This window comes from Neomonachus schauinslandi, chromosome 14, assembly GCF_002201575.2.
Source record: "Neomonachus schauinslandi chromosome 14, ASM220157v2, whole genome shotgun sequence".
NCBI classification, from domain to species: Eukaryota; Metazoa; Chordata; class Mammalia; order Carnivora; family Phocidae; genus Neomonachus; species Neomonachus schauinslandi.
Genome location: NC_058416.1, coordinates 26,768,341 through 26,912,519, shown reverse-complemented (window position 1 = coordinate 26,912,519; position 144,179 = coordinate 26,768,341). Strand labels below are relative to the sequence as shown.

At 38.2% G+C, this 144,179-nt stretch overlaps 1 protein-coding gene and 2 pseudogenes across 2 annotated transcripts; 2 read left to right on the top strand and 1 right to left on the bottom strand.

Moving 5' to 3' along the window:
• Positions 1–29,352: 29,352 nt before the first annotated feature.
• On the bottom strand, positions 29,353–97,928 carry PIAS2 (protein inhibitor of activated STAT 2). 2 transcript variants are annotated; one of them, XM_044921275.1, is made up of 14 exons: positions 97,879–97,928; positions 87,865–88,339; positions 75,716–75,800; positions 67,293–67,343; positions 66,855–66,945; positions 58,480–58,614; positions 56,229–56,334; positions 54,750–54,823; positions 47,471–47,631; positions 45,675–45,808; positions 43,870–44,041; positions 37,444–37,583; positions 32,711–32,748; positions 29,353–30,014 (listed from the first exon to the last, which is right to left on the bottom strand). In XM_044921275.1, exons 2-14 carry the CDS (start codon positions 88,334–88,336, stop codon positions 29,832–29,834), a joined length of 1,842 nt encoding a protein of 613 aa, XP_044777210.1. In that variant the 5' UTR covers positions 88,337–88,339; positions 97,879–97,928; the 3' UTR covers positions 29,353–29,831. The 2 variants fall into 2 exon arrangements, with proteins under 2 accessions (XP_044777210.1, XP_044777211.1); XM_044921276.1 differs by lacking the exons at positions 29,353–30,014; positions 32,711–32,748; positions 97,879–97,928 and adding an exon at positions 35,460–35,530 and having other exon boundaries at positions 87,865–88,336.
• On the top strand, positions 38,619–38,996 carry LOC110577090 (annotated as a pseudogene).
• A 27,991-nt stretch (positions 97,929–125,919) lies between the features above and the next one.
• LOC110577092 lies at positions 125,920–126,270 on the top strand (annotated as a pseudogene).
• Positions 126,271–144,179: the final 17,909 nt, after the last annotated feature.

The following is a 144,179-nucleotide window of genomic DNA, read 5'->3' as shown; positions in this document are numbered from 1 at the left end:
AATGGGATTAGGGTCCTTAAAAGGGGATGAAGAGATCAGAGCTCTCTCTTTGCACCACATGCTACAATGAACAGTCAGTGGTCTGCGCCCCGGAAGAGGGGCCCTCCCCAGAACCCAACCGTGCTGGTCCCCTGATCCCAGACTCTGGCCTCCAGAATGGTGAGAAATACATGCCTGGTGTGTGTAAACCACCCTGTCCCTGCTACTTTTGATAATTCAGCCCAGACTAAGACACCTTCTAAGTTCTCCCAGGCCTGGATGTCAGTTTTGTTCCTCATTTGTGTGGTTTTACACCTTACTCTCCCTAACAGTCCTGCGCACTCGTGAGCAGGGTTCGGGGCAGCCCCTTCTCAGCTGCTCCCATGAAACTCAGCACCGTGTTGGGCACAGGCTAGCCTGCCAGTGACTAACTCTTTAATCCAGAGGAGGCTTTACCACGAAGCTGAAGAAACTTAAGCTCCCGGGACCCCTTTAAAGGCCCTACGAGGGCCCTAGGCACGTGTTCACCTGTCACAGGTATTGGTAAAATTTGCAGATAATGCAACATATGCAATTATAAATGCATGATGTTTCTTAACATGGGAATTGTGAGAAATAAAGTGCATCAGAATTCCAGTGTTTTTCAAACACAAACCTGTAGTGAGTGGTACTACAAACAATGGGTACGTCTGTTTGTGAAGCTGAATATGCATCCTACCAGCAATAAATTCTGAACAACAACTAGAAAACTGAACTTTCTGTTCTCTCTATAGAAAATCTTACAAACTATGAAAACATGCAGTATTGTAGGAACAATGTTTTATAGAGGTATGTCAAGCAGTTAATAAAAAAAAATTTCTGCTGGACTTTTTGTGGTATATATCAGTCTGCAGTAAAGGGTTAGCTTAACAGATTCAGATTGTTCAAACCCTGCACATTCCAAAGATTGGCCCTTTACGGGCTCCTGGAAGAGAACTTCTGAGCCCTTGGAATATCCTGATAAGAGGTGGTTTTTAAATACCTGAGGCCTTGGGCCACATTCTGTCAGTGTGAACAGATAGGTTAGGCTAACAGTGAGACTGATGGGGAATGCCTGCTTTCGTGTGTCCAAAGCCCTGGGCCATACCCTATCAGTGTGACCTCTGGGGGGCTGGGGACTGAGTAGCTGAGGTCAGCTGCATGGGAGCTGCTTGCCTGTTCGACTGACACCTCCCCCAGTACGAACCCTGGACACAAGTCTCAGGTGGGCTCACCTGATTGGTGACACTTCGCAGATGCTGATGCACAGCATGGATGGGAGAATTCCGTGCTGCCTGTGCAACCTCACTGGGACAGGATGAATAGGAGCCTGCACCTGGTCTCTCCTGGACCCCACCCTCTGTGCCTTTCCCCTTTGATGATTTTCATCTGCACCCTCTCCCTGTAGTAAACCACAACCACTAGCGTAACTGCTTTTCTGAGTCCTTCTAGCTTATCACAGAGCCTGAGGGTGGTCCTACAGACCTCCAACACAGTCAGCTTTTCGAATTTGCAACTGCTCTGATCTTTTTCACCCTCTGTAAATATTTACTTTCCTATCGAACCTTGTTTTCCTAATACTGCATTTTCCCAAAGAGGGACCCCAAAACTGCATAATGTCCAAACTCTTCAAAATGTGGATCTACCTTTGAGTCCATGTTCTCTCTTCTCTTGGGCCTTTTCTCATGCTAATACCTTCACTTGGGGAGGAGTTAGCTGAGCCGAGCCACCTGAAAATTTCCTACTTCCTTTGGTTCTGGGCCAGAACTTTGCCCTCCCTCCGCCATGCCAGGGCCGTTACCCTACCCCCACTGCCCCTAATACTTCACCCACGACTCTGTTTTAGCATGTATCCCATCATAACATCATTACTTACATTACAGACGCACATGTGTCTGCCTCACTAGGCCGGGCAGGGCCTGGCTCTGTGGTTATTCCCTCCGGAAGGGAGGGGAGACAGAATGAGTCGAGGCATCTGGCAGAGGTAACGTGGTGAGTTAGAATTTGTGTTTATCACCAGATAGATCTTGAGCCTCCCCTCTCCCCCCACCCCCATTTACTAGCTGTGAGGGGTCAGGCAAGTTTACCTCTCTCAGTGCCCCAGTCTCCTTGATGGAAAATGGGTGACATGCCACTTGCCTGAAAGGCTGTCTTGAGCACTGAGTAAAGAAGATGCAGGTGAAAACGTAGCCAGCAATCTGAGTAAGAGGCTGGAACGAGGTGCCCTGAACTCGAATGTCAGTTTTCCCACCTACTGGCGCGGGACTCTGGCCACCTCCTCAATGTCTCCATTGTGTAATGGAGACATCAGTGCCTCCCTCACAGGGTCACTGTACTGATTAAGTGAGCTAACCAGTGCCTGGCTTGTAGGAAGGGCTCAGTAAATGTCAGCTACTGTTAGACACTCAAGGAAGGCTAATTCCTTTCTCTTTCGTGGCATGCATAGCAGGAATAAATCTGTTCATAAACTCCGGCATTTGTGCTTATTTCCTCTCAATAAATATGATTCTGCTTGTGCCTCCGTCCCAGTCCCACTCACGGAACAGGTAGGAAATTCAGCCTCAGGCACGGGGAGAGCCTCCCCCACACCCATACCCAAGAGGTGCTGGGGTCTGAAGAGGTTCCAGGTACCAGCCACCGCTCCTGTGGGCACCCTGAAGTGCAGTCTCTTTGGACATGCTTGGGAAGAGCTCCTGACACGTCTTTGGCTGTCCCTGGCCGTCACACCTTTGGGCAGCAGTCGTGAAGGGGCACTGGTCACCATCAGAAACCCACTGTCCTCTCTCCCCGGCTTGGAGGGCTCTCTCAAGTCTGGGTGGGGAAAACCATCCTGACCACCCCCAAGGACCTGCAGCAATATTCCCTCAAAGGGCTGTGGGCCAGGGCTTCCTAACTCAGCACCAACGGCCAGAGGCTGGTGCGCCCCCCCCCCTCCCCGCCCCGCCGCTGGGGTGTGAGGGGACGATCGAGTAAAGGGAGATGGAAAAGGACCCGGAGCTTCAAGGTGGACTTCTCCTGCTACCCCCATTCCTGACTGCAGCAGGCTTTCCCCTGCAGCGAGGGCTCTCTCGTGTACACGGGAGCCTCAGGAATTATCAACCTTCCCTACAGCAGGTGACTGGGCCTTGGTGAGCTGCAGCTTCCTACAGCCCTGCAGGTCCACTCACCTACTCACTCATTCCAGATGCTTATCCTACTTCCAGGCACAAGGGTTCTTAGCCCCGGCTGCCCCTTGGAATCCCTCTACCCGCAACCCCCCACCAACCCCCCAACTGGAGCTTTCTAAAAAGTGCCCATGCTGGACTCCCATTCTCCAGAAATTGACTTAATCAGTCAGAGGTGGAGGCCCTGTCACAGGTTAATTCTTAAACGCTCCCCAAGTGACTCCGACGTGCAGCCGGGGCTGGGAACCACGGGGTTAGAGCTTGTGGATTTGGATGAAACGGGTGAACTTGCACTGTCCTTTGGCACCCACCTGCCACGACCTCCTCCTGAGCTCTATGTAGGATGGTTACTGCTCCTCCCAGGACAGCAGGGCCTGATGGGAAAGGTCTTGGGTTGGAAGTCAGTTTGGAGTCCTGTCTGACCTTTGGTGAATAGTCTGTAGTTTAGTTTCCCTTTGGAAAATGAGAGAGAGAGAGAGAGAGAGAGAGAAAATAGATTTCTACCCTGTATTCCTCATGGGATTATGAGATATAGCTTTTCAGGGATAAAAAAAAGTTATAGAAGAGGCCATTTTTTATATATCCCCAATAAAGTCAGTACCCTAACACAGGAAATATGTTTTAATATCTTTACCTCTCTCCAGAGCTTATAGCAATCTTACCTCTAAGCTCTGAGGAGAATTGCAAAGAAAAGAAATTGGTGGGGGTATTAATAAAAGCAACAAGACGTAAGCCTGGTCCTAGTTACAAACTAAGAAAAATGCAATAGCCTTATTATATCCAAATATATCCAATTAAAAAGTATGCTAAAGAGCATTCAGTTTAAAACCAAACTGATTTTAAATTAGGGACTCAAACTGAGTGAAATACAGGAACTCATGCTAGCAAATACTTTCATGCCTTTTGGTTTCCTAATTTTATCAGCTTGTGTTGCTTCACTATGTTATTTATTTTGCTTACACTTGTGGTCCTCTTTAGGAGGAAAAAAAAGCAAATGTTTGGGCTTAATTAGGGGCTTGGCAAATGAGAACCATTTATTCTAACCTGAGATTAAAACAATCAGATAATTTTGATCAGTTCCATAAACTGAAAGGGAGTGATAATAGTACTTAATAGAGGCTGGGTATTGCTCTCATGGCTTTACCTGTATTTTAATCCTCCAAAATGACAAACTCAAAGGGAAGGTACTCCAATTATCCTCATTTTGCACGAGGGGAAGCTGGAATATAGAGTACTTTAGTAACTGCCAAGATCACACAAGCAGTGAGTGGTGGAGAGGGACACAGAATTTGAACCCAGGCTAGCCCCAGAGTCTACGCTCTTAACCACTACCTCAGGATCTGGCCAGATTGCTCAATTCCAAGGGACAGGAAGCATAGCTCTGGTTCTTCTCCCTCCAGAGCCCTCATCCCAAACCACAGAACACAGGCCTTTCTTTGTGTTTCTACTGATGTCAAAGGAGAGCACCAACCATCCCCCATGCTGGTGAGCACTACTAATAGAGGTATTTTGGGCGCCTGGGTGGCTCAGTTGGTTAAGCGACTGCCTTCGGCTCAGGTCATGATCCTGGAGTCCCTGGATCGAGTCTCGCATCGGGCTCCCTGCACGGCGGGGAGTCTGCTTCTCCCTCTGACCCTCCCCCCTCTCATGTGCTCTCTCTCATTCTCTGTGTCTCAAATAAATAAATAAAATCTTAAAAAAAAAATAGAGGTATTTTATGTGTTATTTATTCAACAAATATTTACTGAGTGCCTTTCAAAGCACTGAGGGTAAAAGAGCAAAGGAGGCAAGGTCCTTGCCTACAAGAGGTCTACCTTCTGATGAAGGAAAAGGTAAGTTGTCTGTCCTTGGCAGCAGGACAACAACTCCTGGGGAGGGAAGCCCAGGGTGCCAGGAGTGCTCTTGAGAGAGAGTTGTACCCAAAGCTGGGGAGGCCAGGGATTGTTGGGGTTTTCCTGGAGAAGTGACCCTTCACCTTGGCTGCATATTAGAAACACTAGGAAGATTTCAAAAGATTGCTAAGCCCAGGCCACAGCCCAGACTAATCCATCAGAATCTCTTGAGCAATTTTTAAGAGCCCCTAAAACAGCAACCTCTAAAAGAACAGCATTACTATCCCCTGGGAATTTGTTAGAAATCCCATCCCAGATCTCCTAAGTCAGCTTTCCAGGGGGATTCTAACACAAACTCAAGTTTGAGCAGTGGGTTGAGCAGTGGTTCTCAAACTTAAACGGGCATCAGAATTGCCTGCAGGACTCCTTAAAATACATTTAGTTTGCAAAGCCCCGGAGGCCTCACCCCCAGAGTCTTGGTTTAGTCCCAGTTCTGACAGAGTCTCACAGTGCACACTTAGAGAACCTCGGCCCTAGAGAAAGGGATGGCCAAACTGGAATCTGAAGGGTAAGTCAGCATGGTGAGGAGGGTGAAGGGGTGGGATGATCACGCCATTGTATTTTTCTATTTTATTTCTGCTCTTATTTTTTTTACTTACTATGCTAGTCTTATTCTAACTTTATATGGATTGTCTCATCCATTTTCAGCCTAGCTTCTCATATACATCTTTGAGGCTACAAACCTCCAAGTATTACTCTAGCTGCATCCCAAAAGTTTTTTTTTTTTTTTAAAGATTTTATTTATTTGAGAGAGAGAGAATGAGAGACAGAGAGCATGAGAGGGAGGAGGGTCAGAGGGAGAAGCAGACTCCCTGCCGAGCAGGGAGCCCGATGCGGGACTCGATCCTGGGACTCCAGGATCATGACCTGAGCCGAAGGCAGTCGCTTAACCAACTGAGCCACCCAGGCGCCCCCAAAAGTTTTGATGTACCATGTTTTCACTGTCATTCAATTCTAAATACTTCCTAATGTCTAATACTATTTCTTCTTGAACTCAGGAGTTATTTACAAGTAGGTTTCTTAATTTCCAGACATAGGATTTTTTGCACTCACTTCTAGCTTAATTGCATTGTGGTCAGAGAACATACTTCTGGTATTTCAACCCTTTGAGATTTGAAATTGCTGGCCTAGTCTTGTGTCAGTTTTTACGACGTGTCCCACTTGTGCTCCAAAGGAATGTGCATTCTGCAGCTGGTCGATGCAGCGTCCTCTATATGTTCATTAAACCATGTTTTTCAGGTTATTTAATTCTGTACATTTCTAATTTTTCAATATGCTTGTTCTATTCATTACAAAGACAGGTGTTACTATTTCCTGCAACTGGATTTTCTCATTCTCGATGCAGTTCTGACATTTTCTGCAATATATATTTTGGCTATGTTACTAAGCGCATGTAACTTTAAAACTGTTTTATCTGATAATTTTGTGGCTGTTCTGATGTTAATACAGCTACATCAATGTCCTCTGGGTTAGAATTTGCCTAGGTGTATCTTCTGCTATCTATTTAGGTCCAGTATATCTGTGCTCTTGTTTCAGATTTTTTTGTAAACAGCATATTCTCTCATATCTGACCATCTTTGTCAATAAGTAGAGATTAAGAAAAACTTAGGTAGTTTGAGATACATGATTTCCATTTATCCCACAATTTTGATGTTTCTATTTCTCTCCTTTATTTCTATCATTTGGATTTTTTTTTTTTTTTTTTTTTTTTTACATCCCGCTTATCCACCTGCCAGTTTGGAAGTTGCTTGTTGTAGCAGGAGGCACTAACCTGGCCAGACACCTGTCTGCATGCAGCCAAGTGGACAACACCCTGCGCTGTCAGGCAGTGCTTTTTAAACTGTTGGTTGACACAGTTTAATGTGTCAGGAAATCAATGCAGTGGGTCACAATCAGCAGTTTTTAAAAAATAGAAATATCAGAAGTATCTACTGAAATGGCTATTAGAATAGAAAGTACCTAATAGAGAGCCCATGAACTCTCTGCAGGAATGAGACAAGTCTCAATAAACACTATGGCTAACCGAGACAAACAGTGAAGGGCAGGTGATGAACAGATGAAATGGAAGGAACAGGTCATTTCCTCTCTTGTAGAATGGAGCTCCATTTGATTTTCTGGCCCAGGCAGGGTCATTCCTGTATTATTTGAATTTTATATTAACACAATCCACTCTTGGTCCTATAATCCACTGTTGGTAAACGTGTCAATACTCTGACAGTTGTTCAATTATGATGAGTTCATTTTTTAGAAAGAATACCATCAAGGATAGCATTTTTCAAATCGAAAACAAGACTTAAGAGCTGTCACTCTATTATATTTGCTAACACTCCTAAGAATGTGAATGTTTTTGGGGCACCTGGGTGGCTCAGTTGTTGAGCATCTGCCTTCAGCTCAGGTCATGATCTTGGGGTCCTGGGATCAAGACCCACGTCTGGCTCCCTGCTTGGAGGGGAGTCTGCTTCTCCCTCTCCCACTTCCCCTGCTTGTGTTCCTGCTCTTGCTGTCAATCTCTCTGTCAAATAAATAATGGAATCTTTAAAAAAGAATGTGAATGTTTTTATGACAATGGTCTGAATGAAATAAAAATAGAGGTGGTATTATATCTCATTTTTCTGTCACAAACACTCATTACATTCCAGGAAAGAAATCTGAAACATTAAAAAAAAATTTAGTGACTTCCTTTCTACCCAAGAAGGGACTGGATTTATCCTTATGCCTGCAACAATCAAAATATCCAAAAAATATGTAAAACAATTGCTTCTAAGGCACTGGACATCAGGCGGCAAAGGAGAGTGATCCCTAGGAGTGAGGAAACAAATGGGGTGCACCCTACTGCCTAGAAAGATTCTCAGCTGCAGCACAGAAAACCCAGGCAGAGCCCAGCAGAGCCCCTGGATTAAGGAAATGGAGCCAAGAACCCAGAGAGACCAAGGTGGTGAGAATTTGCAAGATAGAGTGCCAGAGACAAGGAGCTAAACAGAGAGGCACCCCCTAAGAAATTCATCCCGGTGGTTATAAGTGCATGTGAGGAAATGATCTGAGGTTGGGGAAAGAACTACCTGGAAGAATTGGGGGGAACAATGCTTAGCACTCACACAGAGCCAGGAATAGTACCTATCCCCAACAGCCAGAGTATAAAAACTCATAATTCAAGAGGCACTGGGTACAATAACCAGGAAGATTTTGCCTCAGTAGTGGGGAACAGTTAGCTCTAGAAAGAGCACTGTTCTGGAGGTATCTAACACATCTTAAAAGCAAGACCTGAAAGGATCAAATGTTTCCAAGTAACAAAACTGTATCCCAGAGCAATGCTCAACTATATTCATAGGAATACAAATATATTCAGCACTTGACAAGGTAAAGTTTACAATGTCTGGCATATAAACAAAGATTACCAGGCATACAAAGAAGCAGGGAAACATGACCAATAATGAGGAGAAATATCAATCAATCAAAAGCGAACCACAACTGACCCAGATGTTAGAATTTGCTGTTAAGGACAGTAAGACAGTTATTGTAACTTTATTCCATATGCTCAAAATTTACTGAATAGCAACTTGGAAGAGACTAAAATTAGACCCCAAATGAACTTCCAGAGATGAAAAATATACTGAATGAAATTACCAGATGATCAGTCATGCTGTATTTAAATGTTAATGAAGTCATATATACTTCTTAGACATACAAGGACCAATACTGTTTCTCAAAATTTCTTTAAAAAAACAGGTATAGGGGGCACCTGGGTGGCTCAGTCGGTTGAGCATCTGATTCTTGATCTCAGCTCAGGTCTTGATCTCAGGGTCATCAGTTCAAGCCCCTTGATGGGCTCCATGCTGGGCATGGAACCTACTTAAAAAATAGTAAAATAATATGTGTATATACAAAGCATGTATATTAAGACATAATGTAAAATATATTTCTTACTGTGGTCACAAGTGAAAGTTTAGAACCACTAGTGGAGGGCCTTGTAAGTCATGTTTTATAAAAGCGTTTGTATTTTACCCTGAGTGGGCTGGGAAAACATTGAAGGGTTGTAAGCAGAGCAGTTACATGATTCAATCTGTGTTTTAAGAAGACAAATTTGTTGCTATGAGAAATAGCCAAAGGGAGGCCAGGATGAAAGCAACAAGATATGTTTCCTACAATTACAATAGTCCAGGTAAAAAAAGACATATATGCAGCATGACCACCCCCGCCCCCCGCCATGCAGCCAGACCATGTAATTATCTGCTGAAACAGAAGGAAGTTTTCCTCAAGAATTAAAAACCTAGGCTTCTGTATCCCCCAACACATGGCTGCTATGAATGAGAGATAGCCCATCAGCTCTGCAAATATGTAGTTTCTCCAAATCATTATATAAATCACTGAGAAACAGTATTGATTCACGTTCCACACATTTTAGATCAAAGTTCTCTTTTAACTTTATCTTTTAAAATGAGCAATCCGGGGGCGCCTGGGTGGCTCAGTTGGTTAAGCGACTGCCTTCGGGTCAGGTCATGATCCTGGAGTCCCGGGTTCGAGTCCCGCATCGGGCTCCCTGCTCGGCAGGGAGCCTGCTTCTCCCTCTGACCCTCCCCCCTCTCATGTGCTCTCTCTCTCTCATTCTCTCTGTCTCAAATAAATAAAATCTTTAAAAAAAATAAAATAAAATAAAATGAGCAATCCGTGCACACAGTCCAACTTGCAGTACAAAGTTATTATGAGGTTCAGATGAAATAATGATGTGGGAGATACAACTCTACATTATGTTTAAGTTAGAATGCTATTGCTACCATGTCTTCCCCCATTAAAATAAAATGCCTTTAAGGACGTAATCCTGCTGCTAGAGCTTTACTTCTTTAACTGAAGACATGAGTAGGGTTGCTTTGAGTCAATCTACCATTTGATGGCATGAAAGAAAAGGGCTGACTCGGAGGTTAGGGTGTGGGGAAGAAAAGGCTGTGGGCTCTCACATCCTGGGCAAGAAGAGGTACTACCTGTAAGGAAAAGAGTTTAGAACAGCTGGGAAGCTGGCATGACCAAGGGAAATGCTGCCAAATTTGGCTTAGCCACAGCTCTACTGGGGAGGGAAAGTGGTACTTCCTTTACCTCTCATCTTATTCATTTAAAGTAGCAGACATGCCCAAGAAATAAAGCTATAAATAGAGAGTGCTTGGGAGGAAAACTGGCATTAAATATTATTATTGAAAATAAACCTGCTGCTTCTGCTTTAGGCCAAGATGGAATAACAGGAGTCAGACTTACCCCTCTACTTGAAACAATGGGAAAAAGTGTGAAAAAATAGTTCTCCAAGACACTGGATGTAAGGTAATGAAGGAAAGCAATCCGAGAGGGATGGGGAAACAAGCCAGGTGGGCCCTATGTTTCAGGCCACAGGGCAAGGAGTGGGAATGCAGGAGGAAGCCAAGAGTCCTCTTCAAAAGTTGAAGAGTCCAGTCCAGCATGGAAGGAGCTTGGAAGTTGTCACTCCCACCCTAGCCAACAGGAAGAAAGCTCAAACTGAAAACCAATAACCCTTCTAGATCCAGTAAAGAATTAGTATCACAGTGCAAACTGCTGAGCCCCAATGGGCAGGCGGACACAGAGAATCACCAGCAACCAGAGCAGAAGACCAAAAGCAGAAACCGTCACAGGAACCAACAGTGGGCCCCTGTCACCCAGTGTATCATGTCTGACTTTCAACAAAAAAATTATATGGCATACTAAAAAACCAAAAAGACATTTTGAAGATACAGAGCAAGCACCAGAACCAGACCCACATATGGCAGAGATACTGAAATTACCAGATTGGGATTTAAAACAACTTATGATTAATAAGGTAAGGACTCCAATGAAAAAAATGGGACACCAGGCAAGAACAGAGAGATAACACAGAAAGATAAAAACTCTAAGAAAGCATCAAAAATAAATGCTAGAAATAAAAAATGCTGTCACAAAACTAATGCCTTTGATGGGCTCATCAGCACACTGGACATGGCTGAGTAAAGAATCAGTGAGCTTGAAGAAGTGTTAATAAAAACCTCCAAAATGGAAATGGAAAGGAAAAAAAGAGAAAGAGAGAGAGAGAGAGAACAGGATATCCAAGAACTGTGGGACAGTTATAAGGGTATAACATACACTTGGTAAGAATACCAGAGGGTAAAGAAAAAGAGAAAGGAACCAAAGAAATACTTGAAACAATAATCACAGGGAATTTCCCAAAATTAATGAGACACCAAACCACAGATTCAGGAAGCTCTGAGAACACCAAGCAGGATAAATATTTTAAAAACTCACACCAAGCATATCATATTCAAACTGCAGAAAATCAGAGAGACAAAATCTTGCAAGAAGCCAAAGGAAGAAAACATCTTACCTAAAGAGGAGCCATGGTAAGAATTACATTGACTTACCTTCGGAAACCACATAAGGAAAAAGAGAGTGCAGTGAAATATTTAAAGTGGTGGGGGAAAAAAGACCTACCAACCTAGAATTATGTCACTAGCCAAATTAACCTTCAAAAGTGAAGGCAAAATAACGACTCTCTCAGATAAACAAAAATAAAGGGAATTTGTTAACTGCAGACTTGTCTAGCAAGAAATGTTAAAAGAGATTCTTCTGAAAGAAGGAAAATGATGTAGGTCAGGAACTCGGATCTGCTTAAAGGAGGAGTATTAGAGGAGGAATACACGAAGGTAAAATAAAATCTTTCAGTTTTCTTATTCTTATTTGAACAGTTTGTTCAAAGTAATAAAATATTCAGTGATTATAGCTACGGGTAAGTTCACTGAAGGACAGTATCATAAGAGACAGAGGGAGGAATTGGGAATACTCAGTATAAGACACATTACATTACCCATGCAGCAGTACAGAATTACTTGATAGATGACAGGGATTAGCTGTAAATGTATATTGCAAAGTCAAGGGCAACCACTAAAAAAAAAGAAAAAAAAAAGTTTTTTTAAAAAAGGTAGAATTTAAAAATAAATAAAAATAAAAAAATAAAAAATAAAAAAAGGTAGAATTGGCATACTACAAAGAAAAAATGGAATATAAAATGCAGAAAAAGAGGAAAAAAAAACACCCCAAAATAACATGGGCAACAAACAGAAAGCAGGAAAAAACATGGCACGTATTGACCCACCTATATAAAAAATCACTTTAAATGTCAATGGTGTAAATGCACCAATTAAAAGACAGACTGCCAGAGTGAATCAAAAAAAACAAGACCAAACTATAATGTCTACCAGAAACCCACTTTAAACATAAAGACACAGATAATAAAAAGTAAAGGAATGGAAAAAGATGTACCATGCTAACACTAAGAAAGCTAGAATAGCTAGCTCTATTAATTTCAGGCAAAGCAGACTTCAGAAGGAGGAAAGCTATCAGGGATAATGGGGTCAATTCTTCAAGAAGACAGCAGTTTTTAATGTGTCTGCACCTAATAGTAAGTCAAAATATTTGAGGCAAAACCAGATAGAACCTCAAGAAGAGATGGATACATCCACCACACAGTTGTAAATTTCAAAACCTACCAGGAATGGGCAGATCCAGCAGGCCCAAAATCAGGACATAAGGAACTGCATAGTGCCATCCACCAGATCTAAGGGGCATCTATAGAACACCTCATCTGACAACACTCTTCTCAAACACACACACTCATCAGGAGTGACCACATTCTGGGTAAAACACACCCTAGCAAGTTTAAAAGAACAGAAAACATATAATATGCTCTCAGACCACAACAGAATTAAATTAGAAAGCAATTAAGAGAGGATGCAGAAAACCCCCAAATGCTTGGAGATTAGACAGCATACTTCTAAATAACATGTGAGCCAAAAATGTTTCAAGGGAAATTTTAAAATATTGTCAATTAAATGAAAATGAAAATGCCACTTATCAAAATTTATGGGATATAGCAAATAGCACTGCGTGGAGGAAAATTTATACCACTGAATGTATATATTAGAAAAGAAGAAATATCTAAAATCAATCATCTAAGCTTCTACTTTAGAAAACTAGAAAAAGAGGAACAAATTAAATGCAAAGTGAGTAGAAGAGAAATAATAAAAATTAAAGAAGAAATCAATGCAATTGAAAACAGGAAATCAGTAGAGAAAAACCAATGAACACAGCCCCCTCCCCCACCCCAAATCAGTTAAATTGATAAACCTGAAGCCAGGCTAATTAAGAAAAAAGGAGAGAAGATACAAATAACTCATATCAGAAATGAAAGAGGGACATTTCTGATACCATGGACATTAAAAGAATAATGAAGGAGCACTATGCACAATTCCATGCCCACAGATCTGATAACCTAGACGAAAGGAGCCAATTCCTTGAAACACATAAACTACCAAAATTCATACAAGGAGAAATAAATAATCTGGATAAGCCTGTATCTACTAAAGAAACTGAGTTGATAAATTATTCAGCTTCCAAAACAGAAAGCACCAGGGAGGTTCACTGAATTCTACCAAACATTTAAGTATGAAATGATACCAATTCTCTATAAACTTTTCCAAAAAACAGAAGCAGAGGGAGTACTTCTTAACTAATCCTATGAGGCCAGCATCACCCTAATACCAAAACCAGACATTACAAGAGAACTACAGACCAATATCTCTCATGAACACAGTTGCAAAAATCCCCAACAAAATAGCAAATCATATCCAACAATGTATAAAAAGAATTATACACGACGACGAAGTGCAATTTATTGAGGTATGCGAGGCTGTCTCAACATTCAAAAATCAATTAACATAATCCATCACATCAACAGGCCGAAGAAGAAAAACACATGATCACATCCATAGATGCAGACAAAGCATTTCACTAAATCCAAGACCCATTCATGATAAAAATGCTCAGCAAACTAGGAAAAGAGAAGAACGTCCTCAACTTGATAAAGAACATTGACTAAAAACATTCAGTTAACATCGTACTTAGTGATGAGAAACTCAATGTTTCCACTAAGATCAGGAACAACAAGGCAAGGATGTCACCTCTTACACTCCGATTCAGTATCATACTGGAAGTCCTAGTTAATACAGTTAAGACAGTAAGAGGTGTACAGATTGGGAAAGAAGAAATACAACTGTCTTTGTTTGCAGATGACATGATTGTGTAGAAAATCCAAAATAATGGACAAAAAACCTCCCAGAACTAACAAGTGATTAAGGGAGGTTGCAGGCGATGAGGATGAAGTCAATTGTTTTCTTATATAGCAATAATGAATAACTGGAATTTGAAATAAAAAACACAATACTATTAACACCAAAGGAAAACAAATAAATATTCAGGTATAAATTTAACAAATTATGTATAAAATCTACATAAGGAAAACTGCAAAACCCTGATGAGAGAAATCAAAGAAGATAAATAAATGTATAGATACTCCATGTTTATGGGTATGAATACTTAATATTGTTAAGATGTCAGGTTTTTTTTTTCCAACATGATCTATATATTCATATGATTCATATAAATCCCAGTAAGTTATTTTGTAGATATTGACAAACTGATTCTAAAGTTTATATACAGAGGCAGAAGACCCAGAATAACCAACACAATATTGAAGAAAAACAAAGACAGACACTACCTGACTTCAAGACCTAATATAAATAGGGGCGCCTGGGTGGCTCAGTTGGTTAAGCAACTGCCTTCAGCTCAGGTCATGATCCTGGAGTCCCAGGATCGAGTCCTGCATCGGACTCCCTGCTGCAGGGAGTCTGCTTCTCTCTCTGACCCTCCCACCTCTCATGCGCTCTCTCTCTCATTCTCTCTTTCTCAAATAAATAAATAAAATCTTTAAAAAAAAAAAAAAAAAAAAAGACCTAATATAAATCTACAGTACTCAGGACAGTGTGGTCTTGGCAAAAGAACAGGCAAACAGATCCATGGAAGAGAATAAGGAGCCTAGATGCAGACCCACACAAATACCGTCAACTGGTCTTTGGTAAAGGAGCAAAGGTAATTCAATGGAGAAAGGATAATCTTTCAATAAATGGTACTAGAATAGACAACCACATGAAAAAAAAAAAATCCAGACAGAAGCCTTATACCCTTCACAAAAGTTAACTCAAAATGAATCACAGACCTAAGTGTGAAATGCAAGGTGTAAAACTAGTAGAAGGTAACATAGGAGAAAATCTAGGTGACACTGGGTTGGGCGATGACTTTTTAGACACAACACAAAAACCACAATCCATGAAAGAAAAAAACTGGACTTCATTAAAATTAAAAACTTCTGCTCTGCCAAAGACACTGTAAAGAGAAGAGAATATAAGCCACAGACTCAGAAAAGACATTTGCAAAACATATATTTGATAAAGGACTGCTTTCCAAAACAAAGAACTCTTAAAACTCAATAATAAGAAAATGAACAACCCAATTAAGAAATGGGCAAAAGATCTGAACTGACATCTCACCAGAGAGGATGTACAAATGAAAAATAAGCATATGAAATGATACTTAACATCACACATCATTAGGGAATTGGGAATTAAAACAATGAGATACTGCTATATAGCTATTAAAATGGTTAAAATCCAAAACATGGACATGCCAAATACTGACAAAGATGTAGAGGACATGGGAACTCAAATTTACCACTGGTGGGAAAGCAAAATGGTGCAACCACTTTGGAAGACAGTTTGACAGTTGCTTACAAAATTGAACATATTCTTACCATGAAGTAGAGGCACCCTAAATGCATATTACTAAGTGAAAGAAGTCAATCTGAAAAGGCTGCATATTGAATGATTCGAAACTATATGACATTCTGAAAAAGGCAAACTACGGAGACAGTAAAAAAGATCACTGGCTGCCAGGGATAAGGCTGGGGGAGAGATAAATAGGGGGAGTACAGAGAATTTCTAGGGGAATGAAAATACTCTGTATGATACTACAATAAAGAATACATACCATTATACATTTTTCCAAATCCATCTAATATGCACCACCAAGAGTGAACACTAACGTAAACTATGGACTTTGGGTGATTATGATGTCTCAATGTAGGTTCATTAACTGTTAACAAATGTCCCACTTTGGTGGAGGATGTTCATAATGGGGGAGGCTGTGCATGTGTGAGGACAGGGGTTATATGAGAAATCTATGTACCTTCCCTTTAATTTTCTTATGACCGTAAAGCTGCCCTAAAAAAATAAAGTCTTAAAAAAAAAATGGGCAAAGGATCTGAACAGACATTTCTCCAAAGAAGATACACAAATAACCAATCAGCATGTGAAAAGATGGTTAACATCATTAGAGAAATGTAAATCAAAACCATAATCAGGTAACATATCAAACCCACTAGGAAGGCTATAATTAGAAACCATATAATAAACAAAAAACAAATGGTGAGAATCAAAAAACAAATAAGAAGAAATCAGAGCCCTGATTTCTTTGTCGAAGGGAATTTAAAACGGTGTAGCCACTTTGGAAAACAGTCTGGTAGTTCCTCAAAATGTTAAACTGGAGTTACCATATGACCCAGCAATTCCTCTCCTAGGTATATACCTAAGAGAAACAAAAACATATGTCCACATTATTACTTATACACAAATATTCATAGTACCATTATTTATAATAGCCAAAGATGGAAACAACCCAAATGTCAACCAACTGGTGGACAGATAAATATAGTATGGTACATCCATACAATGGAATATTATTCAGCCATAAAAAGGAACGAACTGCTGTAGTATATGCTACAACCTGGATGAAGTTTTAGAACATTGGGTGCTAACTGAAAGAAGTCACAAAAGGTCACATATTTTATGTTCAGAATAGGCAAATATATAGAAAGAAAGTAGATTAGTGCTTGCCTAGTGCTGTGGGGTGTGATGGATGGTTGGGGATGGGTGATTGCTAATGGGTATGGAGTTTCTTTTGGGAGGTGAAGCTAATGTTCTGAAATTGATTGTAGTCATGGTACACAACTCTGAATATACTAGAAACCAATGAGTTATATACTTTAAATGGGTAAACTGCATAGGAGTTGTATTTCAATAAAACTGATACAAATGTGTATATGTGTGTGTGTGTGTGTATATATACACACACAAATGCGTATATATGTGTGTGTGTGTGTATATATATATATACACACACACACAAAGACACTAGCATGAAAAATGCCATCATGCCCTCATCCCTGTTAATCTGTCATTACATGAAGCCAGAGAATCCCACATCCACTTAGACTCTTATCCCATAAGGCTCTGCACATTCCCCCACCTAACATCCCCCATTATTTCTCAATCCTCCAAACCTTCCAGTGTGTCCTCTGCAACTCAGGGTCCATCCATCATCAACAACATCCCCTGTATTCTCATCCATTCTCTGAAATTTCCCTTCAGTGTCTTGATCTAGCAGAACCCTGGCTCTCCCGAGGACCCTGCTTACCCTGCAACCCTCTTTAGGGGATATACTTTTTCTCACTCCTCCCACCAGCAGATGGACCAATTACTGATTCCAGATGATTCTCCCTTTCACTTCCCTGAAAACCTCCAGCTCCTATGATCAAATGATACCACCCCTCCTTGGTGGAGTCATCTACGGGCCTGCAGGTCACTCACCACTCCCTGAAGCCAGCCCCTGGCTCAGTTCCTCTGTCCACTACTACTCCTGTTGCGTTTCTTGGTGATCTCAATATCTGCATGGATGGCCCTTCCAACCCTGGCCTCTCAGTTCCTTGACATCCTCTCCTTTAAAAATCTTGCCTTTCCTCCCCGACCTCAGCACCCCTTCTACGAACATACCTTAGGCCTCAGCATTAAAAATCGCTGCATGCTTGCCAGGAACCACCGCCTTCACTTCCTCTCCCCCACTGCCTCATGAGCCCCTCCAAGTCAGGCTCTCGTTCTCACCACTCTACTGAAACTGCCTTTGTGAGGGTCCCTGATGCCTTCCACATCACCAAACCCAGTGGCCAGAGCTTTTGCTAGACTTTCTGTCTTTTCTCCAATGAGAGGTACAGGAATATGATTTAAGAAACAATTAAGTCTCAAACAGTTATAATCTCTTGAGATGCCTATTAATGAAGCTTTCATGTTAACAAATAGGCAGCAAATTGAAAGAAAACAAATGTGAGGCTAAAAATATAATTCTCTCTGGGTGAAATCTCTCTTTAATCCTAATTTGATTTTTTTCTTTTAAGATATTTATTTATTTGACAGAGAGAGGCACAGCGAGAGAGGGAACACAAGCAGGGGGAGTAGGAGAGGGAGAAGCAGGCTTCCCGCGGAGCAGAGAGCCCGATGCGGGGCTCGATCCCAGGACCCTGGGATCATGACCTGAGCCGAAGGCAGACGCTTAACGACTGAGCCACCCAGGTGCCCCAGATGTTTTTTTTTTTTTTTGTAATGAGTATTACTTCCGTATTCAGAAGAGATATACACATATCGCTTTCTCCTACTCCTCCACCTTTGAAATCCTTCTCCGGTATTGTTCTGCCATAGCTGCCAAGGAGAAGGGGATGACAAAACCACACTAAGGCTACCCATCTATTCCGAGTCTGTAATCAACATGGAGTTCACTGAAATTTAAAGAACTTTGCAAAAAACAAAGAAAGAAGAAAGGAAGAAAGGAAGAAAGGAAGAAAGAAAGAAGGAAAGAAGGAAAGAAGAAAGATGCCATATGAACAACAGATTAACAGAATCATCTCACACAACCTGAGATTAACCACCATTTTTAACTGTATGTCTTTTTTTTTAAAGATTTTTATTTATTTTTTGAGAGAGAGAGACAGTGAGAGAGGGAACACAAGCAGGGGGAGTGGGAGAGGGAGAAGCAGGCTTCCCGCGGAGCAGGGAGCCCGATGCTGGGCTGGATCCCAGGACCCTGGGACCATGACCTGAGCCGAAGGCAGACGCTAAATGACTGAGCCACCCAGGCGCCCCTTTAACTGTATGTTTCTTCAAGTAGTTCTAGCAACCTGCAGAAGCTCTTTCCTTAGAGATTTCTATTAGCCAACACTTGCCATATGGCCTTTTAATTGAGAAAACAAAACACTCCGATATCTTAGTTGTTTTTTTTTTTTTTTTAAATACTTTAGACAATAATCACTCTAGTCAAACACCACAGGAAAAACTCTGGGTTCCATCGCTACCCGTCAGCAAAGGTTGAATGGAAAGCCTAGACTTCTTCCTTCACCCAGGGGTGAGTGGTTGCTAATGGGTACAAAGTTTCTTTTGGGGGTGAGGATAATGTTCTAAAAAAGTTGTGATGGTTACACAACTCGGTGAATATACAAAAAACCAATGAATTGTACACTTTGAATGAGTGAGCTACATGTGTGTTATGGGTTGAATTGTGTCCCACACAAAAAAAGTTATGTTGGAGTTCTAACACCAAAATACGGCCTTATTTGGAGATAGAATCTTCAGAAGCAATCAAATTAAAATGAGGTCATTACAGTGGGCCCTAATCCAATATAAACAGTGTCCATATTAAAAGGGGAAACTTGGACACAGAGACCGGCATGGAGGGAAGACTGTGAAGTGACACAGAGTGAAGACGACCATCTACAAGCCAGAGAGAGGCCTGGAATAGATCTTCCTCAAGGCCCTTAGAGGGAACCGACCCTGCTGACACCTTACGAGTTTTATAGCAGCCCTTGCAAACTAAAACCATACGTGAATTATAGCTCAATAAAGGTTCTACAAAAAACAAAGACCAATCATATGCTGTCTACAAGAAACTCACCTCAAATATAATGACATAGGTTAAAAGTAAAACTATTCTAGACACTTAAAAGAGTGTGGTTAACAAAAGAAACAAAGATCTTAGCCCTCGTGGAACTTACATCCTAGCGGAGTAGTTGAGTATAACAAGGAACGTGGGTCAAGTGGCTGGGAGAGGCAGCCAACCAAGCAAAGTTACACCTTCATGTAGCTGAGAGAAGAAAAGGAGTTCCTGGAGTAATCAGAAAAAGAATTGTGTTGTCACAAAAACCAAGGAACGGAAGAGACTGTGTCAAATGCAGATGTTGAAGTTGAAAGTCAAGTCCACGGAACTTGACAATTATGTGCACATTTTGACTTCAGCAAGAGTAATTTCAGGAGTGTGACAGCAGCTGAGCTTTGTGTCAACTACTTGCCAGCATCCTCAAGATGTTATTCCTGTCATTCTTCTGTTGCACCAACTTTACAAAAACCCAGCCTTGAATAAGTAGACTTTACCAATGAGCACTGCTGAAAAGTCCCACAGAGAAATGGATGCCACTGTTAAACCTATAGTGTCCAGCTCATTGCTGTTCTAGCCCATTCTCTTTCCCATTCTAAGACTATTTCAAACTATCTCTGTTACCTTTTTTTAAACTTCTAGTTGATATACAATGTTAGTTTCAGGTGTAAAATGAGTGGTTCAACAATTACATACATTATGAAATGCTCGTAAGTATAGCTACCATCTGTTAACACACAAAATTGTTGCAATATGTCTGACTATATTCTCTATATTTTTCATCCCTAACTTCTAACTGGAAGTTTGTACCTCTTAATCCTCTTCACGTATTTATTTCATCCATACCTGCACCCCCTCCCCTCTGGCAACCACGAGTTTGTTCTCTGTATTTGTATGTCTGTTTCTGCCTTTTGGTTTTTTTAGATTCCATATATAAGTGAAATAAATCATATGGCATTTGTCTTTCTGACTTATTTCACTTAGCATACCTTCTATGTCCATCCATGTTGTGCAAATGGCAAGATCTCACCATTGTTATGGCTGCATAGTATTCCACTGTGTGTGTATACACATCTTTATCCATTCATCTATTGAATCTATTCAATCTGAAGGTCACTTAGGTTGCTTCCTATCTTGGCTAGTGCAAATAAGGCTACAACAAACATAGGGGTGCATATATCTTTTTTTGAATTTGTTTTCATTTTCTTCAGATAAATACCCAGAAATGGAATTGCTGGATCATATGGTCTCTTTTTAATTTTTTGAGGAACCCTCATACTGTTTTCCAGAGTAACTGCACCAATTTACATTCCCACAGGCACAAAAGTTCCCTTTTCTCCACAGCCTCACTAACACTTGTTATTTCTAGCTCTGTTGACTTTGTACCTCCATTCTCACCTCCTTCCCATTTCTGGAACTGGCCATTTCACTTGGTTCTCAAAAACATCAAAGCAAAACCATTAGATGAAAACATTATACTCTCTGCTACCTGACACAACTGTGTCCATATCCATCCCTCATCTGCCTCTGATATGGATCCCAACTTCCCCCTCTTGCTCAGGGACCTAGATGTACCAATGATCTTGGCCAACCCCTAATGCACTACCCACATTCACTTCTCCCTCTCCTACCATCTGCATCTAATTAGCATGGAAACTTGAGACTCCAGTTTTTCCCCTCTTTAAAAAAAAAAAAATTCCCTCCACCATACTCATTTCTACTGCTACAGCCTCACCCTTCATCAGACCAGCTGAGTTGTCTATATTTGCACACTTCATTTCTGTACTTTGCAGTCCTCATCCCACTGCAACCTAGATTTACCCTCATTATTCCACTGAACTTGTTCTTGGTGAAATTACTAGATATGGCCAGGTTGAGAAAATCAAAGGAAGATACAGATTATCATAACTCTTAAATTCCAGGATGCATATTCACTTCTCCCCCACATTTTAATGAGCTTTATCTTACAATCAATGCGGTTGAAAGCAATGGGTCCTAGTTTAATTAGGTTTTTCTTTGTTTACACAAAGTTGTTACCATCAATCAGGTATCGATTCAATCAAATACAGTGTTTCTGAAATTAGTTCTTTTACTGGATACTTTTTACATTATAGAAGCTTTTAACTCCACTCTTCTTGGAATGCTCTATTGTTTTGGACTCTGTAATATCACTCCTGATTTCCTTTCTACCTCAGGTGTTCCTTCTCAATCTCTTTGTTGTGTTCCTTTCCTAGCTCTTTTCTCACTGACTTCTCAGGTTGAGCTCTTGCATTTTCATGGTTTCAGTACTACCCATATGTTACAGGATAAGCCTGTTGCTCATCTAATGGCATGTGGGCCTGATTTCCAGAGACATCGGGTTAACTGATTCTTGCTCCAGTTCCAAAGTACAGACTCCAATGACGACTTGGGTCAAGTTGTTAGCTTTGAGAGACTGAGGTTGATAAATCAGAGCTACATCTACAATTGTATTGTGTAACTCAGTGTGGTGTACCTGACCCAGATGAGTGGTCCTATGTATATAGATTATACAAATTTCCCAGTCATATACACACACAGGAGGCTGGGCCTGCAAGGGGGTCATTTAGGCTTTCAGGTTTAAATACAATACCTACTTCACCTTATTTTCCTCAGTGTGCACTGCCCTAAAATCCCCCATTCCCAGTGCTTGCCCCTGTAAGATTCTGGAGTCTTCTGACTTCCTCCCAAATCCCAAGCATGTGTCACCTCTATCCTCTGCCCCAAACATGTATTTCCTCTTGTTTTCCTCTCTTGGTGAAAGCCTGCTGCTCAGGTATTAAATTATTTCCCTGTCAGCACAAGTCAAATACAAACAGTTATCCACCACTTCTTCATTTATAAATATTTATTGAGCACCTACTATGCACCACACACCTTGTTAGGCTCTGGGATGCATGTGACATGAGATCATCCCTGCCCTCACGGAGCTTACAATCTAGTAAGGGAAACAGACAATACACAGTGAACCAACATATAAACACAGGTTGTGACAAGTGCCATATAGAAATATAAACAGTGATATGATAAAGGATAGTTAACACCTACTTTTTAGATAGAATGATCACGAACAGACTGAGGTGGTTAAAAGCTGGATTTGAAGCCTGCCTCACCTCACCTGCCTCACACAAGCTGCAGGGCCACAAACAAGTCACTCACCCTCTTATGATCTGTTCCCACATTTGTAAAATGGAGACAATCATACCAAACTCAACCAGTGCTGCTCAACTGTTAATGATCATGAGAACTCCTCAGTGCCTTCTCACTGCTTTGTAAGGCCCGGCATGATTTCTTACACAAACGTGCAGCTATTCTGAACATTCTCGGTTCTCTTGACAACTAATCAACTGCCATGGTCCTACTCATCGGACACTTCCATACGATCAGCCAGTTGCCTCATCTACGTGCTACCGTAGCACCCTCTATTTTGCCTTTTACCACTGCGCTGTAATCTCCCTATTTCACTCATCTTTATTCTACTGAATCACAACTTTGGTGAAGGTAGGTATTTATCTGTCTTGTGTTCTGAGTGCCTGATACAATGCCTGGCATGTAACACAGGACCTAGTATTTGATGACTGAGACTTCTGTAAGCCAAAAGCAGCAGCAGGGAAGTGAAAGACATTCAGAAAAGAGGGAGTGTGATGAAGGTCCTGAAGATGACAGGAAACAAGAGTCAGAAGTCCATGGGGCTGAACTGGCCTTCAGGCCCACCTCATCCTCTGAGACTGGAATGAAGGAGAATGAAGATGGGCACATGTGGAGAGAAATCACGCTGGCAAACTGAATCTTCTGCGTGCATTAGGAAGCAAGGTCATCTGCAGAGACAGGTGTGGTCTGAAAAGGAGTAACATTTGTAATAATCGACAAGAATGGGCAAAAGCAGCATGTGATGCCAAATCAAAGGACGGATGGGTGACCCTGAAGGAGGGATCTGGGGATACTTTTGAGGCTGTAATAGTGGAGGAGCAGTCTAAGGTAGACAAGAACTACAGAGGAAACTGGGCGTTTCAGTGCAAGAAAATATCAGAGGTAACCAAAAATCTCACAAGCTAGACTGTTGGATGGGATCACCCATCAAAACGTTGAAGACTGAGAAGGACTACAAAGTTAGAGATGGCAAGAAACACTGAGAGTCAGGAAATGAAGCCTTCAGCAAATCCAAGGACATGGTCAGGTTACTTGGTAAGAGTACAAGCAGCTAACAGTAAAACCTCGCCTGGGCTGCAAACGGGGCAGATTTTTGTCACAGGCCTGGGGAGAAATGTTTAGAAATTACAATAGAGGAAGGGCAGCAGCCACCCACTTCTTCAGTTATGTGGAATGTAAACACAGCCCACACTGGTGAGAGATGCAGGGTATGGCCAGACTTGAGGTAACAAGGCAGTGAAGAGAAAAAATCCAGAGGAAATGCGGAGACGCAGTGAGCATGGTTTAGCGGAGAGAGTGGATGGGCAACTGGGAGGGACTAATCTACAGAATGGAGACCAGTGAGAGTGGAAACAATGAAGGAAGGCTTCACATCTTCAAGACTGCAGAAAAGCAAACATGAGCTTCATAGGCCCTTCCCTTTTGAAATCTCATGCTTAACATCAAACTCCTCATTGCCTCCCTTAAATGACTAATGCCTATTTTAACTGCATCCTCTCTGTAAACAAATCCATTATCCTGGTTACCCAGGCTTGAGAAATGGACTCAGCCCTCACTCCTGTATCTGTTCACGCCACTCAATCTGGAGTCTTCCTTTGAAATGGCTTCAGGGTCCACTCCTTCCTTATTCCTGTGGCCATCACCTAAAATCAGTTCTTATAATCTTAGGTCTAGATTCCTAAAAACCTAGCTGATTAATGTCACTTCCATTTAATCAGAGGGCTTTTGAGGTAGGTCTGTTTCAGACTCCCAAGTCCACTGAGAAACTTACTTAAATCTATTCCTTCATCTGTAAAATGAGGACCATACCACTTTCCTTTGTAGGGCAAATGTAAGGAATGAGACATTTTTGTAAAATTCTTAGCACAATGTCTGTTAGTAGGTAAGAACCCTTTATTCTTGAAAAGCTGATTAGGAGCCCTTTGAAGTCTGGGACTAGATCTTTTATTCTACTCTATCCCCCACACATTTGTAAGACACACTGAATATGTGAATAGCTTGGTGAAGGCCAAAATAAGAGACATGTTCTATTTTATAACACAACCCTCTTCTTCACTTAAAAGAGTTAAGCTTTGAGAACACAGAATGAAGAAGCTTTAAAAGCCATTCTGAAATAAAAAGCAGTCTGGAAAATTATGTGGTATGCCAATCAAGAAAATAGTACACCTTGAACATTTGAGATAGCAATCTGTTTTTTGGGGGGGGGGGGTTGTTTTTTTGTTTTTGCCACAGAGCTGCCCTTAGGACACCCAGATGTCACTGGAAACACAAAAGAATACAAAGTGAAACAAGCGAAGCTCAGCCCTGCTTTTGTTGGTCAGCCTTACCACTCTTCCAGTTTGGCTTGGACTGCCTTTGGCTCAGGAGATCCTACTGGCTTTGGGGAGCTGAGAAAGCCCAAAATGGAGCCTACAGAAAGAGGAAAAAAAGAAAGCTGGCTACTAAGGGCTGGCCCTAGGTACAAATGGTTAAAAAAAAAAAAAAAAGTGTCAAGATTTTCTAACTAAAAATAGAAAACATAGTCTGACAATGGGCTATTTCACAGGGCAAGTAAAATTATGTGAAAAATTATTTGGATATCCTTAGGCAGGTGTATCTGGAACATGTCAAATAGATGAAGCTGAAACTGAGACAGTCCGGGAAAATCTTTGCCAGTTACTTCCAAATCAGCCCAGCTCACCAGGGTCAGAAAGGCAGAGGGTCTTAGTGCAGATGCCAGCACAGAGATGAATGGTGTATATTCTTGGAAAATATGGTTAAAGAGTTCTTCTCATATCATATGGTTGGAGTATAAATCAGTAAAATCATGTGGAAAAATGAATCAAGAACTACAAAAGTGTTTGTATCCTTGACCCAGAAATGCCATCTCTAGTAATTCATCCTAAGGAAATAATTTATATTTATACACAAAGACATTCACTGTAACTTTATGAGATGCAATCTAAAATGTCCAATGGGGAAAGGTTATGTGAATCATGGCACATCCATACAATGGAATATCATGCAATTAATAAAAGTTGAGTTTTTTAATGACATGTAGACTCAGAAAAAAACCAAGACCCAAATTACATTGAGAATGAATAAAACTATGTAAAAACACTCACGAGTAGCAGAGAGACTGGCAAGAAATATGCAAAAATGTCAAAGTGCTTATTTTTTATACTTTTCTGTATTGTCTAATTTTTCCACAGTGAGCATGCATTACTGACATAAATAGAAAAAACAAAAACATTATTGAATCAGGCAAGCATTAAAGAAGAATGGGCACTTTTATATAGCTTTATTTGTTTCTCCTAGGAATTGGGAGTGTGGCTCCTAATAACAAAAAAAGGGGGGGGCTTACAAACCAAGTCATTCATTTGACAGGAGCATCAGGCTCTTAAAAAAGAGAAATTCTTAAATTGTTTTCCACAAGTTTCACCATATTCATGTAGAACTGCAGCAGAAAAAATGGGTGAATCAGATTGAATCATCAATCACAGATCTTACTGACAATAAGCTCCCACAGCACGTGGAATCCAGGGCCACAAAACACATCACACCCAAGTTTAAATGACGCACAGCTCTGCATTTTTTCAAAATGAAAAAAATTAGGAAAACAAGTGTTTACTTAAAAAAAAAGGGGGGGGGGGAAGAGTAAATAGTGAACTGCTTTTGTACCACTTGGGGGCTAAAGAGAAATAAAAGGCATATATGAGAATTAAACTAATGCTATTTTATAAAAATCAAATTTACTTAAAAAGATAATATGTAACTAATGAATATTAGCAGAAGAAAAACAGACTTGGTTACTAAGTGACTAGTGTCCAGGACTGGCCTGAAGGCAGAACGCCTGAAAGGTCTAATGTCAACAAGTCCTGAATAGTCTCTGTTGAATACCACTTCACCTAAAATCCAACATTTTAATCTTTCTTCAAACTCTTTTAAGATTCTACCCTAGGGAAACTTGTTTTATGTCAAGAGTCATGGCTCAACTTACTTACTATACTTACAATCCTCCCCTAATCATAGTATTTTCATCCCAGCTTTCCTGGGGCACATTGTAAGATAAATGCCACATAAACTAAATTTAACGCTAATATTGCATTTACCCTTATAATTAATTACCCTATGACAGATGCCAAGTATTTTTACCTTCTGGTAAAGGCATTTACCTTCTACTGGGCAGAAATGGAAATTACAAAAATCCTAAAGTGGCTCACCTAAGGGTCAGAAAGTTAGTGAATGTAAGCAGAGTTTAGCTGTGAAGCTATATTCAACACCAATTACAACATCGGGAGTCACCAAATCAAGGTAAGCCTTAACATTTCTACGTGAATAAGGAGCAAAACCACCTGTTACCTCAGCGTTTGTAAGAGGAGACTAGTAGCTGCAGTCTGCAGTTCCTTTCCTTAAACAAGATACTCCACATAATCACTAGTTGGCTGACATCTACGTAACAGCTAAGACAACCTCCTCTGAAACTGCATTACACTTGGTTAAGCAGAAATCTGGGCAAGCAAAATAAACTATTAAAAAGTCAGGGTCTCGGTAGAAGTATTTGGTGACCATGCTTTAAAAAAGAAAAAAAAAAGGATTAATGACTTAATGATCATGCTGTTGTAAGGCAAAAGCATAAAGAAAAGTACTCACCTTCAAAGATATATACATAAAAGCCCCAATTTTAAGATTACAAACTTAAAAGTGTATTTTTAAAAATGTTAGTCGCCTGTATAAATTAAAATTTTATGTAATTTCAGTATAAAGCACCAAAAATGAACACTAAAACTGTTCACATAAAATAGTAAAAAGGAAACAAAGCACAACTATAAAAGCACAGAGGTATCGGTTACAAGAACCAAGTAAATAATTTCTATGAATATATTTTCATTTAACCTTATAAAACTTTGTTGATTACGTTGGGGAGGGGGGAGTCTGAAAATCTAAAGGGTAACAAATATACATCATTTATTTATTAACAAATTATACCACACAAATCGGAGTTCCGTTTTCTATCTGATTACAGAGTTAACAGAGATTGCATCTGTATTTAGAGCAGCAACATAAAATTTTACGAGGAAGAAATTCTCTATGTGGACCAAAGGCCTGTAACATGGACTGGAAATCTAGTGCCTAAGAAGGTAAAACCGGCAACAATGGTGCAACCACTGTAAGAAGATTCTGGTTTGTTGCCACGTTTTTCATTAAGCAGCTCTCCAAAAGGAATAATACATAAAGGGATGATGCAGAAAATCACATGAAATTAAATCAGTACAAAAGGAGCACAGCGGCCATGAAAACTTGAGGTGTTTAAAAACAAAAACCACCCAAACAGTGACAAGTCAGCTTCCTGGAGTTACATCAACCCTGAAGTAATATGATGTGTCCCTGTTCTAACTGAAATTGGTACTCTTCATCTGGGCACTTAAGTCTGAGAAATCAGATTAGTCATTTTTAAAAAGGGATTTTTATTTTTAAAGTAGATACAGTTAGGGGGAGAAAGATAAACATTAGAGAAGTATGAATTCCTTGAGAACTCAAAAATTTAGGGGGCCAAATGAAGCAAAGGGTAATATAAAATGTGGATAAAAATGTTTCTCTAAGGGTAAAACTCGGCCTCCTGAGGGATTTAAAATCAAGAACACTCTGAGTGAGTGGTTTTCAAAGTGGGCTGCAGCACCATCCTCCCCAAACCTTCCTCACCTTAAATTCACACACTTCTAACTCTGTGTGTCCTTCATGGTATCAGGAAAGATTTCCTTGTTTAAAAAAAAAAAAAAAAAAAAAGGAACAGGAAATCCAATGCAGTCCCCATGCCTTGCTGTTGTTTGTGTCTTCTAATTAAGTTTGAAGATCATCACTGAGACTGTACTGGTGACAGATGTGACCAGAGTTCTAAATCGTATCTGCTTTGTTAGTGTTACTAAAATGTGAAAAGTTTCAACAAAGATCTGTATATTATTCTATAAAATAAATGAGTAAAAGAAGTTCCTAGGAAGAGATTAAACTTTGTTAATCCCACCTCCCCAAAATCTGTTCTTCTATACTGCCTCAAAAAGCTCTCAATGTTGCTGGTCAGTGTAAACAAAATTCTAACGAACATTCTAGCCACAGGTTACTCCAAAAACATTTCATTCAACATTCAATGGCTGCACAGAATTTCTTTTTCGAGAAGGCAAGCCCAATTTTGTAGAAATCTCTAGAATGAGAATGTACAATTACCAAAAATAACACACGTCAGGGCAGGATCTGCATAGTGTTCTTCAGCACAATCACTGATAAAGAGCAGCCAAATCCCAGAACTTCCCTTTGCAACTGCTAGCAAACAACATCGAAGTGTAAATGACAACCAGGGAAAAATAAGTAACACAAAGGCCATTTTTCTTTGATGGAATCAGGAAGAAAAGAGGAACTGCAGAAGAAAAGTGGAGCCAAGCTCTGGCCACTTAGCAAGACTTCATTATTCGATGAAACAGAACAAATCTCTGTGGAAAGGACTCATTCAGCAAACATGACTTCCTTCCATGTATTTTTCCTTCACATCAGGTTAAACAAAAGTTGCTGTCATTTTAGAATCATTGATTACATCTTTTTTAGTTATAAAAAAGTTTACTTGAATATTTACATAATTTTATTGCTGTTTATTACAACAAAAAAAAATTTAACCCATGTGTGTAGAATCCATCCAGTAACATATGAAATTGAAATCCGTCTCTGGAGAAGATACAGTTATGGCCAAATGTATCTGATGCTCAGAGTACAGCATAAGAAAAATCCTTGCATGTCATTTGGTTCTTGCTGCAGTCATCTGTGTTTTTCTCTCAGAAAGCAAAAGAATCCATCTGACGTTTCAATAAATATCAAAGTAATTGTTACCAAAAAAAATAGCTTCCACGGACCAGAGATCCAAGAAAGAACAGTTTTGATGAATGATTCCTAGAATCGAGTGAGTCTTCCTTTAGTCCAATGAGATGATGTCAGGAATGTTACTTCCACTGCTGGTTATGACCCCTGTCTCACTCCTGCTGCTGGATGAACTAACGTGAGTACTGCTTTCATGGGGGCTGGTGGTGGTGACAGACGTACTGCTTGCTGTTAGGGGTGAGGTGAGACTATCCAAAAACATAGGAGGACAGTACTGCTTGAAACAAACAATGATGCCGATGAGGAAGAGGCTACATTGATTTTAAATAAAGAGACTAGAAATTGTTAGATACGCACACGTGATAGCCACATATTTAAATCCCAGTGGGATTTAGAAATTTCTCAAAACTTCACATCTTTGGATGGAAGGTGGCATGAATTTAGTTAGCTGTTTTACGGTTTAGTGAGTGCAGCATATTTTTCATTTTCTCAAATCTTGTAGAACGTTTGCTGACCACATAGGTACAAGTATAAAAATGTCAACAATAATCAAAATTATTTAATAGTATATATTGGCCCCACAATTATGACTCATACTTAACCTCCAAAAGAATTTGCTAACTGTATTTATACCAGGTTTAAATCACATCAAAAAGGCTAGCAAATACTTATTTCTAATGGTATTAAGCAAAAATGCCAATGTAAAATTCAGTAATACTTTCACACTTTACTATCAATCAGACCCTTTAGGAATAATGTTAAGATTGATCAACTCAATAGTGCCACTCTGAATCCTTTGGACATACATGAAATGATACCTGTGTAATCAGGAACATAGCATTCATTCTAAAACAGAGACTACATGGTAGCTAACTACGACAGGATGTTCAGAATAGAGAAGTATCCCACATAATCACAAAATTTTGGAATAAATCTTAAAGATCTAATCTAATATAATCTTCCTTGTGAGACTCCATACCCGCCCTCCAAGAACACATATTTCAAGTTTCCTTACCATCTTGATTGCTGACTCCCAAATTCAAACCCGAGTTTAATACTCTAATATTGTCCAAGAGGAGTAGAGAGATAGGAGCTAACAGCTTTATTTTGTCACCACAGAATATTTTATGTGAGAAAAACCACTGACTTCAGTAAAATAAGTGAGGTCCAGTATATACAAGAGAAGAAGTTCTAAAAGTTTGTCTTTAGATAACTGTATCAAAGAAGATCAGTAAGGATATCCTATCAATATTATCAATTCTACAAATTTTTCAGCCTATCATTAGACATACTAATCACCAAACAGGAATTTAAAACTGAAGCTGTTTTGACTACATGATCTACCAAAAGATCTTAAAACGGCAATGACAGCCCCAGGCTTACATTGCCAGTCAGTGGAAGAGCAACAACTAAAATTCAGGATGCCTTACCAAAAAAAGTAGTTTAGTGTTTAGGATGGATAACGGTCTTGGTTCATCAATAAAATGAATGTCATGCACAAAGAGATCAAATGGATATTGGTTAAGGGTTGGGGGAGAAGGAATAGTTCTTAAAGAGCTTCTCAGAAGCTCTAAAGAGAGTAGAATTGTAAGGCATTAAACTATTTTAAAATGAAATCAATTCTAATTTTCCACTAATATTGAGGAAACAATCTGGAAAAAAGCCCAGAAATTTACATTTTATTTCTACTTCCTCTCAGGCCATTTTTGACTGCCTGGTAATGAAAAGGTACTCTCTTATTTATAAGATGAATGCTAGAGACCACAGTCCTGCTATCAATAGGCCCTGTGAATTCCTGTAATATTCAGGTTGCAACCATTTCACCTCTAACTCTGTACTCTTCATGCATAATTGGCACATAACTGCACAAAGATAACAGGGCTTAAGGCGGCACTATGGAGGTACAGGAGGAAAAAAATCTAAGGATTCTCAGGAAAACTGAAGGCACCACCTCACCCTTCTACTGGCTTAACAAATAAGTTAGCCTGACACTAAGTATGCCAAATAGCACTACGAAATCAAAACCCTCTGGGTTCCAAGACCATTTTTTTAAAAGGATGATTCTCATAAAAATCAGCAATATTTTAAGCCTGAAGAATCCATTTCCTAGAAAAACATATAGCTACCTTTGTTATAGAATCTGCTGATGTAACCAAGTCAACTCAGGGTGAGAAGAAATTCCTCATTCTGCACATGTTACCCTGGGCCCAAATTTCCAGTGCTGTTTTCCTGATCAGATACAGAGTCCTGACACAGGAGGCCACTATGAGACTTAGCAACCAAAGCAGTGGTCTGTGGGTCTTCCTCTGGCCCTCCCTACCCTTGGCAATTCTCTCCAAGTCTCTCTGTTTCCCTTCCCCCTTCCGCTTCTCCCATGCCCTCCCCTCCTCTGCTCTGCCTCTGCCCTATGCCTGTCAGTCCAGGTTTACTGCAGGTCTCCACGATGGGACTCTAGGATACTCGAGTTTCTTATTGCTGGCAGAGAAAACAGGAATGACTGGTTTATAGCAACTTTAGATTGGGGCAACCCCAAAGTCTGAATCTGACTGCCTCTAAACACAAGGAAGAATCAAGCTAATGATTGAAGCCTTTTGAACCAGCTTCCGCTCTTTGCTCTTTTCGACATATAGAACGAGTGTTTCACAAATAATCTCTGTGAAGTTTTAACTTCTGGTCATCACTGCTTCCCCTCATTTTAATCACTCAAGTGCTTGTTAAGAAATGCCAACTGATTATTAAACTAAATAAAATATAATTAAAAATTCAGGTATTAAGTCAAAAATACCATAAATTTAAAAACAGCAACTTTATTCCCCCAAATAAAATTGTGAAGTATTTATATAGTAATTCATTTCCATCAAGTTAAGTAACTGAAAGTTAACTGTCCTGATTTTATGCAACTGGTCATTTTTAGTTAGTATGACATAACCAACAATCATATACAAATTAGTTGCTTAAATTCAGGATACATACCTGGGGATCAACTGGAATAAGGGAAAGAAAATCCAAACCTAAAACAAAAATGCTTTGTTAATAGTTGTCTCATATTTTGGAGACAAGATTATTTCCCAAAATCATTTTGTATTTATCATGAGTCATAAAACATTTGGGTAAGTGCTTACCATTCTGCCACAGAGAAGTTCAACACCACAATCAGTGATATTTAAAGTGCACAAAACCCCAAAACGAACGTATTCCCTCACAAAACAACTGGAAAAACCACCTCTCAGAGACTTAAAGGGACCAGTCCAAAAATTTCCAGAGAAGTAAGACTAGTCAAAGCAAACTTTTCCCCTTCATCACTTAACAGAATGAGAAGCAATTAAAATGATGAGAGAATGATCTGGATTCGGACCATTAAAAAAAAACATACTTAGGCTCTTAAGATACTTCACATTTATTTTTTAGAAATACACCACATTGAGCTTCTAAAATATCACTTCTTAAACAGATGTCTGTTTCATGGATCGCTCTCTGTCACCCTGTCCCCACATCAAGAGTAGTACACAGTTCAACGCTCTGCACAAAGCAAGCACTTGGTTAACTGCTGCTCACTAACAAGTCAAATCTTAGTAGGGTTTACTGGGTTATAAGCTATTGCAGTTTTCTAAACCAAAGATCTGGGATTCTCCAATTACGCTTTAGAAATGGGAATATGGAAAAGTTTGCCCAGTAATACAATTTTGAAGTATTAAAATTATAACAATAAATAATAAAAAAATCAACTCTGAGAAGTCTAGCAATAAACTTCAAAATCAGTCCCCCTAAATCTGACTAGATTTTAAGACATTAAAAAAAATTACTAAGTACAGGTCAGTGAGACAGGCCAATTTCTGTTCAATTCTATGAACTTTTATATGCTGGCATTCAATGTCACCTCAAATATAACAATCATACAGAATAAAAGTCTGATATTAGACTGTTACTCAAAATAGAGAATATCTGTGGAAATGATATTTAAAATATTTAATAACCAGTATGAATAATTTATACCTCTTTTAAAGTACACTTACTCCCTTATAACTGTAAGGATATGATAAAAAGGCTTATCAAGTGATACAAGGTATAGCACCAATCATTTGAAAGAAAGCATTCAGTTTCTAAAGCATTTTTAAATATGGTTTTTCACTCCATATGCCTGTCACTAGCTCTATGATACAAGGGAGTCTGAGCCAACACTGGACAAAGGGGATCACAATTAACTTTTCCAATGACTTCCCATTATACTGATAATCAGTATATGACATATCTCAGTAAGCTGAGAGTTTCTCTCTTCACATTAATGGTATTGTTCAGTAAATCCTCCTCTTCTGAACAGTAATTCAAAATCTGTCTAGCCCTTATATAATACCTTCCGAATTTTATATATTCAACATTTCTATTATTGACTAAGTCACAAAGATAGTTTACTGGCATGTTCTTTAATTGACTTAATTTTGTTAATTTGGTTTTCCTTCAAATGGTGTAACATTTTTCTTTAATAACTCCTGCTTTTTATAGCCTACTTAATTTTATATGTTCAATCACTTTTAATGTTTGTTGAATCGCTCAGTCCATTTGAATAACTTAAACCTTTTTTATAAAGCTGAAGAAAAGTATTACTATCTCTTGCAATATTGTGTACTGATGCCAAATCAACTCAAAAATGCTCATTTTCTAAATGCTTAACGCTTCCCACTTCATAACTGCAATTTAAATAAATATACAGGCTTGATAAAATTTTCAAACTGTGCAGCTCCAGCACTGGAGGCTGCCCATCAAGGTGCAAAGATTCTTCGTATTTTCATTATTTCAATTCCCAGCTCTTCAGATGTACTGTAATTCTCTTTGATGATCATTTCATGTGTGCCAGTCGATATATACTCATACAAGACTTAAGACATTTACTTCAACTGTATCTTTTGACACCTTATCCAAGGATAACTGAATATGGGGACTTCTAATATGCCATAATAAAACAACTAGAAATGTTTCTAAGATTGGCTGAAACTCTTGACTGTGTCCCTAGCATTACACAGATGCTCTCCACACACAATCCAATGTTTTAATGTAAATATTTCTCACTGAAACCATTTTTTCTCAAACACTAACACTGAAGTTCGATACAGTATTTCAGATGTTATTCCTTCTGACAAAAAACTTTAAACTATTATCAAAGTCTTGCATCTTACATTTTAAGTATACTATTAAAGCTCCTATATGAAATAGATGGAGTTTCATGAATACGGATTAAAATGTTACTGCCTTGTTTTGTAGTTTAGTAAAATACTGTTTTCTTATTTCACCATAAGCTTCAATTGCAGTGTGCTGTACTATATATTTTTATGCTCACCTAAGTATTTCATGGTTGAAAATGCTCAATTATTTTTAACTAAAAAGCAGGCAGTGTTAAAATTCTGATGGTACATTCTAAATGTTTTATTAACACTGATAAAATTGTAGTTTTTAGATTTTAAGTGCTTCTTTATGTGAAACTGACTCTACATGTCTTATTAATAACACCATATTTTCCTTACTTGAGCCATGAACTTTAACAAAACATGATTGCTACAGGACTAAATATGTAAATGTTTAGCACTTTCCAATTTTAATGATACAACTTTTGAGCACCATTCGCACCTGACAATATGGCACTAGCAATAATAAGCCAGTCATATTTTTTCTTGAAATAATCAAGCTGTTTTCCATTCCATAAATACAAATTATTTGTTTTATTTTGTATTCATTGTTGCACAGTATCAGGAGGTGTTCCAAGCTGCAGTTCATTATTAATATCATTTCTTCTTTGTTCTCCTGCAGATTCAGAAGATTCATATTTATGATGTTTAAAAGGAATGTTAAGAAATGTATTAAAACTTTGTCATCTCTCCATTCTTGATATTCTATTTAATACTTTATTATAAATTATTAAGTTTATAAATATCAAAACTCTGCACAACAGGACTAATTACATAAAAATTATGCACAAAAATAAAACCAAAATAATTACTAACTACAAAAGAGCACATTAACAATAAAACCAAAGTAAAAACTAAACTATTTAGATGCAGTAATTGCTACATAATTCATAGATGATGATAAACTGGTAATTCTTCTAAAGTACAATAGATCCTTTTCTGTTCAATTTATCAACTGGTAAGAAAGCATTTCAACACTTCAATAACCAGTATCCCCATTCTGGTTTATACTGGCCAAGTATCAGCCCTGCATATTAGTCTTAGCTCCTTCATACCAGCTTGAAATATATTTTACAAAATATACAGGTAACATAACTTATTGCTTCTTAAATCTGCACATTTTATAAATAGTCTCACTTTATGCCCAAATTTTGAAATAATGTAAATTCTCTAAAATTAAAAATTCATCCAGACTCACATAATTTGAAAACTAACAGAGCAAGTGATTCATAAATTGTGGCTGTTCTAGTCTTAAATGGCCAGGGTTGCTTTAGTAAACAAAGTTTTTTCAGCATTAATTTGTATTTCAAGGTTTTTAGGAACACAAATTCTTCCAGAATGCTTGTTTATAACACATACTAAGATGATACGTGGACACTCTTCAACCTCATTTAAAACTAGACAAAGTTAAAGGAAAACATGGCAATTAGGAATTAAGTATCTCTGAGTTCCATCTGTCTTATGGACCAAGAAACCTCCCCTGTATCTTGGCATCAAGTTTTGTACACAACAAATATTTTTTAATTGGTGCAGGCTGGGCTTAACAATGTTTCAAATACCAATTCCCCAAGTACATATGGAGTAAACACAGTTAAGTAGGCTTTTTGAAATTTTTGATAGATACTATTATTGGTCTATTTCTCTTGGTTAAATTTTATTCGGATAATATGAATAAATTTCAAGTGGCAAGATTACACTAGGCCAGATAACACAATTACCGATTGTTTCAACACAAATTTTGCCCAACAGAATATATACCGTGCTTAAAATAAAGACCTCATTAAGAGGGTAAGAAAAATAAATTCTAGGTCAAAATTAACTTCACAAATCTAGAAAGGAATATTAAGAACAGGAGGAGGGAACTGTATTGCACCAAAAGGGCCCCTCAGAAAGAAGGGAAGTCATGAATACAAGAGGCACTGGTTTCAGGCTTGCTCAAATTTGACAAAAAATGTCTACAATAACAATGGCTCTGGAGGGAAGAAAAGGGGGCGCAGGGCGGGAGGGGAAGTTCCAAATTTTATAATATGGCCTTGGTTCTAAGGTAATTCAAGCAGCACTGAACTTTTCAAATGTTAATATACACATAAGGAAACAGCTGGTAGATCCTATTTTTACAGAGGAGAAAAAGCCCACAGGTTAAAGCTATGGGTAATGTCAACCCCATGGTACAGCAGTATGTTCTGAAGCTGTGACGGGTTACCAAGAAGATCATGAGAAAACACTCTCCTGAACCTGTGAAGCTTCTATGATAAAGAAAGTATCTCCTGAGTACAAATTCCTTAGGAGGGAGAGTAAAGTCTATAAAATTTTCCTACTATCCTACTATATTTCCTATCATTATGAATCTATAGATTGTTCTGTAGTTAAAATGATAGGAATTGAATGTGATGCATTAAAACAGATACTACCTTTAAATGAAACCATCAAATTCCCTTAGTATTTGTGTTTAAATTATAACACTACATTTGCTCCACAGATTAAAAGTAAATAAAACTTGGTAACAAAATACAAGAACTCTTCACATACCTGGCAAATCTGATGACATGCTTGATATTGGCGTGTGGTGGAATGGTACTGAGTAGTCTGTTAATGAAGGCGGAATAGCAGCAGGATCAACCGAAGTCACACTGGGCACCCTTACAGAAGATGGCTGATACATGAGAACCCTGTTTTAAATAGCACGGGAAATTACAAACAATCTGGCTGTTAGTTCACAGGAGACACGGGCCACACCACTGGGCATTCTCAGCTGTAAGCGCACTAAGTTTCAACTCAACTACATGGCAGCTACTCACTACACAGTCCTCCACTCTACTCTCCTCTTTCTTAACAGTCTTCATTTTAACATGAATGTATGCTGGCTCTCAGCAGCAGCTGTGACGTAAGAGCAAGCTGGCATTAAAACATAAGGTACAGTGCTGGAGCAATACAGAAAACTGTCATTCTCAAGTAGAAATACACTTTACATAGGCTCTTATTAATGTATGTGCAACATAGATGTGGATGTTAGTAATTTTACCTATAAAGAAATTTAGAAATAAAATGGAGGACTCCTAAGATTTGATTTAAATCATGGCACCTTTATAAGTGAAGCTACTTACTACAGCTCAACCACAAGCTCTTCCATTCTAACCCCAACTGTGTTAATTACCAAACAATCTTATCTGAGAATCACCTGAGCAAAGATAGCCCATCCTAAAGCCAGCCAACCTGATGACAGCAGTCAGAAATTAGAATAAGATGATTTCTCAAGATTTAAGATAAAATATCCAGAAATAAAAATATTAAGTTACTATGATACCATCTACCCTAAAAGGGTTTAATAGACTTTGAAATTAACTAATCATGCTACTAAGAATACAAATTAAACACACTTAAAAAATACACAATTGGTTATATATATATATATATACATATATACACACACACACTATATATATACAAATATATATATAATTACAGCTTTATAATTTCAAGAAGCAGTATAATTAATCGTATTTTTTTAAATGTCAGGAATAAAGAGAGATGACTGCATTCTATTTAACCTTCATTTTCTTAGTCACCCAACCTCCCAAGAAAAGCATCTTGAATGTACACAAGAAACTAAGCAATGTCAGGGACCATGTGGCTCATGGCGGCCATGTTTTTGTCCCTCATCTTAGTGAGGCTGCAGCGGTAGCAGCTGCTCTCTGAGCCTCATGATGCCACCCAAGGACAAGAAGAAAACGTGATGCAGGAAAGTCAGCCAAGAAAGATAAAGACCCAGTGAACAAATCTGGGGCCAAAACCAAAAAGAAATAGTCCAAAGGCAGAGTTTGGGACCTAAGATCAATAACCTGGTCTTGTTTGCCAAGGGCCCCATGTGACAAACTCTATAAGGAAGTTCCCATCTATAAACTAGTAACCCCAGCTGTTGTCTCCGAGAAACTAAAGATTCACAATTCCCTGGCCAGTGCAGCCCCCTTCAGGAACTCCTTAGTAAAGGATTCATTAAGCTGTTTTCAAAACACGGCATTCAAGTGATTTATGCCAGAAATACCAAGGGCGGAGATGCCCCTACTACAAATAAAGATGCATAAACAGGTCCCACCAACGGTACCTTTTGAAAAATAAAATTTATTTTTAAAAAGGAGAGGGGACAGGGACACAGGGACATTAATGCTAGCATCCCAAAGCACTGCCAGTGAACTACTGTAAGCTTAATGAGAGAGGCACGGAATTATGTAGCTTCCTGGAAGGGATCATTACAAAAATGAAGAAAGTAAAACCAACAGAAAACTTAGCACCATGGTCACAAAGCTAGACTGAGATGACCACTAGGACCTCTAGATGTCCTTTCTTTTGGTCGAAACACTTCCTGTTACTGCTCCAATTATTACATACTAGCGATAAGAACTGATGACATAGTTGCATGACACTTTTCATACTCTAAACAACTGACAAAACTATTTCATGCCTCCATTTAAATCTCAAACCACTAAAATAATCACAACCTATTTAGACACTGGAGTCATTCTAAAACTAGTTTGCCTAATGACATGAGGATTCTGTCTAGCTCTTATTCTATACTCTTTGTCAAAAATACGGACGTCACTGGAAATGTGGAAAATGAAGTCATCTTGTGAGTACATATACAGCTGTGCTGGCAACCATGTTATTCTCAGAATAGTGAATAAATAACATAGGTCAGAGTTCAGAAGTCTTAAAAATGGATCCATAGGAAACATAACATGCTTGAGACAATTAACAGAAGCCTGGTATTTCAAACACATTTTCCAGAGGTAGATGAAGATGGAAGTCATCATCCAAAGAGCAACCTGCCTGGCTAGAATCAGAAGGCTTCTTGGCCTCCTGGAGACCTAAAACCACAGCAGGAAGTGGGCAATACTAGAAAAGGCAGACTCTGTGGAGGGGGAAAGAATGAACTGGGGATGAAATCAAATAAGTTATGTTGTATTAAAGCACATCTTTTCTTAGAGATTTGAAAACAGTGGTCCTCCTACAGGGATGAAAGTACAACAGGTAATCACCGAAAGTATTTTCAAATTACACGTGATCCTACCTCCCACACAGGAATGTGTACCTGTAATTGGAGGTGGGGGGAACAGGGGCTAAGGAAAGAGACTGGTATGCTCATGCTGAGGAGGGGGTTAAAAAAATGGCTCTGATTATTCTGTCTGTCTCATAGTATTAATATCTTAATCATATTTTTTTAAATGTAAGAGACAAGCTTTTGAAGATACACACATACACACACCACACACACATGCACATGCCCATGCCTACCTTCCTCCTGCTCTTTCTCTTCCTTTGCTATCTCACACTGAAAAGTTTCTTTTGTCTTGATCCTGAATGGACCTCTGAACTTGAATCAGATTTATAGGCGACAACAACAAAACTCACTTTCCTCCTTGGCTCCATTACTTATACCTATAGCATCAAGTCAGTGTCCCAAGACACAGTCTATCACCATAATAACATCTAATTATCGCATAGGTTCTGTTCTCATAACATGAAACTTTAAATTAAGTAACTTACTCCTTGTTTCTCCAATACAAAATGTTGACTGTCACAACATGTGAAAATGTCAAAATCCAATGAAGGTACAAATTATTAGATCAACAATTAAAATCTTAGCAAACATCTGAAAAACTATTTTGTGTAGATTAATTTCTATTACGTGAACTTTGCAACCATTAACACAAATTCCATTTTTATAGAATGGGTAAATTAGTCATTTGTGACCATTATCAAATTATACAGTGGTAGCAGATTTTGGTTTTAATCAGAATATTTACAAGGACTACATTCAGAAAGGTAAATGATTCTAATGTCTATGCAAAAAAATAGATTTATAAATATGGAATAACAAGGGAGAAATGTAAATGGCTATATATGATGGAACTGTGGGTATAAAAATGTGATATTATAAGATAATAAAAAATTTAAAATTTGTAACATGTTACTGCCTTCTCACAGGATTGGCAAATACACACACAGGCATAGGTATACATTATGCATGTGTACATATATATTTTAAATTTTTGTAGCTTTATCCATAACATCACAGCACAAAGGTAAACTGCTGGAACACTGCTAGAGAGCAAACATTAGTACTCTAGACCATGTACTGGATCACTGAATTCATCATACTTGGCCCAGACTTAGATGTCTGAAAATGAGTTAACAGTTCAGTAACTTGAATTTTTATCCATAAACCTGAAATCCCCTGTGTGCTCCCACTTTATCATACAAACATAAAAAAGATTCAGTTTTGTTCCCAATTCCAAATGAGTCTTAATCCACAGAAGTAAGTATCTCTATATTTGCCTATGTCTGTCTTTAGAATACCTTATTAGTGACAAAGCAATCATTCAATGATTCAGGGAATGGGGTTGGGACATAGTATTTAGAATTATCTTATAATGTAGAAAAATATCAGAGGTTTTTCTAAAAGTCTTAGATTAAGGAGCCAGTCTCTTCTGATAGGTACTATATGACCGCATTTAAGGACTAGAGTAGGTACTCGAGAGACTAGAAGGATTACCATCAAAATGTTAACAGAAGTTATGTCTAGGTGGAATGCATTCTACCTCTTGATTGTAAAACAACTGTAAAATTGTTTTTAAGAACAATTTCTAAGGGTGCCTGGGTGGCTCAGTCAGTTGAGCGTCTGACTCTTGATTTCGGCTCATGTCATGATCTCAGGGTTGTGGGATCAAGCCCCAAGTCAGGCTCTGTACTCAGCAAAGAGTCTGCTTGGGATTCTCTCTCCCTCTCCCTCTTCCCCTGCTCACGTGCACTCTCTCCCTCTTTAAAAAAAAAAAGAACAATTTTTACTAAAACAAATACCTCTTTAAAAATAACTGCTCTGTGGAATGTAACTGAAAGAAAGTTTTCCTGGTTTCTCATTCTCTATTCTTTCTCATTTGCTTACTATCATTGACCAAGAAGTCCTACGATAAACTTACAGAGCAGAGAAAAACCATGAAAATTCTAGATGCTGAGCCACAAGACAATATGAAAAGGATGACCAAGAACAAAACCAGAAAAGCATTAAGAGTTGGAAGGGATTACAGAGAGGATATAACCATAGCATGAGTCTCCGTGACATCCACGAAACAGGTGGCATCCAATCTACCTCAATACAGAAAATGTGATTTTAGCACAAAACATCAACTTTCCTAGTGTTCAGCTCCAACTGAAAGTCTTTCCATGTATCTTCCCTCTGCATTTTAAGAACTACAAGATATTCACATATTCACATATTCTCTTGCCCTGGCTTAACAGCTTCAGTCCTTAGACCCATCCACCCATCATGCTACAGTATGCACTATTTACCACCCTGTTGCCATCTTCTCATGATCAACACTGACTAAAATGATATTAAGTAAAAATCATCTAGCCTTGAACAGAATAAAACTAGTGTGGGTATATATCCTGGACATTATGCTTCTTTCATTAATGCAGCCTAAGAATAAATCAGCTTCAGTAAACCCTTCAAACCACTAAGTGAATTCTGATATTTCAAAGAGTTTCTATCAGGAATGGCTATTAATGAACTAAATACCTTTCCAGAATCCATTAAGATGACTATATAGTCATCCTTATGATACAATCCATTTTATCAATGTATTTCCTAACAATAAAGCATTCCTGGATGAACCCTACTTTGTGGTAATGGATACCATTTTAATATATAATTAAATGATTTCCTAAGATTGAATTTAGAATTTTCATTGGTCTTTCTAATGTGAGCCAGCTTCACTCTGCATGGTTGTTAATGCGTAAATCTCATTTGGGTATTAGGAATTAAGTTGACTGCATGGAATGAGCTGGGTAGCTATAACTTCTAGACTTTTTAAACCAAAATACACTGAGAGTATAATTCCATTTACATAAAATGTCTAGAACAGGCAAATTCATAGAGATGGTAAGAAGACGAACAGTTGCCTAAATTGGGGTGTGAATGCAGATTAACTGCAAGTGAACATAAGAGAAGTTTACTATGTGTTAGAAATACTCTACAACTGAATTGATGATGAATGGGCAACTCCCTGAATTTACTAAAATCAATGAACTGGGTAACTTAATAGCTGAGATGGGAAAATTTTATGGCATATAAATTATACCCCAATAAAGCCATTATAAAAAATAAGTACACTGAGAGGCCCAAAGGACAAGACTGGCACACCCAAGTCTAATAGTATGTTCATGGGATGTCAGGAAAATCCTCCACTACTATCTTGCAGGTTCCAAAATTTCTAAGAAGCACCTGTTGTTAGATACTTAAAGCTATCACACTTACTACATAAGACAGCAATAGCTTCTGCCACATGAGTCATAAAACCTACATGCTAGAACGCATTTACTTGACCACAGTTTGCCCCGGAGAGGATGAAATAGGAAGGCAACCAATTTTTACTGAGAGCCTATCACATGCCTGACACTGAGCCTAAGCTTTCTCACTAGCTTACTGAAATCGGACAATCATCTTATGCATAAGGTAGGTATTATTTAACCCCATTTTACAGAGCAGAAAAAGGAGGCTCACACAAGTATTTCAGTCAAGATCCAGAACGAGTAAGCAATGGTATCAAAACTGGAATCCACACTTGTCAGATTCCCAATGCCACACTCCATTTTTACGCCAGGCTTACTCATGTTGGTCTGTGATGCCAAATTTAGGTTCCAGAAAATGACAAAAAAGGATCAAATAATGAAATACCTAGACATGAGAAGAGTTCAACTCTCACTTCCCAAAGATGTTAATAATTTCTTCATCAAAAGTTTCTCCTTTAAACAAGGTGCTCTCTTGAAAATATTTCAACTGAACAAAGGCAAATGAAAATAGCCTTCTATGGTTATGCAACTTTCAAAGAGACATTTACAAACCTGTACCAAGAACAGTTCCAAGTGTAATAAACAATAGTGAACTATAAATTAACAAACCCTTTGGTTGGGCTGCTTTGTGTTTCTGACATAAAGATGCATTTCCTTTTGGCAGGAGGGTCTTCCTCTTCATCAGAAGAGCTTTCTATTGTTAGGTCAATAACATCCACTTTCTTCTTGCTTGTCTCATTGGCTACAGTCACTGAACAAGGCTTACTGAGGACACTTGAACCTGATGTAAGGAAGAGAAGTAAAAGAAAAAAAAAAAAAAAGGTGGGACACAAACTCTAACCATAAGTCTTAACTGTGCAGCAAGCCCAGGAGAATATACAGCCAGGAAAGCCACATACTCTGCCCATTGGATAGAGACTAACTCCTTAACTCCACACATTTGTCTGTAAAGTGACTGCTTACCTGGGGAGAAAGAGTAAGCTCTATGCCTTGCCACAGGGTCAAAGCCTCCTTCGGAAAGCACGCTTATGTCCCCAGTACTGCCAAAGGATTTGCTCAGATCCTGGTGTTCACACTTGTCCCCCCAGGTTAGCAGTCATTTTATGGACAGCATAGGGTTAGGGGTCCAATCTGCAGCCACAGGCAAGAGTATGTGGCTTCACAAGCTGTGTATTCTCAAGATGTGTGGCACTGTTAAGTCAGAATCGAATACTTCCATTCTAGCAAAGCAATGGTACTCATGTCAGAGACTGTATAGGCCCCTCACCATAAGCCAGAACTTGATAAAAATTTAAACCTTGATGATGAGCTGAAAAAACTCCAAACTTCTCATTTAAGTTATTCAGACATTTAAAGCTTTTCTTAGCAACTATCTATTAATCACTTAGGTCCTCCTTTCTGCCCACATATACCATATGTTAACTCACCATAGAAATTACATTATGCACTGTGATCTGTTTAACAGAAAACTAATCCTGGCTGATAATGGAAAAGCAGCAGCTAATCAACTAAATCACTATTCTTCTCAAAGATGAGGGAAACCTTGATCATTCTACCTATAGGTTCAGTAACAATCACAGGAGAATGAAATTTTTTAAGTAGGTTCCACACCCAATGTGGGGCTTGAACTTAAGACCTTCAGATCAAGAGCTGCTTGCTCTACCAAATGAGCCAGCCAAGTGCCCCAGGAGAATGATTAATATTAACATGAAACTTTTACTTTTCACTCTGAGTACCCATTATTCATTACATTGTCAGAACGTCAAATATAATCAGCACAAAACTTAAATGCAGTGAGTAGACTATGTCAAATAAAAAGAAAACTTTAGGTTCACCTACAGGTTTCAATTACTATAATTGCCCCTAGTTTCCCCACTCAGTGTGTATGGGTATAGGGAGTTGAAGGCTGAGTATACATCCTAGGTAACCAAGACAATGGTCAAATTCCTTGCACAAAGAAATGGAAACAATCTGTTCACTTTTTTAGCAACTAATCTGTGAGCACCTACCCCCACCCTCCAATGATGGATTCTGTGGCCTCTCTAAGCACACCTCCACTTGCAGTTCCCCCAAAAGGTACCCTAAAAACGATCCTGAAAAACCATCCATAAAAATGTCATTTATAACTTTTCATTTTGTAACAAACACCATATATTAAAATAATTTTAAATGATTGCTTCCTTTACTTTACAGATTTACAATATACTATGAAAAAGCTAATTATAAGATGGTATAAACTTTAGCACATTTCTTAAGGAAAGAGTAAAAATCATTTGGGGGAAATTACATATGTAACAGATGATCAAAAGATAAAGTTCGCAAACTGAGTTCCAAATGTAGTTCTAGTGGCCAAAGTTAACGATAAAGACAACGTTGTCTCATTGCTTTGCTCTCTGTGGCCATTCTGCACATACTTTCTATTTTCGTACACGGCTGGCTGGACAATTTCATAGCTTCTTTCTTCGGTCTCATTGGACACCAAGTGCCATCCTCTTGGAATTTGATCTCATCCACATCAGAACAGTCATTGAGAATTTCCATAAAAAGCCTATAAACCAATTAAGAAGTACATAAATGTAATCAACGGCTTTGTTCAAAGGTGAACTAACAAAGTAATATATATACTGCCTTGGAGACAAAAATAATGCTATCTGACATTTTGTTTTGGTGTTTCAATACTTCACATTTGTTTACACTATTACATCCCCTTCCTCCTAGGTTTTAGATCTTTAATGAGCAACATAAGTGACTTACTGAGTATCATCTAAGAAATCAGTGACTAAACAGAAAGACACCTGGAGCCTCGTAACTGGGATTGGCAGTAAAGAACAACCTCCAACATAACATATAAAACAAACATAAGCAGGGGCGCCTGGGTGGCTCAGTCGTTAAGCATGTGATCCCAGGGTCCTGGGATCGAGCCCCGCATCGGGCTCCCTGCTCTGCGGGAAGCCTGCTTCTCCCTCTCCCACTCCCACTGCTTGTGTTCCCTCTCACGCTGTCTCTTTCTCTCTCTCTCCCTGTCAATTAAATAAATAAAATCTTTAAAAAAAAAAAAAAAAGCAAATATAATAAAGGTTGTTATATAAAAAATAATTTATAAGCTTATTATCAAGAAAAAAGGATCATGGGATAGGGAAAAGGAGGACTAGGGACATGAAAAGTCTCAATAAACTTAAAATAACTCTGCATACAACTATGTTCTATGCCCATAATGAAATTTGAAATCATCTTTAGAAAAATATGTGGAAAATGCCCAAATATTTGGAAACTAAAAACGAATGAGACAAAAAAAAAAAACAAACCAACAAAAAACATAAAAACACAAATTAGAAAGTATTTTGACCTCAATGAAAATGAAAAAATTTGTGGAATATAGCTAAAGCAGTACTTGGAAGAAAATTTAAAGCACTAATCTTCCTATATTAGAAAAGGACTCAAATCAATAACCTCAGCTTCTACCTAAATGAAACCAGAAAAAGAAGAGCAAATTAAAATGAAAGTAAACATGAAAAGGGAAATAAAGAAAAGAAACAGAAAAAAGAGAAAAATCAATGAAAACAAAAAGCTGGGACTTTAAGATCAATAAAATCGACAAACTTCTAGTCACACTAAGGCTCAAAAAGAAATAGATAACCTGAGGAAATCCACGTATATTAAAGAAAATGAATTTGTAGTTAAAAACTTTACCACAAAGAAAGCTCCAGTCCCAAACATCTTCATTAGGGAATTCTACCAAATATTTGAGGAGACAGGATACCACCACTTCCCAACTCATTTGTACGAGGCCAGCATTACTCTGGCATTAAAAGCAGACAAAAGGGGCACCTGGGTGGCTCAGTGGGTTGAGCGTCTGCTCTTGGTTTCCGCTCGGGTCATGATCTCATGGGTCGTGGGATTAAGCCCCACGTAGGGCTCCGTGCTCAGCAGAGTCTGCTTGAGAGATTCTCTCTCTCCCTCTCCCTCTGCCTCTCTCCCCACCCCAACCCACGCTCATGCTCTCTAAAATAAGTAAAGAAAATCTTCAAAAAAAAAAAAAAAAAGACATTAAAAGAAAACAACAGACCAATATCCCTCGTGAGTTTAACAAACCCAAGAGTACACAAACCCAACAATAAATAAAAAGGGTAACACGATGCTAGACTAAAATTTGTTATGAGGCTGTATTGAATGTTTACATAAGCTAACACTTACATTGGGATATACTTACCCATCTAAAATTAGACTTTCATAGGCTGCTTTTTTGTCACACACAGGGCAGATCCAGGTGGGCTTCTTCTCATTCATTTGCAGATAAAGGGCAGCATCAAAACACTGTAGATGTGTACAAGTCACTGCACGGCATGGGATTGTCAACCTCATTTTCCCTAACTACAGGACAGGAAAGACAACAGGGGGAAACCTTTCAGAAAGGAGAATAAAGCCACAAAGGCAAGAAAGAGTCATTCATTAGAGTCTGAAAAGATCCTACAGAAGATGAAAATGAAAAAAAATTCAAACCAGAATTTATCTCCGTCAAGACTGCTACCTATTTTATTTGTATTCACTGACTGCCCTTTGACTTTTAAAAGCCCATTTCACTTTTTAAAAATAATTAACATGTAAATTCACAGGTAGGAAAAAATGTCTCTTTCTTACCTGTTCCCCTATGTAGAGGGAACCACTGTTACCTATCTCTTACATGTACTTTCACTGATACTCTACGCATAACCAAGTATGTATTTTAAAAATTTTCCCAGAAATGGTAGCATGCAATACACACAATTCTGTACCAACTGTCACATAATACTTGGTGATTGTCTCATATATATCAGTACACAAAATTCATATATATCAGTACACATACCATGATATGAAGGTATCATAACTGATATGAAGTACATGATATGAAGGATCATTATTTATTTAACTAGTATCCTGCCCTAGTGATGGACGTTTAAATTATTTCCAATCTTTTATGACTACAAATCATGCTGCAATAAATATCTACAGGATAAACTCCTAGAAGTGACATTTTTGGATCAAAGGGAAAGTGCATTTGTGATTTCTGTCACACTGACAAAGTATCTTCCACAGAAGTTTCAATATGCTTGGTTCCCCTCAACCTTGTTAGGATAGTGCTATAATTCACTCTGATCTCTGCCAACCTAACAGGTAAAAAAAAATACCCCATTATAGCTGTGAACTATATTTGTCTTAAAATTTTAAGTTGAGCTTCTTTTTTTACTTCTAAGAGCCATTTGTGTTTCTAAGAACCATCTATTCAAAACCTTTTCTCATTTTCCATTTGGTTGTTAGTCTTTGGTTATCTATCTACAGAAGCTCTACATTAAGTCAGCCTCTTATAAATGATATGAACTGCAAATATATTTTTCACTTATGAAAATTTTGTGTGTATAATCACATGTGCCGATGTTCCAATATACTTTTATGTAACTATAGTGCTTTGTTCAATTCTTATTCCAATTGGTAGAGGCATACCAACATCAGGACACACCAGATTAGATTGAGTCTTTCTGTATAGCCTTTCAACAGCCCTCCCTATATACTTCCTTACAGAGAATATCTGTTTATAACCAGCTCTGTGTAATTCTGATAGAAAATCTGTTTCTCCCACTAGACTCTAAGCTCCATGAGGACAAGGTCCATGTCGCTGTTCACCATGGTAGTCCAAGTGTCACAGCATAATACGTAGAATGCAGCATGTGCTCAGTATTTGTTGACCAGATGACAGAACAAATAAAGACTAGAAAAATGGCAAAGGGAAAGAAAGGGAAGAAGGAAGGGCTCCTTTACAAGCACTATAAAGTCTAGAAAAATTCACAGCAAAATTACACTGTTAACTTTGCCTGATGGGTAGGATTTGTTTCCCCCCCCCCTTTTGGTTTATCTATAATTTCTTTCTTCTAAAATGAACATTTGGTTATTTCATAATTAAAAAAATTAATTTAGCCAAGTCGTCACCACAGCAATAACCATCGTTTGTATAGTTCTACTTACATGGAAGGCACAATGTTGATGACTTTATATTATAAAGTGACACTTTATATTTAAACCTAACAACTGCGCTGTATGATTGATCTAGATTATCATCCCCCCCACCCCCACCCCAAGAACACTGAGGCACAATGACTATCATTACGAAGTTAGAAAGTGGCAGAGCCAATATCTGAACCAAGCAGCTCTGACTCCAGAGTCCACACTCTTATCACTGTGCTATACTGAGTGTTTAACTAAAATTCTAAAAGGGATCTTAGAAGTTACAGTGATTCATGCAAGTACATAGCACAACAGAACTCATTATTTGAGAAAAAAAGAAGAGAACCTGAGGCAATTTCTCTTCTTACGATATTTGTTTCTATATTTTCCCTTCCTTTAATAACGAATTATCTCCTAAGTCATGTGGAATCTTACTGGGCGCTAAGGATTTTTACCTACATTTCACAGAATTCTCCTAACAGCCCTATGACTGCAGAAAGACTAGTATCTGTATTTCTGCTTTTGAAATGAAGATGCTGAGATGACGTGAGGCTACAAACACGCTCACTGAGACCCAGCTGGTGGAGCTCTAACACAAACGCAAATGTTTTTTGCTTCCATGAGGATCCTTCTAGTTTTACAACAACACATGGTGCTGGTTCTTGGTTTCAATTATCTACCTTTTCCTATTTTGCTAAGAGTTCTATTAGGAATCGATGCTGACTAAACACCTATTTAGCACCCTAATGAGATGACTACAGGAGTTCCCCCCGCTTTCAACTATTAATATAAATAATTTTCATAGGTTTTCTAAAATCAAGCCATACTTGCATTCCTAAGAGGTATCCTTTTGTTATCATGTATTATTCTTTTAAAATACTGGATTCTTTTTAAAGTACTGGATTCTACTGGCTAGTGTTTTACTTAGGAATTTTTCTTCATTGCTTTTTATTTGGAAACAACCTAAATCATCACTAAAAAAAGGTAGAACAAGTTAATTTACACCATACCCAATCAGCAAAATACCTATAGTGATTAAAATAAGACATATCTACAGATATTAATAGTTAAGATATACTGTTAATTTAAAAACAGTAAACCACAGAATAGTATATGTATAGCACAATACAATTTTTCCCAATAAACACACGATTATGAACATAAAGTTTAATCTAGAAAGATATATTTCATACTATTAGTAATATTACTTCTGAGTAATAGACCTCATCAATTTAAAGTTTTAATGTTTGTTCTATTTGAATAATTTTATAATAAGGTAGGTAATATTTGTCAATTTCCATAATTTGTTTCTTTTAAATAATGTTCTAACTCGGCCTACTATGGCTTTTTTTGGGGGGGGGGCTACAAGTTCTCATACTTTTGACTTCAGAATCCCTTCACACTCTTAAAAATTGAGAATCTCAAGGAGTTTTTATGTATATAGGTTATATTTGTCAATATTTATTGTAGTAGAAATTAAGGCAGACATTTTTAAAACACAAGAATACACAAAAACACACACTACATCAACCCTCAGAGCACTGACATCACGAACATTCAGGTAATCCCTATTAAACACCACTACCTACTCATGAGAGAATGAGAGCAAAAAAGGGACAAACTGCATCCTAGTATTATTTTATGAATAGCTTTGACTGGGGCGCCTGGGTGGCTCAGTAGGTTAGGCATCTGCCTTCAGCTCAGGTCATGATCCCAGGGTCCTGGGATCGAGCCCCACATCAGGCTCCTTGCTCTGCGGGGAGCCTGCTTCTCCCTCTCCTCCCTGCTTGCGCTTTCTGTCTCTCCTTCATTCCCTCTCAAATAAATAAAATCTTAAAAAAAAAAAATAGCTTTGACTTTGTGAACCTCGTCCAAGACTCTCAGGGGCCCCCAAGTATCTCTGAGCCATGCTTTGAGAACTTGCTTTTTTTCTTCTTCTTCTTCAGTGCCACCTTCATCTCTCCTGTCACTGCCTTATAATTTCCACAATACACAGAACTGAAAACATTCACAACTATGGAAGTTGCTGATCCTAAATTTAATCCTAGTGTCTTACAAGAGTTAATGAACATTTCCCAAGTTAAAAAAAGCGTTTATTACCAACTGGCCAAATCTGATCAGCTTCCTAATACTGATTATGGTGTGTCAATAAAAGAGGCTTTGTATGTGTTAAATTCTATTTAGTCAGATAATGGATGGATGGATGGATGGATGAAAGAAATCACACCTAACCAATGCAACACCTTTTTTGATTTGGTTTTTTAAGTTTTTACTTAAATTCCAGTTAACATACAGTGTAATATTAATTTCAGGTGTACAATATAGTGATTCAACACTTCCATACATTACTTGGTACGCATCACAAGTGTCCCCCTTAATCCTCATCACCCATCCCCTCTGGTGACCATCAGTTTGTTCTCTATAGTTAAGAGTCTGTTTCTTGGTTTGCCTCTCTTTTTGTCCCTTTGCTCATTTGTTTTGTTTCTTAAATTCCATATATGAATGAAATCATATGGTATTTGTCTTTCTCTGATTTTGCTTAGCATAATACTCATGCTCTATCCATCTCATTACAAATGGCAAGATTTCATCTTTTTTTATGGCTAATATTCCTGTGTGTGTGTGTGTGTGTGTATGTACGTACACACACACATATATATACCACATCTTCTTTATCCATTCATCAGTCAGTGGACACTTGGGTTGCTTCCATAATTTGGCTATTGTAGATAATGTTGCTATAAACATCAGAGTGAAATGTTATGCATAGAGTTCCTAAACTGATTTTCACTTTGCTGTAGCCTAATTAGTATCTATGTAAATTAAGAAAGAATGTATATAGTAAAAATGGCCCAAATCAGTGGTTCCAAACTATATATGAGTCAGAATCTTAAAAGATAAAATCAAACCTAGCTTCCTTTTCTATTCCCCAGCCACCCAGCCCATCTCTGCAGGACAGGCAGAAAATCACTAGCTGATATCACTAAGATAGAACCCCTGTGTAAAATTCAGACACTGTGTTCAGAAATATAATTATTAGATCCCTCCCTCAAGAACGACTGTAAAACTGCCTTCCATAGGTCCCAAGGATAGAGGCTTTGGACTGTGCTCCCCACTACCCAGACTCATGTCTACTCTAAATCATTTTACAAACATACTGTGAAATAGAACGAACACTTCTTCCACTACCTTAAAGCTATCATTTCTCTCATTTCTGCCTCCTGATCCCAGGGTTCACCTCTTATCCTTCCAAATGCTTCCGATCCACTCTGTGCTCCTCTATTTCCTAGCACCACATCAGATCCAGTGTTACTTCCACAGCCAGGAGGCTGCACTCCTTTCTGCTCTCTTCAACCCATACTGGTATTATCTCCTCCTCAGAAACTCCTCTCATCATCTAACTTCTGTCATCCGTCTGTTAAATTTGATCAAAACATCTGGTGTTCTAATTAACACGTATCATATACTATAGTTAGCTTCAACTTCGTGTTAACACTACTACAGCCTGAAAAGTACCACTTACTCTTTTCTTAGAAAGTGCTGAAAAAATCAGGTAGGATGATTTTTTCAAAAAGTTCAAAAGACAGTCTGCAAAAGAGACTTAGTGAAAAGGAACTGTTCCCTATTTTTATATAGAAGGAATCCTAACCACTCTGATAGGCCACTTTCACTATTTTGAAAATCTGAGAATCCATTAGTATGTTAGTCCATTGTGTTTTGTTTGGGTTGTTCTCATACAGAATAGCAGTGTTTGAAGAAAAAAAGGAAAAAAAACAAGTGCCAAGAAAACAAGACAGAAAATGGAATCATGCAACCGTCAGAACTCCTTAGGTAAGCTATACAGGAGCACTTTCTTCCTGACAGAATAATCTGCTACTAAAACATAAAGGTAACACGAGTTCCCTTCCCACGTAGTGACTGTGCCTAGAATATAGCCAGCAATTAACATTTGCTTAACATACTAGGGTTAAACTGTTAAGAAAACTGTCAATATTCAACTGTTTTTAACCAACAAAATGGCGATTTCCTGTGTTTCAATTTAACATCCATTTTAACACGAGAGGAAGGAAAAGGGTAATGTGAAGACATTCAAAAGAACTCACGCCTCAAGGTTTGCACACAGCATGGGGGTAGAAGAGGAGGTCCTGGGTCCAAACACAAGTCCTCTAGGGCCTCTGCCACCACTTCAGGGCATTCCCTGCTAGAACTGCAGACCTTCTCTCTGCATCTGATAACCACAGGTTCCCCATTTCTAAGCAATCCCAATTTCATGCATTTCTATTCCTTTTCAATAAATCTAAGTTAAGTTAGTTCAAGTTAATGATAATAAAAAAATAAATTCAGAAAGGAAGAGATCTGCAAACATCACTTTCCAGGGTGACAGAGAGGTGGACTTCTAACTAGGATAACATATTTTAGCCCAATTTGGTATTATGGTATATTGTTAAGGTAACTGGAATAATGTCAGAAGACCAAAATTTTTATCCTTGTTCTACTACTAAGTGTGTGATGTGAGCTATCCAACCACTTTTAGTCTCAGTTTCCTCATCTACAAGATGGGAACAACTCTTCCACATAGGTTAAATTAAGAAGCACATCACAGGAACTCAACAAATGATTCCTTTCTCTCTCCCTCTCTCTGACATAATTCTCTCTCCATTTAAATACTGTACATTTCTCACAATGGTGGCTGGTCATGAGGTGCCCCCAAAACTACATTCCTGATTCCGTGACTTTTCTCATAAAGTTCCTCACATCTGGAAAGGGACCCCTCCACCAGTACTGATTTTAAAGAAGCCTTCATCCACTATTCCTGACCTCTCCCATCTCTCTGGTACTCTTAGCAAGGTTACATGTGGTACGTATGTCTTCCCTTTCTCATGTGAGTTAGTTTTCTCTCTCAAAGTAGACTATTAACTTTCTGACAACTTATCAAGTCCTCAGTATTTTCTCCCAAAATTAGCTCAGTAACAAGCACACAGGAGGATCTGAGAGTTGCTGACTGATTTCCACCCCATAGTCTCTATGTAAAGAGACATAAATTATTATGCAATTTAGAAGTATATTACAAACAGATTAAGACATCTCAAACATTCTAATTCATTAAATCAGACCCATCAATTAGCATTTATTAGGTGATAGTAATTTTATTGCTATTTTTCAATACAGCTTATATTCCAATAAAAGGAACCAACTCTCTATTCTCTCTGTATGTTTACTATTAGCTGTGGATTATCTACAGCAAAAAACTGTGACAGATTATTCTGAACACAAAGCTCTCTTCCCCCTTCGACACAATGTCCTTTTAGGTCTCTCCTTGCTTAGTCATTTTTTGAAGAACATTTGCATTCTTTAGAATTATATTTAATCATTAAAATTCCTGAATGGGAAAATGACAAAAGTTCAGAATTCTATCATAATGTATCATTCATTCCCACACTTACTTATATAGAAAAATTAGTCATGTACAAAAAGTGAAATACCCCAGAATGTTTTGTTGCTTTACTTACAGGGCACATCAAGGATACGCGAAGGCTAGTTGTAGCAATTTCACTATCAGGATCTGCAGTAAGTTTTTCTTTAACTTTAGAAAGAAAGAAAAGGAATTTAAAAAATTTTTTAATGAACTGTGATATTCTGAAAAGAATTATAGAAATATATATCATCTTATTTAAAGTTTCCCAAACACTTTGAGTAGGTCAAGAAACTGTAAAAAGAAAACAAAAAACCCCCAAAATGTTGAGTATTAATGTGAAAACACAATCATACTTCCAGTATTAGGTTAAAGAATTACAAACTTGCAAACTCTAGATCACATGTTTAACTGAATTTTTTAAATTTCTTTTTAAAAGTAAAATTGCAGGTAAGGAAGAGTTTCAGAACAGAAAGCTGTGTAAGACTGAAGAACAATACAACAATTGGGAAAGGAACTTGGAAAGGAGCTGTACTGGGAGCTTCAATGCTTTCCTCACATATACTCAGGACTTTTTATTAGGGGGTACTGGTTGTTTCCAACAACTATTAAATTTGTAAACCGAAAAGGCCAAATATTCTTATACTTCCTTTGACAACTGAAAACTACAATAGATGTGCTAATGTCTCTGCAATGTGATTTACCAGATAATGTATACAAGTTACGGTCTCTACAAGTTCATAAATATATGCACGGCCTCTAGGTGCCTAATACTCAATTCAACACCATTATAGAAAAAAGGCAAGGAAATGGGAAACTGGAACTGCAGCAGGGCTAGAAAACGGAAGGAAGCGCTTCCTTGGCTTCCAGCTCTAGGCAGGAACATCGCTACTCTGCTGTTTAAGGAGATGAGAATGGTTTAAATACAAGAAACGCAACACCATTTCAACAGCCCTACTTGGCTCCCTTTTCGTACTGTAGATCCTTTCCTCCCTTCTGGTTCATTCAGTGGTATGGAAGGTAATTGGGGGAAAAATATTCTCTTTCCCAGAAAAATGTCTTGTTCAATTAAATTAAGTTACTGAATTATTTACAGTTTAGGTTAGACTTTTTTCTCTATTATTATACATTATGAAAGCAAAGTTCAAAATAAAACTTCTGAGAGGGCAAATATTGTTGATAGATATCAACACTTCTTCTGCAAAACGAGCTTCTTCATTTAGAATTTTTTAAAATGTACATTCTATTACACAATTGGAGGTTCTGAAGACTTGTATTTCCTATTCGCAAATCAACATATGCATCAAAATTACCATCAACCTGACATTTACCTAAGTAAGTTTTCATGAAGAAGCCAAAAATCAGACTAGTTGGGATTTAAAACTGATCCTTGGGAGTGATTTCTAAGAAGGGTTTTTCAATTTATAGGGCTCTGTTCTTAGAGTATTTTTAACTCAAAATTCATTTTAGGTTTTTTAATAATTCTTCCCAAATTATTCCTGTATTGATGTATATTTGAGGCTTTTTTTTTTCCATTAAGGCATCTCATATGCTCAGTCTTACAAACATTACTTACTTAGTGCTCTGGAATGATCAGGGTTTCTAATACCTTTCATTTTTAATCTCTGTAATAACATGGCTGATGTGAGCTGTCGTACAAGATATACAGACATGGAGTAATTCTACAAAGAAAGATAATCTGTATTAAAGATGAGAGATAATAGTCTATTTACATAAAATACTTGTCTAAGAAACTCCGGTTTCTAAAAATAACATTCAAAATAACTTTCACAGGAAGGTCAAGGACTGGGAAGGGAACAAAATCAACTCAGCTATTTTAGGGAAGATAAAAATCATATTAAAGGTATTTCTCAATCACTTATCACTTTAAAACATCCATGTGAAAGATAACATATCTTAGATTAGTAGTTTTCAAACTGTGTTTCTAATTTAGCAAAACTAATTGTCCTAGGGTCACCATGGTATGAATGAGAATGTACCCTCCCATGCCCACTTCTAACTAAAATTGTTGTTTTCATGAAATGGAATGGTCAACAATATTTTCACTGAAGAACGGGTTCCATTACAGAAAGTTCAAACACCAGTTGTCTGAATTAACATTTCAAATCCAGAGTTCCAAAGTTCTAATTCTGGCAGAAGAGACCACCTCATACATGGCCTTGAGCTAATCCTCAAATGAACCCTCGGCTTTCTTCTGAGAAAAACTTTGACAAATTAACTCCTGTTTCCAAATGCACATTTCATTAGGGAAGGGACAGCTACTGTAGTATTTAAGACACACGAAGAAATGATAAAAAAAAAAAAGACAAGGCCAGAAAATAATAGCATCCAATCCCATACCTCTTAGATCTGGCACAAAGGAACCTTCGTTAGCTATTTATAGAGCTATGAAGAGATGAAATAGAATTTTACCTACATGCTAAAAATCTATCTTACTATTTTACTACATATATTCATTCAATTGATCCTACAATAAACAAAATACTTTTAATAGTTACCAAGCCAAATATTGTAAATGTCATTTTTAATGTCCTGCAACAGTCTTTTTGAGTATCTGAATACTCAATATAGTATGCAAATTTAAAGTCAATCATTTTAATTACAAGGAAAGAATATTATTCCCATTACAGGGCAAAAAACCCTGCCAGGTCTTCAATGTCTACAATCATTTACTCAAAAATCTGTAAGTTAATAATTACTTCAAAAAGATTCTTCTATTCAAATTCCTCCCATAAGCTTTAAAGCATTAATACCTGCTCATTTAACAATGCCCTTGCATTTGCAGGTAATACCCATTCTCTTACTTATCTTTAAGTAGGCCTCAGGAAATTAAGCAACTTTGCTAAAATCAAACAGTGTCTAACTTGGGACTAAGTCAAGATTTTCTAAATCCTTCAGTTTGTGCAAATGAAAAATATTAGGAATCAGTGCCCTATGATAATACAGACAAGTTACAGTAAAAATTCAAAACGGAGAGCTCAAGAAAACAATTAGAGCGCTAGTAATATTTTTATAGCCCAAATATTAATACAAAGATTTTTATGTCCAGTTCTGCAACTGCCTTGGTATTACAACCAAAAAATTCCTGCTACAAACATATGACTCAATTTCTCTGTCCATAAAATAGGAATATTACACTTTATCTCAATGAAATAGCAAGATTAAAAGTTGATGTTCAGATTAACTGAAATCTCTTCTGACATTCTATTATTTCTATATATAAACAAATAGTTCTAAAACAGAAATCCTGTGTTGTATTAGTCAGTATCCCATAACTGACAGAACACATTTAAGACTAAGAATCCGTAGAAAGCCAAGTTCATCAACCTAAAGGTACTGGAAAAATAATGTAATTCTAAATAAATATTTTCATATGAGATTCCCACATTATCTGAAGTTAACAGCTGTTCATGTAAAAGCTGGAACAGATTATTTCCAACCACATTTAACCATTTTCCTCAAAGCCTATAAAGCTTTGTCCCTCTTCATAAATACGTAACATTACCTAAAGTTTCCAGTTTCTTAAAACACTACTTAAACACATAAACATGATTGTGCTTAAGAATTTCCTTAAGAAATACTGTAATTACACTCACTTCTTTTCCAAGAAAATAAAGACACAACATTCAGGAAATCTTAAACTTTTTAACCCTAAGAATCTCTACATTTCCACCCCTGAATTGAAAATTACTGCTTTTCAGAAATGACAATCAGAAGACTAACAAGTTAGAGCTAGTAGCTTGACCCAAGAAAAGACAAATCAACTCCTAGTGAGATCACTTTCATGCTACCCAGAAAGTCTTTACCTTTCCGATTTCTGATGCCCAAGAAATGGAAATCTGGTTTGGCACAGCTGAAGATAACCTAACTAAAGATGTAATATTCAAAGGGCGTCCAGGGCGCTTCTGTTCAATCCCATTTTTAGGTGGTGGTGCATAGCCCTAGAATCATAAGAGAAAAAAAATTTTTTTTAATTCTCTGTCAGGGAATCAAACATTTTCTCCAAGATAGATACACATTTGCCTAATTCCTGTTACACAGATCTAATTTCTGTTACATAGATCTGATACATATTCTTATTTTATCCTGGAAATCACACAATCTTCATCCTAAGGACACCAATCCAGAGAAGAAACTGACCTTTTAAAAAACACTATATTTCACGGGCGCCTGGGTGGCTCAGTCGGTTGAGCGACTGCCTTCGGCTCAGGTCATGGTCCCAGGGTCCTGGGATCGAGTCCCACATCGGGCTCCCTGCTCTGCGGGGAGCCTGCTTCTCCCTCTCCCACTCCCCCTGCTTGTGTTCCCTCTCTCGCTGTGTCTCTCTCTGTCAAATAAATAAAATCTTTAAAAAAAAAAAAAAAAAAACCACACTATATTTCACAAGTTCAGGAAAGTACAAAAAAAAAAAAAAATCCATGGTCCACCATTAAAATTAAAGATACAATGAATCTTTTTCCTTTTTATAAATGATAAAGTTGAACCTCTTTGTATTGATTCATCGTAGGAGCTCCTATTCAAAATGCATTCAAATACTGGGGATGGGAAAGAGGGAAAACAAAGTTTGGTGATTAAAGAACAAATTAATGCAAAAATAAATTACTGGGACTACATCAAAATAAAAAGCTTCTACACAGCAAAGGAAGCAATCAACAAAACTAAAAGACAACCTACTGAGTGTAAGATATTTGCAAATGACATATCTGATAAAGGCTTAGTAACCAAAATATATAAAGAACTTATACAACACTAAAAAAACCAAACAAAAACAAAAACAAAAAAAAAACCCTCCCAAATAATCCAGTTAAAAATTGGGCAGAAGACATGAACAGACATTTCTCCAAAGAAGACATACACATGGCCAAGAGATAAAAGAAAAGATGCTCAACATCACTCACCATCAGGGAAAGACAAATCAAAACTACAGTAAGATATTACCTCACACCTGTCAGAATGGCTAAAGTCAAGAACACAAACAACTGTTGGCGAGGATGTGGAGAAAAAAGAATCCTTGTGCACTGCTGGTGGGAATGCAAACTGGTGCAGCCACTGCGGAAAACTATGGAAGTTCCTCAAAAAATGAAAAACTGAACTAGCCTACAATCCAGTAATCGCATTAGTAGGTGTTACTCAAAGAATACAAAAACACTAATTCAAAAAGATATATGCACCGCTCTGCAGCATTGTTTACAATAGCCTAATTATGGAAACAGCCCAAGTGCCCATAAATAGATGAACTGATACAGAAGAGGTGGTATATACATACAATGGAATATTATTCAGCCATTAAAACAAGGAAATCTTGCCATTTGCAACCACATGAATGGAGCTAGAGAGTATAATGCTAAGTGAAATAAGTCAGAGAAAGACAAATACCATATGATTTCACTCATATGTGGAATTTAAGAAATAAAACAAAGGGGAAAAAGAGAGACAAACCAAGAAACAGACTCTTTTTTTTTTTAAGTTTTATTTTATTATTTTTTTTTAAAGATTTTTATTTATTTATTGAGAGAGAGAATGATAGAGAGAGAGCATGAGAGGGAGGAGGGTCAGAGGGAGAAGCAGACTCCCTGCTGAGCAGGTAACCCGATGCGGGACTCGATCCCAGGACTCCAGGATCATGACCTGAGCCGAAGGCAGTCGCTTAACCAACTGAGCCACCCAGGCACCCCCAAGAAACAGACTCTTAACTACAGAGAACAAACTGATGGTCACCAGAGGGGAGGGGAGTGGGGGACGGGTGAAATAGATTATAGGAATTAAAGAGTATGCTTCTCATGATGAGCACTGAGCAATGTACAGAATTGTTGAATCACTATATTGTACACCTGAAACTAATATAACACTGTATGTTAACTATACTGGAATTAAAATTTAAAAACTTAGTAAAATTTTTTAAAAAATAATAAAAATAAAATGTATTTATTATAGTTTATGGGGAAAAAAGAACAAATTAATGAATTTCAAAGGAATTATTGAATTCTTTTGAATGCTTTCTCTCCAAGTAGAAGAGAAATTGTCATTTTTGAAACCAGATCATGTTAACAAAGAATAATCCAATATTTCAACTGGCATTAAATTAGCTTGATGGCTGTAATACTGATATTTATGTTTTATTTTACTTTTTCTAATCATTAAGTATTTGTTTTAAACAGCAAGTGTACTCATTTTTGATTCACATTATATCCAATTCTCAATTACCAAAGACTTCTCAGTTTGTAATGTTCAAGACTAACATTATTTAAAGATATTATTTATTTATTTGTCAGAGAGAGAGAGCACAAGCAGGAGGGGGCAGCAGACAGAGAGAAAAGCAGGCAGAGGGAGAAGCAGGCTCCCCACTGAGCAAAGAGCCTGAAATGGGACTCAGATCCCAGGACTCTGGGATCATGACCTCAACCGAAGGCAGACGCTTAGCCAACTAAGCCATCCAGGTGTCCCTAAAATAATAATTTTTAGAAAATTAAAATTTCTTAGCTGTGAAAACATCTATGTATTGAAAAGCAGATAACCATATTTCACGGAATCTAAAATGCCACTGATGTAATTTAACTGTGTACCACTGAGAAGGAAAAAAACACTCAGTTAATGATACAACCTAGCATATCACTACTTATTCCTGCATGCATAGCAAAGAAATATAAGCAAAATGAACTGGCTAACATATTCCTTTTAAATATACAGAAAAATCTTCTGAATCACTTTTCACTCAGTCATCAATGCATATGTTTCATGGTATCTCCCTAAATGCCACTAAGAGCTCTGGAGATACAAGTATTTCTTAAAACTATATTCTACCCCACTAGCGTCACTCAGATTTCCTTGCAGATCACTGATACCCTTAAGTTAACTGCACGTGTTAATGCTGATACAAGCTGGACCTTATGAGAATGTACTGATCAAAGCTTTTCAGACAACAACCAGGATTTGTGAACCTTCCTTAAAATGTTCTTAAATCATATGTTGCTTAAAAAACCAAAGGAGCATAGCTAACCAGTCACGCCACAGAATAATATCAAGACTATACAAATCTACGCAATGACAGTACATTACAGCTTGTAATTACCTGGTCATCAGCAACTCTAAGATACCTTTGGATTCTAGTGATGTTAAAAATATGCATGTTGGAAATAATGAAATACAGTATTGGTGGCATTACACAACAGAGCTAAGGAACACATTCTATCACAACTAAGGGACCTCCTTCACTGCCTCGTAGGATAGTAATTATTCAGTGGGAATGCACCTAACTTGCAATCTACAACTTGCATCAAGACTTTGAAAATCATTAAAAACAGTTTGGGCAAGGAAGAAGGAAGGCTAAGAGCCTAACTTCACAATGGCCACTACGCTATGGAAAAGGGAAATTGTGTGTGCGCCTGCATACACGTGTAGGAAGGTTATGCCCACCTAAAGCTGTTCAAGTGAAGTAAGACAAAAACAATTCATTCTCTTAAAAAGACTCTAGGAATTGGTTCAATGAGTAAAAAGCGTAAGGAATATCAACATTCTGGATAATTCCAATGAAACTTTTGTTTTTAGCCTAGAAGTTAATTCTGTCTTCTGGTAGGTTAACCAAATAAAACAATGGCACAGGGTCTGCCAAGATGATAAAAATAACTCACACCAAACAGTAAACTCCCTAAACAGGAATTGGAGACACCAAGCAACAATGTTTTAAGTCAGTCTGACAGAGGAAGAGAGCAACAAGAGGGGGAGAATAGGTGACTACAAGAACGAGGTACTAACAAATTCAAAATCAATTTTGGTACTAGTCTCAGCCACCTCAAGTATTTTAAATCCATCTCTATACCCTACCTGACTAGTTTGATTTCACTGGCAGTTCTGAGTTATCTATTAACTTGTATTCTCCTTTTGACCATTACCATCACCTCCACTCAGCCATTAATTACCTGGTTATTGAGAACAGGATATAATTACAATTTTCTAAAATATAAATGTGTAGCTCTAACACATTTCTAACAATTTTCCATATCTAAAACAAAAATAAACGTAAGTTCATTTGACGGGACCTCTGGAGCAAAGCTAACAACTTTCTTTAAAAAGGCTGCTGGAAGAGCCAGTAAAAGATAATCTGTCAGTCTGAACCTAACGTTCCAATAAAAGATATACTCAAAACCCTTTCGGTGATGACATCCTACCTGACTTGCAATTGGGACAAAAGTTGACAGCATTAATTCCTTTAACATTTCCCCCCCCGAAATTTTCTAACTACTACTACTACCACTACTGTTAATACTGTCAACATAGATTTACTTTTTTATTGTACATTATAAAAATTTTCAAGCATAGACATAAGTAGAGGAAATTACCCACCAGCCAACTTCAGTAATTATCAACAAGTTACCAATCTTGCTTCATTTGCCTCTGGCTCCACCCCCAGCCCACTGAAAAATACACACCCCACACATATACACATTTATTCTAGACAATGCCATTTGACCCATACTTTTATACACAGCTTTAATAACACCTTTCAAAAACAAAAAACCCAATATCACCTTATAAAATTAACCATAATTCTTAAAAATTACCTAGTATCCAGTCTATATTCAAATTTCCCAACTGCCTCAAATGTCTTTATTATTGAAAGTTTTCAAACATATAAAAAAAGATGGGGTGCCTGGGTGGCTCAGTCGGTTGAGCATCTGACTTTGGCTCAGGTCATGATCCCAGAATCCTGGGATCGGCCCCATGCCGGGCTCCCTGCTCAGCGGGGAGTCTGCTTCTCCCTCTGCCCCTCACCCTGCTCGCCCACTCTCTCTCAAATAAATAAAATCTTAAAAAAAAAAAAAAAAACATATAAAAAAAGAGGAAGAAGGTATAATGAACTCCCATATACCCATCACCCAATTCAATATATATTTGCTCATGAACAGTCTTTACCTATTCAACCCTCAGGTTGAAACCAGAGAGTACTCTAATTTCTTCTCTCTCAAAAGGACTGAAAGAGTGACAAATTCAGAGGTATCCATAGAGGGGTCAGCCTGACGTCAGCTGAATTCTTCATCAACTTTACAAGTAATACTCCCCACTGTTAACCCACTTCTATGACAACCCTCCCCAACCTTATGGCTCCACAGATTTACAGAAATTTCTCAAAATCTGGTTAAAAAGAAATATAATTCAGCCCCTCAAAATCATTCTAAGCAAAGAGGGTCTTTTTTTTCTTTCCCTCTCTTCTGTCCTTAAAAACATAAAATTTTCTTATCTTGCCATCAGTTGGTACACTGGCAGCCCTGGGAGCCAAAGACGGGGAAAGGGAGATACTCTCAGACGGTTTCACTTGTATCTGTCCATGCTGCACATGTCATTCTGCAAGTCCTGCTATGAGCTGCTTACTGCTGTCCTTGTATTAAGGGATCTGGAAAATCGATGCATGAAGGCATCTCCTAAAACTCATCCTGACATGGGTAAAACAGCACAGAAACTGCTTTCATCACTATTTGACCCTTAAGAATCCAGGGACACATTGCTATTATCAAGGTAATGCCATTTCTCATTCAGCTTTCTCTTTGTACATGCAGTATCATCGTTCCACAATGACTGGATACTGCAGTAAGGTCTACACAGAGGGACTGGTTCCAGGACACAAATTCAAATATATTCATAGCTCTCATGGGAAATTCCATGACTGTGTCAAGCTTATTCCTCTAGGATTTGCTGTGCAATAAACTAGGATCATGGGCAAGGATTGTGTGTCAAACTTCTTTGTGACCTGTCAATGTTTCTTACAACTGCAACAAAGTCCCTGAGGATCTCCATGGTGGTGAGGAGCTCAATGTATTAATTTCCAAAAGGTCACTGGAGGTCCAAAAGGTCTTCTGAGGCTGCAGTACATTCATATGATGTTCGTAAACCTGCTTCATGCTAGTAAAGGCTCCATATATTTCATTATCCCAATCAGTAGCAATTGTGGATCAAGAGGTGGTTTAAGGAGTTTTCTATCAGTTGCATCGGCAGCTGTTCCACAGAAGGTCACAGAGCCAAAAAGCCTCTTTGGGAAAGGCTGGAGTTTGATCTCTGGGACGACCCTATCAGGTCAGGAAAGCGCCCCCTTCCCCACCCCGCTTTCTGTTTTTGAAATCCGTCTTTACCTTTGTCCTAAGGCTCTATTTCTTTACCTCCTTCACAGAGCCCCTGGAGCCACTGCAGGCCCCTGGCTCTAGAGGAGAGGGCCAGACTCATTACACAGTAACTGGTATGCTCACAAACAGCCTGATATAAGTACTGAAGGGTTAGTTGGTGCTTTGGGAAAGAAACCAACAGTGACTGAGTAACAATCTACCAGAGAAAGTACTCTAATTTCTCCTCTCTCAAAAGGATTGAAAGAGTGACAAATTCAGAGGTATCCATAGATAGATCTCATGGATGAAGATATCATCCCAAAGCATAACACTGCTCCATTTGGAGTATTTTGTGGAACTGTAACCACCATATTTTCTGCAGCAATGCCACAGTTTAGGTAGAACCTCACACATCTCAGATAGCCCCCATCATTGGCACAGTCACTTGATACTGAACAGGTCTTCAAGGCAGGTCTAGATACCAAGATCTTCACGGTTAGATCTTTCAGGGGTGGTGAGAGAGAGAAACAGGAAAAGCCAAGGTCAGAGAAATTTTAACATGTCTCAGACAAAGAAAACTGGGTATGAACAGTCATGGAAAGTATGCACAGAGGCATTCCACAATCTGTGATTTTCCCAGGATTCCTTTGTCACACATGTGGCCACCCATTGGCATTGGGTGGCCTTTAGTTCCAAGGAAAATTGCCTCTTTCCTTGGTTCAGATCTTTGTATGATCTATCCAGATAAAAGACAGCTCCTAAGAATCTACTGTTGTTCACTGCCAGAAACCTGAGAAGCAAAATGTCCCACCTGGGTCTTGAACAAGCATGGGGCCATGTAAGCATTCCTCCTGACCACATCTACTCCGCCTCTGCAACTTCCCCGTTCATCCCCAAAGGACTATCTCAAATGATTTCAGCCCCACAGACATTTTTCAAAAAGAGGCAGCAACCATGCAGTATTGCTCAAGCTCTTTAAAATTCACGAAATAGGTACTTCTCAGGTCTCTAAATCCACAGGCTACGAAGATACAAAACAGGACTCCTGACAATCAAGTCAGATCTTTGACTACAAGTGTTGGCTTTGGCCACGGGCCGTCTTCACTTTGGGGGGGCTCAGTGACAATCATCTGGCTCTGGTAGAGCCCAGAGTCCTAGACCATGTTGTCTGGCCTGCTCAGGTCTGGCCTGCTCAGGTATTCATCAGTGTTGCTCATATACTTTTTCCAGAGCCAAGCCTTGTGCTCAGCAGGGATGCTAAACAGTTCCCCCATCTCCTTCTCTGTAGTCTCTGTTGTTGAAATGGCAACTTAGCATCCTCGTGAAATCACTGTTCTCAAAGCACGTCCTGGGTTAAATGCACCTCCACTTTGCAGTGCTTGACAAACAGGCCATGCTCTCCTACTTTTCTGATTATGGCTTTGCTGGCCTTCTACACAGCTGCACTTATTTATTGACTTATTCCAAGCCTCAGTGGAGACAGATATACAATCCAGTTCAACAATTAAGTGTTATTTTAAGATGTGACTAACAGGAGAGTCCAGAGTTATCAGGCCGGAAACTGTACCCATTGTATGCACGGGTGTGCATGCATGCATGTATCCCAAGTGCTGAAGCCCATATATTGTTTCACTGCTTAAACAATGGGTTGTCAAATACCGTTGCATCTACCCCCCAGTTGTGCACATCAAGGCCCAAACCTGGAATCGTTGATCTCCATGTCCAGTCGTTCTCAGCAGCCTCTGCCTTTTACCATCTCATCCATGGAGAAGGCCCAGCTAATTTAGACAACTACCACAACATGCTGCCCTATACATGCAAGTCATGACCTGTTATTATGCACTTGATATGATCCTAAGAGTTTTTCACAGCGCCCCTGCTTCCCGGCACAAGATGGTCCAGGCTCACCTTTTCCATCTCCCCCAGACCTGGAATCAGCCATTTCTCCAAGGAGTCATAAATCCCTCTAGTGGAAAACAGTATTTAACCTGGATAGTAAGAATACTCATTGGTACGGAGTTGTCACTGTTTCTTCGCCTTGTATTTAGACTCTATTTACATGCAAGCCTGGTAAATAAAAAGCAACTTACAGGCAAAGGAAACAGCTTCCCATTCACTTTTATACATAGACTATTGGGATAGTTGTCTTCTTGAGGGCAACTTGTCTCTGCCAGGCAAAGTCTGCATTAAAGAAAAGAAAAAAAAAAACCCATAAATTATTCTTAAAGAGTGTACCCAAACACGTTTACATATTTCAAGTTCAGGACTATATGCACATAGTTAGCAAGTATAAAATTTTTTTTTTTTAAAGATTTTATTTATTTATTTGACAGAGAGATACACAGTGAGATAGGGAATATAAGCAGGGGGAATGGGAGAGGGAGAAGCAGGCCTCCCGCGGAGCAGGGAGCCCGATGCGGGGCTCGATCCCAGGACCGCGGGAACACGACCTGAGCCGAAGGCAGACGCCTAATGACTGAGCCCGCCCCATCAGCAAGTATAAAATTAAGAGAAAATTTCAAACTCACCTCAGCTGAACCTGGACTGTATAATCTCTCCTACCACCTGGCAAAAAATCCCTGTTGGAAAGAGAAATAAACTGGGTTGAGAAGGCACAACGAGAATTCACAGGAACATTCTCACCAGAAAAAAAGCATTATTAGTATTTTTATTCTTATTCTTGAAGATGAATGCTACCCTACCAACAGCACAAGCCTTAATCAAAATGCTACAGTGACACTAACCCTCATTTACTTAACATTTAGTCGTGTCTTTACAGCAATTTTAAGGTATTGTCAATTCACAGGAACTTTCATGATGCAGTATTTATTTCCATAGGAAACAGATTTGGTTAACATGAAAAGAAGCACCCTCGGTTCTAAAAGAGTTTAATAAATTAATTTGTTTGCTCATAATGGTTCTTAGCCTTGGCTGAGCATTTTAATCATGTGATTTTTAAAGAATATAAAGACCCACTCACTAGACTATTGGTCTGGAATACAGACTGAGCATTAGTTTTTATAGCAGGTGGTTCTAATATAGAACCAAAATGAAGAACAAGTGCCTAGAGTCTCAGCATCTCTGTACCACGGCAACTTTATAATTAAGTATCCAATTAAGGGACACAGAACCTTTTAGAATTTCTACATGAGAACCTAATAGAGTCCCGTATAAAATATTTTTGGCACTGAACCTTCCAAAGCCTTGCCACCAAGGAGCCCACAGTGAAGCAGCATTGTGATTGCTTGGGAGCCTGTCAAAAATGCAGAATCTCAGGCCCCACTGAAGACCTACAAAATTAGAATCTGCACTTTAATGAGATCCCCAAGTAACATGAACACACGTTATAGTGTAGAAGTTTTGTCCTTAGCCATTATCATCAATCTTGGACTCTGCCAAAGGGAAGAGTACTAGAAATCAGTCCTTTCTTAAAAGTATATTTTGCCCTCACCTTGCTCTAACTGGGCCGGTCTTCGTTTCACTATGTTCACTGGAAGGCAGTAAAGCACCAGTGACCAGCTTGAGTTCTACAGTCCCAAACAGTAGGACCTTGGGCAAACTATTTAACCTGTCCGTGCCTCTGTTTCTACATCTATTAAAGATGGAAAATTACAGAGTTGTTGCGATGATTAAATGTGTTAATGATACATGTAAAGTGCCTGGACGTATAAAGTGCTCAACAAGTGTGAGCAGCCGGCTGCTATTATTATTAACTCTGCTTTCACTTTCCCTCGCCGGTAACCTCCAACCCTTCTCAAGTGTCTATTCAAAACATCCCCATACCCTAGACAACACTGACCTCTTGTGAGTAACCCTTATCATTCCCCTCATGTATATGTGCTGCCGAAGCGAGCACTCCCCTCATGTAAATCAAGAAACATTTCAGAGTCTGGGTGCTGGTTCAGCAACAAATAAAGACAAAATATTTGCTCTCAAAGGTCTCATGCTAGTAGGTAACAGATACATACAACTAAAATAAAATGTGGCAAATGTGATAGTACGTTACAAAAAATAGGTGCTACAGAAAAGATGCAAGTTTAATTTCGTCTTAAAAGCTCAAGGCAATCATCACAGTCCAATCAAACTAGAAAGTAAGGTTTATACAGCAGTGTTTCCGCCTATTTCTACTTAGACACACTTCCATCATTAACAGTAGCTTCACCGGTGCAGATTCTCAGCCAAAGGAAAGGGTGAAGATCAACCAGAGATACCTAACAAACTCTTGTTGGGTTGGGAAACATAATATGAAAAAAGAGAAATGGCAGAAGACATAACTAGAAAGATAGGGAAAATGATATAAAGGGTTTTAAATAGTTTGCCTAAGGATTTATACTTTATGCCAGTAAGGGAAATTAACATAAACTGGGAAATGCAATGTGCTATGTATCTTTACAAACATGAAGTGTAATGAGTAAGCATCTTCTGACATTCAGTTTCTGCCAGTCACTGTTCTAGGAACTTTCACATGTTCATCTCATTCATCAAATATAAAGCAGGCATTTACTATATGTCAGGCACTGTAACAGGCTTTGAGAATATAAAATGGAGTAAGATGTTGTTGTCATCAAGTCTGTAAATTCAAGCAGTCAAATAAATGCAATGAAGCTTTAATAGAAAATAAGTATGTAGTACAGTGAAACAGTGTGAGTCTGGGGAAATCTGGAAACGGCATCACAGAAAAGCTGAGACTAGAACTGGCCCCAAAATATACCTCAGGTTTGCCAAGTAGAATAGGGAGGAAGAGGATATGCAAAGGGACAGAGCTGTGATAGCCCAGCTGCTGGGGAAGAGTAGAGTGACAGGAGATGCACTGAGACAGAAGACAAGTAGAACAAGATGTTGAAGAGAATTGCCAGGCAATGGAGTGTGGACTTCACGAGCTTCACTCCAGGGTTTTAAGCACAAGAGAGAAAACACTGAAGGGCTTTAGAAAGATTACACGGTTAGCAGGAGGGTCAGGGGACCACTGCAATTGTACCGGCAAAAGATGAGGGCTTAAACATAAACATCCCTGAGTGATATTTAGGCAGAAAAACAGAATTCAATGACTGACTAGATACAGAAGGCAGGATACAGAAGGGGAGCATCTGGGATGGGGCCCAGATTTTGGAATGTGGCAACTGCTACTCACCAGGGTAAGAGGTAAAGCAAGTTAGGACATTCAATGCCCCCAGCTACTGAGTGAGGTGGTGATTATTTTTCCTATGTTACATTGGGTAAATAAGATTCAGCGGGCTTTAGTAACTTACTCAGGGGCATGAAGACAAGCCTAAGTGGTTGAGCCAGAATTCACATTCCAGTTGGTATTACTGCAAAGACCATGCTAGCTCCCTCCCTCAAGGGTAGAGTTGCATCATGTTTTAAATCGTGAAAGAGACATAAAAGAAGGATCAGTGGAGTGCAGCAAACTGACAGGGGTTGGTGGATGAAGTGTGGGATAATACAAAGAGGGCTCTGTTTGGGCAGATCCCATGCCATTAATGAAACGGGTAGCGGGAGGAAATATACCAAGCACAAATCTCCTTGAAGCCAGTTTATTTTTTCAACTTTGCACCCCTGGTGCCGGGAACATTGCCTGGATCATAATAGGCAGTAAATAAATATATGCTGTGAGACTAAATGAATAAATGAAAGAACAAAAGCAAGTCTGGGAGGAACACAAGTTCAATTCTGAATGTGCTGTGTTTGATGTACCTCTGGGTCATCGAAGTAGGGACAGTGAATATGGACTCTAGAGCGAAGTGGAGACTTTGCAGCCACCAACATAAAAATAACAAAGCACATTCATGAATACTATCACAGAGTAGTGAGAAGAGAATCAGAGATTGATTCCTGGGAACACGCAAGAAAGGTCAGTGTGAGAAGCTGAGACAGCATAATCAGGGAGGCAGTAGTAGCAAATGGAAGGGGAGTGTTAAAACCAAGAAGAGAACTGAACTCACTGATCAATCTTCACAAGACGTAATATAAAAAGAACAAAACCACCCGAACCTGATGTATTTGAGCCTCATTTAGACCTTACTACCATACAGGAAAGGGGAGAAGCTGGATGCACAGCAGTGGTTCTCAAATTTGTTAAACACTGGAAACACTTGGGGAGCTTTAAAAACTGGGTTCCAACCTCAGAGATTCTAATTGAATTGGTATGAACGAAACATGGGTATTCAGATTCCTAAAAGCTCCTCAGGTGATTCTAATTTGCAGCAAAGTGTGAGAACCACAGGCATAGAAGTTAAATGACACCACAAGAAGTACCTCTGGATCCAAATCCAGCATGTGTAATATGCTACAAAGTCAATGAACCGCTTTTTTCAAAGACAGTGGTAAGAAATATTATAAAAGCGGAAAGAGAGCTCTTTAGAGAAGTGATCAATTCCAGAACTGGGGCAGAGAAATTACAAAATGAACCTAGAACATTCTGTGGTGCCAGAAAGTAAAGTAGTGCTCAGAAATAGATGGAGACATACCAAAGGGCACAGGAGCCAACCTGAAAGATCAGCCAATGGCCAAAGGTAGACCAGTTTGGACAACACAAATTATCACAGTACTGCATTATAATCCAGAGTACTCAAGAGCCTATGCAGATACCAAGTAAATGACTGAGTAAGTAAATGGGGGAGAAAGGACAGCTCTTCCTTACGGAAGAATAACTCTAATGTGAAAAAGAATAAGGACAACAGAAAATCACACCACTGGAACACAAGAGTGTTTATGACAAAGTAACTGCTGAAGGGAAAGATCCATCAGTGAGTGCTAAATCATTGGGCAAAAATTTGAAGAGAAACAGAATATGTGCCTTATCTCAAAGTATCTCCCCCAAGGTATTTATTACTAACAAAGGAAAAAACAGCAACTTTATAGTGCCAAAATCTAGTAGAGAGTACCTTACCCAAGTGATCAAGGTTAACACTGCCAAAAATAAAATGTATCAATATAATGTAGCCCAACATGATACACTAAGAAGGGCATATAACTTGAGGTATTCTTGCCAAAAACGCATAATCTCATGACAAAATATCAGACAAACCCAAATTGAAAAATATTCTACAAAATACCTGGCCAGGACTCTTCAAAAGTATCAAAAGTTCTTATGAAAGACAAGAAAAACTAAGAAACTGTCACAGACTGAAAGAGACTAACATGACACTAACAATTAAAGGTAATCTGGGATCCTGAATTGGATCTAGGAATAGAGGTTCATTAGCAAAAAAAAAACTGGTGAAATCTGAATAAAACCTATAGTTTGGTTAACAGTATTACACCAAGGTTAATTTCTTGGTTTTGATAATTACACTATGGTTATGCAAGATGTTAATATTAAGAGAAGCTGGGTAAAGAGTATATCTCTTTTCATAACTTTTCTATAAATCTATAATTACTTCAAAGTAAAGTTCTTAAAAAATCTTGGGAGATAAAGAAGTGAAAAGTAATTACATGGGCCATGTTTAAATACTGAAACAACTAAGAAAATTTGAATATGGGCTAGTCATTGTTTTATATTAAGGAATTATTATTTTACTGTGACTATATTAAGAATTAATTAGAGATCCATCTTGAGGTATTTCCAACTGAAATTATATGATGCTTGTGATTTGCTTTAAAGTATTTCAGGAAAGGGGCGCCTGGGTGGCTCAGTCGGTTAAGTGTCTGTCTGCCTTCAGCTCAGGTCATGATCCTAGGGTCCTGGGATCCAGCCCTATACCCTTGGCTCCCTGCTCAGCGGGGAGTCTGCTTCTTCCTCTGGCCCCCACCCCCACCCCTGCTTATGCTCTCACTCTCTCTCATAAATAAATAAAATCTTTTAAAAAAATATTTCAAGAAAAAGGCAGGGGGGTTTACGTACACACTGCCAAAATGTTGATAATTACTGAAGTTAGGTAATGGGTACCAAACTTTCACTTCCACTTATTAGGAAGAAGAAGATTTTGTATTATTTAATTATATGACTGAAAATCTTAGGCTTTGTCTGTATGTGTATGTGATTTGTTTTCTTTGAAAGGAGGATTACAAATAGCCTTTTATATTGTTAATTTTTATACATAAGATACATAAAATTTATCACATTAACCATTTTTAAGTGTATAGTTCTGTGGCATTAAGTATACTCACACTGTTGTACAACCACTACTACGATCCAGCTCCAGAACATGATCAAAATGTTTAGTTGAGATTTAAATTTTAGTCATTCATTTTTGGACTACTTAATATAATTCACATAGTTCAAACTTCAAAAACATACAAAAAGGATATAAAGTAAAAAAGACTACCCCAACTCTGGCCCTGGCCATCCAATTCCCCTGTACAGAGGCAGCTGATCTTATTTGTCCAGACATATTTTAGACACTTGAGCAAATTACACACACACATACCTTTTAGGGCAACTGGTAGTATATTATTCACATTTTGATGCTTTGTTTTTGTTCACTTAAAAATGTACCTTGAAATCTGTATCTTTAAATCTAACATACTCTAAATAATCTCCTTACCTCAAAGACCCATGCAACACTCTTGAAGCTTTCCCAAACCACCAACATTAATAGTAACCTCATCCTCCTATAAATCAGTTATCTGTAATTACTAAAATTGGTTCTCTTCATCTGACCCCTTGCAATGCCAAGATCATTTTATGTATATGAGCTGGTTCACTAACAAGAGTGGACATGTTATATAATATAGTGCTTTGGACCTAATACATAGTAAACGTTGATCTCAAGCAAGGGATCATCGCCGAATAACAAACAAAACTTAATATTAATAAGGTTTTGGATATAAAATATAACTTTAATATAAATATAATTTTAAAATTTTCAATTTATTCTACTTATTTGTTAGTTGGTTTATTACTATCCCCAAGATTGAAAGTACTTCCAAATTTACAAAAACTCACTGCAATATCTTCTTGCTCCTGGTGAAAATGAACCACATCAGGCTACATTCATTTTACTTCTTTGATAATTTTCTCCTCTGAATTTTCTGTTTTCTGAAAATATTATTCTGGATATTGGATCTTTTGAACTAATCCTTGAATGGTCTTTTTTTTTTTTAATCTTAGTTTTCAACACTTTTCTCCCGCCTGTGGAAGAGGCAGTCTATCTATGCAATACTCTGAGAGATCTAACTTTACAGGGTCAGAACATACAATCATTTGAGATTTTGACAATAGCACTCTCACCCTATACATATATTAGTAAAGGTGATATGATTAATGAAAGAATCTAAAACTCTGCCCCAGACTCTTCCACATAAAGAGAGCATCCTCAAGATGTTAGTGTGCTTCGAAGAGACGTGAAGCCCGTAAGTTTGGATTCACCATCTTGAGAGATTGACCAGGCAGATGAAGATATTAAAGACCAAAAAGTCCAATCTAACCTTAAAGAACTTACGTAATTGTGAATACAGAATTTCTAAAACTTAACTACAGAATCCTTATTTTTGTAAATTATTAACATCTCAGAGAAGATGAGCATTCAAATGAACAGCTGAAAGGAGGCAAAAGACCTCTAATTTGCTCAACTCTTCTACTTTTAACTCTACAATCCCAGAAAAATCATTTAACCTCCTAAAGCCTCCGTTTTCTTACACTAAATCTTTAAGAATGCAATTTTAAAGAGTCACATACATATTATTAACACCAAAGATGACTATATATATACATATATATTTTTTAAGGATTTTATTTATTTATTTGACAGAGAGAGAGAGACAGTGAGATAGGGAACACAAGCAAGGGGAGTGTGAGAGGGGAAGCAGGCTTCCCGATGAGCAGGGAGCCCGATGTGGGGCTCGATCCCAGGACAGTGGGATCATGACCTGAGCCGAAGGCAGACGCTTAATGACTGAGCCAACCAGGCGCCCCGACTATATATTTTTTTAAGATTTTATTTATTTATTTGACAGAGAGAGACACAGCAAGAGAGGGAACACAGGGGCAGAGGGAGAGGGAGAAGCAGGCCTCCTGCGGAGCAGGGAGCCCGATGTGGGGCTTGATCCCAGGACCCTGGGATCATGACCCGAGCCAAAGGCAGACGCTTAATGACTGAGCCACGCAGGTGCCCCAAGATGACTATATTTTTAATTGGAAAAGTATACACTACATATTTCCTTTTCTTTCCTCTTACAACTTAGTTCATTTGCTCTTTATAAATGTGTCTATTTTAAGTTTCTCCAATTTTTCTAAACAGCAAAGCTAAGAGTACTTTTCATAATTGTTTTCAGATTTCTACTAATTTTATGGTCTAGGTGACCACAAAGCTCAGAACAGTGCCAATTTATTAATAATTTTTCTGGGATAAGAACATGATGTCTACTTGCACTCTTAAAGTGCCTCAGTTTGAATGATAAAGTTTATGGACATCCTATCGTTAGGCTGTTGTCACAAATTCTTTTTTATGTTGCTATATCTGGAATAAAATTTTCATTAAAAAAAGTTATTGCCAAAAAGTAATTCAAAAAAATAAGCTGGGATTTTAATCAAAGGTTAAAGCTGTTTTTTAATACAGAGTTGTTTATTAAATATTTAGCTAACTTTAGTCAGTGTATACTATGCTTGCTTAATGATGTCCAACTGTTATGGACTGAACTGTGTCTCCCCAAAATTCAGGTTGAAGACCTGACCCCCCAATCTGACCATATGTGAAGATGGGAATAAGGTCGTAAGGGTGGGGCCCTAATCCAATAAAACTGGTGTTCTCATAAGAGGAAGAGGCACCAGGGATGCACAGGCACACAGAAGAAAGGTCAAGTGAGGCAAGAAGGCAGCCTCTACAAGCCAAGGAGATCAGGAGAAACCAAATCTGCTGACACCTTAATCTTGGACTTCAAGCCTCCTGAATTTTGAGAAAATAGATTTCTGTTGTTTAAGCCACCCAGTCTGTTGTGCTTTGTAATGGCAGCCCTAGCAGACTAATACACCAACATTCATGAAGAAACATATTCCAAACATTCCTCTTACCTGGATATGCATATCTCTCTAACTTGCTGAGGTGTCAGAGCAAAAATAAAAAACTTCTCTTGAAATCGTTGAATACTGCTTTGAACTGGGGAGGGAAAAAAAAAAGATAACATTCCAATATCCAATATCCAAAAGATAACAAATCCAAGGATGTAACCATGTGCAATAACAATGCATTTCTGATCAACAGTCTGTCAAATTCTGAAATTTTTATAGTTAAAATACTCCAAAATAAAGAAGTAGTAAACTGCAGTCATCTTGGAATCATGAAAGCAAAGTCAATCTAAAACAGGCTCAATTTTAAGCATTTAGTCTTTATTCTAAAACACTAATTATAACATAGTCAAAATATAACACAACTGTTCAAAATTACATTTCATCCTTGACTATAGCATTATCAAATGAAAACCTGAGGAAGTCTAACCCCCGCCCCCCCAAACTCTATTCTAGATTTAGGTGATCTTTCATTTGTCTTATTTCTTTGTCGTGTTTTGTTTTCAACCCTTTATATTCAGCTACACAAAACGTTAATATAAAATTTTAAACTTAAGCTTCTAAGTTGATCAAATGAAAATACATAATTATTTACATATAGAAGAATATCTATTAAAAAAATTACCTAATGAAGTCATCCTTGACTATCTTATTAAAAACTGAAATCTATTTACTTCACAAAACTTTATAACACATTTATTCTGATGTATTATTCAATGATGTTCTAGCACGCATTAAAACAAAATAAAGCAAAAGCTAATACAGAGAACTTCTGCTTCCTAACAAGTACTGCAACAACTTACAAGGCAAAATGGCTCTTGTGTGTGTTACTGGCCACAGTTTTCCTGATACATAAAGATAAATAAACAAGATGCCAGTTAAATATCCAATGTCAGAGGCCTTCCATCCACAAGCCACAACAAATCAAGAAAAATATTAACTCCTTGAGTAAAACACTTTTCTTTAAGCACAGTTTATTATAGCAATTATGTGCCTAGAAATCATGTCATAAAGTGGCTCATATTTTCCCAGAACATTTAAAAAGAGGGGAGAAAGAGGAATGTGGCTTATGACGGCCTAAAAATCAAACAAAATGCTAAGTCACAAACATAAGTATGGGGCAAAAAACACAAACACACAGCTACAGTAGTAAGTCCCTCCATTTCTTCAATCCTATTCACTCCTCAACTCTTTATTGTACAGATTTCACTTCCCACTCTCTACCCACAGTTAAGGTTATTTCCCACTCTCTATCCACAGTTAAGGGCACCAATGACCTCTTAACTGTCAAATTCAATAACCTTTGAGATTAGAGGTGAACACACTGCATTTTCAATCAGAGTTAATGGTATAAGCACTCAGTCTATCCAGCCAGAAACCTCAAAATGTCTAACATAGGTACAAATGGAGTCCCAGAAGGAGAAAACAGGGCATTAAAAAAAAAAAGTTTCGGAAATAATGAAAGAATACTGATTAACTCACGGGGTAAGGGGGAGCCCTTACAGATCAAAGCTCAAACAAAGTAAATACAAAGAAAGATACCTAGTCACATCAAAATCAAACTACTGCAAACCAATGATGACTATAAAATCTTGAGAGCAGTCAAGGAAAAAAAAACACGTTGCATACAAGGGAAAAACAGTATGAATAAAGGCAATGTAAGCCAGAGTCATCTTTAAAGTGGTGAAAGAAAAAAACTCGCTGGAAAATTCAATACCCTTCAAAAACAGGGTTAAATAATGACTTTTAGATAAACAAAGGCCAAGAGAATTTTTGAAAGCAAATAAGCAATACACGTAATGTAAAAGGAAATTATCAGGATAAAAAGAAATGATACCAAATTCAAAACCAAATTTTCAGGAATGAAAATCACTCTCAACAGTAAATTAGTGGTAAAGGTAAAAGAATATGTTGTTTTTTTCTTATGATTTCTTTAAAAAGATAATTCTTTAAAGCAAAAGTGGGGTACCTGGGTGGCTCAGTCACTTAAGCGTCTGCCTTCGGCTCAGGTCATGATCTCAGGGTTCTGGGATCAAGCCCCATGCTGGGCTCTCTGCTCAGCAGGGAGTCTGCTTCTCCCTGTGCTCTCGCTAGCTCTTTCTCAAGTAAATAAATAAAATCTTTTTAAAAAAATAAATAAAAATAAAGCAAAAGTAATGGCATTGAGAGGCAGGATTTTTAAGATACGTACAGGATTTTTAAGATACGTACAGGATTTTTAAGATATGTAGAAGGAAAAGATATGACAACAGGAAAAAGAATAGATAAATGAAATTATCTACCCAAGAGCTGTGATTCTTGCTTCATTAACACAGCTTAACACAGATCTCCCCAGAGACAGATTCATTCCTTGTGCACCAAAAATGTCAGGTTTCTACTACTGCAAAGCTGGGTGCAGGACCTTGGGTCAATTCACACAGCGTAAATACCAGTATTTGAGGCCTTGCCTGGGTGACTGGAGTCAACCCACCCAAAAAAGTACCCATATACCATGAATCTTACATTGAACCTGGAAGGCTTCCATAGTCAGTATATGCCAACATTTATGTACAATTCACAGAACTTGCAGCCTAATGTTAGCAGTTTGTATCTTAACATTTTTGCAGAGGCTTTTATTTTTCTGACATAGTTTTGAACTTATTATTTATTTGATGCTAAATTTTCTGTAATAATACCAAATAACTACCCTGTTTCTATGAAAAAAATGGATGCTTCATCACTGTGTACCATAACTGAATTCCAGGAACTTACAGCAACAAAAAAATAGTGCATATGCTAATAAAATCCAATTTGTATTAACACTGACAATTTTTATATAAGACAATTTTACTACAGAACAGCAGCCAAAAGCACACCAAACGTGCCATGAGGTAAACCTATTAGCTAGACTGTCACTTTAATACAGATCAGGAGAAAGAATGGCAGGATATAAAGCAGAAAGATTCAGGTTTTGCAGTGTATTTTCTTCCCATTAGTGTTCCAACTTGGGATCAGAAAACCAATTCTACACAGACCCCACGAACACTTTTATGTTAACAGCAGCAAATGACAAAGGAAAAAGACCATGACTCAGGGGCGTGAGTCAGATACAACTTTATTCAAACCCTTTCCTTTTTTAACAATCCTCCATAAGGTAGATTCTATTTTTCAAAAACAGCTACAACAATATCTCCCATCATGCCCTTCTCATAACCTTGACATTCTTTCAATGAAGCAGTGGGGTCTCTATCACCCTCCCTTTGAACTTGAATGGCCCTTTGTGACTGCTTTAATTGATGGCATAAGTGATGCTATATAAGTTGCAAGGCTAGATCATAAAAGCACCATGCACTTTTCCCTTGCTCTCTGGGGACACTCTCTTGAGACCCAGCTCTCATGCTCTAAAGAAGTCCAAACTAGACCAGAGGAAAAAGCCTTATATACATACTCTAGCCAACAGCCAAGCCGAGTCCGAGCAAACAGGTAGCAAAGACACCGCACGAGTGAAGATGCCTTCAGATGATCCCAGCTTCTAGCCATCAAGTCACCCCCGGCCCCTAAGTCTTCTCAGCTAAGACCCCAGACATCTTGGGGTAGAGACAAGCTATCCACACACTGTTGAACTTCCAGTTCTTAACAGGGAAAATCCACCAACATAATAAGATGGTTGTTTTACACCACTGTACTTTGGAATGGTGTATTATACAGCAATAATAAGTAAAACTATGCCACAATTTCATGAAGTAATTTTAGCATTAATCTTATAAATCCCAGGTTCTAGCATTATGTCTAGCTTCATTTATAATTACTAACTGATGAGGCCTGCTGATATGACATAATACTTATGACTATTCTAGGTTTGTGGATATTGGTTCTTTCTACCTTTTTAAGCATAAATGGACCAGAATATTCCTGTATCCTCATCTTAGCCCTCCTGGTTATTACCCAAGTGACAGGAAATTCACGTAAGATCTCCAAGTCCTTCTTTACTCCTCAATTAAAATGGGAGTAACATTTTGCTCATCTGCTTTTTTTTTAAGGTTTTATTTATTTACTTGAGACAGAGAGTGCGCATGCACTCAAGAGCAGCGGCGGGGGCGGGGGGGAAGACATGCAGACTCTGCACTAAGCATGGAGCCTGATGCAGGGCTCAATCTCAGGACCCTGAAATCATAACCTAAGCTGAAATCAAGAGTCGGACACTTAACCGAATGAGCCACCCAGGCACCCCTCATCTGCCTTTTAAAGGCTGTTTTGTGGGGGTCATGACCTCAGGATCATGAGATCGAGTCCTGCATCAGGCTCCACGCTCAGAGCGGCGTCTACTTAAGATTTGCTCTCAGGGCGCCTGGGTGGCTCAGTCAATTAAGTATCTGCCTTCAGCTCTGGTCATGATCCTGGGGTCCTGGGACTGAGCCCTGCGTTGGGCTCCCTGCTCAGTAGGGAGTCTGCTTCTCCTTCTCCCTTGGCCCCTCCCTCCCTGCTAGGGCTCTCTCTCTTTTGCTTGTTCTCTCTAATAAAATTTTTTTTTTAAAGATTTTATTTATTTATTTGATACAGAGAGAATGAGAGACAGAGAGCATGAGAGGGAGGAGGGTCAGAGGGAGAAGCAGACTCCCTGCCGAGCAGGGAGCCCACTGCGGGACTCGATCCCGGGACTCCAGGATCATGACCTGAGCCGAAGGCAGTCGCTTAACCAACTGAGCCACCCAGGCGCCCTCAAATAAAATTTTTAAAAAAATTCTCTCTCTCCCTCTCCTCCTCCTCCCAGCTCACAAAAAAATTTTTAAAAATTTAAAAATAAAGGCTGTTTTGTGGATCAAATGCAGTAACATATGTGAAAGCATTCTGAAAACAATACAGCACTATACATGTATTTTCAGTTCCAGAAGTCCTAATCAAAAATGTCTGCTTTTAAAGATAGCAAAATTTCAAGAAAAAAAAAGAAATACAGTCCAACAGATGCATTTTGCCAACTATTCAATAATAATGAGTTTTTCTTGGTAAGATATTCAGGTAGAAAGGGGCGCCTGGGTGGCTTAATCATTAAGCGTCTGCCTTCGGCTCAGGTCATGATCCCAGGGTCCTGGGATCGAGCCCCACATCCGGCTCCCTGCTCTGTGGGAAGCCTGCTTCTCCCTCTCCCACTCCCCCTGCTTGTGCTCTCTCTCTGTCAAATAAAGAAATAAAATCTTAAAAAAAAAAAAAGATATTCAGGTAGAAAATATTTTAACATGCCTAAGAATGTTAACTATTGTTAGTAAAATAGGAAACTTCCTGAGCTCCCCCACCGCAGAAAGTTACATGGACATCTTTTGATAAACTGGTTTAGATTTGGTCAAGAATGCTTCCTAGCAGTGCGTGCCTAGGTAACAGGAGCTTATAAAATGGCCCACTCAGGGAAGAGATAAACCAAGATGTTTTATAGGCAGTTTTGTGGGTTATCATGGCTCAGTCTAGCTAATCTATAAATAAAATAATTCACAACATAACAATGAATAAATAAAACAATGAACAGTTTATTACACTGCATCATCTAAGATCTCTATCCTGAGCTATTTGCTGCCCTATCACCCACCAATTAACTGTACCATTGCTGCCAATCAAAGAATACTCTTACTTTATTCCTTTTCCCATCATATCTCTGCATCAAAAGTGGGGAAACCACCCTCAAACATGTATAAATAAAAATATACCCAAAATAATATTCTCATACACTTTTTTTTTTAAAGATTTTATTTATTTATTTGAGAGAGAGAATGAGACAGAGAGAGAGCATGAGAGGGGAGAGGGTCAGAGGGAGAAGCAGACTCCCTGCTGAGCAGGGAGCCCAATGCGGGACTCGATCCCGGGACTCCAGGATCATGACCTGAGCCGAAGGCAGTCGCTTAACCAACTGAGCCACCCAGGCATCCCTCTCATACAGTTCTAATAGAAGAAATAAATATACAAAGTTCTATTCTATATTCGCAAATTAGCTGGTTTTTGGTAACTCGTTTCTTAACACATTGGAACAGGCACACACAATGCTTTCAGTGAACACTTGAGTGATTCTATATTCCAATATTCAATTGTTTACAAATAGTTATCATTGAACATTGCTTTATGTGAACACTTTTTAAATGCTAATCCTATATACACACCTAAATTTTTCTAATTTAATGAAATTTACTCAGAAACCTGAGTCATGGGCGCCTGGGTGGCTCAGTTGGTTAAGCGACTGCCTTCGGCTCAGGTCATGATCCTGGAGTCCCGGGATCGAGTCCCACATCGGGCTCCCTGCTCAGCAGGGAGTTTGCCTCTCTCTCTGACCCTCCCCCCTCTCATGCTCTCTATCTCATTCTCTCTCTCAAATGAATAAATAAAATCTTTAAAAAAAAAAAAAAAAGAAAGAAACCTGAGTCATTTGAAAGAATTTTATCTAGACAGAAACCATCACTATATTAATAATCATCAGTGATGTTTAATATGAAAAGACTTTTTTCCCTATACAACAGCTGCAAAGATCATGTGGGGAGAGTGCTGAGGTTTCATGCTTCTTAGAAAAACAGTGACTTTAATTCAGAACTATGAAACAGGAGAACAGTTACCAATTTCAATCACCAGAATGATTTCAATCACTAGAAATCATTCATTTCCTTTACCCCAGTCCTCTTCTTCATCCTCTATATCCTCTTAGTCATTAAGTCCTGCTTTCTAAAATTTTCTTATCGGCTGCTTCCTCTCCCTTTTCACTACCACCATCCTACACAGAACTATTACGGTTGGTACAAATGAAACAGCAACGCTGCCTCTCTGCAGTCTCCCATCAGAACACAAGTGCAGAGCTGGTCTCCCTTAGCATCACTACCATCACCATTTCTCTGCTCAAAACTGCTCAGCAGCGTCCTATTTCAGAATGAACCCAGTCTAAGCTCCCTTATCTATAAGCGTCTCCATAACAACGGCCCCGCCTCTTCCCTAGCACACCTACATTTCCAGTGTCTCCCCAAGTCTTACTCTCTATTCAAAACAGCTTCCTCAGTCAGGTCTCCTAACTATGCCACTTTCATTTCTACTCCCGTGACTACTCACCATTCTCCCCTTTCTTGGTGTTTCCTCTCCTATAAATGCCATTAATTCAAAGTAGACAAATTCATACTTCAGAGCTCCTTCAAGTCTCACTCCTACTCCAAGAAGTCTTGACTGACTTCCCCATTCCTGAGGCTGATAAAATATGTGAGTTTCAGATACACAACTAATAATTCTTCATCATACAGGCACATACCTCATTGCTTCTTGCTCTCATGTTAACACTACCTCCCCAACTAGGTAACAAGCTTCCTAATGGCCATCTTATACTTCTGGCTTCTCCACAATTAGACTACATGACCATACCCAAATTAAATCCTCATTATATACTCGTTAACTGGGTTAATAAAAACAATGTGTACAGTGTCTGAATTTATCCAAACTCCTTAAAAGTGAGGTTTTATTTTAATGGCTTTCCATTAGTTGCACATCACTTTAAACCTGTTCAACTGTACCCAAAAGCTTAATGAGTATTTCCTAATAATCAGGAATTTAAGAATATGAAAAGATGTTGATTCTTTTTTTTTTTTTAAGATTTTTTTTATTTATTTATTTGACAGAGAGAGAGAGAGCGAGAGCAGGAACACAAGCAGGGGGAGTGGGAGAGGGAGAAGCAGGCTTCCTGCCAAGCAGGGAGCCCGATGTGGGACTCGATCCCAGGACCCTGGGATCATGACCTGAGCCGAAGGCAGACGCTTAACGACTGAGCCACCCAGGTGCCCAAAGATGTTGATTCTTATTAATTTCTCATCTTTTAAAGATTAAAAGACCAATAATAAATTAAAAGACCAATGCTGATGAGGGTATAGAAAAAATTAATACATTCATACACTGCTGGATTATAAATGAGTACAAGGCTTCTGAAGCAACTGCTGAAACAAAAGCTGAATATCAAAATACTAAGTACTCATACTCTTTGACCCAATAACTTCACAGAGGCGTTATACTTCATAAATATTCACCCAAGTATTCAGAAGCACATCTGCAAAAATGCTAACAGCAGCAATGTCTAAAAAACTGCAAGAATAGTGACTCAATGCTGGATACTAAAATATTACTTTCAAATAAATAAAAAACTGAGAATCACTGAAAATGTCCACCACGGAATACTGGTTAAGTGATGGTACATCTACAAGATAACAGGTCTATTTAACCCACAAATCTCTATTTCCAAGAAACACTGTTAAGAAAGATTATCATGATGCAGAACTCCAGGAGGTGCTATTGGCAGAGGATACTAGTAGAACAGTGTCCCCTCTCACTAGAAATGTGGCAAAGTAGCTCTGCAGTTGGAAAAAGCCTTTTTAATGAATAGGAAGAGAAAGAAGATGACTAAACATATGCAGAAAAACAGTTTACTATTGATACAACTCTAGCTGGGTAATATATGACATTATGAGGGACGTTTCTGTTATATTTCTATGATGTTTCAATTTTCAGTTACTAGCATAAATTACTTTTGTAATCTGAAAAGCACAATGAAGAAGTTTTAAGGAATTAAAGGCTCAAAATACATTGAAGGTATTTCACAAAATACCAAACAGCTAGATGTAGCAACATACAAAGCTTATAAAACAGAGTGAACAAAAAGAGCTAGTCACAAAAGAGATCTCGTCTGATCTCGGAAGCTAAGCAAGTTGGGCCTGGTTAGTACTTGGATGGGAAACATTACTTTTTTTAAAACACATATACGGTAAAACAAGAAAAGGAGAGGAACATAAACTCAGAATAGTGATTTAACTCAGAAAAGGCAAGGAGATGGCTTGAAGATACTGCCAATGTTTCTTTTTAAAAACCTAGGCAGTGGGAGGACACCGGAATGGCTCAGTCGGTTAAGCATCTGACTCTTGATCTCAGCTCAGGTAACAATCTCATGGTCCTGAGTTCAAGCCCCGCACTAGCTCCATGCTAGAGCCAACTTTAAAAAACAAAACGAACACAAAAAACAAAACTAGGTAGTGATTTCACTAGTGTTCATTTCACTGATGTTTTTTATACTTTAATGTTTTATATATATTTTTTGTACAGATTAAATACAAATTTCTTAACTAGAAAATTCCCAAAGGATTTCATCTTCAAAAGTTGTCATAAAAAAGAAAAGAAGGAAAAAGACAACTGAAAAGAAGAGAGAAAGACGGCTTGTGAAAGCAAATCAGAACAGCTGTTTAAGGGAGGAGAACACAGATTTGTTAGTTTTTGAATTTTGGGGTTATCCACTTGTTATAAAAACCTTAGCTACAGAGAACCTCATTTAGTATTGTGTACACTCTTATTTTTCAGATGCCACAGTTTACCATTTTAAATGCTATTTTTATTTTAACCATTTTGAATAGAAATAATTCCAAACTAGAAAACTGTATTACAATGTATCTCTTTTAATAGAATATATACATCATGGTTGTTTCTTGGGTTCTTTTTTTAGCATCAATACATGGGCCATGATGTAACAGCAACTCCCTTACTACTAAGGGGCTATTGGTTTCAATATACCAAGAGGTTTGGGAGTAACATTTTTTGACCTCTTGTGTCTATTTTTTCTACCATGGCTCTTCTAGTCTCTCTCGTGTTGTCAATCAATTCCTACTTAACAATATGTTGATGGCTTAGAAATCATCTAATCAACTGTATATAAAATCAAGAATACACAGACTGGCTTGCAGATGTCAAGAATATGTGCTTTGAAATATGGATTTGATATCTCTTTTGACTCCTGAGGATTTTTAATTCTCAATCTCCAAATGTAAACAGGTTTCTCTATAGCAGGATTCCAAACAAATGGACTTCCCCAGAATTTCTATTTTTATGTGTATTTTCAGTATTATAAAACAATAAAAATTAAGGAAACTTCTGGATGTCATTACATTGCTTTAGACACGGTGACACTGAAAGTTTTCAATTAAAGGTCATTACTGGAAATGATTAAATTTTTTCCACTTTCATTTGGCAGACTACATGCTGATGTGGATTTTCTAACTTTCTACCTCCAAGTCTAAAAGAGCATTTCTTAGATCACTGCTTTATGAATCTAACAAAGATTACATACATTAAGAAAATTCTTTTCTTTTTCTCCTTAGGGGAAGCAAGATAAGGAAATGTTTATTGTTTTAAAACAAGAATCAGTTTATAAATTCATAAAAACAATGACAGGCAGGACTCTTGAAAACATATGTATAGAGAGTTTTTAGCTCAGGGATAAAAGTTATTTCATAAGCCCTAAGGTTATATGCTATCTCTTACATTCTAATTTAAACTATGAGCAAAAGGCCATAGCCACTCTTCAACACAAAATACAAAATTATTTTATCTAAGTGAAATGAGATAGGAAAATTTTATTTTAGTAAACTTATAAAAAGCCTACTACTCTCCTTTAACTTTATGGAGGTAATGAAAGAGAAACTCTATGAAATACAGAAAAGCAGAAAACTCCAGTTTCTATTTTTGAACTAAGCAGGGAAATAAGGAAAGAAAATCACAAAGCCTGGTGCACCACTGATGCTAATGAGTAGAGAAGACACATGGCTGCATCTCCTTTGGAGGCACGCAACCAGGTCTTTTTCAGTCCCTTCCACTGTAACTACAACCCCACAGGCCCTCTTATACCTTCTCCAGCCTCACCTTAGCCATACTCCTGAGGAGTCCCATGAGGTAGGGGCACCTAAGCATATTACCAGTCTGAATCTTTCTCAAAATACATACAAAAAGAAAAAAAATAAATTTGCAATAACTGCTGAGAAAGAAACATGGGAATGAGCCATGATATGGTCCACTGGTATAAACCAAAAACCATGACAAAGATAGAAATAAAAAGAATTATGGAACCATTTTAACCAGATAAATGAACCTGTTTAAAAAAAAAAAAAAAAGATGAAAGTAAAAGCACAAAAGAAAGGCAACTGGGTAATACATATTTAAAAATGTTTGCTCCAGTTATTAATTTTAAAAACAAAAAAATCTAAACAAGATACAAGCTTTCACCAGTCAAAATCACCAAGATTTGTTTTTAATAACATCTAATAAAGGCAGGAAGAAAGGCAATGAGAGACATTCTCTCACTTTGTTCCTGTAATGTAAACTGGCAGAGCTCTTCTGGAAACTTCAGCAACATGTTATCAAGAATCTAAAATTAAAATGTTCTTACTCTTTGATGCAGTAGTTCTACTCATAGAACTTTATACAAATAATAAAACGTGAACACAATCCTTACTTCATGATGAATATAATGAAGGGATAAAATGCATTACTCTTCCTGCCTGGCTAAGTATTGCTAAATTAAAACATTTAAAGCAAGGAGAAAGGGGCTGGAAAAAGCACAGCCACCGTGGCCTGCCATCAATCAGGCCATACTGACTCCATTATCCCCAGTCCTACCCCTCAAAATTTCTTTCTGGCTTAACCAAGATACACAGCAGCATAATCCTCTACAAAAGGAAAAGAACATATTGATATATTTAAGAGCGTTCTCAAATGACCTGAAATAAAAAGAGTTTTCCCAGGATGAGGAAAAAAAAAATCTCCCAAATTAACTATGAAATGCCATTCCCTAAACAATTTATTTCATCAAAAATTCCAAATACCTCTGTAAATAATTTCATTAGGCAGTAAGAAATCATACCGTAACAAAGAAGCCATTATGTAGGTAAGAATTTGTTAAAGCCCCATGTATCAATTTTTGGTAATGATAAAATTTATTACATTTTCTGAGCACTTGTCAGATATTAAAAAAGCTAAATACGTTTGTCAAACTCCGTGTGTCAAATTAAGTATAAAACGTTTATTTCTTAGGAAAGCAGTTTAAACACTATGTTAAACAGAAACTAAATTTCTGTAAAAATACCAAAACACAAACTGCAGACAGCAAGCAATATTTGTACCTGTTCCCACACACACAGAAGTAATCGGAGTTCTAAGCCACAAAAATGCTGGTATGAGGAATTAGCAGTTCTATGCTAGATTTCATTCATGTTGCCAATATTTTTTATCTGGCATTTATTTGGCATTAATGTCTCAATTTTAGAGTATTAACAGCAAATCATTAATCACTAGTTGAAGGCCTCTTGTTTTAGGTATTCTCTTAACTGGAAGGAACTAATTTCTCTAACACTTACCTAAACTCGTGGGCTTGATGAGAACATCAAGGACATCATAAAAGGGCAAGTTCTTTAACTGCACATCAGGATGGACAGGAGGAATTGGGGGAGACGGCTGCTGCATCTCAAATGTGGGCTTAGTATCTTGAAGCAGCACAGAACCAACAGGAGAGGCTGGTGAGTGCGGTGTAACTGACGAGGAAGGCAGCGCGTGGATTCCCGCCACGGCCAAGTCAGGTTCTACAGGTGATGAGCTACCATCCAAATTGAAAACCGAAGATTTGATTGTGGATAAATCAGAAAGTCCTTCAAGAGTCCGTGGGTATCGGCGTCTGTACAATTCTCGGATCTTAATCTGAACCGCAGGGCTGCAGCCGCTCTTTAGTAAATGCAACGCCCTCATCAGGAGGTCATGCTTGCGTCCACTTTTTTTCCGGCCAGCAAAGCCTAGTAAAACTTGTAGTTCAAAAACCCAAAAACTAAAAACCATATTCTAAAAGGAAAGAAGAAAAAAAAAAAAAAAAAAAGGACATAAGCCAAGAATCCCCTCAAGCATATAAAAACCCCATCTAAAATATACTGTAAAATCCAATTTTACCAGCATTTTATCACCTGGTATATGCTAGTACCCAGCATTTTCACATACCACTTAGAATTGATCCTATTTAGGGCGCCTGGGTGGCTCAGTTGGTTAAGCGACTGCCTTCGGCTCAGGTCATGATCCTGGAGTCCCGGGATCGAGTCCCATCGGGCTCCCTGCTCAGCAGGAAGTCTGCTTCTCCCTCTGACCCTCCCCCCTCTCGTGCTCTATCTCATTCTCTCTCTCTCAAATAAATAAATAAAATTAAAAAAAAAAAAAGAATTGATTCTATTTATAGAGCCACTGCCCACCCAAGTTATGGTATTAATTATGGTTTGCTGTATTATTAATTTTGATAATCTATGGTCTATCAGTTTCTACTAACCACCTCACTATCTGATGATGCTCAAGTGTAAACCCCTATTTGCTTTATGACTATGAAATTTATAACCAATGAAAACTTCCTTCTCAAAATTAAGCCCTATCAACACACAACGTAATGTTTGTTACAGTACTGTCATAAATTAACCAAACAAAAAATTTGATTTTTGCAAAATTATATGCATAACTTCCAATGCTAAATAGTAAATCTACAAAATCAAGACAAAATTGTGATCCAAAAATCCAATGAATTTTTCACCCCAACTCAAATTATTAAGGAACAGACAACATAAGAAAGTTATTTTTAAATATTAAAGCTAAAAACCACATACATCTTATTTAGCATACTTCTAAAACAAGTGAAATCCACAGCTGATGAGAAAAATGTTGTTTGTTGTTCTTGGGTGTAAAATGAAGGTTATATGCGGTTCTTGCTTCACATTTCACCATCTATTTATTCAACAAAACCTAGCAAATACTTTTAACTATTTGCTGCTCTTAAGTCCACCTACTTGGTGAGTTTCAGAACTTGGGAGGTTAAACCACACTTGGGTCAGATTTACTTGTACACAAGTGCCCCATCTAGTCAGAAAGAAGAACAAGACCTGGAACTGACCCTAAGGAAACTTTGCCCACCCCTCCTCTCTGAGCTAACACTCCAGAGCTACGTGGGATTCCTTCTCAAGCTGGTAGGTCTGCAGGGGCAAAACCTACAGCTGGTACCGAGTCAAAGAAGTCCTCTGTTCCGCACTTTTAAGTCTCATTGATAGCCCTGAAGCAATGACTTTTAAATAGTAGTCAGGAATAATACTTGCTAGTTTTCTAAAAAGCAAACAAATTTAAATATATCAAAGTAATCTGGATGTACAGCTGTATCATAATTCTATCTCATATACTGTGCCTCCATATCTCATATTATACAAGTCAGAGACCATTAAGTTGTAATCCTAGCAACCATTTTTCATACTCAACTAGCACTGTCCAGTAGAAAAAGGAACCACATATTTAACCATAAGTTTTCTACTAGCTACATTAAAAGTTAGAATTTTAATATGCTTTATTTAATCCAATATATCAAAAGTATTATTTCAACATGTAACCGATTTTTGTGATTTAAAAATAATCCATCTTGGGCACCTGGGTGGCTCAGCTGGTTAAGCGACTGCCTTCAGCTCAGGTCATGATCCTGGAGTCCCGGGATCGAGTCCCGCATTGGGCTCCCTGCTCGGCAGGGAGTCTGCTTCTCCCTCTGACCTTCCCCCCTCTCATGTGCTCTCTCTCTCTCTCTCACTCTCTCAAATAAATGAATAAATAAAATCTTTAAAAAAAAAAAATAATCCATCTTTTCTGAGGTGCCTGCAAGGCTCACTCAGTTAAGCGTCCGACTCTTGGTTTCAGCTCAGGTCATGATTTTCAGGGTTGTGGGGTCAAGCCCCATGTTGGGCTCCTCACTCAGTGGGGAGTCTGCCTGAGATTCTCTCTCTCCCTCTCCCTCTGCCACTCCCCCCGCATGTGTGCACACTTGCTCTTTCTCTAAGATAAATAAATAAATCATAAAAAAAATAAGCCATTTTTTGAAAGTGTCAATGAGACATTTTTTAATACTAAGTCTTCAATATCCAGTGTATTTTACACTTGGAGCCTATCTAACCATATTTCAAGTGCTTCAGAGCCTCACGCAGCCAGCAGCTACCACACTGGACAGTGCAGCTCTAAATCACACTCTAATAGCAACATACAGCACAACGCATGGTCATTACATTTCAAATCGCTTCATTTCCTCCATGTGTTAAAATGAAGATTTTATCTATCTTATCCCAATGCTATGGACAACAAAGATGAAAAACAAGAAAATTCTTGGCCTATGTCAAGATGTTACAATATACTCAAGGTTTCATGCATAAAAAGGACTATGACAGCTTTCTCAAGTGTCTTGCCAAGCAAGAACACAACGCATCTTTCCCAAAGTCCCCAATCCTAATACTTCAATTGAAGTTGGCTTATACTACAGTAGCGTAAGCAACATTAAATCATGAGAACACTAACAAAGGCAGTCAAACAGATACAATACATCCGGGATATTTTCTAAAGAAATTTAACTCAGAATTTATTACTTTGCTTCCCTCCTTCTACTTATTTTCACATTATTCTTTGTTTTAAGGAGACTTGTTTTCAGAAATGACAAAAAAGAACACAAAGTCACCCTAAGCTTGGCTCTCAAAATGGAATTTCTGGGAGGTCTCATACCACTTATTTCCAATGATAACTTTATTTGGCAAAGAATGCTAATGCAACTGGCCCTATTAGCTACTGTAAATATACAAACAAAAAGGAAAAAAGAGATAAGGGCTCTCAACATGAATGCAGAATCAGGACATTCTGAAGCAAAAAGAAATCCTCCAGTTTGGGGAAGGGCAAAGGAAAGGACAGCAGACAAGGATGGTCTCTGTATTGCAAAATGCTGCAAAGATGAAGTACCACTGAAAAGGGGCGGCTGTGAGCCCACGAAGCCCTGTGGGAAATTTCACAACAGCAATCAACAGTCACATGTAGGTCAAGTCTTGGCATCCAGACTCAGGATACTGGAAAAGTCACTTCATCCCTCTGGTCATCCTCTTTATATTCAAAACACCTAACAACAAAACTCTCCTCTATTGAGGATTCACTATTAAGATACTCTCTTCTCTAGGGAGCTTACTAAATCAAATTCTGGGACTATGTTTTTCTTGGCAACCTTGCTGGATCCCATTTCTTCTTAAAAAGCAAACTTAGGCAGCACCTTAACTAAGTCTTCAACCAAATTTCAGCTGTCACCAGGTAAGGTGCTTAGCCTGCTATCCCCACCAAGAAGGGATTTTAGCTACTGTTCTCCACCAACCTCCAGTATCTGTATCTTTAGTATAATTTTTTCCAAGTGGACTTTATCCAGTCCATCCTACTGTCTCCCAAAGTCTGTCTTCTAATACTTCAGTGACAATTGCTATATGCTCTACACAAAAGAATTTCTCAATAAATGCTTGCTAACTGATTTTAAGGAAATTCTATGAACCAGACAGAAATACGTTGGCAGGACTGATTTTTAAAAAGATATATAAACAATCTGGATTTCGGGCGCCTGGGTGGCTCAGTTGGTTAAGCGACTGCCTTCGGCTCAGGTCATGATCCTGGAGTTCCTGGATCGAGTCCCGCATCGGGCTCCCTGCTCGGCGGGGAGTCTGCTTCTCCCTCTGACCCTCCCCACTCTCGTGTGCTCTCTCTCAAATAAATAAATAAAAATCTTTAAAAAAAAAAAAAAAACTTCCTCTAAAAAAAATAAATAAAATAAACAATCTGGATTTCTAAACAAAAGATAATATAAATTGAAAATATAAATTGAAAATATAAATTGAAATGATTTTGGGGGCACCTGGGTGGCTCAGTCAGTTAAGCGTCTGCCTTCTTCGGCTCAGGTCATGATCCCAGGGTTCTGGGATCAAGTCCCGCATTGGGCTCCCTGCTCAGCAGGGAGTCTGCTTCTCCCTCTGCCCCTCCCCCTGCTCGTGCTCACCCGTGTGCTCTCTCCCTCTCGCAAAAATAAATAAAATCTTAAAAAAGAAAAAACATCAAAAAAAAAAAAAAGACTAGGACTTTAAATCAACCTTGTTTCTTTATCAAATTTAAGTAACAACAATATTATTTAAAAAATTAAAGCTGGGTCATCATATAATTGGAACATCACATATAAGAGTGAAGGTAAGCTGAAGGTGCTATATTTAGAAAACCTCATTAAGGAAGTAAATATGATAGTTACATGCAATAACCAATGAGTAAAAAGATTTCCGTGAGACTGCTCTTAACTCTTAAATATAAGATGGAAATTGCACAAGCAGTCTGGAATTTGGGGAAGTTCTAATAGGTTGGAAGTCATGGTAAAGATCAGCACAAACTTTGTAAACAGATACTCCATCCGCTAGGATGTATAATATGAGGTAAGGAAAGGAACTGCTGATGGAAACTGATAGATCACATTATTAACACTGCCTATCCCAACTATAATATTAAAACAATTTACATCTTCACTTATAAGTAGTTATGGATAAAGAAAAGCCACCAGATATATAATCAATACATCAAAGGACTGACCAACCCATAAGAAAAACTATGCAACAAATTAGAAAGATACTCCAATTCCTAACTTCTGCCCATTTCAGACGTCATAGGAGGCCTTAGTTCCTAGCACTGTATCCCTGTGAATTCACATTTTCCCTATAATTAAATCCCTTTTACTTGAGAGACCATAGGTGGATCTCTTCCTTACAACACACTGACTAAATTAACTCAGGCTGAAGGAATCAAAACTGAAAATCAACTATTAAGAGAAACAATAAAGAGAATACTACATTTCAAAATCTATAAATAAAGCCAAAGCTAGGGAAAACATCTCCCTAAATGCTTCTATTATTATACAAAATTTACAATTTAGTAGTTCAAAAAACAAAAAAGTAACACACACCCTCAAAAGAGTAAAGAATTAAAGGATAAAAAACAAACCAACCATGAATTATTGTATATTTGAAAGTTGCCAAGAGAGATCTTAAAAGTTATCATCACAAGAAAAATATTTTTGGTAACCCTAAGGTGATGATTTATTGTGGTAATCACTTTGCAATGCATACAAATACTGTACACCTGAAACTATATACTGTCAGACATCAATAATACCTCGATTAAGAAAATAATAAAAAATCTTACCTGAAACTTGAAAAAAAAATTATTGGGGGGAATGAGTGGAGACAGGAAAAAAAGATTAAGAGCTGTTCATTGCTGAAGCTAGATACAGGGTACAAGGGAGAATTCTCTACCTTGTAAGAATGTTTCCACAGTAAAAAGTTTGCTTGAATGGGGGAAACTAGTTGTGGGTTATATAGCAACTCTCTATACTATCTTCCCAACTGTTCCATAAATCTAAAAGTATTCTAGATTTAATCAAGCAAAAATTGTCTGAGGCAGGGAAAAATAGATTGTGGTATAAATACCATTTCTGACAAAAGGAACGGAGGTTCCTTGAGTAAATAGCTAATTGCAAGTCTGGGGTAGAAAATCCACAAGATGAGCCTAGAACATTTCATCATACCAGAAAGCAAAGAAGTTATCAAAGACTACTGGAATCTTGTCAGAAGGACACAGAAAACAATTCAGTAGCCCAAGACAAGACATTCTAACCATCAAAGAGAACAATAACTGCTTCAATTCAAACACATCAAATATATTAAAAATCATTTGTTCATAACAATACTTTAAAAAAAAACCTCACTGATTTCTGTTACAGGATGTTGAGAAACCAACTCGTTATTCTGAAAATTGTTAAAGTAAGAAAAGCAATACAAAAAGATTTATTGGCTCAAAAAAAGCCATATGATTAACCCGCATAAATGCCAAAAGGGCATTTGAATAAATCCTACCCATTACTGATAAAACCTCTCAATAAAAAGGAATAGAATGAAACTCTGTTAACATGAGAAAGGGTAGCTATCAGAAATCAAGAACAAATATCATCCTTAAAGATTAAACACTAGAAATAAAGACTTATAAAAGATGTTTTCTCATCTAAGATTATTCTGAAGTGTCTAGACAATACAGATTTTAAGAAAAGCAATATTTATAATTTACAAATGACAGAATTTTCTACACTGAAAATATTTAAAAATCCACTGAAAAATAAGACCTAATAATAAGTTAAGAAAATTCACTGACTTATCTATACATCAAACAGATTTTCGAGTGACTGATCAGGAAAAACAGTATTTAAAAAAAAAAATAAGTCTAATAACAAAATCTAAAATGCAAAGGCATAAATTTAAAAATTTTCCTATAGCTACATAAAACAAGACACAAAAAAACCCTTGAATAAGTTAAGAAATGTATCCTGTTACTAGATAAAAACAGTAAATACTGAAAAGATGTCAATGCCCCTAAATTCTATAAATATAATAAAATTCCAATGAATGACTGAGTTGAGGAGCTTGACAGATTAAAATTTACCATAAAAAATAAAATCTATAGTATGGCAGGTGGTGATGAATACAAAGGACAAAAATAATGGGAGAAAAGGAAACAGAATGAAAAGGTAAAGGATTTGCATTTTTAAAGAGAGAAGGTCTTCCTCAGGAGGTAACTATAAGTAACTGAAGGATTAAGAAGACACCCAAAGAATATCTGAGGAAAAGCATTCCAAGACCTCGGATGCAGCAGATGCAAAAGCCATGAGTAAGAAAGCGTGTCTAACACAGGAGAAGGGAAAGTAAAAAGCCCATCAATGCTGAACCAGAAGAATCTAAGGGAATTTAACATAGCAGAACGATGACCAAAGAAAATGACAAGCCCCGGGGAGGAAAGTGATTAGCTTAAACATTTATTGTATAAAATTATAATATCAAATTTGTAAGGCTAAGAAATGACAGAACAAAACTGTGCGGCAATGGCATGCATGTAAGTTGGCAGAGTGGGAAGCAGTTTAAAGTATCCTGTAAGAAAGGAAAAGATAGTTTTAAACTTACAGACATGTATTAAAATTTCAAGAGAAAATTCAAGAAAACTCCAAGAGTATGTGAGAAAACAAAACAATGTAATTTCACACATGTAAATGGCAGAAAACATGAGAAAGAGGGCAGGAAAAAAAATCAGCCCAAAAGGTGGCAAGAAAACAGATGGAGAGACAAAGCACAGAAAAAGTAGGATAGCACAAGATGAAGGAGTAAGGATAAATGCAAATATACTAATAATCCCAACAAATAAAAATGAAATAAACTTTCCAACTAAAACAGCAAAATTAGTGAATATCACCACAGAAACCCACAAACATCAAAAAAAATACAGGAATACTAAGAACAACTATACACATGAATTTGGCAATTTATATGAAAAGGGCCAATTCCTTGAAAAATACAAATTAGGAAACTCACACAATATGAAAGAGATCACTTGAATACCCCTCCAACTACTCAGGAAATTTAATTCATAATTTTAAAATTCCCAAAAATTGGGGCACCTGGGTGGCTCAGTTAAGCATCCAACTCTTGATTCTGGCTCAGGTCATGATCTCAGGGTCGTGAGATCAGGCCCCACATGAGGCTCCACACTCAGCATGGAGTCTGCTTGAGATTCTCTCTCCCCTCTATCCCTCCCCCTGCTACCCAGACTAATAAATAAATAAAATCTTCAAAAAAATTAACTAAAAAATAAAACTCCCAAAAAATAAATGATCAGGCCTAAATGGTTTTACTGGAGAGTTCTACCCAAACATTTAAAGAATTAACACCAATCTGATCTAATTTCTTTTATCTAATTTCTTCCAGAAAATAGAAGATGAGAGAATACTTCCAAATTCATTTTATAAAGCTAACATTACCCTGATGGCAAAACTAAACAAAAACAGTATGAAAAATAAGACTACAAACCATTACAAATATAGATGCTAAAACACTTAACAAAATGTTAGCAAACAGAATTTAGTAATATATTAAAAAGAATTATATACCACGACCAGTGAGGTTTATTCCAGGACTACAAGGCTGGTTCAATGTTTGAAATCAATATAGTATACCCCCCTCTTTTTTGTGGTAGTATACCCTTATTAATAGCTAAAAAAAGAAAACCACATGATCATAACAGTCAATGCAGAAAAAGCATTTGACAAACTCAACACCCAGTCACGATAAAAATTCTCAGAAGAACAGGAACAGAGAACTTCCTCAACTTGATAGAAATCACCTACAAAAAAATCTATAGCTCACATTTCACTTAAAAGACTGAATGCATTAGCTAAGATTGGGAACAAGACAAGTATGTCAATTCTCACCATATTAATCAGAACAGTGCTGTAAGTTCTGGATAAGGGAAAAGACAAGAGGAAATAAAAGGCATACAGGTTGGAAAGAAAAAAAAAATTTTTAATTGCCTGTATTTGCAGATCCCAAACTATCTATAAAACGACTCTTAGAACCAATGAGTTCAGCAAGGTTGCAGGAGACAAGAGCAACACACAAATACCAACCACATCCCTATATACTAACAAAGAACATACGGAAACAAGTTAAAAACATAGTACTATTTATAATCACTCCAAAAAAATGAAAATACATGTTTACGAATATAACAAAACACATACATGACTTGTATACTGAAAACTATAAAAAGTTAATAAAAGAAGTTTAAGAAAATTTAAATGAATGGATTCTCCAATGGCTTTTAACACTCAACAAAGAAACTACATCGATTTTCCCTAAACAGACACAGATTTAACATAATTTCAACCCAAATCCCACTAAGATGTTTTTATATTTAAAATTATTCTAAAATTTATATGGAAAGGCAAAGGAACTAGAAGAGCGAAAACAATTCGGAAAAAACAGTAATTAGTCCATTCCATTTCACAACTTGGCTCTGTAATCAAGACTATGTGGTATTAGCAAAGGTAACACACAGGTCTATGGAACAGAACAGAGAACCCAGAAACAGACCTACACAATATGCCAAAATAGTTTTTGACAAAGGTGCAAAAGTAACTCAATGGAGGAAAGACTGCTGAAGCAAATTATACATCCAACTATGTCTTACATTTTATACAAAAATTAACTCCAAATGGATCACAAACTTAAATGTTAGAATAAAACTATAAAACTTTCAGGAAAAAACAGAGAAGAAAATCTTCAGAAACTAAGGCGAGGCAAAGAGTTTACTTAGACTTGACATTCAAAGCAAAAGCCACAAAAGAAAAAAATAAACACTAGACTTGACCAAAACTAAAAACTTGTGCTCTGCGAGACCCTGTTAAAAATACGAAAAAACAATCACAGGCTTGGCGACAGTATTTGCAAACCACCTATCCAACAAAGGATGAGTATCTAGAATATATCTAGAACTCTCAAACCCCAACAGAAAAAAAAATCCAATTTAAAAAAGGACAAAAGGCAAGAAGAGACATTTCATCAATAAGGATATAGAGATAAAAAATAAGCACATGAAAATATGTTATCATTAGCCACTACGGGAGTGCAAATTAAAACCTCACTGAGGTATCACCAGATACATACCAGAATGACTAAAATGAAAAACAGTGATAACACCAAATGCTGGCGAGGATGCAGAGAAACTGGATCACTCCATACATTGCTGGTAGGGATGTAAAATGGTACAGCCACTCTGGAAAACAGTTTGGCAGGTTCTTAAAAAAAAACTATATATACAATAACCATACAACCCAGGAATTGCACTCCTGGGTACTTTTATCCCAGAGAAATGAAAATTTATGTTCACAAAAAAACCTATGCAGAAATCTTAAAGCACTTTTATTCGTAACAGCCCAAAACTCTCAAACAACATGGATGTCTTTCAACAGGTAAATGGTTAAACAAATCCAAACCATGAAATACAACTCAGCAACAAAAAGGGATGAGCTATCAACACATAAAACAACATAAATGAATCTCCAGAGAACGATGTTGAGTGAAAAAAGCCAAGCCCAAAAGGTAACATACTGTATGATTCCACTTATATAACATTCTTGTAAAAGATAAAACCATACAAAGGAAAAACAGATGGCTGGGTCCGAGTTATTAAGGGGATGGGAAGGAAGTGGGTGTGGCATTAAAAATGACAATAAGAGGGATCCTTATAGTGATGGAAATGGTCTATTATCTTGATTGTGTCAATATCCTTGTAGTATTGTTGTGATACTGTTCTATAGTTTTGCAAGGTATTACCACTGTGAGAAACTTGGTAGAGAGTACATGAAATGTCTGTACTACTTCTCACAACTGTGAGTAAATTGACAATTTTCTTAATAAAAAGCTTAATTTAAAATTACAAAGACCAAGATTACTAGAGCAGATTAATATTTTTAATCCAGTAGCATGATATTCACAAGAGAGAAAACTAAAAGAAGACAAAAATGTAGGGGGAAGGAGAATTTTAAAAATCGGGCAAAACTAGTTGACCAAAAGAAAACAGTACAGGTATAATATGAAACAGTAGTGTATAACACAAAGAGCATTCAAAGACATAAAGAGTCAATACAGAGATTAAAAGCTCCAATTCAACAGGAAAATAAAAGCTTAAACTTTCATGTACTAGCAACAATTTAAAATGTATTTTAAAAATTAGTAAAACTACAAAAAAACCTGGGGAAAAAATATTCTTCTAAAAGATTAACATACTTCTGCTCTCTAAAAACATATGGAAGATTTGAACAGAATTAACAAGCCTAACTACTAGACATATATAAAACTGTGTGCTTATAATTGGAAAATATATTTTCTCTTCCGAGTACAAACAAAAATAAAAACTGACCAGTCTTAACAGATTTCAAAACCTCACTATCATATGTATCATGCTTCCAAATTACAACACATTTACAAATCAATAACTAAAGAAACTCCCATATGTTTAGAAATAAAAATTTTTAAATAACTCAAATTCACAGTGAAAAACAGAAAAATACGAGTGAAAAATAATGAAAACACTGCACATCAAAACTTGTGTGATGCAGGGAAAACAATGGAGACCTATGTTAAAATGCTGAAAATTAAAAAGCAAGGCATCCAACTTAAGAAATTAGAGAAAAAATAAAAATAAACCCTCAAAAAAGTATAAAGTAAATAAAGAGCAGAATTAATGAAATGGGGGAAGGGATACATTGAAAAGCATAAAAAAAAATCAAAATTTGATCTTTGGAAAGTCTTTAAAAAATTGGTAAATTTTTAGTGTTTTTAATACTGATCAAGAGAAAAAGGCATTAAAAGAAGAAAGATAAAAGGGATATTAACTACAGGTACTACAAAATTAGAGATTAACAACTTAATACCATAAATTCAAGAACATGAATGAAATAAACAACTTCTTATAAATGTATAACCTACCAAAACTGGCTTAAAAATTGAAATATGAACAATCCTATAAGCAAACCAATTGAATCAGTGGTTAAGCAGTGTCCCACAAAGAAAACACCAGTAACAATTTTATTGGGGAATTCTACCAAACACATAAAAGATCATTCTAATCTTACATAAATTCTTCCAGAAAAAGAGTATATTTTTTATAGGTCAATATTACTAATTATTAGAAGCAAAAATCTTAAATTAACTATCTTCAGTTTGAGTCCAATAATGAAAAAAGAGACAAACCAGGATTGACTTTATGCTTTATGCTTGAAACACACGAATTTCACCCTGTTAACAGGTACAAAAGAAAAACATCATCTTCTCAAAAAATGCAGAGAAGGCTTTTGATAAAATTCAACATCCATTCATGACTTTTAATTAGCAAACTAGTAACAGAAAGGAACATCCTTAACCTGAAAAGATTATCTACAATAAACCTACAGCAAGCATCATACTTAACTGTGAAACTTTGAAAGCATTCCCTTTAAAATCAGGAACAAGATCAGGATGCCCCCATCACCGCTTCTATTCAACATTGTACTGGAGATCCTAGCCAGCACATTAAGACAAGAAAAAGAAAGAAAAAAAAGCATAAGAATTGGAAAGGAGGAAACAGAGAGGTCATTATTCACAGATAGGTCTGTCTACACAAAAAATCCAAAAGAATTCTATAGATAACTTATCACAATTAGGAGTAGAGCAAGGTTATTACACAAAGTCAAAACTGTACTTCTATACACCAGCAAGATAGAAAGTATAATTATGAAAAGATACCATTTATCATTCGATACAAAAACAAAGTACCTAAAAATACATCTAACAATATTTGCAATAGCTTAGTTGAAGAAAATTATAAAACTTTATGAAAGACATCGTAAAAGACCTAAATAAATGGAGATTACAATGTTCATGGTTAAGAAAACTTAGTTCTCTCCAAACTGATTTACAGATTCAATGCATTTCCCATCAAAATCCCAACAGATCATGCATGTTTGTGTGTGTCTATTATAACTTAGAAAAATGATTTTTAAATTATGCAAAGGATCAAACAGCCAAGAAGTACCCTGAAGAACTACAAGGCAGAAGGAGTTGGCCTACTTCTTGTCCCTCAATGATTGAGTCGACTGTTTGAGACCAACCTTCCCTATGAAAAGTTAAAAACTGAAGGTAATATGAAAAACAACCATTTGAAGACATGAAGCACTATAAAGTCAGCAAGGACCTGAGAGGCCAATGCTGTGGAAAGAAGGGAAGTGTAGAAAATGGAGTCCAACACTTCCATGGAGTCCAACTCCCTGGAAATATCTGCCAATGGGAAAAGGGCAGTGGATAGGTTGAGAAGTAAAGATCTTTGAATAGACTTACAGGGCTGGGGAAACGAGAAGATTATTTGCAAAATATAACCTGGAAGACCTGTTATCTGGGATATGTAATGAACTCCTACAAATCAGTATGAAAAAGATAGATGGCAAAAAAATTGGCAAAGCCATGTCACAAAAGATATCCAAATGGCCAATAAACATATTAAAAGGGGCTTAACATCCTTACTCATTAGGAGAATACAAATTAAAACCATTAAACATTCACTAAAATGTTTAAGATTAAAAGAGTGGACAAGAAAGAACATGAAGCAACTGGAACTCTTATTATTTTGCTAGTGGAAGAGAATGAACAAATTACAACTACATACCAATGAATCTTGCAAACAAAATTGAGGGAAAAAGTCAGACACAAAAAATATATACATTATACAGCTCCATTTATTTAAGTTTCAAAAAATAGACAAAACTAATCTAAGACTACTGTCAAGCCAATACTATCTTTGAGGAGACAGAGATTAGTCACTGGGAGGTAACTCAAGGGGAGTCTCTAGAGTCCTGGTAATGTTCTATTTTCTTCATCTGCATTTGGTTACACTGAAAAAATTTACCCAGATGTATTCTCATGATCCATGTATTTCCTACATGAATACCCTATTATCAATAGAAGTTTGTTTTTCTGAAAGTTGTTAGAGTTGGAGTACCTAAGACAATGTGATGGTGCTGTTAACCCAGATTAAAAGATTAGAATCCAGAAAGCACAGACAGATCAAATTGTAGAACTATGACAAATTAGCAAGAAAAAGTTTTTTTAAACCTAGTACAAACATGGACAAGAGAACAGAATCTCAGAAGGGTTAAGAAAATGTTAGTAAGCATAATAAAAGATGCTCACCTCCATTACATATTCAAAGGGAAAATTTAAAAACCAACAAGTGAAATTTTTACTCATTGGCAAAAACTTTCAACTTGATAAAAGTGTCAGCAAGAAAGCTAAGTAATGAAAACTTCTACATTGTTGGAGAAATCCTCTCAACAATACAATCCTCTTTGGAAAATAATGTGGCATCATCCAGTACTGTTGAAGACGCACATATCCTTAAATCCCAGCAATTCTACTCCTAGAATTTCCACAATGAAACATACAAGTATTTACACTAAATGAAATCAGCAAAAATCACAAATAGTGTCAAATTAGTGCAGATTAAGTTTATAGAATTTTTCTTTTTTCGCATTTTCAGAACATTTTGTGTTTCAGAAATTTGAATAAGGAATTTGGGGACCTGTAATAGGAAAAAAATGGAAACTACACAAATTTCCAACAAAAGAATGGATAAACTGGTATTCACACAATGGAAAATAAAAAATGATAATTAACAACAACAACAAAAAATCCAAATACAGGATCATTCCATTTGTATAACATTTTTAAATATATGAAAACTTATACATAAATAAAAATATAATTTTATATTTCTACATTCTGTGGATAAAATCAGGAAAGGGCACCCTGCTGACCTAATGAAATGAACAATTTCTTAACTTACATGATGGCTACATACATGTTTATTTACCTATACCTTACCTGTTATAATCTTCTGTACTTATTAAATAACTTAAATATTAAAAACAAATTTGCGTTATCTGGGATATGTAATGAACTCCTACAAATCAGTATGAAAAAGATAGATGGCCCAATATAAAAATGGGCAAAAAAATTACCAAAGCCAAATACACAAACTACGATTATAATAAGAGAATTGTGCCAAGAGATCTTTTTAAAGGAATTTACTTCCTCGGAGAATTCAAGGTTATTTTTCCCCATAAACTGAGAAGTTGCTATTGAAAGAATAAAGCTTCTATAAACTAAAAATATAATCACTGAACTAAATCCTATAAAAGAGTTTATTAAAGACAAAATCAAGGAAATCCTCAGATATATACAAATATATGTCAATCTAGAAGTCCAACTTTCACCCCTCAAGTCTCAAAGAAAACAGAAAGGAGGGAAAGAAATTATCAAAGAAATAAAAGATATTCCCCACACCTGAAGAATTTTAGAACTAAAAAGTTACCCCCCTAAGAATGAAAAAAAGGCTTACAACTAGACACATTTCACAAAATACCAAAGATAAAAAGACCACCACAAAGATTTTAAACAAGGTGACTATAAAAGGATAACCATCACATTTGTAATGGAACTCTATTAGCAACACTAGGTGTTTTAAGTTCCTAGGGCAAAGCTTTCAAAATTCAGTAGGAAAAACTGATTACCAATTTATAATTCTGTATCTAAACTTCCAATCAGGAACAAAGGTAAGTCATTTTCAGACACTGAAGAAATTAGACTGTTTATCACCACATGTCCATGCTAAAACAACTACTCAAGATTATATTCCAGTAATACCAAAAAAGTAATTTAAAAAAGACATGGGAGTCAAGCAAAAGACCTAATCCAGGAGTGCAATGTAATCCCAGGATGACAGCTGCACAGCAGATCTAGAAAGCAAGCTGCCCAAATTAGAATAGGAAGGTTAAGAGCTCCAGAAAACCTATCTTCAAGAAAACTTAAATGGTTACATATGAGAACACATAATATTAAATTTAAAAAATAATTTCCATGAGTTCTCCTCACTCAAGCAGGAAACTTTATTATATTTCTCCTTTAAAGAGTACAGGTTTAGTAACAGAAGTTCCTCTATAGCTCCAAATGATCTGGTTTCACAGTGACTAATATTTCTATCAGGATATATACTACAAAGGGCGGTCCAATACTCAATTTCTAGAATCTTCCTATAGAAGCACAGAAAAGTTTAAAAGTGTTAGAAACCATAATATAAATGCTAAAATCTTGACAGCACAATAGAAAATGAAGGCTGGAAGAGTGGAGGTAGGAGAAACAAAGGGAAATGGATGGGTGCTGAATCCTCTCAGAGACTGGGAAATGAAGAGATACTCTCTAAAACTGATAGGTCAAGAGGCAGAAGTTTAACTATTACAAAAAGTTAATAACAACTGACAGCAGAATTAGAATTCAGAACAAAAATGAAACCGGTAGAGGAAGACATAGATGGCCCACAGACACATGAAAAGATGCTCAACATCACTCATCATCAGGAAAATGCAAATCAAAACTACAATTAGGTATCACCTCACACCTCTCAGAATGGTTAAAATCAACAACACAAGAAACAACAGGTGTTGGCAGGTATGTGGCAAAAGGGCACTTGCACTGTCAGTGGGAATGCAAACTAGTGCAGCCACTCTGGAAAACAGTATGGAGGTTCCTCAAAAAGTTAAAAATAGAACTAATCTATGATTCATCAATTGTACTAGGTTTTTACCCAAAGAATACAAAAATACTAATTCAAAAGAATATATGCACCCCAGTATTTATAGCAGCCAAATTACAGAAGCAGCTCAAGTGTCCATCAACAGATGAATGGATAAAGAAGACGTTGTTTGTATGTATGTATATACATAAACACACACACACACACACACACACACAGGAATATTACTCAGCCATAAAAAAGAATGAAATCTTGCCATTTGCAATGACAGGGTTGGAGCTAGAGAGTATATTCTAAGCAAAGTAAGAGAAAGACAAATACCATATGATTTCATTCATATGTGGAATTTAAGAAACAAAATAAACGAGCAAAGGGGAAGAAAGAGAAACTGAGGCAAATCAAGAAACAGACTTTTAACTATAGATAACAAACAGATGGTTACCAGAGGAGAGATGGATGGGGGATGGGTGAACTAGGTGATGGGGATTAAGGTGGGCACTCGTGATGAGCACTGCCTGATGTACAGAAGTGCTGAATCACAATACTGTACGCCTGAAACTAGTATTACCCTGTATCTTAACGGGAATTTAAATTAAAACTTTTTTTTTATTTTAAAGATTTTGTTTATTTGACAGAGAGAGACACAGCGAGAGAGGGAACACAAGGAGGGTGAGTGGGAGAGGGAGAAGCAGGCTTCCCGCCGAGCAGGGAGCCCGACCGATGTGGGGCTTGATCCCAGGACCCTGGGATCATGACCTGAGCCGAAGGCAGACGCTTAACGACTGAGCCACCCAGCCACCCCTACATTAAAACTTTAAAAAAATAAATAATAAAAAATAACTGGTACAAATCAAAATGCTAGGAAAAGTGGAAAACATAATAATCTAAACTTCTTATCTACTAAAGTCAAGCAAAAGACACTGTTCAGAATTGAAAGAAAAATCAAGATACAGAAAAATATGTGGTGTTTTTGAGTTTGGGAATTAGCCTAAAGAAAAAAAAAACTAAAAACCACCCAAACATGGTTAAAGGCAGTTATATCAGGAGTGGAATCTACTGGGAAAGAAAAGAAGGGCTTTTATTTTTTCTTCTGAATTTTCCTGAACCACCTCACAAGTATTGCTTTCATTTGGGAAAAACAATAAGGAATGGAAATAATAAAAATTATTATTAAAACCATTTTCCAGGGGCTCCTGGGTTGCTCAGTCAGTTAAACTTCCCACTCCTGATTTCGGCTCAGGTCATGATCTCAGGGTCCTGAGAACAGGCCCCTAATGGGGCTCCACTCTCAGCATAGGGCCTGCGTGGGATTCTCTCTCTCCTTCTGCCTCTGCCCCTCCTCCCACTCATGCTCTTGTGTGAGTGCTCTCTCTCAAACACACGTGCTCTCTCTCAAAATAAAGAAATCTTCAAAAACACTTTCCAGATTAGGGCGCCTGGGTGGCTCAGTCAGTTAAGCGTCTGACTTGATTTTGGCTCATGATCTCAGGGTCATGGGACTGAGCCTTGTGTCAGGCTCTGCACTGAGCATGGAGTGTGGAGCCTGCTTGGGATTCTCTCTCTCCCCTTCCCTCTGCCCCCCCCCACTTGTGCACACATGCGCACACTCTTTCAATAAATAAAATATTTTTTTAAAAAACATTTTCCAGGTTAAAGAAAAAGTGAAATAATTTGGCCAAGGTCATACAGTCAATAACCATGCATCCCCAAAGCTAATGTCAAAAAAAAAAAAAAAAAAAGGCAGGAAGGAAAGGAAAGAAAGAAGAAAACAACCTTCTGCAACATAATCAAGAACAGCTTTTATTGACCTATAGGAATAATCAAATGGAGAGCTCTGAATGTCTATGTTAGGTTTATATTGTTCTCTGCAAATTCACAAAAATTCTTATTTGTTTCAAACCGCTTTTCCAAAAAAGTCTGGGAAAAAAAAAGCCACATTACCAGGGGTGGGAGTTCAAAGTAAACATTCATAGAGAATAGTTTGGACTATGATACCAACTGATTCCACATATCATTTTTACTTCAACTGTGCAATTTCTTAAATTCAGGTACCTGAATAAAAAGAGACTAGCTATAAGGATAACTCAAGGGAGAATCATCCTTCAACAAATAATGTGGGGAAGTGGATATCCACATGCAAAAGAAGTTCGATCCCTACCTCACACCATAAACAAAAATTAACTCAAAATGGATCAACAACCTAAATGTAAAAACTAGAACTATAAATATAAACCCTTATATGACAACAGACATAAATCTTTATGACACTGGATTAGGCAATGACTTCTTATCAAAATCACAAGCAAGAAAGTAAAAGTTATAAATTAAACTTTGTCAAAATTAAAAAACTTTTGTGCTTCAAAGCACATTATGGAGAAAGTGAAAAGATAGCCCATAAAAAGGAGTAAACCATATATGTGATAAAGAACTTCAACTTAAAAAAAAAATTTAAAAATGGGCAAAAAGTTTGAATAGACATTTTTCCAAAGAAAACACACAAATGGCCAATAAGCACATGCAAAGATGCTCAACATCATTAGTCACCAGGGAAATACAAATCAAAACCACAACGAAATACCACTTTACACCCATGTGGGTGAGGAGATGGAGAAATTAGGATTCTTATAACTACTAGTAGGAATGTAAAATGATGTAGCAGTTTGGGGAAAGTATGGCAGTTCCTCAAACACTTAAACATAGAGTTACCATGTGTACCCAGCAATGCCACCCCTAGATAACTACCCAAAATAACTGAAAACATGTATCCACACACAACTTATACACAGATGAATGTTCATACTAGTCAAAGAGCGCAAACAACCCGAATATACATAAACTCATGAATAAACAAAATGTGGTATACTCCATACAATGGAGTATTATTTAGCCATAAAAAGGAATGAAGCACTGCTATATGCTACAACACGAACCTTGAAAAGGTTATGTTAAATGAGAGGAGCCAGACACAAAAGGTCATGTGTATGATTCTGTTTCTATGAAACGTCTAAAACAGACAAATCCACAGACAGAAAGCAGATTACTGGAAGCTGAGGGCTGGATGAAAGAAGGAGGAGTGACTGCTAATGAGTACTGGGTTTCTTTTGGGGTGATGAAAATGTTCTGGAATTAGATGGCGGATGCTTGCACAACTTTGTGAATAGACCAAAACCACTTTAAAAGGCTGAGTTTTATGGCATGTAAATTATATCTCAATAAAAAAATTATTTAAAAAAATAAAGTAGCTAGGATCCAATCCAGAAAAACAAAGGCAGGGGCGCCTGAGTGGCTCAGTCGTTAAACATCTGCCTTCAGCTCAGGTTGTGATCCCAGAGTCCTGGGATCGAGCCCTGCATCGGGCTCCCTGCTCAGCAGGAAGCCTGCTTATCCTTCTCCCACTCCCCCTGCTTGTGTTCCCTCTCTCGCTGTCTCTCTCTCTGTCAAATAAATAAATATCTTTAAAAAAAAAAAAAAAGGCAAAATGCTGAGAAAAGAGAAACATCTATATAATGGTGTATTTAGAAAAGAGTCAGCTTTACCAGAAAAGATATTCATGGAGGGAGGCCACAGACCTAAGGAGCAAACAAATGCAAAAGTATCTACTATAGCTAAGAATACGTTGGTTTACTATAAAAAATTATCTATTTAAGTTAAATATTGAGTTTTGAATGTGCTTTCATAGACATGATCTCAAGTAAAGTTGTGTCCTGAAATTTTAGTTGTGTCCAACTCATGACTTTGAATCACATGGTAGATTCAGTTGCATCTATCATATCTATTAATCTATTTCCTTGCCCAATAGTTGGGGAGTATGAAGGATGAGGAACTCTAACCTCAAATATGCCATTAACTTTCTATTCTCCCTCTACATCCTAACAGCACCTGAAGCTACCAGAATGGCAAGTTCTGCTAGGTGTAAAGAACCAAACACTCAAGCCTTCTAGGCAGAAAATCTTCTGTTATAGAATTACTTAAGACTCAGCATAAAAGACCTTCTGCATTTGGTTTGCCAGTATCTATTAAGAAAGTTATGATCACTCACTCTTTCACTAGCCCAAATATGCACTAAGACTGCACACACACTCCCATTCTCTGACGCACATGGAGATAATAAACTCAATGCACAAAAGGAAGGGGATAAGGAATAGAGGAGAGAGGGAGAGAGAACCTTTAAAGGACAAAAAAAGAATGTTACTGCAATAGATCCCCCTCCATCTCCACACTTGAGTGGTGAGAAGTAAGGAGAGTGGATTAACCAGGTTAAATAATAGCAGGAACCTTTTTAAGAACTGCCAAAAGACTGCACCAGTAGCCCACAGTATACAATTATGCAATTGGAGGAGAAAGACAAGGGTAAAAAAGCCACTCTGGGGGGTGCCTGGGTAGCTCAGTAGATTAAACGTACCACTCTTAATTTTGGCCCAGGTCATGATCTCAGGGTTGTGAGACTGAGCCCCATGTTGAGCTCTGCACTCATCAGGGAGTCTGCTTGAGATTCTCTCTCCCTCTGCTCCTCCACCCCTCCCCGCCCCTGCACCCCCCCACACCCCCACTCAAATGCAAGCTCACCCTCTAAAATAATCTTAAAAAAAAAAAAAAAAAAAAAGCCACTCTGGTTGAAGAAGAAATGAGGGACTTCAGAACCCAGACTATTCTGCCTCTGCTCTATCCCTGCGCTTAGCTCTGCTAGAGACTTTCATAAGGAGAAAGGAGGGTGGCAGTGACAGAGGTCGAAGCCATCAGATCTTATGAGCTTGTCCCAGGTTAACTCACAACTAGTTAATTTGCAAACTAGGTTAATTCAGAAACTTCTACCAACATAAATGCTATAAACAAGCAACCAGTGAATTGAATAATTTCTTCTCTAGCACCTTGAAAGCTTCGAATACATGATGTGTTATAATCATCCTTGACGGGCACCTGGGAGGCTCATTTGGTTAAGCGACTGCCTTCGGCTCAGGTCATGATCCCAGAGTCCTGGGATCGAGACCCACATTGGGCTCCCAGCTCAGCGGGGAGCCTGCTTCTCCCCTGACCCTCACCCCTCTCATGCGGTTTCTCTCTCTCAAATAAATAAATAAAATCTTAAAAAAAAAAAATCATCCTTGACTACTCAGCCCACAATTTCCATTTACAGAGAACTTGCTCCTTCCTTTCCTCCAATCCATCAATATAATCTCATGAGTCAGGTTTGTGTGCTAGGACTCTAAACTGGCCATAGATGATTAGAAAAGAAGTGGACCCTCACCTAAGCTCAGCCAGTCAGAGCCTCTCTCTCAGAAGAACTAGAAGAAAGGTGTGCTGGTATTCTATTAAAATGAAAGCAGCAAAGTGTAGGGCTGCCATATTCTGCTATGACCGGACAAGACCTCTGGTATTGGCTTACACAGCAGTCTCAAAAACTAAAATCATCTGGCGGCCTCTTAAGGTTCCACAGAAGTTGCCTCATCAAATAACACCCACCCCCACGCTAAGCTTACAAAGCAAAGGCACAGGAGTCACCAAAGCACAGTGAGGATGACCTTTCCCAGAATTCCTGACCTCCAGTACAGGAGATGGCATCACCAGCCAGAAGTGACCTGCTCCGGTTATACATGCCCCTAGGGAGTAGCCCTGAATGATAATGGATAAAGATAATGGAAATCCTCTCAGCAGCAGTATGGACAGCCATATATGTGACATCCAGGTCGGCTATTTCCTCTACTGCCAAGTTAGCCAACAAACTAATGCTGGCCATTTCTCCTTGTCCTTTAATTTACTTGATGATCTCTCTGACCCTCACAGTATATATTCTGAAGCAGAGACCATTTAGAATGCCCTACATGTTTCTTCCTCTTTTCCTCCTTTCTAATTAGATTTTCAGTCAGCTGTCCTGTTTCCCCTCCAGTATTATATGTCACATAAGAAGGGCACGGGCTATTTATCATCGTTTAGTTCACAGATTGCAGGCTGATGGCTAGCAGCACCACGTGGACCTGAAGGAAACTACACAGAGCAGGATAGCTCAGACTCTGAAAAGCATGGACTCTAAAGCTGGACATGTGAGGTTAAAAATCCCAGGTCTTCCAGCTCAAACTGTGTCCGGTTACTCAAGCTGTCTCAATTTCTTCTGACAATTTCTCCTAACAATTCTATTACAATTGTTGTGAGAATCAAACAGGTATGTGAAGTGCCTAGACCAGAGCCAGATATGTAATAACCACTTATATTATAATGGATCTCTATCATCATCATCATCACTGTTTGAAATGGGGGCAGGGCACGGAGACTGTTCATCTTTAAATGTAGAAGATGCTGCTGAGCAACTAAGGTGAAGACTGAGGTGGATAATTCTTCCAGCATCTACCTGCACACCCTTCCTCTCCTCTGAAAACTCTTCCCAGTCATTCTCTGTTGGGCACCTTATGTGAACTATGCGGGAGGGGCCATCTTCCATCAAGTGTAGGGAGAAGCAAAGACAGCTGATTTACAGAAAGAGATAATGAAGCTGACCCACAAAACAAATTGTAGAGGGCAAGGTGAAGGAGGAGGAAGAAGAGGGAAAGGGGGAAAGGGGGTGGGGAGAGAGAAAGGGGGGGAGTGGAAAAGGGGTTGGGGACAGGTAGACCCAAAGAGAAAAAAGCATCTTTGGTTTCCAACCACTTTGCAGTTCCTAGTTCCACTCGAACTTCAGCACTGACTGCCCTGTCTGCCCTATATTGGTAAATAAATCCTCCCTTTTTATTAAGCTTTGACCAACAACATTTATAAAAGTCTAATGCAAGTCTTGGAAAAATTTTCATCAACAAAAAACCTTAAAAGAGGATAAACTGTATACAGACGTTACTATGCAAAAATTAAGAGGATACTGTAGGTAAAAAAAATTTTTAACTTCAACCTTCAGTCTCCTCAACCAATCCCTAAACCTAATGCATTCATTTTTACAGCTGAGGCTCAGGCCTGGTTGTTTCAAAGCTCCACAGGTGTTAAAAACTCTACGCTCAGAGATATTAAAACTCCTACACTTACCAATATGAATACCCTTTACGTACTATCATGGTTCTCTGTATAAACTAATATAAGGCATAAAATGCACCAATGTACTATTGTTTTTGAAACAACAGAAGAGAAAATGGCAGGTATTATGCAAACTGTAACACACTCTCCCTTTAGATCGGAATCACCAGTACGTTCTTCTGCTTATGTCCACCTTACCAGCCAGGTGAGCAGCCAACATCCTTCCCGACTCCATCCCTCGCGGGGAAAAAGCAATAAACACACAAAACTGAATCTTTTACCGGTTCCTCTTCGTTCTTATTCCAAAAAGTAACCTTAACATCATACCTCTGTTATGCAAAAGGAATGCCGTTAATTTCAAGTTCACATTCATCTACACTTTGACTTTTTTTTTTTTTAAATCAGGGTTTCCGTCCCTAGGTATTCCATTTCTGTCGCCAGTAATTCAGCGATCCATAAAAAATAAAGGCTGCTCGTTTACCACAGGTTAGTTTCAGTTGAGGACTCCGAAGGTTATCAGCCCAGGGAAAAATATCTTTTCCGTTCCACCCCCAGCACACCCATTTTCAAACCTCTACAGTACAAAGATATCAACAATAAAGTTTTGACCTTGCTCTAAGGCTAGAAAGAGAAATGTTTTCCCTCAAGAGCAAAACGAGTTTACAAACCTCATGACAACACGGCCTTTGCGAGTGTCTTACCATGGCACTAAGAAAATATCAAGGTTTAAGGTCGATTATTAAAGGCAGTGCTCCCAAAAGACCACGCTTCTCTCCAAGAGGAAGCACTGGTAGGAGGAAGGGGCCTTTCTCGTGACAGATCTTACTAAACGGTAGCATCAGCCCTAAGAAGAGGATTCCTAAATGCAACTTCACGTTTCACAAAATAGTCTCCCACCAAGTGAGTAACGTGTAGACTTCTGAATCGCCACACACACGTACATCCCATGAAGGTGGAAAAGCAAATCCCGCTTCCCACCTCAGCCCTTACACGAGAAAGTCGGGTCCCCATGAGCCCCTCCTGACGGCGGCCCCCGCCCCACGCCAGGTGTGCGAACCCCCGGCGGGACCCACCGGCAGCTCGCCGGCGCCCCGGGCCTGCGGCCCCCGCGCGGCCCAGGCGTCCTCCGCCGCCTGGCTCCCCTCCCCCGCCCGCGCCCGCCCAGGCGGGCGCCCGCTAGCACTCGAGCCGGGGCTCGCGGCTCCGCCAACCGGTCCCCGCGAAACAAGAAGGTGGCAGCCGGCGACGCTGCGGCTTCCCCGCCTCCCCTCCCCTCCCCCGCGGCCTCCACTCTCCACTCCCGCGCCCCCGCTTACCCTCAACTCCTCGAAATCCGCCATTTTACACCACCCGCGGGCGCCGCCGCCGATGCCGCCACAGCACCCCCTCCCGCTGCCGCCAACGACGCCGCCGCCACCACGGCCGCCGCCGCCGCCTCCAGCACCATCCTGCACTGGGCGCCTCTGAAGACGCCGCGGCCGCCGCCGCCGCTGCCGCTGCCGCCGCCGCCGCCGCCGCCGGACCTGTCACGTGACCGGCGCGGAAGCCCCGCCCCCGGCGCGCGCGGGCTCCGCCCTCCGGCGCCCACCCAGCCCACCCGGCCCACCACCTTCCGCCCACGTCTTCCGCCCCGGCTCGCCGCGCGTCAGCTCCCGCCCTCTCCCGCGGCCTGCGGGCCTCCCGCACGCCTTCAGGCGCCGAGCCTGTGGCCTTGCCCTCCGCCCCGCGTGGCGCTTCCCTCCCCTGGAAGCGCTGGCGCGACTGCAGCGTTACTGGGCGGCCTGGAGGAGGGCCTGGCCCGGGGGAGCGGCGGAGAGAAAGAAGAGGTGTCCGGGACTGCTGACAGCAACATTTCGGGAAAATTCTAACGGTGTTCTTCCACACGGTGGCTGTAGCTGGAGGAAAGCAGCCGCAAATAAAACCATCCCCCAGAGTAGTGGCGGAACAATCTAAATGTGGGTGTTGGGTAAGCTATTGTTCCGATCTAATGGTGCAGGATTGGTGAGACCTCTTTGGATTGGTAATATCCTCCAAGTACTAACCTGGCTGACTCCTTCTGACTTTGAAGGGCGACTGAATGTCATGGACTGCAGAGTTGAGAGAGTTGGGCGGTGGGACTATGGAGCCGTGAAATAAGAGAGCGAAATCAGAGCGCTCAGGAGAACCCTGGTTTTTAAAAAGTCGAGGGGTCAGGGAAATCAGATAGCTAAGAAAGTTGAAATGCCAAGGGCAGAAGAGATGGAAGGAAGCTTGATGGCACCGCTGACGTGCTGATAAAGGATGAGAGAAGATGCTGAGTCAAGCTGCTCAAAAATTCACTGGACCAAGTCCAGGGTTGAGGTTTCCTTGAAGAGATGGATGAAACCCACCCACGAAAGAACTTTAAAACAATACAATTTGCAAGGCCCTGATTAATTTGGTTCCTACCTACTGCCTCTTCGCATCCCTATTTGTTTAATGAATAAAAGAATGAATGAACAGTATCTGGAGTGGTTTCTAATGCTGGCTCGGTAACATTAACTTTGTGGTCTTAGCTTGGCTTATTCTTGATCTTAGCTTATTTTCCTTTGGCCTTGGTTTACACCTCAGTGGCGTTTAACATTGTTCAACAGGCATTAAATGAAGGCCACTGTGAACTAGGAGCTTTGAGGGAATAGAAAGATGAATGGAATATAATACAACCCTTCCGCCAAGAAGCTTACAACACATAAGAGGGACCAATATGAACCTCCCTGAGACTTGTTTGTAGTATTCATTTTAGGGTTGGGTAGGTTTGACCGCAGAATTCTAAGTGCTGCCTCAGACAACCCAATCATAACCAATGTCCTCCTTGTCACAGTGATTACATCAGAGCTGAACCTGTAAATCCAACTACTACTACAGGGCATTTCCAGGCTTTGCCAATTAGATCAAGTGTGGGCGCATTTATTCAGTGATTAGAGATGAGACTTTCTAGCTTGTGGAGTGCTATAACCATTTTGCTACAATGAGGGGCCAGCCTGAGGACCAACCCATCTCATGGGTAAGAATCACCAAAAAAATACCAAAATTAACTTTGACAGCCCTCCCCCCACCTTCTTACTTGTCAGTTTTCTTAAGCCAATGACTTTCTGTTACTGTTTCAGACCGTTTTCGATAGGTTTTCTATTAGTAGCATCTGAAATAGAATGCTACCTTGTCTGCCTACAGCAGATTACTAATTTGGCATCTTTTCTAAACTATACTCTCTAATACTCATTCAATATTTGTTTAGTGGAAAGCCTGAGTGGTAAAGAGTGGAGGAGATGTCTGTCTCTTTGACTGTCACGAACAGTTCAGCTCTGGTCTAAATTTGTATATCCTACTCATGAGAAAGAAATCTCTGCACTTACTTGAATCTAACTTCCTTATAATGTGGCATGAAATGTCCTTGGAGCAGAGCTGGGGAGGAGGGAGGTGTGATCATCTCACCACCACTTTAAGCCTCATACCAAAGTACCACTTCCAGCCACACACAGAGCTATCCTCCCAGAGGAATTCCATTGAATACAATTTTCAGGAGCTCTTTCTGCCCACAGATCCTGTGTCTGTGCCTTAATAAAACTACCTTTTTTTGCACTGAAAAAATAAAAAATAATAAATAAATACAATTTTCTCCTCATTACATTTTCTTTTTTTAAAAAGATTTTATTTTTAAGTAATCTCTATACCCAAAGTGGGGTTCAAATTTACAACACCAAGATCAAGAGTCACACGCTCCACAGACTGAGTCAACCAGGCATCCTCCTCATTACATTTTCTATGATAAAATGTGTTAGCACTTTTTATGGATTGAGATTCTAGGCAATTACCTGATTGGTCCACCCCCTTAACCTAGCTCCAATTAAAAAACATCAGTATTATAAATAAAGTGTCCTAAGATTACACTACATGAAGTCAAAAGTCTCAGGAGTGGCTTTTCCACTTATTAGCTTTGTAACTTTAGCAAAGTCGCAACCTCATTTTCTAATCTATAAAACGAACGATTATTCCTGAACTTAGAATGTTGAAGAATTAAATGAGATAAAGTATATAACTTTATGAACTTTTAAAATGATAGATGATAATCTTTTATATCTAAACAGCTGATAAACATATCAAAAAAGTATTAAGAGGCACTCATATACCCATATGATATATCCTAGTATCTTTAGAAAAGACTCAACCTAGTTGGACCGTGCATGAAATTTTGAATTCAGTTCCAAGCACCTGCCTTAATTCTTTTCCTTCCTATCTCTGAACCCAACAATTCTCTCTTTTCCACTGATTTCTTCCTCTCTCCATATAATCATTTTCAAGCTTCCTATACTTCCAAGCCACCTTTCTTCCTTTGCCAAGCATACATCTTATTTTAATCACATTTCTTCACTCCTTTATACTTTTCTGATAGTGTTTGGCCTTAACCTTTAGTGAAACTAATATCAAGGAAACTGAACAATGAATTTATCTTTTAATTTTATATCCCCAACTTTTTATTCTGAAAATTTTAAATACCAAGAAAAGTTGAAAGCATAATATGATGAAGACCTGTATATATTCCAACTAGATTCAACAATTATTGGTATTTGAACAATAATTTTTATTAAGGTATAATTTACATACAGTGAAATCCTCATATCTTAAGTAAACTCTTCAATTAGTTTTGAAAATGCTTATCAAGATACAGAACACTGCCATTACCCCAGAAAGTTCCAAGTTCCTTCTTGCCCCATCCCAGTCAAGGCTCCCACAAGAAGCAACCAATGATCTGGTTTCTAATACTATAGAGAGAACTAAAAAATGAAGGAACATTCTCTACTTATTTTTAAGTGCTATAATAACTTTGATGCCAAAACTAGACAAAAATTATTTTTCCCATCTAACTTATAAATACCTCTTACCCTAGTAATGCAAGGATGGTTTCACACAGAATATATATTAAGCAGCTTGGTAATTTGATCCAACTACCACCTGAAACAACCAAAAAATCTGGGTTTAGAAAAATAGAACCAAATGCCTAATATAAGGAATTATCCAGCCAAAACCTTAGATGGAAGTACTCCAGGCAGTTAAACCAAACATTTGTCCTGAAGGCATTTGACAATACAAAAGTAAAATCTATAAAATGAGCTATGAATTTTGCAGGATTGCTGAACAAGAGAGAAATAAATCTAAATCTAGTATCACAGAAGATGGAAAGTCTAATAAACACCCCCTATATTTAATATGAGACCCCATAGGGTAAAGATAAACCAGAAGTAAATCAGCACTTCCACAGATTGCAACCAGGTTTAATAGTAATCATAATATTTCAAGCTTTGTATACTGAATAAACAGGTCCTAGAGAGGCACGGTACAGGCACCGACAGAAACAGTTAAGTCCTCTCCAGATGGGGCGCCTGGGTGGCTCAGTTGGTTAGGCGACTGCCTTCGGCTCAGGTCATGATCCTGGAGTCCCGGGATCGAGTCCCGCATCGGGCTCCCTGCTCGGCGGGGAGTCTGCTTCTCCCTCTCCCACTCCCCCTGCTTGTGTTCCCTCTCTCGCTGTGTCTTTCTCTGTCAAATAAAATCTTAAAAAAAAAAAAATCAAAAAAAAAAAAGTCCTCTCCAGATGAAGATATCATGACCCCAAACCTCAAATTACCCTACACAGATAATTTTCCAAATAAAATGACCAGCACATAGTCAAAAATCAGAAAAAGACTGAAATCAAAGCATGCTTACAGTAAAAAATAAAAAAGTTTGAAAAAAATAATTTAGCAGAAACTCTATTCCAGAATTGAGAGGTTTAAGAACTCAATGCATAGGTTTAATAGTATATTACATACAGTTTAAGAGAAAATAACCAGAACATATGTCAGAGGCTATTTTTTAAAAAAATTTATTTATATGAAAGAGAGAGAGGGGCGCCTGGGTGGCTCAGTCGTTAAGTGTCTGCCTTCGGCTCAGGTCATGATCCCGGGGTCCTGGGATCAAGCCCCGTATCGGGCTCCCTGCTCAGTGGGGAGCCTGCTTCTCCCTCTCCCTCTGCCCACCCCCTCCTCATGTTCTCTCTCTCTCTCAAATAAATAAATAAAAATCTTTAAAAAAAAAAAAAAAAGAAAGAGAGAGAGAGAGTTGGGGCAGGGTCAGAGGGAGAGAATCCTCAAGCAGACCCCCCTCCGCCGAGCATGGAGCCCAACATGGGGCTTGATCCTACGACCCATGAGATCACAACCCGAGACAAAACCAAGAGTCAGACACTCAACCGACTGAGCCACCCAGGCGCCCCAGAAGGCTAAGTAGAATGAAACACAGAGAAAACCAACCAAACAAGGAAAAATGCATAAGAAAATATTGGAGACATAGTTTGAGGCCTAGAAGATGATGTTGAAAAGGTCCAACAAATGTTTAACTGGAATCCTCAAAGAACAAGAAAGCCAGAATGAGGCAGAAGTATTATGTGAAGAGATAAAATCTTGAGATTTTCTAGGCTGATGAAAAAAGCTAGGTGAAAAGGTAACAAAACCCTTTGCCATCCCGCATGGGAACTTGACTTCCAGGTAACTCTCTAGCTTTGTTCACTGGAAGGGTGATAGAGGGCTATAATAAAAAACAAAACAACAACAACAAAAAAAAAACCGCTGACTGGTAAATTGTCTCTGAATCAGGAGGAAGGAACTAACTATAAATGAATTATAAATACCTGATGGGGAGGCCATAGTTGGGACTTTCCTGGAGGAGTTCAATTCACCAGTAAAATATAGCAGTTTTCAGTTTGTGTGCAACTGAATGCATCACCGTCATGTATTATATAGAACTACAATGAGAAATAGAATAAATCCGTAGGTATAGTGAAGCACACCTACCTTAGTAATTGATTAAAAAAAGACAAAGAAAAAATCATTAAAGATACAGATTTTTGTTACAACATAATTAACAAACTTGACCAAGTGACTATAATGTGCAGAAAATGCATTATTTCAAGCACATATAGAACATTTACAAAAATTAAACAGACAATGACAATAGAGCAAGTCTCAACAATTTTAAAAATTGTGATAAACTACACATAACATTTACCATCTTCACCATTTTAAGTGTACAGTTTGCTGCCATTAAGAATAGTCATACTGGGGGCGCCTGGGTGGCTCAGTTGGTTAAGCGACTGCCTTCGGCTCAGGTCATGATCCTGGAGTCCCTGAATCGAGTCCCGCATCGGGCTTCCTGCTCGGCAGGGAGTCTGCTTCGTCCTCTGACCCTATCCCCTCTCAGGTGTTCTCTCTCTCTCATTCTCTCTCTCTCAAATAAATAAATAAAATCTTAAAAAAAAAAAAAAAAAAAAAAAGAATAGTCATACTGGAGTCAGCCGGGTGAGCATCTAACTTGGGCTCAGGTCATGATCTCAGGATCCTGGGATCCAGCACTACGTCTGGCTCCCCGCTCAGTGAGGAGTCTGCTTGTCCCTTTCCCTCTGCCACTCTCCCCCTGCTCGTGCTCTCTCTGTCTCTCTCTCAAATAAATAAATAAAATATTTTTTAAAAATTATGGTCATACTGGGGGCACTTGGGTGGCTCAGTTAAGCAGCTGACTCTTGATCTCAGCTCAGGTATTGATCTCAGGGTCATGAGTTCAAGCCCCACATTGAGCTCCATGCTGGGCATGGAGCCTGTTTAAAAAAAAAAAAAAGAAAAAGAACTGTCATACTGTTGTACAACCATCATCACCATCCATCTCCAGAACTCTTTTTATCTTCCCAAACTGAAACTCTGTACTCATTTAAAAATAACTCCCTTTTCTCCCTTACCCTTAGCCCCTGGCAACCAGCATTCTGCTTTGCTCGTGGAATTATATAGCATTTCTGTTTGTGACTGGCTTATTTCCCTTAGCATAATGTCTTCAGAGTTCATCCATGTTGTAGCATATGACAGAATTTTCTTCCTTTTTGAGGCTGAATAATATTCCTTTGTATGTATATACAATATTTTGTTTATCCATTTATCTGTCAATGAACATTTAGGTATGTCTTAGTCCATTTGCGCTACTGAAATAAAATATCACACACTGGATAGCTTGAACAACTTTTTTTTTTCCACAGTTCTGGAGGCTGAGAAGTCCAAGATCAAGGTGCCAGAAGATTTGGTGTCTAATGAGGGCCCTCTTCCTTGTTTGCAGATAGCTTCCTTCTTGCTGTATTCTTACATAGTGGGAAGACAGAGCTCTGGTGTCTTCATCTTCTTATAAGGGCATTAATTCCATCATAGGGCCTCCACCCTCTCACCTCAGCTAAACCCAAATATCATCACTTTGGGAATTAGAGCTTTAACGGATGGGTATTGGGGAGGTGAGGGGGACACAGACATTCTACCCATTCTACCTGCTTCCACCTTTTGGCTATTGTGAATAATGCTGCTATGAACATGGGTATAGTATCTCTAAATAGTAGAGGTATATATACCTATATATATATAGATAGATAGATATAGATATAGATATATAGATATCTATATATATAGGTATATATACTATATAGTATAGTATACCTCTTTGAGACCCTACTTTCAATTTTTTTCAGTCTCTACTCAGAAGTGGGATGCTGGAGCATATGGTAATTCTGTTTTTATATTTTGAGGAACTGCCATACCATTTTCAAAAGTGGCTGCATCATTTTACATTCCCACCAGCAATGCACAAGGGTTCCAAATTCTTCCCATCCACATTAACACTTGTTATTTTCTGTTTTTCAATAGTTGCCATCTTAATAGGAGCAAGCTGGTGTCTTATGGTTTTGATGTGCATTTCCTTAATGATTATTAATGTTGAGTATCTTTTCATGTGTTTATTGGCCACATATATATCTTCTTTGAAGAAATGTCTACTCAAATCCTTTACCAGTTTCTAAAATGAGGCTATTTTTTTTGTTGTTGAGTTTCACTAAATTTAAAAGGATTGAAATCATACAGATTATGATCTATGCACAATTAAGGTAGAAATCAATAAGGGATAACTAGAAAATCACCATAGTTTTGAAAATTAAGAAATACCCTTCTAAATAACCTACGAGTCAAAGAAAAAATCACTATGAAAATTTAAATACTACCTGAATGACAATATAAGCTCAAAATCTGTGAGTTGTACCTAAAACCACATTTATAGGGAAATTTATTACCTTAAACTTACATGTTAGAAAAGAAAAAAGGCTGGCAATCAATTGAGCTAAACAACTTTTAAGTAACAGAACAGAAAAATATCCAAGGAAGGTAAAAAGAAAGACATACTAAACATAATAGAAAAAACTGATGAAGGGGAAAACTAACATATAATTTGTACACAATGCTTGACATTTCCTCAGAAATTACCAGACATGCAGAAAACAGGATCAGATGACTAAAAACCAAAAAGGAGATTTGTGAGGAGCTGCTACAAATCTGTTTCTCAGTTGCTTCTCTATCAGAGACTCTCATGATACAATTTTTTTATCATCTCTCAGGTTCTGATGAGATATGGTAAGTCATGATAATAGTGTGCACCCTTGATGTGATGTCATGAGAATGGCACTTTACCTATGTGGTCTTCCTCTCAGAAACCCATAACCCCAGTTTAATGAAGAGAAAAACATCAGACAGATCTCAATTGAGGAACATTCTACAAATTACTTGACCAGAATTCCTTAAAAATTTCAAGGTCATCAAAAACAAGTTAAGGCAGAGAAACAGTCATAGCCAAGGGGAGCCTAAAGAGAACAACTAAATATGATGTGGCTGAGATCCTGCTACAGAAGGACATTAGGCAAGAACCAATGTAATCTGAATAAAGCATGAATTTTAGTTAATAATAATGTATCAATATCTGTTCATTAATTATGACATATATACCATATCAACACAAGGTGTTAATAAGGAAAACAGGTTTAAATAAAATCTTTAAAAAAAAAAAAAAAAAGGGCGCCTGGGTGGCTCAGTCGTTAAGCGTCTGCCTTCGGCTCAGGTCATGATCCCAGGGTCCTGGGATCGAGTCCCACATCTGGCTCCTGCTCCGCGGGAAGCCTGCTTCTCCCTCTCCCACTCCCCCTGCTTGTGTTCCTGCTCTCGCTATGTCTCTCTCTGTCAAATCAATAAATAAAATCTTTAAAAAAAAAAAAATAAGGAAAACAGGTACATGGGAACTCTGTACTATAAGCACAACTGGAATCTAAATCTTATTTGTTTATCATTAAATGATAAATCATATTTGATAAATAAAATGTTTATCATTCAAAATTATATTTTCCAAGGATAGAAAAGAAATGGCTATTAGACTTTTATTTTTATTTTATTTTCATTTTATATTTTTGGGGGTATTAGATTTTTAAATAACAATTTCAACCTTTATTTTGTTACATTAATTATATTTTTAGTTCTCATTATAAGTAAGTTAAAATAAACTGTTTTACCTTTTTATTTTTTTAAGATTTTATTTATTTATTGAGAGAGAGAGAGAGAGAGAGCATGAGCGGGGTGGGGAGGGGCAGAGGGAGAGGGAGAGAGAATCTCAAGCAGACTCTGCCTTGAGCACAGAGCCTGACTCAGGCCTTGACCTCTTGACCCTGAGGTCATGACCTGAGCCAAAATCAAGAGCCGGGCACTTAACCAACTGAGCCACCCAGGCTCCCCCAAACCTTGTTTTAAATGCTGTTTAATTCCCTTTTAATCCCTAGAGTTCATCCCACTTTACTTTTATTTCCTTTTTAAAAATTGTATTAAGTTTTTAATTTTAATACCAGTATAGTTAACATAGAGTATTATATTAGTTTTCAGGTGTATAATATAGCGATTCAACAATTCTATACATTACTCAGTGCTCATCACAATAAGTGCACTTTTTAATGTCCATCACCTATTTCATCCATTTCCCCACCCACCTCCCCTCTGGTGACCATCAATTTGTTCTTCATAGTGAAGAGTCTGTGTCTTAGTTTGTCTCTGACAAAGCCCAGTGGCTGGGCTGCACCAGTTTGCTAACACTTCAACCTTTAAATGATTGTAAAAATGTAAAATTTCTTTTCAGTTGTATCCACAGGAATTTGAAGATACTGTCATTAAAATGTCTTGATCAGGAAGTATAGACCTTTCAAGCACTAAATCTGCTATGGAAGTTCTCTCAAACTTTTCATTAATTTTTTTTGGAAGTTTTATATGAGTTTACTATTTTACGTTTTCCATAACACTTTACTATTCCATTTTTTTCTTATAAGAAAATAGTAATGAGCCTTTTTTTTTTTTTACCAAGGCCCATATAGGTGTTCTAAGTCCTTTCTACTTCATCAACATGCCACAAAAATTTCATCATTTTCTTCGTGAGCTATGACCTGATAAAGGCTAGGAAATATTCACCTAGAGAAACTCTTACACCTGCATGTGCATAGTAGGAGATATGTACAAGGGTATTCATTACATCACTGTTTGTAATAGTGAAACATTGGAAATAACTTACCTCGTCCATCAAGAGAGTGCGTATATACATTGTGTTATATTCCTGAAAAAGAATGCTATGTGTATAGAATAAGAAAAAAATTGAGTAAGCCAGAGTTACATAAAATAAATGGGCAAATCCCAAAAACAATGTGAAATGCAAAAATCAAGTTGGAAAAAAGTGACATATATCCTTTCTACAAATTTTTCCAAAATATGAAACAATGGTATATATTTATGGTTATATACATATGTGATAAAAGTTCAAAAACATACATGTGAATGATGAATACCAAAACCAGGACAGTGGGTACCTCTGAGAAGGGAATCGGATCGGTGGGGTATTCTGGGAGATTCTATATTTATAAAGTTTTTTTCTTAAAAAAAAATGAACCTGAAACAAATATGGCAGAGTGTTAAGATATGACAGATTTGGAAGGTAGATATACCAACCTACTTTTCTTTATGTTTGTGTGCTTGAAACATTTCATAATAAGACAAAACACAAAATACATCCCAAGTCTGATCATTCTTTACAACTTCCCTGCTCCTCAGCTTGAATGACTGGAGTAGCCTCCTGTCTTGTTTCCTTGCTTTCTATCTTGTTCCACTACAATTATTCTCCACACAACAGCCAGAATGATATTTTATAAATATAAATCTGCTCTCACCATCCCCCAATGCAAACTTTTCCGTGGGTTTATACCACTCTAAAAACAAAAATTAAACTCCTTACCACAGCCCGCAGGCCCTTGTTTTATATCCAACATTTAGCTCTTAGTCTTCCTCCACTATCATTATTTACCCCTTCAAACTGTTTTATTTTTCTTTTGGAACTTCTCACTACCTCAGATTATATTCGTTCATAGTTTAAGGGTACAGTTATTCCCAGAGTCTCCAGCTTCCTCTAGAATATAAATTCCATGAAAGTGGGAACGTTATGCTCTGCTGTATCCCCGTTGCTAAGAATATTGCTTGACTCATTAAGTGTGACGTATTTTTTTGGAGGAATGAATAAATGATTTCTTTTTCATTCAAAAAGGAGAGGAATGACACTTTAGTGGTTTAAAAAAAAAGGTATAATCAAACATATGGAAGCTGAAAATTACAGGGTACTCTGTCAACAATAACAACAGCTAAGATTCATTAAGTGCTCATTATGTACCAGGCATTTCCAAGCACTGGGACCACATACTTCTTGGGGAGCATGTCAGCCTTGCTCTCCTTCTCATAGGCCCCGAAAATCTATTTGTGACATGGAAGCCTCCTCTCTAGTCATAGCTCATTGGATCTGGATCGAACGCTGGGTGAGGAAAGCCCATCTGTTAGCCAGGAGGAAGCAATCAGATTCTTTTTCTTGAAAATTGTGCTGAGAATTGTGCAGGCTGAAGAAGTTTGAAGATGAGTCATGTTGATGGCAGGACATTTTTGAATGAAGGGGACAGCTGTTGAGGTCCCTGAAGCTGCTGCCCTGGTTTCGGCCCTTTCTGGACCTTCGTGTTCAATGTTTCCTGGGCTTAAAGACATAGTTACTCCTCTGCCCTTTTCATGACACCGGGTCCTTTCATTTTTAAAATGAGCGTGGGTAAGTCTCTTTGTTTTGTTGATGATTCATTCCAAAAGCAGAGAAGTAAACCATCTCTTCATCAAGGAAACTTGACTAAGAGAGTCTTGCCCATGCATTGTCTCATTTAATTATTGTAACATTATGAGAGGGTATTATTAGTCCCATTTTCCAGACGAGGAGACAAGGCTTGAACGGGTCCAAAAACGTTCCGAAAATCACAGAGCAGTGAAGGTTCCAATCCTGGCCTGTGTGGCTCTGGAGGGGAGCCTGAGCTTCTCCGTGTGGCTGCAGGAGGGCAGCAGGAGGAGGGTGGTGGAGATGAGGTAAGGAAGCCAAAGCCAACATTTTATTTATTTTTATGTTTATTTTTATTTATTTTTTTAAAAGATTTTATTTATTTATTTGACAGAGAGAGACACAAGGAGAGAGGGAACACAAGCAGGGGGAGTGGGAGAGGGAGAAGCAGGCTTCCCGTGGAGCAGGGAGCCCAACGCGGGGCTCGATCCCAGGACCTTGGGATCATGACCTGAGCCGAAGGCAGGTACTTCACCGATTGAGCCACCCAGGCATCCCAGAGCCAACATTTTAATACCATTTAGGGCGATTTAGAAAAATAACACTGATAAGAGTGTTGGGACAAAACCCAGATTTCATTCTTGTTTTGGATAAGATCCAGAAAAAGTTTTATTCTCACATTTCAACAATCGTCGGCAGAGAGAGATTTAATTCGACACAGAATGGCTATATGATTAAAACGTTTTCTCTTCCCATTGACAGAGTTGACAGTTTTTAAAGAATGGCGGGATTTTTTTTTTTAGCAACATAAAAAATGGAGTTTTAACAATATATATTCGGAGATGACTTATAGTTGACTGTCACAGGGTTTGCAGTGAGGCAGGTATATTTCTTGTCATTCTTGAAAACTCCCCCCCATTCTTGCATGCCTTGAGAAGCCCTACTGAAGTCGTTTGACATAAGTGAGGTGGTGAATACAGAAATCCAAGGTGTTTACTTGGGGAGGGGCTAGGGGAGAGAAAGGGATGGGGATTGATGGATTAAAGTATGATTTGAAGAGAGTAATCAATAAATCAAAGATTATGATTTAAAAACACTCAGAATTCACTTTATAGAACATCCTCACTGTGGGAGAAAGAGCAAGTGGAATAATTTGTTTTCTCCAGCTGAAGTTGGACTGTGTTTTCAATACTTCAGAAAATAATATGCCTTGAGAAAGAAGCGGTAACCTTGAGCTGTAGCTCATAGACCTCAAATGACACAGCTTGAAAGCATCATTAATACACGCATCAGACACAATTTTGTTACCTTGGTCGTTATTTAGACTGTTTAGAACTCAAGCATAAGAAATTTTAATGTGTTTTATGAAAGGAGGGAAAAATACGTGTTTCTTAGAAAAAGGAGAATTTTTCTTTTCTCGGTAGGTATTAATAGTTTGGGAAGCAACACGTTGATACATTAAAAAAATTGGTTCCGAGAGCAGGGAACCTACCATTCGCTCATCTCACACCTTCACGGTCCCTGGAATTACTGCTGCACCAGAAAGGAAGAGGAGGCCCGGGCCACACTCTCTTCCTGTTGAGATGTCTACTGGTGTGCCAATTCAGGTCCTACTTAAGACTAAAGGCCACAAAATGAGAGACAAACACCGGTGAGGTGCACCATGGGAAGCTCAGGGGCAGAGGATAACAGGAACTGCCAGATGTCCAATATCACAATCCCCTCCAGAGATGCCATGTGGCATAGCCGGACCAGGTGCACATCTGTGGCAGCAAGATCTTTCCGAATTTCCCTGACATGCTGAAAAGTGCCCCCATGTGAAAGAGCGTGAAAAACAAAAACAAAGTCTCAAGGGGCCAGCTGTGGAAAAGGTCCATGTGGCCCTGAGTGGAAGAGGGTATAGAATGGGACATGGAAACATCTTTCAGAAGTGAAGATAAATTTATCTGTTGAATTGGGGGGTGGATGGGGGAAATAAATGAAGGGGATTAAGAGTACACTTATCATGATGAGCACTGAGTAACATATAGAATTGTCGAGTCACTATATTGCAGGCCTGAAACTAATATAACACTGTATGTTAACTACACTGGAAGTAAAATTTTTAAAAAAGAAAAAAAAATGGTCTGTTGAACAGAACTTTGCCCTTATTTTTTTCTTTTAATTTATCTGGGTTGGGGATGGAGGGTGTGCATGCTTATGTGTATATCCTAGGTTCTAATCTTAGGATGAGTTTACTCCCCCGGGGACATTTGGCGTTCGGCAATGCCTGGAGACATTTTCGGTTGTCACAATTTTGGGGAGTGCTACTGGAATCTAGCAGACAGAGGCCAGGGATGCTGCTAAATATCCTAGTAAGCACAGGTCAGTCCCCCACAACAAAGAATTATCTATCCCAAAATGTCAATAGTGACAAGTCTGAGAAACACTGCCCTAGCCCAGCAAATCTAGCTAGCAGAGAATTTCAGTGAGAAAAGTTGAGTTCCTTTCCTTTTTTTTCCTTTTAAGTAAACTCTGTGCCCAATGTGGGACTTGAACTCACAATCCTGAGATCAAGAGTCACATGTTCTACTGACTGAGCCCGCCAGGCAAACCTGAGTTTCTTTCTTAAAGGGAAAGCTTATGCATTTGTGTTTGCTTTTTCTTTTTAAAGTGGTGGCTTTAATCAAAACTAATTTTAAGACAGGGTGAGATGAGATTGGGGACATACATGTCAAGATGAAGGGTTTTCTAAGTAATAGTGTGATAAGATCTCTGGTCTAGAAAACTCACTGTAGGGACGCCTGGGTGGCTCAGTCCGTTAAGCGTCTGCCTTCAGCTCAGGTCATGATCCCAGGGTCCTGGAATGGAGTCCCGCATCGGGCTCCTTGCTCAGCAGGAGGCTGCTTCTCCAGACTCTGCCTACTGCTTCCCCTGCTTGTGCTCTCTCTCTCTGACAAATAAATACATAAAATCTTTTTTAAAAAATAGAAAACTAACAGTAGGAGTAACTCTGTGGTTGGGTGATCTCCAAAGACCTCATCTGAGAATCTCCTCTCTCAGCCCTTATAGTCCCTGCCTTATTATTCTTCATCTAGAACACTTCCACAGTGTCCTTTCTGACCTTCCAGCTCCTGGCAGTCACCTTTTCAAAGTCACCTTCATTTCTCAAGAGTATTTTCATTGGATATAGAATTCTAACTCAATGGTATTTTTTTTTCTTTCAGCGCATATAGAGACGTATTTCTATAATCATCTGGATTTTCAAGTTGTTTCCATGTCTTGGCTATTGTAAATAATGCTGCAATGAACTTGAGGGTACAGATATCTCTTCAAGCTGGTGATTTCTTTCCCTTTGGGTATATATCCAGAAGTGATAGATCAAATAGTAGTTCTATTTTTAATTTTTTGAGGAGCTTCCATACTGTTTTCCATAGTGGTTGTACCAATTCATATTGCCACCAACAGTGCATAAGGGTTCCCCCTTCTTTGTGTCCTTGCCTGCATTTGTTGTCTTTTTAATAGTAGTCATTCTAACAGGGGTAAGGTATATCTCACTGTGTTTTTGATTTGCATTTTCCTGATGATTAGAGATGTTGAGCACCTTTTCATGAACTTGTTCATTTGTATGTCTCCCGTTTTTTTTTTTTTTTATTGGATTGTTTGGGTTTTTTTGTTTGTTTGTTTTTTGCTATTGAGTTGTGTAAGTTCCTTATATAGTTTGGATATTAACCCCTTAACAGAAAGATGGTTTGCAAATATTTTCTTTGATTCCATAGGTTCTCTTTTCATTTCATTGATAATTTCTTCTGTTGTGAAGAAGCTTTCTAGTTTGCTATAGTTGATTTTTGTTTTTGTTGCTTGTGCTTTGGTGCATATCCAAAAAAAATCATCGTTAAGACCGATGTTAAAGAACTTTTTCCTATGTTTTCTTCTAGAAGTTTTATGGTTTCAGGTCTTATGTTTAAGTTTTTAATCCATTTCAAGTTAATTTTCGTAAATGGTATAAGATAGGGGTCCCATTTCATTCTTGTGCATGTGAATATCTAGTTTTCCCAACGCAATTTATTGAAGAGACTGTCCTTCCCCCATTGAGTGTTCTTGACTTGTCAAATATTAGTTGATCAAAATGAATTTCTTAATGTGAGTCTTGGTTAGAAAAGTTTGAAAGCCAGTGGTCACATGAAGGAGATTCCTTAGAAAAAATTACATTAAGTTTGGAAATAAAGCAAAACAGTATAGCATGACCTTTCCGTGTCACACTAGAACAATGTTTAGGAGGCCCAATCTCTATCCAATAGGACTTTCTGTGATGATGGAAATATTCTAGATATGTGTTGCTCAATGTATCAGCCACAAGCTACATATGACAACTAAATACTAGAGATGGGGCTAGTGTGACTGAGGGATTAAATTTTTAACTTTTTAAATTTTAATTAAAATTGAAATGTAAATGGCCAAAACTAGAGGAATGTTATCTATTCCCCTTAGAAAAAAATTCCAAAGGCTATGGTTGTATTGCCCTGTAGAACATTGGCCAGTTTTGTATATAATCCAGCAGTCTTATTCTAACTTTGTTTTCTTTCTTTTTTTTTTTTTTTAAAGATTCTATTTATTTTTTGACAGAGAGAGAGACAGCGAGAGAAGGAACACAAGCAGGGGGAGTGGGAGAGGGAGAAGCAGGCTTCCCGCTGAGCAGGGAGCAGGGAGCCCCATGCGGCGCTCAATGAGGGGCTCGATGCAGGGCTCACTGTGGGGCTCAATGTGGGGCTCGATCCCAGGACCCTGGAATCACGAACTGAGCCGAAGGCAGATGCTTAATGACTGAGCCACCCAGGCGCCCCTTATTCTAACTTTGTTTTCTTTAAATGCCTGTGAATACCTGGTACCTCAAAATGCTCTTTAAACCACCTTTACCATTTAACTAGCTCCCTCAAGGACTTAAGGGGCATCTTTGACATGTGTCCGTTCATATTAAAGAGAATTCTGTTTTAAATTTTTTAAAAATTATGTCAACAAAACAATGTAATAAGTGCAACAGGAAAGGTATGCAGTGAAATCAGGACCAATTTTCTCTCTGCCTAAACTCTACCCGGGGTAAGTGTAGTGATTGGAAAAGCTCCACTGAACTGTCCTAGAAGGTGATTTCTGAGCTGTGTCTTAGGAGGCAATATAGGCTTTTATTGGGCAAATGAAGTGAGAGTGATCCTCTAAGCAAAAGAAACTGCTCAGATGTAGTTCACAATTCATGTAATCTGGGGATGGGAGTGGGGGGTTGCCCGGGTTGGAGGAATGACAGGTGAAACTGGACAGGGAAGGTGGCAGCATGTGTAGTGGAAAGGCACACTGGCTTCATTCAGGAGACAGTTTTGCATCCTAATTTTATCTTGTTGGATAACTTAAAATTGGCTAATTTGGCTCTTTGTGCCCGTTTCCACAACTGTAAATTGGGAGTGTTAATGACCTCTCCATGGGGTGTTAGGATTAAATTAGATAACCACAAAAAAGTGCGTTGTCTGGTGCTATAGATGTTTAATAAATTGTAGCTATTATTTCTAATGAGAGAGTGGTCAACAGTTCAAATGGTGCTAAGTTTAAATAAGATCAAGGTGTAAAATAATCTATAATTGGCTTTCCTAATTAGGAAGTTATTAAAGACTCTGGTAAGAACAGCTTCAAAGGAGGAGGGACAGAATGTTTTGAGAAATGGATGGGAGGTGACAAAGGGAAGAAGAGGACACCTAGTCCTTTCAAAAAGCTTGAAGTGAACGGGAGAGAGGTGATTCAATTCAGCAATTATAAGATGAGAGGTTTTTTGGGTTTTGTTTTGTTTTGTATTAGATTGAGGAAACTTGGATATTTTGTATCCTAAGGGTAGAGAATGGAAGAAGAAGCCCGAAGATAATGAAGAGGGGATGGTTTAGAATGGGATTAACAGCAAGTGAGACAGAAGGGAAAGATATCGAAGACACAAAGTAGTGTCTTTCCTCATGTGTTTTTAACACATGAGGAAAATGGAGCAGAGGAAAATGTCAAGTCCATGTTTGTCGGCTTTTAATGAGCATACGTCTGGCGTGGAGGGAGTTGGAGGAGAAGGGAAAGGTTGATGCACACTTTGCATCCCAGAAAGCTTCTGACAGCCAAAGTCCACAGCAGATTCTTCCAGTCTACAAGGACCACTTGCAGACATTTCAAAGTAAAGCAGGAAGTTCCTTCCAAACCTTTACCTTAATACGGGGGGAGATGGGGGCCTAGAAAAGACGGGATGTCAAAGTGTAGTCTTGGGAACGTAGGCGTTGGGTCACAAAGGCCTAAACAACTGCCGAAATCAAGGACAAATACATAAATTTAGTAAATTGCATTTTAGAGACAGAAATTAAGCGAACCCAAACTATTTCAAACCCCGCCCCAAGTTCTGTCAATCATCCCCTCTCCATCTCTTGATTGGTCAATGGCGTGCAAACGCTCCGGATTAAACGTGCTTATTTTTAATATTGATTGGCATGAGAAAGAATCCATTTGTGTCCAGCGATTGGCTGACCTGTCTAGGCTCCGACCAATCCTGAAAGGGGCGGGCTGGTTAAGCGTCAGGTTTCTCCGAGCCGCTTTCTTTGGAAGTACTGGGCAGGCTAGTTTAACTGGCCCTTTTCACCTCTCCGGCCCTAAAACAGGAGCTAATGGAGCTTTCTTACCAGACCCTCAAATTCACGCACCAGGCACGGGAAGCGGTAAGGAAAGCATATACAAAAAAAGAACTGTACTAGGAACTCTTCTCTCCTGTTGCTACGGGCCGATTTGTGTGTCCCCCGGTTGCTATGGCGACACAGCCCCCCCCCAACTCCCCGCCGCCGAGTGGCACAAGGGCAGGGAGGGACCTTAGGCCCCACTGGTCAAGTCCAGGGACTGGGCTTGAGGCTGTGATGGGAATAGGATGGGTCTGGGACCGAGGGCGGTTTGGAAGTGCCTACGGATTTGATGAAAGGGACCGCAGTTCGTGATTTAGGAAACGGTGTGTTGTTTATTAGACCGGCTGTCCTGATGGGTGAGCAGGTGTGGGGAGTGGTTAAAAGGCAGATTGTTGAAAGGCAGGGTAGCTCTGACCTGGGAGTTGGGACCCTGGGTTCTGATCCTGATTCTCCACTTACCAAGGCTGAGAGACCTTAGGTATTTAATTCCCTTCTCGGGCTTCAGTTCTTGGACTCTAATCCTTTTCACACGAAGATTACATGAACTTTACAGGTCATACAGTGGTTTCTGTTGTACCATCTGCTAACTGCCCAGCAGTACTTTACACAACAACGCCCATGAATTGAGGACATACTCAATGCCAGGCACTGGGGAAATAAAAACAATGCTTTGGGGAGGAGGGAGGATAAATAAAATTAAAGTTAAAAAAAAAATACTGTCCCCCCTCTCATGCTCTCTGTCTCTCATTCTCTCTCTCTCAAATAAATAAATAAAATCTTAAAAAAAAAAAATACTGATATCTGGGCCCCAACCTCTAGAGATTCTGATTTACTGATTTTGGGTGGATTCTGTGCATCAACATTTTTTTTTTTAAGCCCAGCAGGTGATTACAGTGTGTAGCCAAGGTTATGAACCACTGCCCTAGTGTCTCCGACCTTAAAAAACAAACAAACAAATAATACAGAAGAAGAGATAACCCTCTGGTTGCCCTCACATTCCCCTCTACCTACCAACCTCTCTCTATTTCTCTCCAGCTTCTGGAAAAGGTTGGTGTTCCTCAAGCTTGGATTGTCCTCAAGCCTATTTCAGTCTAGCCCAAATTACCCACATATAGAACATTTTGCATTGACTTTTAATAAAGCAGATTCCTGGACCTCACCAAGACTTACTGAATCAGAAACAATCGGGGATGGGGTCTTGAAAAGTGCATTGTAAACACATACCCAGGTTTGAAAACCACTGCCCTAAATGGTCTCATATATTTTCATGATTTCCAATGCCATCTATATGCCAACAACCCCCCACCCCCTAAACTGACTCTACAGTGGATTTCTTTGCTGGGCCCCAAGCCCACATGGTGTCCTAGAAGGTGGAATACAGAGAGGATAATGAATCAACTGATTACTTGACAAATCTAGGGGCATATCTCAAGAATCTGCATCTTAGTTTGTTCAATATCTAACTTTTTGCTTCCCTTCTAAAACCTGTACCTTTCCCAGTCTTCCTCCACCTGGGAATGTGAAACCACCATCCACCAATTGCCCAAATCAGAATTCTGGGAGTATTCCTTAGCTCCTTCCTCCTAGTCCCTCCCTTCTGTCCTCCACATAAGGAAGACAGCAGCAAATCTTACTGATTCTACTTCTATAATAGGTCTTTAAACATCCTTATCTCTGCAGCTGAGATCCTGATCCAAACCACCATAATCTCTTACATATACACTGCAATAGCCTCCTAACTATTCTTCCTATTGGTTTTTGCCTCCCTCTAGTCCATGCTTCATCCAGTGATCTTCTTAAAATTGTGTCACTCCCTAGCTGGGATCTTTTTATTGGCTTTTCATTACACTTATGATAAAACCCCCAAACCTTGACGTGACCTACAGAGCACTGCAATGGTGTAGCCCAAGTTCCGCATCCAGTCTCTTCTTCACCACTTTCTGCTTTGCCTTCCACTGATCCAGGCACATTCTCTTTGATATGACATGTCTCTGAACTCCACATATTCTGTACCATACAAGTTAGTATTTAATTGTGATTAATTTTTTTAAGATTTATTCATCTACTTGGGGGGGGGGCAGAGGGAGAGAGAAAGAATCCTGAAGCAGACTCCCTACTGAGCAGGGAGCCCAATGTGGGGCTCCATCCCAGGACCCTGAGATCATGACCTGAGCTGATTTCAAGAGTTGTATGCTCAACCTACTGAGCCACCCAGGTACCCCTAATTTTTTTTAAAGTAGGCTCCACATGGGACTTGAACTCACAACCCTGCAATCAAGACCTGAGCTGAGATCAAGAGTCAGCTGCTTAACCAACTGAGCTACTCAGGTGCCCCTAATTTGTGATTAATTTGTGTTACTGCTTCCTGCATGTGACATAGCCTGTCAAACAATTCATGTAACTTGAAGGCAGATCCACTTTTATTTTTTGTTTTATTCCCTAGATGGCGCTGAGAGACATATTTAGGTATGGCCATTGATGGCTTGATTTTGCAGGGGGTGTAAGTCAAGGAGTTGTGCTGATTAGGGGTCTGCAGAAGGAAGAAGGTGGAGGTGGGTGAACTGACTATAAAAAGGATTGCGTGTCCACAAGCAATTTTGATCATCTACATCATCTACTGTATTAGGATTTCCAGAATACTTCCTTTTTATTTGGTTGATTTTTATTGTTGTTTCACATTATACATACATATACAATTGCTCTGAGATCTTCAATTTCTCCAGGGAGAAATCCTCTACACCCTCCTATAGGAATAAGGGCACAATAAGCTTGGTTGCCACCATTGTTGGAGTTAAACAGGGGAAGACAGCTCTGTGTGGGGTGGGGGATTTCTCCTCACTATTTAGTGCACAGATTATACTTAATTACTCCTTCCTTAATTACATAATTGCATACTTAATTACTTTTTCCTTTCCAAAGTTTGTGTGGTTGAGTTTCTTCTCAGAATAAATGTCCAATCTTCAGCCAGGGTAGGGGAGGAATTGTCACCTGATTGGGGTGGGGAAGGGAATCTCTTATACTGTGTTCAGCCTGCTCCTCATTATTTCTGTCCTTAGAAGTGCCTGATGACTCCAGAAGTACCCAGTGCACTCAGTTCCTGTAATTGTCTAGGGCTCTGTCATACTTAGATGCTTCTTGTTGACTACTTTCTCTATAGGTGTTGGTTTTCTTTGATTTTGGTTGTCTTTTGCTTTTGTCTTTCTGTGCTCTCTTAAGTCAGCTGGCATTTATCTAATTGCTTTCCATTTGTCAATTTTATTGTCATATTTGTTGTCACTTCCTCTTCTAGGGTCTTTGTCCTTTTTTCCCTCCATCCATTTCTGCTCTAATCTTAATTATTTCCTTCCTTCTCCTGGCTTTTTTTTGGAATTTATTTGTTCTTCTGTTTCTAGCTTCTTTAGGTTATAAGGATAGGTTGTTAATTTGAGATTTTGAGACTTTTCTTGCTTCTTGAGGTAGGCCCATGTTGCTATAAACATCGCTCACATTTAATGCAATCCCTATCAAAATACCATCAACATTTTTCAAAAACTGGAACAAACAATCCTAAAATTTGTATGGAACCACAAAAGACCCCGAATAGCCAAAGCAATCCTGAAAAAGAAAAGCAAAGCTGGAGGCATCACGATTCTGGACTTCAAACTATATTACAAAGCTGTAGTCATCAAGACAGTATGGAACTGGCATAAAAACAGACACCTAGATCAATGGAACAGAATAGAATACTCAGAAATGGACCACAACTATATGGTCAACTAATCTTTGACGAAGCAGGGAAGAATATCCAATGGAAAAAGACAGCCACTTCAACAAATAGTTTTGGGAAAACTGGACAGCCACATGCAGAAGAATGAAACTGGGCCATTTTCTTACACTGTACACAAAAATAAATTAAAAAATGTGAGATAGGAAACCATCAAAATCCTAGAGGAGATTATAGGCAGCAACATCTTTGACCTCAGCTGTAGCAACTTCTTACTAGACACATCTCTGGAGGCAAGGGAAACAAAAGCAAAAATGAACTATTGTGACTTCATCAAGATAAAAAGCTTCTGCACAGCGAAGGAAACAATAAAACTAAAGGGCAAGGGGTTTTCAATCTTATTAATTCTTTCAAAGAACCAGCTCCTAACTTTGTTGATCTCTTCTATTGTTTTTTTTTTAATTTCTATATCATTGATTTGTGCTCTAATCTTTATTATTTCTCTTCTCCTGCTCGATTTAGGCTTTATTTGCTGTTCTTTTTCCAGCTCCTTTAGGTGTAAGGATAGATTGTGCATTTGAGACTTTTCTTGTTTCACAACCAACACCAAAGAAATACAAACATTTATAAGAGAATATTATGAGCAATTATATGCCAACAAATTAGGCAATTTGGAAGAAAATGGATGCATTCCTAGAAACATATAAATGACCAAAACTGAAACAGAAAGAAATAGAAAACCTAAACAGATCCATAACCAGCAAAGAAATTGGAGCAGTAATCAAAAATCTCCCAACAAACAAGAGTCCAGGGCCAGATGTCTCCCAGCAGATTTCTACCAAACATTTAAAGAAGAATTAATACCTATTCTTCTGAAGCTGTTTCAAAAAATAGAAATGGGAGGAAAACTTCCAAACTCTTTCTATGAGGCCAGCATTCCCTTGACCCCAAAACCGGACAAAGACCCCATCAAAAAGGAGATCCCTGATGAATATGGATGCAAAAATTCTCACCAAGTTACTAGCTAATAGGATCCAACAATACATTAAAAGGATTATTCACCATGGCCAAGTGGGATTTATTCCTGGGCTGCAAGGGTGGTTCAACATCTGCAAATCAATCAATGTGATATACCACATTAATAAACGAAAGGACAAGAACTGTATGATCCTCTCAATGGATGCAGAGAAAGTATTTGACAAAATACAACATCCTTTCTTGATAAAAACTCTCCACAGTGTAGGGATAGAGGGAACATACTTCAATATCATAAAAGCCATATATGAAAACCCACAGTGAATACCATCTTCAATGGAGAAAGATTGAGAGCTTTCCCCTAAGGTCAGGAACACAACAGGGATGTCCACTCTCATCACTGTTGTTCAACATAGTACTGGAAGTCCTAGCCTCAGCAATCAGACAACAAAAAGAAATAAAAAGCATCCAAATTGGCAAAGAAGAAGTCAAACTTTCACTCTTTGCAGGTGACATGATACTCTATTGAGTATCATGTCATAGTACTCTATGTTGAAAACCCAAAATACTCCACCCCAAAATTGCTGACTCATACAGGAATTCAGCAAAGTGGCAGGATATAAAACCAATGCACAAAAGTCAGTTGCATTTCTATATCCTAACAATGAGACAGAAGAAAGAAATGAAGGAATCAATCCCATTTACAATTGCACCAAAAACCATAAGATATGTAGGAATAAACCTAACCAAAGAGGTAAAGGATCTGTACTCTGAAAACTACAGAACACTTATGAAAGAAATTGAGGAAGACACAAAGAGATGGAAAAACATTCCATGCTCATGGACTGGAAGAATAAATATTGTTAAACTGTCTATGCTACCTAGAGCAATCTACACATTTAATGTAATCCCTATCAAAATATCATCAACATTTTTCAAAAACTGGAACAAAGAATCTTAAAATTTATATGGAACCATAAAAGACCCCAAATAGCCACAGGAATGTTGAAAAAAAAAAACAAAACAACAACCAAAAAACCAAAGCTGGTGGCATCAAAATTCTGGACTTCAAGCTATATTACAAAGCTATAATCATCAAGACAGTATGGAACTGGCACAAAAACAGACACATAAATCAGTGGAACAGAATAGAAAACCCAGAAATGGACCCTCAACTAATCTTCAACAAAGCAGGAAAGAATATCCAACGGAAAAAAGACAGTCTCTTCAACAAATGGTGTTGGGAAAATTGGACAGCCACATGCAGAAGAATGAAACTGGACCATTTTCCTACACAATACACAAAAAAATAAACTCAATATGGATGAAAGACCTTAAGTGAGACAGGAATCCATCAAAATCCTAGAGGAGAACACAGGCAGTGACCTCTGAGATCTTGGCCACAGCAACTTCTTGCTAGACACATCTCCAAAGGCAAGGGAAACAAAAGCAAAAATGAACTATAGATCCTTTGTACAGCAGAGGAAACAGTTGACAAAACTAAAAGACAACCAACAGAATGGGAGAAGATATTTGAAATGTTTTATCAGATAAAGGGCTACTATCCAAGATCTATAAACTTCTCAAACTCAACACCCAAAAAACAAATAATCCAGTCAAGAAATGGGCAGAAAACATGAACAGACATTTCTCTAAAGAAGACATACAAATGGCCAACAGACACATGAAAAAATGCTCAACATTACTCTGCACAGGGAAATACAAATCAAAACCACAATGCAATACCACCTCACACCAAGTCAGAATGACTAAAATTACAACTCAGGAAATGACAGATGTTGGCAAGGATGCAGAGAAAGGGGAACCCTCTTACACTGTTGGTGGGAACACAAGCTGATATAGCCACTATGGAAAACAGTATGGAAGTTCCTCAAAAATTTAAAAATAGAGCTACTCTATGACCCAGCAATTGTACTACTTAGTATTTAACCAAAGGATACAAACACAGTGATTCAAAGGGGCACCTTCATCCCAGTGTTTATAGACTATGGAAAGAGCCCAGATGTCCATCAACAGATGAATGGATAAAGAATATGTGGTATATATACACAATGGAGTATTACTTGGCCATCAAAAAGAATAAAATCTTGTCGTTGGCAAAGAAGTGGATGGAACTAGAGGGTATTATGCTAAGCGAAATAAGTCAGTCAGAGAAAGACAAATACCCTATGATTTCACTCATATGTAGAATTTAAGAAACAAAACAGATGAACATAGGGGAAGGGAAGGAAAAATAAAAAGATAAAAACAGAGAGGGACACAAACCATAAGAGACTCTTTTTTTATTGTTATGTTAATCCCCATACATTACATCATTAGTTTTAGATGTAGTGTTCCATGATTCATTGTTTGTGCATAACACCCAGTGCTCCATGCAGAACATGCCCTCCTCAATACCCATCACCAGGCTAACCCATCCTCCCACCCCCCTCCCCTCTAGAACCCTCAGTTTGTTTTTCATAGTCCATCATCTCTCATAGTTCGTCTACCCCTCTGATTTCCCCCCCCTTCATTCTTCCCCTCCTGCTATCTTCTTCTTCTTTTGTTTTTTTCCTTAACATATATTGCATTATTTGTTTCAGAGGTACAGATCTGAGATTCAACAGTCTTGCACAATTCACAGCGCTTACAAGAGACTCTTAACTGTAGGAAACAAACTGAGGGTTGCTGGAGGGGAGGGAGGTGGGGGGATGGGGTAACTGGGTGATGGGCATTAAGGAGGGCACTTGATATAATGAGCACTGGGTGTTATATGCAAGTGATGAATCACCAAATTCTACCTCTTAAACTAATAATACACTATATGTTAATGAAATTAATTTAAATTAAAAATTTTAAAAAAGAAGAAATTAAATAAAGGAGAGGAAAACCATGAACAAAAACAGAACAACAACAAAAAAACCCAAAATAAATGTAGTGTTTAATTAAAATAAGACTTCTTCCAATCTTTAGACCTCTGCAACTTACTTCTTTTCAACTTGAATTTAAGATCCTCTAAAATGTGCTAAGGGCAAGGAAGCTCTGAGGAGAAATTGCTTCAGTGTTTTTAATTTGACCACACAATTCAAAACAAATAAACAGTAATTAGTATCAATGCACAAGAATGCTTTTTGGAAAGCCATTATTGATCCACACATATGTACACACAGAATAATCCTGGAACAAAGTTAATTTTATTTCTCCTATGTCATTATATATACTTTTCAAAAGTGGTGACTTGGCCTTTGTGAGACTTCTATATTAAAAAATATCTGCTATAGTGTTAGCTAATTAATGAGGTGGTTGACTAGGTTTTTAAATGAGTGTTGTTAAATGCCTTAGCTTTTATTAATTGCATGGGCCCCTAAACAAAAGAGTAATTGAAAATTTAATTACATCAATGTTTTTCTTCAAAGAACTGAGGCTTATTAAACTTTAAATGTTCAAACATTTAAGCATCTATTGAAATACCAATAGCTATAAACAATGTGCAGTTCTAAATACTAATTAAACAAACTCTAAATCACCATAAAGCGAAGCTGAATTTTAAGTAACTTTTATGGTTTAAATGTTCTTCTCTGCTTTTCCGTAAGGAAGATTAACCACTTCACTAGTGACCACTGCAGCAGCCTCGTGGGTATCTTCTAAAATGCTGTGGCTGCTGTGGGGCCATATTCTTCCTGGACGTGGACCAAGAAAGGGAGACTGATCGGACCACCTGGAACACTTTGCGAATGTCACACTGCTACTCTTGGAGACTTTTTTTTGTGTTTTATTTCTTTTTCAACAACTAAAAGAGAATATGAGAGTGTACAGATATGAACTGGTATATTTGATGGTTTGGTTTAAAAATACCTTCTTTTGGAAAAATAACATTTATTAGGTTTTATTTTTAAATGCAAAAGTATATAAATCACCACCCAGATAAATCTTTATTTACGAGTTTCTTTTATTTGAGAGAGAGAGCATGCGTGTGCATGTATGAGGATGGGGAGGGGCAGAGGGAGAGGGAGAGAATCTCAAGCAGACTCCCCACTGAGTGGGAACCCCAGGCGGGGCTTGATTCCAAGACCCCAAGATCATGACGCCGGCCGAAACCAGGAGTTGGGAGCTCAACTGACTGAGCCACCCAGGTGCCCCATCACCCAGATAAACCTTGTATGCATCAAAAAATTTGATAAAGATCTCTGCTTTCCACTGTGATCGAGTAACAGGTGCCAGACTAGCCTTCCTACTGTACTCAGCTAGAAACCTGGCCTACGTATATGAATAATCTGTTTTCAGCCAGTGGACAGTGTGCTCACAAGAGAAGGGCTTCTGCTTGGAAGCAGTAACTGGGTTCTGACGCCCAAGGGAGTATCTAAGCAGAGCAGAGATGAGACCGAGAGTATAGTTTGGGAAGACTTAAATGGTTGACGGTGGGAGGAAAGGGGACCAGGGAGGAGGGGGATCTGCAAACAAATTGCTCCATATTTCTGAGTTTTTGGCTGAATACTAAGCTGTGCATCTATAGAGTGAAAAATATACAAAGCTGGGGAAAACCCAGTTACCAGGGAACGATAAACTGAACAACTAGTGGTGTTCATATAACCTCCTTGTAACATTGAAAGACATTTTAATGCTAAGCAGCCCGAGTGGAGAAATGCTGTGGAAGAGCAGAGCACTTAGTGGAGGTTCCAGGAAGGCTGTGCATTAGGAGTAAGCTAAACAAGCCCTAGAGTAAGGCCACTTTAGATCTCTCTTTCCTAACAAAGCTTAAAAGCAAGGCTTGATAGGATCAGACTTAACCACAAATAACTAAACTATCCACCAGAATAAAACTCAACACGCTTAAAAGAAGACAAGAAAATCCAGACATTCACAAAAACAGGCATCCAATAAAAAAACTACTAGCGATTGTAAGAAACAAAATCTAACAAAACCAGGGCAAAACTCAGTCAACAGAAATAGATTCAGAAATAGTGGAGAAGACAGAATTGGCAGACAAGGACTTTAAAATAGCTATGATAAATATGTTTAAGGATTTAAGGAAAACAGAATTCTAAAGAGGAAAAAACCAGAAGATAAAAAATAAAACACAACTCACAGAGTTGAAAAAGACAGTATTTTAATCTGAAAGACTCATTAAAAACTATCTAAACTGCAGCACATAGAAAAAGTTTGAAGGAAAAAATGGACAAAAACCTCAGTGACATGAAGGACAATATCAAGGAGTCAAATACACGTTCAATTCATATCCCAGAGCAGTGACTAAGAGGAGAAAAAAATACAAGGAAATCATGGCTAAAAATTTCCCACAGATCCAAGAAACTCAAAAACTTCCAAGCAGGATGGACACACACTTGTTAGTTGTGACAAAGCAAGGTGCTTTGTTATGAGCTGCCCTCTGGAGACACCCAGGTGGCAAGGAACGGAAGGAAGTGTCTAGCCAACAGCCAACAAGAAACTAAGGCCCACGGTCCTCCAGCTCATAAGCAACTGAATTGTGCCAACAACCATAGGGGCAGAAGGAACACGTTTGGGTGATAGAAATGTTCTAAATCTGAATGGGAGTGCTGATTACATATGTGCACGCATTCATGGGACTGTGCACTTAAAATGAATGCATTGTACTGTATGTAAATGATACCTTAATAAAGGTGATTTCAAAAGTGATATAAGAACTCACATAATATTTAACAGAAAGACATACAATGAAAAGTAAATGCCTTCTTCCCTACTCTCCACCCCCTGCCCATTTCTGCTTTCTCACCCTGTAAGACACTATTATCTGTCATTTCTTATATACCTATTTAGAAATATATGTACATGTCATAAGTGCATATGTATTTATATATTTTTCTTTTCACAGAAGAGATCATTTTCTTCATTCTATATTTCCGCCTTACTTTATTACATATCTTGTAAGTCTTTTCACAAATGTTTATGGAGAGCCCGAGTCAGATACATTAAGTTCTGAGGATAGGGTAGTGAAAAACAAAACAAAACAAAACACTGCCTCTACCTTCATGGTGATTATATTTTAGTAGGGAAGGCAGCTAACAGGTAAACAGGAACCCAAGGAGAGGAATTGCTGAAACATAGAATAGCCATAAGTCCAACTTTAGTAGGTAATGCCCAATAACTTCCCATAGTGGTTATATCAGTTTATATTGCCCTTACAATGCATGAGAATTCCTATTGCTCCACATCCTAAGCAATACTTGGTATTATCAATTATTTTTCCTTTATTTTATGTTTCTTTGATTACAAAGGAGGTCAAGTACCTTTCTGTTAGTTTATTGGCCATTTGGATATCTCATTTTGCAAAGCACCTATTTCTCTTGTCCATTTTTCTATTGGATGAGTTTGTCTTTTTTTTTTAAAGATTCCACTTACTTATTTGAGAGAGAAAGACAGAGTGAGAGAGGGACCACAAGCAGGGGGAGCGGGAGAGGGGGAAGCAGACTCTCCGCGGAGCAGGGAGCCCGATGCGGGGCTCGATCCCAGGACCCTGGGATCATGACCTGAGCCGAAGGCAGACGCTCAACGACTGAGCCACCCAGGCGCCCCGAGTTTGTCTTTTTAATTGAATTTTGGGGGGAACTCACGATATGTTTGTATATTAATTCTTTTAAGTGCTGATCTTATGCTCTCTTTTATGAACACAAATTCATATTTTAATAAAGGTCACTTTATTCATCTTTCCTTTTACAGTTAGTGGGTTTTTTGTATCCTCAGAAAATCTTTCCCTATTCCAAAATCATGAAGATATTTCTTATATTATCTTCTAAAAATCTTACTGTGTTCACATTTAGATCTGTAATTCATGTGAAACTGATTTGTGTGTGCATGCAAACATACACATGTCTGTATGTAAGGGATGAGGTAGGACATATACTTTTTCCAAAAGCATTTACTGAAAAGATGTCCTTTCCCACAGTATTCTTTGTCCATGTGCCTGCAGAATTGTTTCTGCACCCTCAAGTCTGTTCCACTGGTCTAGTTGTCTACTTCCTATGCTAATACCACACTGTCCTAAAAACTGTAGTTGTGCAATCTCAGTATCTATTAAAGCAAAGACTTTTACTGGTTCTTTTTTGTCAAATGATTACTGTTACAACACCTATTATGTATTTTAGAATCAACTTGTCAATTCCACAAAGATTGTTGGATTTTGATTGGGATGGAATTGAATCTGAAGACAAACTTGAGGAGAATTGACAAAAAATAATGAGTCTTCTGATCAATACCTATCCTTTTTATTCCAACTTTCTTAAATTTTTTCAGTAGCAATTTAGAAGTTTTCTGCATAGAGATTTTGCCCATCTTTTGTTAGATATACTTTTAGTCCTTGATAACTATTGTAAATGGTTTTCATGTCACTGTAAATGGTTTCTTGTTTTTTTTTAACTTCATCTTACGTTTATTGTTGATATGTAGAAATACAATTGATTTTTGTATATTGATTTTATTTGAGCAACACTGCTAAATTCCTTTATTGATTCTAGGAATTATTTGTGGATTCTTTTGACTTCTTTATCTATTCAATCATATTATTCATAAAGAAATACAGAGTTAATGCTTTTCAATTCTTATGCCATTTGTTTTTCTTGCCTAATCTTACTGGTTAAGACCTCTAACATAATGTTGAATAGAAGTGGGAATAAGAGGCATTATTGTACCTGAGGGGGAGGTACTAGCAATCCAGGAACATTTTTTTTTTTTTTAAATGTAGGCTCCACACTCAGTGGAGCCCAGTGCGGCACTTGAACTCACAACCTTGAGATTGAGACCTGAGCTGAGATCAATAGTCAGATGCTTAACAAACTGAGCCACCCAGGTGCCCCTCAATCCAGGAACATCTTAATCCAGTTTCAGGGACTGAGATTTTGGACTGAGCTTGGGCAGCTTAACTTCTCCTCTGTCCTTATTCCTGGGACTGAGCCCTTCGCAGGTTTTTAGCAGGGTGCCCTATTATGCGGGGTCCTGGATTCCAACTTTTGCACCTATAGCACCTTCAGTTTGTCAAACATACTACTCAGCATCTTAGCCTCTTATAGGCAGGTAAATGAACTTGGGAAAAAGTGGTTTCAAATGCCTTGGTCATGTCTGTGCATTAATGAATACACCATCCCCCCACCCCCACGCAGGTATATCTGTAGGGTAAAATCCTATTAAGTGAAGTTGCTATATTAAAGAGTTTTTATGTGTGTATATTTGACGTATATGAATCTGTAGAATAAAGTTCTTACGGAAATAAATGAAAACCAGGGGCACCTGGGTGGCTCAGTCGGTTAAGCATCTGCCTTCGGCTTGGGTCATGATCCCAGGGTCCTGGGATTGAGCCCTGCATCGGGCTCCCTGATTGGCGGGAAGCCTGCTTCTCCCTCTCCCACGCCCCCTGCTTGTGTTCCCTCTCTCGCTGTGTCTCTCTCTGCCAAATAAATAATTAAAATCTTTAAAAAAAAAAAAAAGAAAGAAATGAAAACCATCCAAATGAGAGGAGAAGCCCTTTATT

Bases quoted from the DNA above. Each gene is read 5' to 3' on its own strand.
- PIAS2 (XM_044921275.1), bottom strand. From the start codon at position 88,336: ATGGTTTTTAGTTTTTGGGTTTTTGAACTACAAGTTTTACTAGGCTTT. The intron at 75,801-87,864 runs GTAAGTGTTAGA...TTCCCTCCCCAG, and splicing joins CATCAAGCCCACGAGTTTAG to TTCAAAGCAGTATTCAACGA. The intron at 56,335-58,479 runs GTAAAGACTTTC...CTTTCTTTGTAG, and splicing joins GGGCATCAGAAATCGGAAAG to AATTACTCCATGTCTGTATA.